General features: G+C 42.9%; 1 long non-coding RNA gene across 6 annotated transcripts; it reads left to right on the plus strand.

Moving 5' to 3' along the window:
- Positions 1–26,927: 26,927 nt before the first annotated feature.
- LOC130456079 (uncharacterized) lies at positions 26,928–103,408 on the plus strand. Of its 6 annotated transcripts, XR_008914369.1 has the most exons (12): positions 26,928–27,400; positions 33,627–33,768; positions 39,982–40,123; positions 46,331–46,472; positions 52,683–52,824; positions 61,416–61,557; positions 64,085–64,200; positions 78,847–78,988; positions 81,549–81,664; positions 89,776–89,891; positions 96,076–96,191; positions 102,912–103,408. It is a non-coding gene; the product is annotated as an uncharacterized LOC130456079 (long non-coding RNA). The 6 variants fall into 6 exon arrangements; XR_008914367.1 differs by lacking the exons at positions 26,928–27,400; positions 33,627–33,768; positions 39,982–40,123; positions 46,331–46,472; positions 52,683–52,824 and adding an exon at positions 60,811–61,280; XR_008914368.1 differs by lacking the exons at positions 26,928–27,400; positions 33,627–33,768; positions 39,982–40,123; ... (2 more) ...; positions 61,416–61,557; positions 64,085–64,200 and adding an exon at positions 78,055–78,167.
- The last annotated feature ends 40,771 nt before the right edge of the window (positions 103,409–144,179 follow it).

The raw sequence follows: 144,179 nt of genomic DNA on the forward strand, positions 1-144,179 counted from the left end.
TTCTATTGTCAACCTGGAATCAAGAAACCCCAAACTTGGGGCCTAGACGTATCTGGTGTAGCCTGGATTTCCGGAGGAGCTAATAGATTGGAGACTCCAAAGTTTGTACTTGTTCCCTGATCCCGTGAGAATCCAGAGAGATAGAGACAGACAGATAGAAAGACCGATAGGCAGGCCGACTGGCAGATGGGTAGTGAGATAGGTAGGAGGGCAGATAGATGGATATAGAGATAGCACATAGAGAGACACGTAGTCAAACACAGAAAGAGAGATAGACAGGCAGGCAGACAGACAGATCGAGAGATAAATTGATAGGAACATAGAACAAAAAGACATAGAAACAGAAACAGAATGTGAGATCGAGACATTGAAAGATTAATAGAACTACAGGATGAGGGAAGGTGAAACAAAGGGACAGACAGAGACAGATAGATGGAAGGGCATATAGAGGGAAAATGGAATCGAGAGACAGAGAGAGACACAGAAAGTCAGGCATATCGATAGACAGGTAGACAGGGATACACAAATATCTCTATCTGTCTCTCTGTCTCTCTATGTACCTTTCTATCTCTCTGTCTGTCGATCTGTCGATCTGTCTTTCTATCTATCTATCTATCTATCTATCTATCTATCTATCTATCTATCTATCTATCGATGTATCTATCGATCTATCTATGTGTTTGTGTTCCTATCGGTGTAGTTTATGTATCTATCTGCCTGCTTGTTTTTGCATGGATCACACTGTGTGTATGTCATTTGTGTGTTTTAAAGTGTTGTGACATCCTGGGGAACTACAACTCCCAATGTGACCTAGTGGTAACATCCCTTTGAGTCCTGGCTTGGGATTGGTCTTGCATTGGACCAATCCTGTGTTGGGGGATGGACTTTGTCTATGGTCCCTCCTTAGCATGGGATTGGTCCATCTCAAAACCAATCCCATGAAAGGGAACTGGGCATCATCTCTTACCCAGCAGGGGATTGGTCAAATTCAAGGCCAATCCTTCTCAGGAAATAAGAGGGAGGGAACCTTGTAGTATGCTGGGAGATATAGTCCAGTAGGCCACAACCATTGAATACCCACCTGATCTCTCAATGTAGAAGGAGACATAGACAGCTAGACTGACCCACAGATTATTTGATCTGTTATTCTGTCTATTCGCCTACTGGTTCTTGTGTCTGTCAGCCTGTCTGTGTTTCTTTTGTGGGTTTTCAAGTGTAGTGACAGCCTCGGGAACTACAAGCCCCATTGTGCCCCAGGGATCTGTACCTTTTGAGTCCTGGCTTGGGATTGGTCCGGAATTCGATCAATCCTGTCGTCGGGGAGGGACAATACCCATGGCCCCTCCTTAGCCCAGAATTGGTCCATCTCTTTAGCAATCACGCACAGTAAAGTAGGGAGCATCATTCCTCACCAAGCCTAGGATTAGTGCAATTCAAGACCAATCCCAACCAGGAAAGATGGGGGAGGGACCCCTGGAGCACACTGGGAAATGCAGTTCTTCAGGCGACAACCTAAGAAGAGCAAAACTATATCTTGCTCTATATCCATGTAGACTGAGAGATGGACAAGGGGACCGACAGACAGGACGACTGACAGACATAAGGCTTGGTTTATCTGTTTCTCTGTCTTACTGCATTCCTGTCTATGTACCTGTCAGTCTGTCTATCTGTCTGTTCATCAGTCCTCTCTGGGTATCTGTCTCTATATAAGTAAGTATGTGTGTTTCTGTCTATGTATGCATCTGTTTATCTCTCGATCTCCAGTGTCTGTCAATCTGTCTGTCCATTGGTCTGTCCCTCTATGGAATTCATCAATCAGTCGATCTTTCCCATTCTTCTTCTCAGCTGTCCACCCTAGAAAATCAGAACAAGTGGTTGCTGGCAAGCAAAGCATATGATGGTGTCCCTGTGATGTTCAGGTGGCTCAGAAGATGTATTTGGTTCAAGATTGGAGGGGGAGTGGCAGACCTCTACTTTGGCCAGTGAGGTGAGTGGCTGTGGCAGACTGCATGATGCGTCCAAACCCTTTTTCTTTGACTCTTCCATGAGGCGCTGGAAGTCTTGAATAGGAAAGCAAGGAATCAATAGCTCAGAGGCTAAGCTCTGAGCATTACTTCATAGGGATCTTAACCTGTTGTCCTGACATTTCCCAAAAAGGAGCATTTACTAAAGAAGAATGGCATTTCCTCGGCCAGGCTATGAAACAAAGTGAGGCAAAAGGACATAGAGTGTTAGCCGCCATTGAGGTCCCATGCACTCTAGTGAGGATACTGCACAAACTGTGGAGAGTTGAGCTGTTCCTCACCTGCAGCCCCCACCTTTCACTGCTTCTACTCACTCTTCTTTACCCTTTGAATCAGATGGCCAAGGAGATACACCCCTTCCTTTATGCTGCAGATGCCAAGAACCAGCCCCATGGCCTGGGGCAAGCCTCCTGCCCAAATCCCTTGTTTCTGTCCTCACTGCTGTCAAATGATAGCTAAACCCCAGCATGGAGGCATGCTGTGTTGCCTTCCTCCCAAGGAGCAGATTTTGCTCGCAAGCTCTCCCACCTTGGCTGCCTCCTGACCACAGTCAACATGACTTTCACATCAATAAAATGTCCCCTTTTCTTTTGAAGCCATGTTTCAGAGTCTTGCATTCTTTCGATGATATAACTCCGAGCTCCAGTGGAGCATCTATGAACCCCACAACAATCATTCCAGGTGCCATTCAACAAAATGATGTTGTCTCCTCAGGGAGAAAACTGACACCTGAGACCAAGGAAGAAATGCAAAATCTTGAAACAGCTGGAGACCAGAAACTAAGTCTGGAGAATTGATCCTTCTCAAACTGTTGTAGCCAGCCTTTTATTGATTTCTTTATTCAGAAATTGTCTTCTTACATTGCTTTTCAGATTTTATTTAGTCAGTTTAGCACATTATTTCTCCTCGGTGACAAGAATCATATTCTTTCAATCCTTCCCCTCCCCTACCCTTCACGTAGTCGAGGGGAATTCCACTGGGTATGACATGTGTCCTTCAGGAGAACCTCTTTTCTTGTTGTTGATGTTTGCACTAGGATGTTCATTTAGAGTCTATATCCCCAGCCTTAACCCCCTGGACCCTTGTAATCTAGCAGTTGTTTTTCTTGGGTGTTTCTACTCCCACAGTTTTCCTTGTGAATGTGGATAGTGTTCTTTCTCATCGATTCTGCTGGGTGATTTAGGATGATTGCATTGACACTAATGAAGAAGTCCATTCCATTCCATTCCATTGTACCACAGTGCATCCATCTCTATGTACAATGTTCTCCTGGTTCTACTTCTCTCACTCTGCATCCATTCCTGGAGGTCTTTCCAGTTCCTGTGGAATTCCACCAGTTTATTATTCCTTTGAGGTCTATACTATTTCAGCACCCAGAGGTACCCCAATTTGTTCAGCCATTCCCCAGTTGAAGGGTATCCCCTCCTTTTCCAATTTTTGGCCACTCCAAAGAGAGCAGCTATCAATATTTTTGGTCAAGCCTTTGTCCTTATTATGGGTATGTGGTAGAAACCCTGCAGTGCTATGGCTGGATCAAAAGGCAGACCATCTTGTAGCGCCCTCTGGGCAGAGTTCCAAATTGCCCTCCAGAATGGTTGGATCAATTCACCACTCCAGCAACAATGCCTTCACATCCAGACTTTGCCTCATCCCCTCAAGCATTCATTATATTCCCTTGCTGTCATGTTAGCCAATCTGTGTAGCCTCCATTTTCAAGAGGAGACACATTCTCATTGATACTTTGCATCAGAGTTACACCATTATTGGATAGATTCAAACTTTGAAACACCAGGCAGAGCCACCTATTAGTTGTTCGGGATTGGCAGAGGTACTGCTTACTCAAATGACAAAAAGGGGTCCCAGTACTGATGTTCGTCTAAACCCAATAGCTGGAATGCAAGTTGCAATGTTCCATTCACTGTATCGGTCTTGGCCATTAAATTTTTCAAATGTGCTAGGTAAAATGGAGAATCCTCTTCCTAGTGCTGGAATCTTTCAAACTGTGAATTTCTCTATAATTGTTCTTTCAAAAGTAACATCCTTGAACCTGTTAACTTTGAAATAATGCCGAGCTATCAATTAGTCATAAAAACCCAAGTCTTTAACCACAATTTCACCTTTAAAACAATATTGAAATTCAAATTTAAAAGTTTTACACACACACACACACACACACACACACACACACACGGTAATCTGAAAAAATTAACCCTAACTCTTTGAAAACAAATACCAGCTTGATAAAAATGTGAAATGACTGCATACAAATAAACATGTTAATACCTCGAGGAAAATGCCTCTCATTAGCAATACTCAATATTGCCTGTACTTGATATACACGATTTCACACATTACTCCTACCAAAAGGTGGGAAGAAAATATTAGACTGTAAAGTCAAGAATTTCTGGTCTTCCTTTGGTCTTCTGCTCTATAATCCCCAGTACAGATGACCAGCTCCTGCCCTTGTCTCTAGATTTTCAGAGGAATGAACTGTTGTAATACATCTTGATAGACATTATTTGCTAACGTTTCTATCACCTGCAAGTAGAAGAAATCCATTAGACATACGGTATAGCCCAAACCGCACGGAACATTGAGAAGAAACGGAGAACTCAAGTTCTTCAGCTTCCTTGAGAAACTCTTTCATACATCAAATTTGATAACTCTTTAGACCCTAAGCCCTGACGTTTAAATTCATGCAGAAACTTTCTCTATTATAGTAGCCTTAAAGCAGTTACTCAGACGCAGTCGTGAACACTCTGGCTCTCACACTCCAACTCAAGCTTCCCATTCAACGCTTTCAGCCAAACATACATGCATGTCACCTATACTCTCCTCGCTCTTCCTTCTACTAGAAATACTATTTCACTCACATACACAGATACCAACAGTCAGTCACACACAAACTTTAGTCAGTTATGGAGCATGTGTTCAGGTTGTCCCGGGCTCCATTTTGGCCGACTTACCGTGGAACCAGATTTGGTTGATATTCCACACTTTTTTACTTATTGTATTCTTTACTCAGAGTCTGGTGCCACGACTTTTACAGGGTATAAACCCAGGACTCTGGGGATGTTATCCCAGGGATGGCCCCTAGCCTAGATGACAAGTGTAAGTGTTAAGGTCCGGGATTTTACCCACCACCAAGGAAGACCCATGGACAACGCAATCAGGCAAAGAAAGGGCCGTTTATTGAACTAATGCGCACTAGTGGGAACTCAGCCAAAAGAGTTCTGAGTTCCCTCCAGAAGATTCAGTCTTAAATACTTTTCAGCATGAATAACCCCCCTCCCTTCCTCATTCCAGGCCATTATCTGTTGCATGCTCTTGTTGGAAAGTTTCCGAGTTTTTTTGCACCTGGGACCTTCGTCCTGAAGTTTATCTGTTAGTAGTTGGGACCTTGGACAGGTCCCAAAGTTTTATCTGTCTGTGGCTTAGCATTTCCCTTGACTGAATATCTCAAGGCTTGGGCAATTTCCAACTCAGATCTCCTTTACAAGGAGGAAAAGTATTTGGGGATCCTCTCTACCACATGGGGGAAATCTAGGAGCATGGAAAGATGAGTGACATTGCTATAGCTAAAAGGAATTCCCTGACCGAATACAATCAAGCATAAGAAAGGAATGCTAGCAAAAGGCTAGGGTCTAAGAGAGTGGGGTGCTTATAGTGGATACTGAAGAATAGTCCTCGCCAGGTGTGGATCTTCTTGTGAAAGGGTCTCTTGATAAAATTGGGGAGACTATCTAACTACGATTGTCATTCTCCCGAGGGTCCCTCTTCAGTCTGAAACTGCTCACCTCGGATTCCCTCAGGGAGGATTCCCATGGGAACAGGGAAGAAGTACAAACTTTGGGGTCTTCAACCTACAAGCTCCTCCGAAAATCTGGGCTTCACCAGATCCCACTAGGCCACAAATTTGGGGTTTCTAGATTCCATGTTGACACACCTTATTGCCGATGCTGTGAATACATCCACTGCATCAAATCAGGAAACAGTAGAATCTGTATTTGCCAATGGTGGTCTGTTAATGTAGATACAGTATCGTTTTTTTTTGCTGGAAGCAGAATTGCTTGCACTTTGACCGTGATGAAAATCATAGCACAGACTTGTAAAATCCCATGTGATTCATTGTCTGTTGTTTATCTGGTTATTTGTTGAACAGCTGTAAAAATTAAAGGACAGCAAGATGTAGAAAGTGTTCTATTGATGGACAGCACCGTGAATCCTATCTTGCAAAGACAGAGTTAAAATTTTAGAACACTCTTTTGCTCTCACACCAATCTCGCCATTCCCGAGTCTGAGGGAATATCAAAGGACCATGGCCTTCCCGGTTTTTCTATTGTCAACCTGGAATCAAGAAACCCCAAACTTGGGGCCTAGACGTATCTGGTGTAGCCTGGATTTCCGGAGGAGCTAATAGATTGGAGACTCCAAAGTTTGTACTTGTTCCCTGATCCCGTGAGAATCCAGAGAGATAGAGACAGACAGATAGAAAGACCGATAGGCAGGCCGACTGGCAGATGGGTAGTGAGATAGGTAGGAGGGCAGATAGATGGATATAGAGATAGCACATAGAGAGACACGTAGTCAAACACAGAAAGAGAGATAGACAGGCAGGCAGACAGACAGATCGAGAGATAAATTGATAGGAACATAGAACAAAAAGACATAGAAACAGAAACAGAATGTGAGATCGAGACATTGAAAGATTAATAGAACTACAGGATGAGGGAAGGTGAAACAAAGGGACAGACAGAGACAGATAGATGGAAGGGCATATAGAGGGAAAATGGAATCGAGAGACAGAGAGAGACACAGAAAGTCAGGCATATCGATAGACAGGTAGACAGGGATACACAAATATCTCTATCTGTCTCTCTGTCTCTCTATGTACCTTTCTATCTCTCTGTCTGTCGATCTGTCGATCTGTCTTTCTATCTATCTATCTATCTATCTATCTATCTATCTATCTATCTATCTATCTATCGATGTATCTATCGATCTATCTATGTGTTTGTGTTCCTATCGGTGTAGTTTATGTATCTATCTGCCTGCTTGTTTTTGCATGGATCACACTGTGTGTATGTCATTTGTGTGTTTTAAAGTGTTGTGACATCCTGGGGAACTACAACTCCCAATGTGACCTAGTGGTAACATCCCTTTGAGTCCTGGCTTGGGATTGGTCTTGCATTGGACCAATCCTGTGTTGGGGGATGGACTTTGTCTATGGTCCCTCCTTAGCATGGGATTGGTCCATCTCAAAACCAATCCCATGAAAGGGAACTGGGCATCATCTCTTACCCAGCAGGGGATTGGTCAAATTCAAGGCCAATCCTTCTCAGGAAATAAGAGGGAGGGAACCTTGTAGTATGCTGGGAGATATAGTCCAGTAGGCCACAACCATTGAATACCCACCTGATCTCTCAATGTAGAAGGAGACATAGACAGCTAGACTGACCCACAGATTATTTGATCTGTTATTCTGTCTATTCGCCTACTGGTTCTTGTGTCTGTCAGCCTGTCTGTGTTTCTTTTGTGGGTTTTCAAGTGTAGTGACAGCCTCGGGAACTACAAGCCCCATTGTGCCCCAGGGATCTGTACCTTTTGAGTCCTGGCTTGGGATTGGTCCGGAATTCGATCAATCCTGTCGTCGGGGAGGGACAATACCCATGGCCCCTCCTTAGCCCAGAATTGGTCCATCTCTTTAGCAATCACGCACAGTAAAGTAGGGAGCATCATTCCTCACCAAGCCTAGGATTAGTGCAATTCAAGACCAATCCCAACCAGGAAAGATGGGGGAGGGACCCCTGGAGCACACTGGGAAATGCAGTTCTTCAGGCGACAACCTAAGAAGAGCAAAACTATATCTTGCTCTATATCCATGTAGACTGAGAGATGGACAAGGGGACCGACAGACAGGACGACTGACAGACATAAGGCTTGGTTTATCTGTTTCTCTGTCTTACTGCATTCCTGTCTATGTACCTGTCAGTCTGTCTATCTGTCTGTTCATCAGTCCTCTCTGGGTATCTGTCTCTATATAAGTAAGTATGTGTGTTTCTGTCTATGTATGCATCTGTTTATCTCTCGATCTCCAGTGTCTGTCAATCTGTCTGTCCATTGGTCTGTCCCTCTATGGAATTCATCAATCAGTCGATCTTTCCCATTCTTCTTCTCAGCTGTCCACCCTAGAAAATCAGAACAAGTGGTTGCTGGCAAGCAAAGCATATGATGGTGTCCCTGTGATGTTCAGGTGGCTCAGAAGATGTATTTGGTTCAAGATTGGAGGGGGAGTGGCAGACCTCTACTTTGGCCAGTGAGGTGAGTGGCTGTGGCAGACTGCATGATGCGTCCAAACCCTTTTTCTTTGACTCTTCCATGAGGCGCTGGAAGTCTTGAATAGGAAAGCAAGGAATCAATAGCTCAGAGGCTAAGCTCTGAGCATTACTTCATAGGGATCTTAACCTGTTGTCCTGACATTTCCCAAAAAGGAGCATTTACTAAAGAAGAATGGCATTTCCTCGGCCAGGCTATGAAACAAAGTGAGGCAAAAGGACATAGAGTGTTAGCCGCCATTGAGGTCCCATGCACTCTAGTGAGGATACTGCACAAACTGTGGAGAGTTGAGCTGTTCCTCACCTGCAGCCCCCACCTTTCACTGCTTCTACTCACTCTTCTTTACCCTTTGAATCAGATGGCCAAGGAGATACACCCCTTCCTTTATGCTGCAGATGCCAAGAACCAGCCCCATGGCCTGGGGCAAGCCTCCTGCCCAAATCCCTTGTTTCTGTCCTCACTGCTGTCAAATGATAGCTAAACCCCAGCATGGAGGCATGCTGTGTTGCCTTCCTCCCAAGGAGCAGATTTTGCTCGCAAGCTCTCCCACCTTGGCTGCCTCCTGACCACAGTCAACATGACTTTCACATCAATAAAATGTCCCCTTTTCTTTTGAAGCCATGTTTCAGAGTCTTGCATTCTTTCGATGATATAACTCCGAGCTCCAGTGGAGCATCTATGAACCCCACAACAATCATTCCAGGTGCCATTCAACAAAATGATGTTGTCTCCTCAGGGAGAAAACTGACACCTGAGACCAAGGAAGAAATGCAAAATCTTGAAACAGCTGGAGACCAGAAACTAAGTCTGGAGAATTGATCCTTCTCAAACTGTTGTAGCCAGCCTTTTATTGATTTCTTTATTCAGAAATTGTCTTCTTACATTGCTTTTCAGATTTTATTTAGTCAGTTTAGCACATTATTTCTCCTCGGTGACAAGAATCATATTCTTTCAATCCTTCCCCTCCCCTACCCTTCCCGTAGTCGAGGGGAATTCCACTGGGTATGACATGTGTCCTTCAGGAGAACCTCTTTTCTTGTTGTTGATGTTTGCACTAGGATGTTCATTTAGAGTCTATATCCCCAGCCTTAACCCCCTGGACCCTTGTAATCTAGCAGTTGTTTTTCTTGGGTGTTTCTACTCCCACAGTTTTCCTTGTGAATGTGGATAGTGTTCTTTCTCATCGATTCTGCTGGGTGATTTAGGATGATTGCATTGACACTAATGAAGAAGTCCATTCCATTCCATTCCATTGTACCACAGTGCATCCATCTCTATGTACAATGTTCTCCTGGTTCTACTTCTCTCACTCTGCATCCATTCCTGGAGGTCTTTCCAGTTCCTGTGGAATTCCACCAGTTTATTATTCCTTTGAGGTCTATACTATTTCAGCACCCAGAGGTACCCCAATTTGTTCAGCCATTCCCCAGTTGAAGGGTATCCCCTCCTTTTCCAATTTTTGGCCACTCCAAAGAGAGCAGCTATCAATATTTTTGGTCAAGCCTTTGTCCTTATTATGGGTATGTGGTAGAAACCCTGCAGTGCTATGGCTGGATCAAAAGGCAGACCATCTTGTAGCGCCCTCTGGGCAGAGTTCCAAATTGCCCTCCAGAATGGTTGGATCAATTCACCACTCCAGCAACAATGCCTTCACATCCAGACTTTGCCTCATCCCCTCAAGCATTCATTATATTCCCTTGCTGTCATGTTAGCCAATCTGTGTAGCCTCCATTTTCAAGAGGAGACACATTCTCATTGATACTTTGCATCAGAGTTACACCATTATTGGATAGATTCAAACTTTGAAACACCAGGCAGAGCCACCTATTAGTTGTTCGGGATTGGCAGAGGTACTGCTTACTCAAATGACAAAAAGGGGTCCCAGTACTGATGTTCGTCTAAACCCAATAGCTGGAATGCAAGTTGCAATGTTCCATTCACTGTATCGGTCTTGGCCATTAAATTTTTCAAATGTGCTAGGTAAAATGGAGAATCCTCTTCCTAGTGCTGGAATCTTTCAAACTGTGAATTTCTCTATAATTGTTCTTTCAAAAGTAACATCCTTGAACCTGTTAACTTGGAAATAATGCCGAGCTATCAATTAGTCATAAAAACCCAAGTCTTTAACCACAATTTCACCTTTAAAACAATATTGAAATTCAAATTTAAAAGTTTTACACACACACACACACACACACACACACACACACATACACGGTAATCTGAAAAAATTAACCCTAACTCTTTGAAAACAAATACCAGCTTGATAAAAATGTGAAATGACTGCATACAAATAAACATGTTAATACCTCGAGGAAAATGCCTCTCATTAGCAATTCTCAATATTGCCTGCACTTGATATACACGATTTCACACATTACTCCTACCAAAAGGTGGGAAGAAAATATTAGACTGTAAAGTCAAAAATTTCTGGTCTTCCTTTGGTCTTCTGCTCTATAATCCCCAGTACAGATGACCAGCTCCTGCCCTTGTCTCTAGATTTTCAGAGGAATGAACTGTTGTAATACATCTTGATAGACATTATTTGCTAACGTTTCTATCACCTGCAAGTAGAAGAAATCCATTAGACATACGGTATAGCCCAAACCGCACGGAACATTGAGAAGAAACGGAGAACTCAAGTTCTTCAGCTTCCTTGAGAAGCTCTTTCATACATCAAATTTGATAACTCTTTAGACCCTAAGCCCTGACGTTTAAATTCATGCAGAAACTTTCTCTATTATAGTAGCCTTAAAGCAGTTACTCAGACACAGTAGTGAACACTCTGGCTCTCACACTCCAACTCAAGCTTCCCATTCAACGCTTTCAGCCAAACATACATGCATGTCACCTATACTCTCCTCGCTCTTCCTTCTACTAGAAATACTATTTCACTCACATACACAGATACCAACAGTCAGTCACACACAAACTTTAGTCAGTTATGGAGCATGTGTTCAGGTTGTCCCGGGCTCCATTTTGGCCGACTTACCGTGGAACCAGATTTGGTTGATATTCCACACTTTTTTACTTATTGTATTCTTTACTCAGAGTCTGGTGCCACGACTTTTACAGGGTATAAACCCAGGACTCTGGGGATGTTATCCCAGGGATGGCCCCTAGCCTAGATGACAAGTATAAGTGTTAAGGTCCGGGATTTTACCCACCACCAAGGAAGACCCATGGACAGCGCAATCAGGCAAAGAAAGGGCCGTTTATTGAACTAATGCGCACTAGTGGGAACTCAGCCAAAAGAGTTCTGAGTTCCCTCCTGAAGATTCAGTCTTAAATACTTTTCAGCATGAATAACCCCCCTCCCTTCCTCATTCCAGGCCATTATCTGTTGCATGCTCTTGTTGGAAAGTTTCCGAGTTTTTTTGCACCTGGGACCTTCGTCCTGAAGTTTATCTGTTAGTAGTTGGGACCTTGGACAGGTCCCAAAGTTTTATCTGTCTGTGGCTTAGCATTTCCCTTGACTGAATATCTCAAGGCTTGGGCAATTTCCAACTCAGATCTCCTTTACAAGGAGGAAAAGTATTTGGGGATCCTCTCTACCACATGGGGGAAATCTAGGAGCATGGAAAGATGAGTGACATTGCTATAGCTAAAAGGAATTCCCTGACCGAATACAATCAAGCATAAGAAAGGAATGCTAGCAAAAGGCTAGGGTGTAAGAGAGTGGGGTGCTTATAGTGGATACTGAAGAATAGTCCTCGCCAGGTGTGGATCTTCTTGGGAAAGGGTCTCTTGATAAAATTGGGGAGACTATCTAACTACGATTGTCATTCTCCCGAGGGTCCCTCGTCAGTCTGAAACTGCTCACCTCGGATTCCCTCAGGGAGGATTCCCATGGGAACAGGGAAGAAGTACAAACTTTGGGGTCTTCAACCTACAAGCTCCTCCGTAAATCTGGGCTTCACCAGATCCCAGTAGGCCACAAGTTTGGGATTTCTAGATTCCATGTTGACACACCTTATTGCCGATGCTGTGAATACATCCACTGCATCAAATCAGGAAACAGTAGAATCTGTATTTGCCAATGGTGGTCTGTTAATGTAGATACAGTATCGTTTTTTTTTGCTGGAAGCAGAATTGCTTGCACTTTGACCGTGATGAAAATCATAGCACAGACTTGTAAAATCCCATGTGATTCATTGTCTGTTGTTTATCTGGTTATTTGTTGAACAGCTGTAAAAATTAAAGGACAGCAAGATGTAGAAAGTGTTCTATTGATGGACAGCACCGTGAATCCTATCTTGCAAAGACAGAGTTAAAATTTTAGAACACTCTTTTGCTCTCACACCAATCTCGCCATTCCCGAGTCTGAGGGAATATCAAAGGACCATGGCCTTCCCGGTTTTTCTATTGTCAACCTGGAATCAAGGAACCCCAAACTTGGGGCCTAGACGTATCTGGTGTAGCCTGGATTTCCGGAGGAGCTAATAGATTGGAGACTCCAAAGGTTGTACTTTTCCCTGATCCCGTGAGAATCCAGAGAGATAGAGACAGACAGATAGAAAGACCGATAGGCAGGCCGACTGGCAGATGGGTAGTGAGATAGGTAGGAGGGCAGATAGATGGATATAGAGATAGCACATAGAGAGACACGTAGTCAAACACAGAAAGAGAGATAGACAGGCAGGCAGACAGACAGATCGAGAGATAAATAGATAGGAACATAGAACAAAAAGACATAGAAACAGAAACAGAATGTGAGATTGAGACATTGAAAGATTAATAGAACTACAGGATGAGGGAAGGTGAAACAAAGGGACAGACAGAGACAGATAGATGGAAGGGCATATAGAGGGAAAATGGAATCGAGAGACAGAGAGAGACACAGAAAGTCAGGCATATCGATAGACAGGTAGACAGGGATACACAAATATCTCTCTCTATCTGTCTCTCTGTCTCTCTATGTACCTTTCTATCTCTCTGTCTGTCGATCTGTCTTTCTATCTATCTATCTATCTATCTATCTATCTATCTATCTATCTATCTATCTATCTATCGATGTATCTATCGATCTATCTATGTCTTTGTGTTCCTATCGGTGTAGTTTATGTATCTATCTGCCTGCTTGTTTTTGCATGGATCACACTGTGTGTATGTCATTTGTGTGTTTTAAAGTGTTGTGACATCCTGGGGAACTACAACTCCCAATGTGACCTAGTGGTAACATCCCTTTGAGTCCTGGCTTGGGATTGGTCTTGCATTGGACCAATCCTGTGTTGGGGGATGGACTTTGTCTATGGTCCCTCCTTAGCATGGGATTGGTCCATCTCAAAACCAATCCCATGAAAGGGAACTGGGCATCATCTCTTACCCAGCAGGGGATTGGTCAAATTCAAGGCCAATCCTTCTCAGGAAATAAGAGGGAGGGAACCTTGTAGTATGCTGGGAGATATAGTCCAGTAGGCCACAACCATTGAATACCCACCTGATCTCTCCATGTAGAAGGAGACATAGACAGCTAGACTGACCCACAGATTATTTGATCTGTTATTCTGTCTATTCGCCTACTGGTTCTTGTGTCTGTCAGCCTGTCTGTGTTTCTTTTGTGGGTTTTCAAGTGTAGTGACAGCCTCGGGAACTACAAGCCCCATTGTGCCCCAGGGATCTGTACCTTTTGAGTCCTGGCTTGGGATTGGTCCGGAATTCGATCAATCCTGTCGTCGGGGAGGGACAATACCCATGGCCCCTCCTTAGCCCAGAATTGGTCCATCTCTTTAGCAATCACGCACAGTAAAGTAGGGAGCATCATTCCTCACCCAGCCTAGGATTAGTGCAATTCAAGACCAATCCCAACCAGGAAAGATGGGGGAGGGACCCCTGGAGCACACTGGGAAATGCAGTTCTTCAGGCGACAACCTAAGAAGAGCAAAACTATATCTTGCTCTATATCCATGTAGACTGAGAGATGGACAAGGGGACCGACAGACAGGACGACTGACAGACATAAGGCTTTGTTTATCTGTTTCTCTGTCTTACTGCATTCCTGTCTATGTACCTGTCAGTCTGTCTATCTGTCTGTTCATCAGTCCTCTCTGGGTATCTGTCTCTATATAAGTAAGTATGTGTGTTTCTGTCTATGTATGCATCTGTTTATCTCTCGATCTCCAGTGTCTGTCAATCTGTCTGTCCATTGGTCTGTCCCTCTATGGAATTCATCAATCAGTCGATCTTTCCCATTCTTCTTCTCAGCTGTCCACCCTAGAAAATCAGAACAAGTGGTTGCTGGCAAACAAAGCATATGATGGTGTCCCTGTGATGTTCAGGTGGCTCAGAAGATGTATTTGGTTCAAGATTGGAGGGGGAGTGGCAGACCTCTACTTTGGCCAGTGAGGTGAGTGGCTGTGGCAGACTGCATGATGTGTCCAAACCCTTTTTCTTTGACTCTTCCATGAGGCGCTGGAAGTCTTGAATAGGAAAGCAAGGAATCAATAGCTCAGAGGCTAAGCTCTGAGCATTACTTCATAGGGATCTTAACCTGTTGTCCTGATATTTCCCAAAAAGGAGCATTTACTAAAGAAGAATGGCATTTCCTCGGGCAGGCTATGAAACAAAGTGAGGCAAAAGGACATAGAGTGTTAACCGCCATTGAGGTCCCATGCACTCTAGTGAGGATACTGCACAAACTGTGGAGAGTTGAGCTGTTCCTCACCTGCAGCCCCCACCTTTCACTGCTTCTACTCACTCTTCTTTACCCTTTGAATCAGATGGCCAAGGAGATACACCCCTTCCTTTATGCTGCAGATGCCAAGAACCAGCCCCATGGCCTGGGGCAAGCCTCCTGCCCAAATCCCTTGTTTCTGTCCTCACTGCTGTCAAATGATAGCTAAACCCCAGCATGGAGGCATGCTGTGTTGCCTTCCTCCCAAGGAGCAGATTTTGCAAGCAAGCTCTCCCACCTTGGCTGCCTCCTGACCACAGTCAACATGACTTTCACATCAATAAAATGTCCCCTTTTCTTTTGAAGCCATGTTTCAGAGTCTTGCATTCTTACGATGATATAACTCCGAGCTCCAGTGGAGCATCTATGAACCCCACAACAATCATTCCAGGTGCCATTCAACAAAATGATGTCGTCTCCTCAGGGAGAAAACTGACACCTGAGACCAAGGAAGAAATGCAAAATCTTGAAACAGCTGGAGACCAGAAACTAAGTCTGGAGAATTGATCCTTCTCAAACTGTTGTAGCCAGCCTTTTATTGATTTCTTTATTCAGAAATTGTCTTCTTACATTGCTTTTCAGATTTTATTTAGTCAGTTTAGCACATTATTTCTCCTCAGTGACAAGAATCATATTCTTTCAATCCTTCCCCTGCCCTACCCTTCTCGTAGTCGAGGGGAATTCCACTGGGTATGACATGTGTCCTTCAGGAGAACCTCTTTTCTTGTTGTTGATGTTTGCACTAGGATGTTCATTTAGAGTCTATATCCCCAGCCTTAACCCCCTGGACCCTTGTAATCTAGCAGTTGTTTTTCTTGGGTGTTTCTACTCCCACAGTTTTCCTTGTGAATGTGGATAGTGTTGTTTCTCATCGATTCTGCCGGGTGATTTAGGATGATTGCATTGACACTAATGAAGAAGTCCATTCCATTCCATTCCATTGTACCACAGTGCATCCATCTCTATGTACAATGTTCTCCTGGTTCTACTTCTCTCACTCTGCATCCATTCCTGGAGGTCTTTCCAGTTCCTGTGGAATTCCACCAGTTTATTATTCCTTTGAGGTCTATACTATTTCAGCACCCAGAGGTACCCCAATTTGTTCAGCCATTCCCCAGTTGAAGGGTATCCCCTCCTTTTCCAATTTTTGGCCACTCCAAAGAGAGCAGCTATCAATATTCTTGGTGAAGCCTTTGTCCTTATTATGGGTATGTGGTAGAAACCCTGCAGTGCTATGGCTGGATCAAAAGGCAGACCATCTTGTAGAGCCCTCTGGGCAGAGTTCCAAATTGCCCTCCAGAATGGTTGGATCAATTCACCACTCCAGCAACAATGCCTTCACATCCAGACTTTGCCTCATCCCCTCAAGCATTCATTATATTCCCTTGCTGTCATGTTAGCCAATCTGTGTAGCCTCCATTTTCAAGAGGAGACACATTCTCATTGATACTTTGCATCAGAGTTACACCATTATTGGATAGATTCAAACTTTGAAACACCAGGCAGAGCCACCTATTAGTTGTTCGGGATTGGCAGAGGTACTGCTTACTCAAATGACAAAAAGGGGTCCCAGTACTGATGTTCGTCTAAACCCAATAGCAGGAATGCAAGTTGCAACGTTCCATTCACTGTATCGGTCTTGGCCATTAAATTTTTCAAATGTGCTAGGTAAAATGGAGAATCCTCTTCCTAGTGCTGGAATCTTTCAAACTGTGAATTTCTCTATAATTGTTCTTTCAAAAGTAACATCCTTGAACCTGTTAACTTGGAAATAATGCCGAGCTATCAATTAGTCATAAAAACCCAAGTCTTTAACCACAATTTCACCTTTAAAACAATATTGAAATTCAAATTTAAAAGTTTTACACACACACACACACACACACACACATACACGGTAATCTGAAAAAATTAACCCTAACTCTTTGAAAACAAATACCAGCTTGATAAAAATGTGAAATGACTGCATACAAATAAACATGTTAATACCTCGAGGAAAATGCCTCTCATTAGCGATACTCAATATTGCCTGCACTTGATATACACGATTTCACACATTACTCCTACCAAAAGGTGGGAAGAAAATATTAGACTGTAAAGTCAAGAATTTCTGGTCTTCCTTTGGTCTTCTGCTCTATAATCCCCAGTACAGATGACCAGCTCCTGCCCTTGTCTCTAGATTTTCAGAGGAATGAACTGTTGTAATACATCTTGATAGACATTATTAGCTAACGTTTCTATCACCTGCAAGTAGAAGAAATCCATTAGACATACGGTATAGCCCAAACCGCACGGAACATTGAGAAGAAACGGAGAACTCAAGTTCTTCAGCTTCCTTGAGAAGCTCTTTCATACATCAAATTTGATAACTCTTTAGCCCCTAAGCCCTGACATTTAAATTCATGCAGAAACTTTCTCTATTATAGTAGCCTTAAAGCAGTTACTCAGACGCAGTCGTGAACACTCTGGCTCTCACACTCCAACTCAAGCTTCCCATTCAACGCTTTCAGCCAAACATACATGCATGTCACCTATACTCTCCTCGCTCTTCCTTCTACTAGAAATACTATTTCACTCACATACACAGATACCAACAGTCAGTCACACACAAACTTTAGTCAGTTATGGAGCATGTGTTCAGGTTGTCCCGGGCTCCATTTTGGCCGACTTACCTTGGAACCAGATTTGGTTGATATTCCACACTTTTTTACTTATTGTATTCTTTACTCAGAGTCTGGTGCCACGACTTTTACAGGGTATAAACCCAGGACTCTGGGGATGTTATCCCAGGGATGGCCCCTAGCCTAGATGACAAGTGTAAGTGTTAAGGTCCGGGATTTTACCCACCACCAAGGAAGACCCATGGACAACGCAATCAGGCAAAGAAAGGGCCGTTTATTGAACTAATGCGCACTAGTGGGAACTCAGCCAAAAGAGTTCTGAGTTCCCTCCTGAAGATTCAGTCTTAAATACTTTTCAGCATGAATAACCCCCCTCCCTTCCTCATTCCAGGCCATTATCTGTTGCATGCTCTTGTTGGAAAGTTTCCGAGTTTTTTTGCACCTGGGACCTTCGTCCTGAAGTTTATCTGTTAGTAGTTGGGACCTTGGACAGGTCCCAAAGTTTTATCTGTCTGTGGCTTAGCATTTCCCTTGACTGAATATCTCAAGGCTTGGGCAATTTCCAACTCAGATCTCCTTTACAAGGAGGAAAAGTATTTGGGGATCCTCTCTACCACATGGGGGAAATCTAGGAGCATGGAAAGATGAGTGACATTGCTATAGCTAAAAGGAATTCCCTGACCGAATACAATCAAGCATAAGAAAGGAATGCTAGCAAAAGGCTAGGGTGTAAGAGAGTGGGGTGCTTATAGTGGATACTGAAGAATAGTCCTCGCCAGGTGTGGATCTTCTTGGGAAAGGGTCTCTTGATAAAATTGGGGAGACTATCTAACTACGATTGTCATTCTCCCGAGGGTCCCTCGTCAGTCTGAAACTGCTCACCTCGGATTCCCTCAGGGAGGATTCCCATGGGAACAGGGAAGAAGTACAAACTTTGGGGTCTTCAACCTACAAGCTCCTCCGTAAATCTGGGCTTCACCAGATCCCAGTAGGCCACAAGTTTGGGATTTCTAGATTCCATGTTGACACACCTTATTGCCGATGCTGTGAATACATCCACTGCATCAAATCAGGAAACAGTAGAATCTGTATTTGCCAATGGTGGTCTGTTAATGTAGATACAGTATCGTTTTTTTTTGCTGGAAGCAGAATTGCTTGCACTTTGACCGTGATGAAAATCAGCGCACAGACTTGTAAAATCCCATGTGATTCATTGTCTGTTGTTTATCAGGTTATTTGTTGAACAGCTGTAAAAATTAAAGGACAGCAAGATGTAGAAAGTGTTCTATTGATGGACAGCACCGTGAATCCTATCTTGCAAAGACAGAGTTAAAATTTTAGAACACTCTTTTGCTCTCACACCAATCTCGCCATTCCCGAGTCTGAGGGAATATCAAAGGACCATGGCCTTCCCGGTTTTTCTATTGTCAACCTGGAATCAAGGAACCCCAAACTTGGGGCCTAGACGTATCTGGTGTAGCCTGGATTTCCGGAGGAGCTAATAGATTGGAGACTCCAAAGGTTGTACTTTTCCCTGATCCCGTGAGAATCCAGAGAGATAGAGACAGACAGATAGAAAGACCGATAGGCAGGCCGACTGGCAGATGGGTAGTGAGATAGGTAGGAGGGCAGATAGATGGATATAGAGATAGCACATAGAGAGACACGTAGTCAAACACAGAAAGAGAGATAGACAGGCAGGCAGACAGACAGATCGAGAGATAAATAGATAGGAACATAGAACAAAAAGACATAGAAACAGAAACAGAATGTGAGATTGAGACATTGAAAGATTAATAGAACTACAGGATGAGGGAAGGTGAAACAAAGGGACAGACAGAGACAGATAGATGGAAGGGCATATAGAGGGAAAATGGAATCGAGAGACAGAGAGAGACACAGAAAGTCAGGCATATCGATAGACAGGTAGACAGGGATACACAAATATCTCTCTCTATCTGTCTCTCTGTCTCTCTATGTACCTTTCTATCTCTCTGTCTGTCGATCTGTCTTTCTATCTATCTATCTATCTATCTATCTATCTATCTATCTATCTATCTATCGATGTATCTATCGATCTATCTATGTCTTTGTGTTCCTATCGGTGTAGTTTATGTATCTATCTGCCTGCTTGTTTTTGCATGGATCACACTGTGTGTATGTCATTTGTGTGTTTTAAAGTGTTGTGACATCCTGGGGAACTACAACTCCCAATGTGACCTAGTGGTAACATCCCTTTGAGTCCTGGCTTGGGATTGGTCTTGCATTGGACCAATCCTGTGTTGGGGGATGGACTTTGTCTATGGTCCCTCCTTAGCATGGGATTGGTCCATCTCAAAACCAATCCCATGAAAGGGAACTGGGCATCATCTCTTACCCAGCAGGGGATTGGTCAAATTCAAGGCCAATCCTTCTCAGGAAATAAGAGGGAGGGAACCTTGTAGTATGCTGGGAGATATAGTCCAGTAGGCCACAACCATTGAATACCCACCTGATCTCTCCATGTAGAAGGAGACATAGACAGCTAGACTGACCCACAGATTATTTGATCTGTTATTCTGTCTATTCGCCTACTGGTTCTTGTGTCTGTCAGCCTGTCTGTGTTTCTTTTGTGGGTTTTCAAGTGTAGTGACAGCCTCGGGAACTACAAGCCCCATTGTGCCCCAGGGATCTGTACCTTTTGAGTCCTGGCTTGGGATTGGTCCGGAATTCGATCAATCCTGTCGTCGGGGAGGGACAATACCCATGGCCCCTCCTTAGCCCAGAATTGGTCCATCTCTTTAGCAATCACGCACAGTAAAGTAGGGAGCATCATTCCTCACCAAGCCTAGGATTAGTGCAATTCAAGACCAATCCCAACCAGGAAAGATGGGGGAGGGACCCCTGGAGCACACTGGGAAATGCAGTTCTTCAGGCGACAACCTAAGAAGAGCAAAACTATATCTTGCTCTATATCCATGTAGACTGAGAGATGGACAAGGGGACCGACAGACAGGACGACTGACAGACATAAGGCTTTGTTTATCTGTTTCTCTGTCTTACTGCATTCCTGTCTATGTACCTGTCAGTCTGTCTATCTGTCTGTTCATCAGTCCTCTCTGGGTATCTGTCTCTATATAAGTAAGTATGTGTGTTTCTGTCTATGTATGCATCTGTTTATCTCTCGATCTCCAGTGTCTGTCAATCTGTCTGTCCATTGGTCTGTCCCTCTATGGAATTCATCAATCAGTCGATCTTTCCCATTCTTCTTCTCAGCTGTCCACCCTAGAAAATCAGAACAAGTGGTTGCTGGCAAACAAAGCATATGATGGTGTCCCTGTGATGTTCAGGTGGCTCAGAAGATGTATTTGGTTCAAGATTGGAGGGGGAGTGGCAGACCTCTACTTTGGCCAGTGAGGTGAGTGGCTGTGGCAGACTGCATGATGTGTCCAAACCCTTTTTCTTTGACTCTTCCATGAGGCGCTGGAAGTCTTGAATAGGAAAGCAAGGAATCAATAGCTCAGAGGCTAAGCTCTGAGCATTACTTCATAGGGATCTTAACCTGTTGTCCTGATATTTCCCAAAAAGGAGCATTTACTAAAGAAGAATGGCATTTCCTCGGGCAGGCTATGAAACAAAGTGAGGCAAAAGGACATAGAGTGTTAACCGCCATTGAGGTCCCATGCACTCTAGTGAGGATACTGCACAAACTGTGGAGAGTTGAGCTGTTCCTCACCTGCAGCCCCCACCTTTCACTGCTTCTACTCACTCTTCTTTACCCTTTGAATCAGATGGCCAAGGAGATACACCCCTTCCTTTATGCTGCAGATGCCAAGAACCAGCCCCATGGCCTGGGGCAAGCCTCCTGCCCAAATCCCTTGTTTCTGTCCTCACTGCTGTCAAATGATAGCTAAACCCCAGCATGGAGGCATGCTGTGTTGCCTTCCTCCCAAGGAGCAGATTTTGCAAGCAAGCTCTCCCACCTTGGCTGCCTCCTGACCACAGTCAACATGACTTTCACATCAATAAAATGTCCCCTTTTCTTTTGAAGCCATGTTTCAGAGTCTTGCATTCTTACGATGATATAACTCCGAGCTCCAGTGGAGCATCTATGAACCCCACAACAATCATTCCAGGTGCCATTCAACAAAATGATGTCGTCTCCTCAGGGAGAAAACTGACACCTGAGACCAAGGAAGAAATGCAAAATCTTGAAACAGCTGGAGACCAGAAACTAAGTCTGGAGAATTGATCCTTCTCAAACTGTTGTAGCCAGCCTTTTATTGATTTCTTTATTCAGAAATTGTCTTCTTACATTGCTTTTCAGATTTTATTTAGTCAGTTTAGCACATTATTTCTCCTCAGTGACAAGAATCATATTCTTTCAATCCTTCCCCTGCCCTACCCTTCTCGTAGTCGAGGGGAATTCCACTGGGTATGACATGTGTCCTTCAGGAGAACCTCTTTTCTTGTTGTTGATGTTTGCACTAGGATGTTCATTTAGAGTCTATATCCCCAGCCTTAACCCCCTGGACCCTTGTAATCTAGCAGTTGTTTTTCTTGGGTGTTTCTACTCCCACAGTTTTCCTTGTGAATGTGGATAGTGTTGTTTCTCATCGATTCTGCCGGGTGATTTAGGATGATTGCATTGACACTAATGAAGAAGTCCATTCCATTCCATTCCATTGTACCACAGTGCATCCATCTCTATGTACAATGTTCTCCTGGTTCTACTTCTCTCACTCTGCATCCATTCCTGGAGGTCTTTCCAGTTCCTGTGGAATTCCACCAGTTTATTATTCCTTTGAGGTCTATACTATTTCAGCACCCAGAGGTACCCCAATTTGTTCAGCCATTCCCCAGTTGAAGGGTATCCCCTCCTTTTCCAATTTTTGGCCACTCCAAAGAGAGCAGCTATCAATATTCTTGGTGAAGCCTTTGTCCTTATTATGGGTATGTGGTAGAAACCCTGCAGTGCTATGGCTGGATCAAAAGGCAGACCATCTTGTAGAGCCCTCTGGGCAGAGTTCCAAATTGCCCTCCAGAATGGTTGGATCAATTCACCACTCCAGCAACAATGCCTTCACATCCAGACTTTGCCTCATCCCCTCAAGCATTCATTATATTCCCTTGCTGTCATGTTAGCCAATCTGTGTAGCCTCCATTTTCAAGAGGAGACACATTCTCATTGATACTTTGCATCAGAGTTACACCATTATTGGATAGATTCAAACTTTGAAACACCAGGCAGAGCCACCTATTAGTTGTTCGGGATTGGCAGAGGTACTGCTTACTCAAATGACAAAAAGGGGTCCCAGTACTGATGTTCGTCTAAACCCAATAGCAGGAATGCAAGTTGCAACGTTCCATTCACTGTATCGGTTTTGGCCATTAAATTTTTCAAATGTGCTAGGTAAAATGGAGAATCCTCTTCCTAGTGCTGGAATCTTTCAAACTGTGAATTTCTCTATAATTGTTCTTTCAAAAGTAACATCCTTGAACCTGTTAACTTGGAAATAATGCCGAGCTATCAATTAGTCATAAAAACCCAAGTCTTTAACCACAATTTCACCTTTAAAACAATATTGAAATTCAAATTTAAAAGTTTTACACACACACACACACACACACACACATACACGGTAATCTGAAAAAATTAACCCTAACTCTTTGAAAACAAATACCAGCTTGATAAAAATGTGAAATGACTGCATACAAATAAACATGTTAATACCTCGAGGAAAATGCCTCTCATTAGCGATACTCAATATTGCCTGCACTTGATATACACGATTTCACACATTACTCCTACCAAAAGGTGGGAAGAAAATATTAGACTGTAAAGTCAAGAATTTCTGGTCTTCCTTTGGTCTTCTGCTCTATAATCCCCAGTACAGATGACCAGCTCCTGCCCTTGTCTCTAGATTTTCAGAGGAATGAACTGTTGTAATACATCTTGATAGACATTATTAGCTAACGTTTCTATCACCTGCAAGTAGAAGAAATCCATTAGACATACGGTATAGCCCAAACCGCACGGAACATTGAGAAGAAACGGAGAACTCAAGTTCTTCAGCTTCCTTGAGAAGCTCTTTCATACATCAAATTTGATAACTCTTTAGCCCCTAAGCCCTGACATTTAAATTCATGCAGAAACTTTCTCTATTATAGTAGCCTTAAAGCAGTTACTCAGACGCAGTCGTGAACACTCTGGCTCTCACACTCCAACTCAAGCTTCCCATTCAACGCTTTCAGCCAAACATACATGCATGTCACCTATACTCTCCTCGCTCTTCCTTCTACTAGAAATACTATTTCACTCACATACACAGATACCAACAGTCAGTCACACACAAACTTTAGTCAGTTATGGAGCATGTGTTCAGGTTGTCCCGGGCTCCATTTTGGCCGACTTACCTTGGAACCAGATTTGGTTGATATTCCACACTTTTTTACTTATTGTATTCTTTACTCAGAGTCTGGTGCCACGACTTTTACAGGGTATAAACCCAGGACTCTGGGGATGTTATCCCAGGGATGGCCCCTAGCCTAGATGACAAGTGTAAGTGTTAAGGTCCGGGATTTTACCCACCACCAAGGAAGACCCATGGACAACGCAATCAGGCAAAGAAAGGGCCGTTTATTGAACTAATGCGCACTAGTGGGAACTCAGCCAAAAGAGTTCTGAGTTCCCTCCTGAAGATTCAGTCTTAAATACTTTTCAGCATGAATAACCCCCCTCCCTTCCTCATTCCAGGCCATTATCTGTTGCATGCTCTTGTTGGAAAGTTTCCGAGTTTTTTTGCACCTGGGACCTTCGTCCTGAAGTTTATCTGTTAGTAGTTGGGACCTTGGACAGGTCCCAAAGTTTTATCTGTCTGTGGCTTAGCATTTCCCTTGACTGAATATCTCAAGGCTTGGGCAATTTCCAACTCAGATCTCCTTTACAAGGAGGAAAAGTATTTGGGGATCCTCTCTACCACATGGGGGAAATCTAGGAGCATGGAAAGATGAGTGACATTGCTATAGCTAAAAGGAATTCCCTGACCGAATACAATCAAGCATAAGAAAGGAATGCTAGCAAAAGGCTAGGGTGTAAGAGAGTGGGGTGCTTATAGTGGATACTGAAGAATAGTCCTCGCCAGGTGTGGATCTTCTTGGGAAAGGGTCTCTTGATAAAATTGGGGAGACTATCTAACTACGATTGTCATTCTCCCGAGGGTCCCTCGTCAGTCTGAAACTGCTCACCTCGGATTCCCTCAGGGAGGATTCCCATGGGAACAGGGAAGAAGTACAAACTTTGGGGTCTTCAACCTACAAGCTCCTCCGTAAATCTGGGCTTCACCAGATCCCAGTAGGCCACAAGTTTGGGATTTCTAGATTCCATGTTGACACACCTTATTGCCGATGCTGTGAATACATCCACTGCATCAAATCAGGAAACAGTAGAATCTGTATTTGCCAATGGTGGTCTGTTAATGTAGATACAGTATCGTTTTTTTTTGCTGGAAGCAGAATTGCTTGCACTTTGACCGTGATGAAAATCAGCGCACAGACTTGTAAAATCCCATGTGATTCATTGTCTGTTGTTTATCAGGTTATTTGTTGAACAGCTGTAAAAATTAAAGGACAGCAAGATGTAGAAAGTGTTCTATTGATGGACAGCACCGTGAATCCTATCTTGCAAAGACAGAGTTAAAATTTTAGAACACTCTTTTGCTCTCACACCAATCTCGCCATTCCCGAGTCTGAGGGAATATCAAAGGACCATGGCCTTCCCGGTTTTTCTATTGTCAACCTGGAATCAAGGAACCCCAAACTTGGGGCCTAGACGTATCTGGTGTAGCCTGGATTTCCGGAGGAGCTAATAGATTGGAGACTCCAAAGGTTGTACTTTTCCCTGATCCCGTGAGAATCCAGAGAGATAGAGACAGACAGATAGAAAGACCGATAGGCAGGCCGACTGGCAGATGGGTAGTGAGATAGGTAGGAGGGCAGATAGATGGATATAGAGATAGCACATAGAGAGACACGTAGTCAAACACAGAAAGAGAGATAGACAGGCAGGCAGACAGACAGATCGAGAGATAAATAGATAGGAACATAGAACAAAAAGACATAGAAACAGAAACAGAATGTGAGATTGAGACATTGAAAGATTAATAGAACTACAGGATGAGGGAAGGTGAAACAAAGGGACAGACAGAGACAGATAGATGGAAGGGCATATAGAGGGAAAATGGAATCGAGAGACAGAGAGAGACACAGAAAGTCAGGCATATCGATAGACAGGTAGACAGGGATACACAAATATCTCTCTCTATCTGTCTCTCTGTCTCTCTATGTACCTTTCTATCTCTCTGTCTGTCGATCTGTCTTTCTATCTATCTATCTATCTATCTATCTATCTATCTATCTATCTATCTATCTATCGATGTATCTATCGATCTATCTATGTCTTTGTGTTCCTATCGGTGTAGTTTATGTATCTATCTGCCTGCTTGTTTTTGCATGGATCACACTGTGTGTATGTCATTTGTGTGTTTTAAAGTGTTGTGACATCCTGGGGAACTACAACTCCCAATGTGACCTAGTGGTAACATCCCTTTGAGTCCTGGCTTGGGATTGGTCTTGCATTGGACCAATCCTGTGTTGGGGGATGGACTTTGTCTATGGTCCCTCCTTAGCATGGGATTGGTCCATCTCAAAACCAATCCCATGAAAGGGAACTGGGCATCATCTCTTACCCAGCAGGGGATTGGTCAAATTCAAGGCCAATCCTTCTCAGGAAATAAGAGGGAGGGAACCTTGTAGTATGCTGGGAGATATAGTCCAGTAGGCCACAACCATTGAATACCCACCTGATCTCTCCATGTAGAAGGAGACATAGACAGCTAGACTGACCCACAGATTATTTGATCTGTTATTCTGTCTATTCGCCTACTGGTTCTTGTGTCTGTCAGCCTGTCTGTGTTTCTTTTGTGGGTTTTCAAGTGTAGTGACAGCCTCGGGAACTACAAGCCCCATTGTGCCCCAGGGATCTGTACCTTTTGAGTCCTGGCTTGGGATTGGTCCGGAATTCGATCAATCCTGTCGTCGGGGAGGGACAATACCCATGGCCCCTCCTTAGCCCAGAATTGGTCCATCTCTTTAGCAATCACGCACAGTAAAGTAGGGAGCATCATTCCTCACCAAGCCTAGGATTAGTGCAATTCAAGACCAATCCCAACCAGGAAAGATGGGGGAGGGACCCCTGGAGCACACTGGGAAATGCAGTTCTTCAGGCGACAACCTAAGAAGAGCAAAACTATATCTTGCTCTATATCCATGTAGACTGAGAGATGGACAAGGGGACCGACAGACAGGACGACTGACAGACATAAGGCTTGGTTTATCTGTTTCTCTGTCTTACTGCATTCCTGTCTATGTACCTGTCAGTCTGTCTATCTGTCTGTTCATCAGTCCTCTCTGGGTATCTGTCTCTATATAAGTAAGTATGTGTGTTTCTGTCTATGTATGCATCTGTTTATCTCTCGATCTCCAGTGTCTGTCAATCTGTCTGTCCATTGGTCTGTCCCTCTATGGAATTCATCAATCAGTCGATCTTTCCCATTCTTCTTCTCAGCTGTCCACCCTAGAAAATCAGAACAAGTGGTTGCTGGCAAGCAAAGCATATGATGGTGTCCCTGTGATGTTCAGGTGGCTCAGAAGATGTATTTGGTTCAAGATTGGAGGGGGAGTGGCAGACCTCTACTTTGGCCAGTGAGGTGAGTGGCTGTGGCAGACTGCATGATGCGTCCAAACCCTTTTTCTTTGACTCTTCCATGAGGCGCTGGAAGTCTTGAATAGGAAAGCAAGGAATCAATAGCTCAGAGGCTAAGCTCTGAGCATTACTTCATAGGGATCTTAACCTGTTGTCCTGACATTTCCCAAAAAGGAGCATTTACTAAAGAAGAATGGCATTTCCTCGGGCAGGCTATGAAACAAAGTGAGGCAAAAGGACACAGAGTGTTAGCCGCCATTGAGGTCCCATGCACTCTAGTGAGGATACTGCACAAACTGTGGAGAGTTGAGCTGTTCCTCACCTGCAGCCCCCACCTTTCACTGCTTCTACTCACTCTTCTTTACCCTTTGAATCAGATGGCCAAGGATATACAATCCTTCCATTATGCTGCAGATGCCAAGAACCAGCCCCATGGCCTGGGGCAAGCCTCCTGCCCAAATCCCTTGTTTCTGTCCTCACTGTTGTCAAATGATAGCTAAACCCCAGCATGGAGGCATGCTGTGTTGCCTTCCTCCCAAGGAGCAGATTTTGCACGCAAGCTCTCCCACCTTGGCTGCCTCCTGACCACAGTCAACATGACTTTCACATCAATAAAATGTCCCCTTTTCTTTTGAAGCCATGTTTCAGAGTCTTGCATTCTTACGATGATATAACTCCGAGCTCCAGTGGAGCATCTATGAACCCCACAACAATCATCCTGGGTGCCATTCAACAAAATGATGTCGTCTCCTCAGGGAGAAAACTGACACCTGAGACCAAGGAAGAAATGCAAAATCTTGAAACAGCTGGAGACCAGAAACTAAGTCTGGAGAATTGATCCTTCTCAAACTGTTCTAGCCAGCCTTTTATTGATTTCTTTATTCAGAAATTGTCTTCTTACATTGCTTTTCAGATTTTATTTAGTCAGTTTAGCACATTATTTCTCCTCGGTGACAAGAATCATATTCTTTCAATCCTTCCCCTGCCCTACCCTTCCCGTAGTCGAGGGGAATTCCACTGGGTATGACATGTGTCCTTCAGGAGAACCTCTTTTCTTGTTGTTGATGTTTGCACTAGGATGTTCATTTAGAGTCTATATCCCCAGCCTTAACCCCCTGGACCCTTGTAATCTAGGAGTTGTTTTTCTTGGGTGTTTCTACTCCCACAGTTTTCCTTGTGAATGTAGATAGTGTTGTTTCTCATCGATTGTGCCGGGTGGTTTAGGATGATTGCATTGACACTAATGAAGAAGTCCATTCCATTCCATTCCATTGTACCACAGTGCATCCATCTCTATGTACAATGTTCTCCTGGTTCTACTTCTCTCACTCTGCATCCATTCCTTGAGGTCTTTCCAGTTCCTGTGGAATTCCACCAGTTTATTATTCCTTTGAGGTCTATACTATTTCAGCACCCAGAGGTACCCCAATTTGTTCAGCCATTCCCCAGTTGAAGGGTATCCCCTCCTTTTCCAATTTTTGGCCACTCCAAAGAGAGCAGCTATCAATATTTTTGGTCAAGCCTTTGTCCTTATTATGGGTATGTGGTAGAAACCCTGCAGTGCTATGGCTGGATCAAAAGGCAGACCATCTTGTAGCGCCCTCTGGGCAGAGTTCCAAATTGCCCTCCAGAATGGTTGGATCAATTCACCACTCCAGCAACAATGCCTTCACATCCAGACTTTGCCTCATCCCCTCAAGCATTCATTATATTCCCTTGCTGTCATGTTAGCCAATCTGTGTAGCCTCCATTTTCAAGAGGAGACACATTCTCATTGATACTTTGCATCAGAGTTACACCATTATTGGATAGATTCAAACTTTGAAACACCAGGCAGAGCCACCTATTAGTTGTTCGGGATTGGCAGAGGTACTGCTTACTCAAATGACAAAAAGGGGTCCCAGTACTGATGTTCGTCTAAACCCAATAGCTGGAATGCAAGTTGCAATGTTCCATTCACTGTATCGGTCTTGGCCATTAAATTTTTCAAATGTGCTAGGTAAAATGGAGAATCCTCTTCCTAGTGCTGGAATCTTTCAAACTGTGAATTTCTCTATAATTGTTCTTTCAAAAGTAACATCCTTGAACCTGTTAACTTTGAAATAATGCCGAGCTATCAATTAGTCATAAAAACCCAAGTCTTTAACCACAATTTCACCTTTAAAACAATATTGAAATTCAAATTTAAAAGTTTTACACACACACACACACACACACACACACACACACACACGGTAATCTGAAAAAATTAACCCTAACTCTTTGAAAACAAATACCAGCTTGATAAAAATGTGAAATGACTGCATACAAATAAACATGTTAATACCTCGAGGAAAATGCCTCTCATTAGCAATACTCAATATTGCCTGTACTTGATATACACGATTTCACACATTACTCCTACCAAAAGGTGGGAAGAAAATATTAGACTGTAAAGTCAAGAATTTCTGGTCTTCCTTTGGTCTTCTGCTCTATAATCCCCAGTACAGATGACCAGCTCCTGCCCTTGTCTCTAGATTTTCAGAGGAATGAACTGTTGTAATACATCTTGATAGACATTATTTGCTAACGTTTCTATCACCTGCAAGTAGAAGAAATCCATTAGACATACGGTATAGCCCAAACCGCACGGAACATTGAGAAGAAACGGAGAACTCAAGTTCTTCAGCTTCCTTGAGAAGCTCTTTCATACATCAAATTTGATAACTCTTTAGACCCTAAGCCCTGACGTTTAAATTCATGCAGAAACTTTCTCTATTATAGTAGCCTTAAAGCAGTTACTCAGACGCAGTCGTGAACACTCTGGCTCTCACACTCCAACTCAAGCTTCCCATTCAACGCTTTCAGCCAAACATACATGCATGTCACCTATACTCTCCTCGCTCTTCCTTCTACTAGAAATACTATTTCACTCACATACACAGATACCAACAGTCAGTCACACACAAACTTTAGTCAGTTATGGAGCATGTGTTCAGGTTGTCCCGGGCTCCATTTTGGCCGACTTACCGTGGAACCAGATTTGGTTGATATTCCACACTTTTTTACTTATTGTATTCTTTACTCAGAGTCTGGTGCCACGACTTTTACAGGGTATAAACCCAGGACTCTGGGGATGTTATCCCAGGGATGGCCCCTAGCCTAGATGACAAGTGTAAGTGTTAAGGTCCGGGATTTTACCCACCACCAAGGAAGACCCATGGACAACGCAATCAGGCAAAGAAAGGGCCGTTTATTGAACTAATGCGCACTAGTGGGAACTCAGCCAAAAGAGTTCTGAGTTCCCTCCAGAAGATTCAGTCTTAAATACTTTTCAGCATGAATAACCCCCCTCCCTTCCTCATTCCAGGCAATTATCTGTTGCATGCTCTTGTTGGAAAGTTTCCGAGTTTTTTTGCACCTGGGACCTTCGTCCTGAAGTTTATCTGTTAGTAGTTGGGACCTTGGACAGGTCCCAAAGTTTTATCTGTCTGTGGCTTAGCATTTCCCTTGACTGAATATCTCAAGGCTTGGGCAATTTCCAACTCAGATCTCCTTTACAAGGAGGAAAAGTATTTGGGGATCCTCTCTACCACATGGGGGAAATCTAGGAGCATGGAAAGATGAGTGACATTGCTATAGCTAAAAGGAATTCCCTGACCGAATACAATCAAGCATAAGAAAGGAATGCTAGCAAAAGGCTAGGGTCTAAGAGAGTGGGGTGCTTATAGTGGATACTGAAGAATAGTCCTCGCCAGGTGTGGATCTTCTTGTGAAAGGGTCTCTTGATAAAATTGGGGAGACTATCTAACTACGATTGTCATTCTCCCGAGGGTCCCTCTTCAGTCTGAAACTGCTCACCTCGGATTCCCTCAGGGAGGATTCCCATGGGAACAGGGAAGAAGTACAAACTTTGGGGTCTTCAACCTACAAGCTCCTCCGAAAATCTGGGCTTCACCAGATCCCACTAGGCCACAAATTTGGGGTTTCTAGATTCCATGTTGATACACCTTATTGCCGATGCTGTGAATACATCCACTGCATCAAATCAGGAAACAGTAGAATCTGTATTTGCCAATGGTGGTCTGTTAATGTAGATACAGTATCGTTTTTTTTTGCTGGAAGCAGAATTGCTTGCACTTTGACCGTGATGAAAATCATAGCACAGACTTGTAAAATCCCATGTGATTCATTGTCTGTTGTTTATCTGGTTATTTGTTGAACAGCTGTAAAAATTAAAGGACAGCAAGATGTAGAAAGTGTTCTATTGATGGACAGCACCGTGAATCCTATCTTGCAAAGACAGAGTTAAAATTTTAGAACACTCTTTTGCTCTCACACCAATCTCGCCATTCCCGAGTCTGAGGGAATATCAAAGGACCATGGCCTTCCCGGTTTTTCTATTGTCAACCTGGAATCAAGAAACCCCAAACTTGGGGCCTAGACGTATCTGGTGTAGCCTGGATTTCCGGAGGAGCTAATAGATTGGAGACTCCAAAGTTTGTACTTATTCCCTGATCCCGTGAGAATCCAGAGAGATAGAGACAGACAGATAGAAAGACCGATAGGCAGGCCGACTGGCAGATGGGTAGTGAGATAGGTAGGAGGGCAGATAGATGGATATAGAGATAGCACATAGAGAGACACGTAGTCAAACACAGAAAGAGAGATAGACAGGCAGGCAGACAGACAGATCGAGAGATAAATTGATAGGAACATAGAACAAAAAGACATAGAAACAGAAACAGAATGTGAGATCGAGACATTGAAAGATTAATAGAACTACAGGATGAGGGAAGGTGAAACAAAGGGACAGACAGAGACAGATAGATGGAAGGGCATATAGAGGGAAAATGGAATCGAGAGACAGAGAGAGACACAGAAAGTCAGGCATATCGATAGACAGGTAGACAGGGATACACAAATATCTCTATCTGTCTCTCTGTCTCTCTATGTACCTTTCTATCTCTCTGTCTGTCGATCTGTCGATCTGTCTTTCTATCTATCTATCTATCTATCTATCTATCTATCTATCTATCTATCTATCTATCTATCTATCGATGTATCTATCGATCTATCTATGTCTTTGTGTTCCTATCGGTGTAGTTTATGTATCTATCTGCCTGCTTGTTTTTGCATGGATCACACTGTGTGTATGTCATTTGTGTGTTTTAAAGTGTTGTGACATCCTGGGGAACTACAACTCCCAATGTGACCTAGTGGTAACATCCCTTTGAGTCCTGGCTTGGGATTGGTCTTGCATTGGACCAATCCTGTGTTGGGGGATGGACTTTGTCTATGGTCCCTCCTTAGCATGGGATTGGTCCATCTCAAAACCAATCCCATGAAAGGGAACTGGGCATCATCTCTTACCCAGCAGGGGATTGGTCAAATTCAAGGCCAATCCTTCTCAGGAAATAAGAGGGAGGGAACCTTGTAGTATGCTGGGAGATATAGTCCAGTAGGCCACAACCATTGAATACCCACCTGATCTCTCAATGTAGAAGGAGACATAGACAGCTAGACTGACCCACAGATTATTTGATCTGTTATTCTGTCTATTCGCCTACTGGTTCTTGTGTCTGTCAGCCTGTCTGTGTTTCTTTTGTGGGTTTTCAAGTGTAGTGACAGCCTCGGGAACTACAAGCCCCATTGTGCCCCAGGGATCTGTACCTTTTGAGTCCTGGCTTGGGATTGGTCCGGAATTCGATCAATCCTGTCGTCGGGGAGGGACAATACCCATGGCCCCTCCTTAGCCCAGAATTGGTCCATCTCTTTAGCAATCACGCACAGTAAAGTAGGGAGCATCATTCCTCACCAAGCCTAGGATTAGTGCAATTCAAGACCAATCCCAACCAGGAAAGATGGGGGAGGGACCCCTGGAGCACACTGGGAAATGCAGTTCTTCAGGCGACAACCTAAGAAGAGCAAAACTATATCTTGCTCTATATCCATGTAGACTGAGAGATGGACAAGGGGACCGACAGACAGGACGACTGACAGACATAAGGCTTGGTTTATCTGTTTCTCTGTCTTACTGCATTCCTGTCTATGTACCTGTCAGTCTGTCTATCTGTCTGTTCATCAGTCCTCTCTGGGTATCTGTCTCTATATAAGTAAGTATGTGTGTTTCTGTCTATGTATGCATCTGTTTATCTCTCGATCTCCAGTGTCTGTCAATCTGTCTGTCCATTGGTCTGTCCCTCTATGGAATTCATCAATCAGTCGATCTTTCCCATTCTTCTTCTCAGCTGTCCACCCTAGAAAATCAGAACAAGTGGTTGCTGGCAAGCAAAGCATATGATGGTGTCCCTGTGATGTTCAGGTGGCTCAGAAGATGTATTTGGTTCAAGATTGGAGGGGGAGTGGCAGACCTCTACTTTGGCCAGTGAGGTGAGTGGCTGTGGCAGACTGCATGATGCGTCCAAACCCTTTTTCTTTGACTCTTCCATGAGGCGCTGGAAGTCTTGAATACGAAAGCAAGGAATCAATAGCTCAGAGGCTAAGCTCTGAGCATTACTTCATAGGGATCTTAACCTGTTGTCCTGACATTTCCCAAAAAGGAGCATTTACTAAAGAAGAATGGCATTTCCTCGGCCAGGCTATGAAACAAAGTGAGGCAAAAGGACATAGAGTGTTAGCCGCCATTGAGGTCCCATGCACTCTAGTGAGGATACTGCACAAACTGTGGAGAGTTGAGCTGTTCCTCACCTGCAGCCCCCACCTTTCACTGCTTCTACTCACTCTTCTTTACCCTTTGAATCAGATGGCCAAGGAGATACACCCCTTCCTTTATGCTGCAGATGCCAAGAACCAGCCCCATGGCCTGGGGCAAGCCTCCTGCCCAAATCCCTTGTTTCTGTCCTCACTGCTGTCAAATGATAGCTAAACCCCAGCATGGAGGCATGCTGTGTTGCCTTCCTCCCAAGGAGCAGATTTTGCTCGCAAGCTCTCCCACCTTGGCTGCCTCCTGACCACAGTCAACATGACTTTCACATCAATAAAATGTCCCCTTTTCTTTTGAAGCCATGTTTCAGAGTCTTGCATTCTTTCGATGATATAACTCCGAGCTCCAGTGGAGCATCTATGAACCCCACAACAATCATTCCAGGTGCCATTCAACAAAATGATGTCGTCTCCTCAGGGAGAAAACTGACACCTGAGACCAAGGAAGAAATGCAAAATCTTGAAACAGCTGGAGACCAGAAACTAAGTCTGGAGAATTGATCCTTCTCAAACTGTTGTAGCCAGCCTTTTATTGATTTCTTTATTCAGAAATTGTCTTCTTACATTGCTTTTCAGATTTTATTTAGTCAGTTTAGCACATTATTTCTCCTCGGTGACAAGAATCATATTCTTTCAATCCTTCCCCTGCCCTACCCTTCCCGTAGTCGAGGGGAATTCCACTGGGTATGACATGTGTCCTTCAGGAGAACCTCTTTTCTTGTTGTTGATGTTTGCACTAGGATGTTCATTTAGAGTCTATATCCCCAGCCTTAACCCCCTGGACCCTTGTAATCTAGCAGTTGTTTTTCTTGGGTGTTTCTACTCCCACAGTTTTCCTTGTGAATGTGGATAGTGTTCTTTCTCATCGATTCTGCTGGGTGATTTAGGATGATTGCATTGACACTAATGAAGAAGTCCATTCCATTCCATTCCATTGTACCACAGTGCATCCATCTCTATGTACAATGTTCTCCTGGTTCTACTTCTCTCACTCTGCATCCATTCCTGGAGGTCTTTCCAGTTCCTGTGGAATTCCACCAGTTTATTATTCCTTTGAGGTCTATACTATTTCAGCACCCAGAGGTACCCCAATTTGTTCAGCCATTCCCCAGTTGAAGGGTATCCCCTCCTTTTCCAATTTTTGGCCACTCCAAAGAGAGCAGCTATCAATATTTTTGGTCAAGCCTTTGTCCTTATTATGGGTATGTGGTAGAAACCCTGCAGTGCTATGGCTGGATCAAAAGGCAGACCATCTTGTAGCGCCCTCTGGGCAGAGTTCCAAATTGCCCTCCAGAATGGTTGGATCAATTCACCACTCCAGCAACAATGCCTTCACATCCAGACTTTGCCTCATCCCCTCAAGCATTCATTATATTCCCTTGCTGTCATGTTAGCCAATCTGTGTAGCCTCCATTTTCAAGAGGAGACACATTCTCATTGATACTTTGCATCAGAGTTACACCATTATTGGATAGATTCAAACTTTGAAACACCAGGCAGAGCCACCTATTAGTTGTTCGGGATTGGCAGAGGTACTGCTTACTCAAATGACAAAAAGGGGTCCCAGTACTGATGTTCGTCTAAACCCAATAGCAGGAATGCAAGTTGCAATGTTCCATTCACTGTATCGGTCTTGGCCATTAAATTTTTCAAATGTGCTAGGTAAAATGGAGAATCCTCTTCCTAGTGCTGGAATCTTTCAAACTGTGAATTTCTCTATAATTGTTCTTTCAAAAGTAACATCCTTGAACCTGTTAACTTGGAAATAATGCCGAGCTATCAATTAGTCATAAAAACCCAAGTCTTTAACCACAATTTCACCTTTAAAACAATATTGAAATTCAAATTTAAAAGTTTTACACACACACACACACACACACACACACACACACATACACGGTAATCTGAAAAAATTAACCCTAACTCTTTGAAAACAAATACCAGCTTGATAAAAATGTGAAATGACTGCATACAAATAAACATGTTAATACCTCGAGGAAAATGCCTCTCATTAGCAATTCTCAATATTGCCTGCACTTGATATACACGATTTCACACATTACTCCTACCAAAAGGTGGGAAGAAAATATTAGACTGTAAAGTCAAGAATTTCTGGTCTTCCTTTGGTCTTCTGCTCTATAATCCCCAGTACAGATGACCAGCTCCTGCCCTTGTCTCTAGATTTTCAGAGGAATGAACTGTTGTAATACATCTTGATAGACATTATTTGCTAACGTTTCTATCACCTGCAAGTAGAAGAAATCCATTAGACATACGGTATAGCCCAAACCGCACGGAACATTGAGAAGAAACGGAGAACTCAAGTTCTTCAGCTTCCTTGAGAAGCTCTTTCATACATCAAATTTGATAACTCTTTAGACCCTAAGCCCTGACGTTTAAATTCATGCAGAAACTTTCTCTATTATAGTAGCCTTAAAGCAGTTACTCAGACACAGTAGTGAACACTCTGGCTCTCACACTCCAACTCAAGCTTCCCATTCAACGCTTTCAGCCAAACATACATGCATGTCACCTATACTCTCCTCGCTCTTCCTTCTACTAGAAATACTATTTCACTCACATACACAGATACCAACAGTCAGTCACACACAAACTTTAGTCAGTTATGGAGCATGTGTTCAGGTTGTCCCGGGCTCCATTTTGGCCGACTTACCGTGGAACCAGATTTGGTTGATATTCCACACTTTTTTACTTATTGTATTCTTTACTCAGAGTCTGGTGCCACGACTTTTACAGGGTATAAACCCAGGACTCTGGGGATGTTATCCCAGGGATGGCCCCTAGCCTAGATGACAAGTATAAGTGTTAAGGTCCGGGATTTTACCCACCACCAAGGAAGACCCATGGACAGCGCAATCAGGCAAAGAAAGGGCCGTTTATTGAACTAATGCGCACTAGTGGGAACTCAGCCAAAAGAGTTCTGAGTTCCCTCCTGAAGATTCAGTCTTAAATACTTTTCAGCATGAATAACCCCCCTCCCTTCCTCATTCCAGGCCATTATCTGTTGCATGCTCTTGTTGGAAAGTTTCCGAGTTTTTTTTGCACCTGGGACCTTCGTCCTGAAGTTTATCTGTTAGTAGTTGGGACCTTGGACAGGTCCCAAAGTTTTATCTGTCTGTGGCTTAGCATTTCCCTTGACTGAATATCTCAAGGCTTGGGCAATTTCCAACTCAGATCTCCTTTACAAGGAGGAAAAGTATTTGGGGATCCTCTCTACCACATGGGGGAAATCTAGGAGCATGGAAAGATGAGTGACATTGCTATAGCTAAAAGGAATTCCCTGACCGAATACAATCAAGCATAAGAAAGGAATGCTAGCAAAAGGCTAGGGTGTAAGAGAGTGGGGTGCTTATAGTGGATACTGAAGAATAGTCCTCGCCAGGTGTGGATCTTCTTGGGAAAGGGTCTCTTGATAAAATTGGGGAGACTATCTAACTACGATTGTCATTCTCCCGAGGGTCCCTCGTCAGTCTGAAACTGCTCACCTCGGATTCCCTCAGGGAGGATTCCCATGGGAACAGGGAAGAAGTACAAACTTTGGGGTCTTCAACCTACAAGCTCCTCCGTAAATCTGGGCTTCACCAGATCCCAGTAGGCCACAAGTTTGGGATTTCTAGATTCCATGTTGACACACCTTATTGCCGATGCTGTGAATACATCCACTGCATCAAATCAGGAAACAGTAGAATCTGTATTTGCCAATGGTGGTCTGTTAATGTAGATACAGTATCGTTTTTTTTTGGCTGGAAGCAGAATTGCTTGCACTTTGACCGTGATGAAAATCAGCGCACAGACTTGTAAAATCCCATGTGATTCATTGTCTGTTGTTTATCAGGTTATTTGTTGAACAGCTGTAAAAATTAAAGGACAGCAAGATGTAGAAAGTGTTCTATTGATGGACAGCACCGTGAATCCTATCTTGCAAAGACAGAGTTAAAATTTTAGAACATTCTTTTGCTCTCACACCAATCTCGCCATTCCCGAGTCTGAGGGAATATCAAAGGACCATGGCCTTCCCGGTTTTTCTATTGTCAACCTGGAATCAAGGAACCCCAAACTTGGGGCCTAGACGTATCTGGTGTAGCCTGGATTTCCGGAGGAGCTAATAGATTGGAGACTCCAAAGGTTGTACTTTTCCCTGATCCCGTGAGAATCCAGAGAGATAGAGACAGACAGATAGAAAGACCGATAGGCAGGCCGACTGGCAGATGGGTAGTGAGATAGGTAGGAGGGCAGATAGATGGATATAGAGATAGCACATAGAGAGACACGTAGTCAAACACAGAAAGAGAGATAGACAGGCAGGCAGACAGACAGATCGAGAGATAAATAGATAGGAACATAGAACAAAAAGACATAGAAACAGAAACAGAATGTGAGATTGAGACATTGAAAGATTAATAGAACTACAGGATGAGGGAAGGTGAAACAAAGGGACAGACAGAGACAGATAGATGGAAGGGCATATAGAGGGAAAATGGAATCGAGAGACAGAGAGAGACACAGAAAGTCAGGCATATCGATAGACAGGTAGACAGGGATACACAAATATCTCTCTCTATCTGTCTCTCTGTCTCTCTATGTACCTTTCTATCTCTCTGTCTGTCGATCTGTCTTTCTATCTATCTATCTATCTATCTATCTATCTATCTATCTATCTATCTATCGATGTATCTATCGATCTATCTATGTCTTTGTGTTCCTATCGGTGTAGTTTATGTATCTATCTGCCTGCTTGTTTTTGCATGGATCACACTGTGTGTATGTCATTTGTGTGTTTTAAAGTGTTGTGACATCCTGGGGAACTACAACTCCCAATGTGACCTAGTGGTAACATCCCTTTGAGTCCTGGCTTGGGATTGGTCTTGCATTGGACCAATCCTGTGTTGGGGGATGGACTTTGTCTATGGTCCCTCCTTAGCATGGGATTGGTCCATCTCAAAACCAATCCCATGAAAGGGAACTGGGCATCATCTCTTACCCAGCAGGGGATTGGTCAAATTCAAGGCCAATCCTTCTCAGGAAATAAGAGGGAGGGAACCTTGTAGTATGCTGGGAGATATAGTCCAGTAGGCCACAACCATTGAATACCCACCTGATCTCTCAATGTAGAAGGAGACATAGACAGCTAGACTGACCCACAGATTATTTGATCTGTTATTCTGTCTATTCGCCTACTGGTTCTTGTGTCTGTCAGCCTGTCTGTGTTTCTTTTGTGGGTTTTCAAGTGTAGTGACAGCCTCGGGAACTACAAGCCCCATTGTGCCCCAGGGATCTGTACCTTTTGAGTCCTGGCTTGGGATTGGTCCGGAATTCGATCAATCCTGTCGTCGGGGAGGGACAATACCCATGGCCCCTCCTTAGCCCAGAATTGGTCCATCTCTTTAGCAATCACGCACAGTAAAGTAGGGAGCATCATTCCTCACCAAGCCTAGGATTAGTGCAATTCAAGACCAATCCCAACCAGGAAAGATGGGGGAGGGACCCCTGGAGCACACTGGGAAATGCAGTTCTTCAGGCGACAACCTAAGAAGAGCAAAACTATATCTTGCTCTATATCCATGTAGACTGAGAGATGGACAAGGGGACCGACAGACAGGACGACTGACAGACATAAGGCTTGGTTTATCTGTTTCTCTGTCTTACTGCATTCCTGTCTATGTACCTGTCAGTCTGTCTATCTGTCTGTTCATCAGTCCTCTCTGGGTATCTGTCTCTATATAAGTAAGTATGTGTGTTTCTGTCTATGTATGCATCTGTTTATCTCTCGATCTCCAGTGTCTGTCAATCTGTCTGTCCATTGGTCTGTCCCTCTATGGAATTCATCAATCAGTCGATCTTTCCCATTCTTCTTCTCAGCTGTCCACCCTAGAAAATCAGAACAAGTGGTTGCTGGCAAGCAAAGCATATGATGGTGTCCCTGTGATGTTCAGGTGGCTCAGAAGATGTATTTGGTTCAAGATTGGAGGGGGAGTGGCAGACCTCTACTTTGGCCAGTGAGGTGAGTGGCTGTGGCAGACTGCATGATGCGTCCAAACCCTTTTTCTTTGACTCTTCCATGAGGCGCTGGAAGTCTTGAATAGGAAAGCAAGGAATCAATAGCTCAGAGGCTAAGCTCTGAGCATTACTTCATAGGGATCTTAACCTGTTGTCCTGACATTTCCCAAAAAGGAGCATTTACTAAAGAAGAATGGCATTTCCTCGGGCAGGCTATGAAACAAAGTGAGGCAAAAGGACACAGAGTGTTAGCCGCCATTGAGGTCCCATGCACTCTAGTGAGGATACTGCACAAACTGTGGAGAGTTGAGCTGTTCCTCACCTGCAGCCCCCACCTTTCACTGCTTCTACTCACTCTTCTTTACCCTTTGAATCAGATGGCCAAGGATATACAATCCTTCCATTATGCTGCAGATGCCAAGAACCAGCCCCATGGCCTGGGGCAAGCCTCCTGCCCAAATCCCTTGTTTCTGTCCTCACTGTTGTCAAATGATAGCTAAACCCCAGCATGGAGGCATGCTGTGTTGCCTTCCTCCCAAGGAGCAGATTTTGCACGCAAGCTCTCCCACCTTGGCTGCCTCCTGACCACAGTCAACATGACTTTCACATCAATAAAATGTCCCCTTTTCTTTTGAAGCCATGTTTCAGAGTCTTGCATTCTTACGATGATATAACTCCGAGCTCCAGTGGAGCATCTATGAACCCCACAACAATCATCCTGGGTGCCATTCAACAAAATGATGTCGTCTCCTCAGGGAGAAAACTGACACCTGAGACCAAGGAAGAAATGCAAAATCTTGAAACAGCTGGAGACCAGAAACTAAGTCTGGAGAATTGATCCTTCTCAAACTGTTCTAGCCAGCCTTTTATTGATTTCTTTATTCAGAAATTGTCTTCTTACATTGCTTTTCAGATTTTATTTAGTCAGTTTAGCACATTATTTCTCCTCGGTGACAAGAATCATATTCTTTCAATCCTTCCCCTGCCCTACCCTTCCCGTAGTCGAGGGGAATTCCACTGGGTATGACATGTGTCCTTCAGGAGAACCTCTTTTCTTGTTGTTGATGTTTGCACTAGGATGTTCATTTAGAGTCTATATCCCCAGCCTTAACCCCCTGGACCCTTGTAATCTAGGAGTTGTTTTTCTTGGGTGTTTCTACTCCCACAGTTTTCCTTGTGAATGTGGATAGTGTTGTTTCTCATCGATTGTGCCGGGTGGTTTAGGATGATTGCATTGACACTAATGAAGAAGTCCATTCCATTCCATTCCATTGTACCACAGTGCATCCATCTCTATGTACAATGTTCTCCTGGTTCTACTTCTCTCACTCTGCATCCATTCCTTGAGGTCTTTCCAGTTCCTGTGGAATTCCACCAGTTTATTATTCCTTTGAGGTCTATACTATTTCAGCACCCAGAGGTACCCCAATTTGTTCAGCCATTCCCCAGTTGAAGGGTATCCCCTCCTTTTCCAATTTTTGGCCACTCCAAAGAGAGCAGCTATCAATATTTTTGGTCAAGCCTTTGTCCTTATTATGGGTATGTGGTAGAAACCCTGCAGTGCTATGGCTGGATCAAAAGGCAGACCATCTTGTAGCGCCCTCTGGGCAGAGTTCCAAATTGCCCTCCAGAATGGTTGGATCAATTCACCACTCCAGCAACAATGCCTTCACATCCAGACTTTGCCTCATCCCCTCAAGCATTCATTATATTCCCTTGCTGTCATGTTAGCCAATCTGTGTAGCCTCCATTTTCAAGAGGAGACACATTCTCATTGATTCTTTGCATCAGAGTTACACCATTATTGGATAGACTCAAACTTTGAAACACCAGGCAGAGCCACCTATTAGTTGTTCGGGATTGGCAGAGGTACTGCTTACTCAAATGACAAAAAGGGGTCCCAGTACTGATGTTCGTCTAAACCCAATAGCTGGAATGCAAGTTGCAATGTTCCATTCACTGTATCGGTCTTGGCCATTAAATTTTTCAAATGTGCTAGGTAAAATGGAGAATCCTCTTCCTAGTGCTGGAATCTTTCAAACTGTGAATTTCTCTATAATTGTTCTTTCAAAAGTAACATCCTTGAACCTGTTAACTTGGAAATAATGCCGAGCTATCAATTAGTCATAAAAACCCAAGTCTTTAACCACAATTTCACCTTTAAAACAATATTGAAATTCAAATTTAAAAGTTTTACACACACACACACACACACACACACACACACGGTAATCTGAAAAAATTAACCCTAACTCTTTGAAAACAAATACCAGCTTGATAAAAATGTGAAATGACTGCATACAAATAAACATGTTAATACCTTGAGGAAAATGCCTCTCATTAGCAATACTCAATATTGCCTGTACTTGATATACACGATTTCACACATTACTCCTACCAAAAGGTGGGAAGAAAATATTAGACTGTAAAGTCAAGAATTTCTGGTCTTCCTTTGGTCTTCTGCTCTATAATCCCCAGTACAGATGACCAGCTCCTGCCCTTGTCTCTAGATTTTCAGAGGAATGAACTGTTGTAATACATCTTGATAGACATTATTTGCTAACGTTTCTATCACCTGCAAGGAGAAGAAATCCATTAGACATACGGTATAGCCCAAACCGCACGGAACATTGAGAAGAAACGGAGAACTCAAGTTCTTCAGCTTCCTTGAGAAGCTCTTTCATACATCAAATTTGATAACTCTTTAGACCCTAAGCCCTGACGTTTAAATTCATGCAGAAACTTTCTCTATTATAGTAGCCTTAAAGCAGTTACTCAGACGCAGTCGTGAACACTCTGGCTCTCACACTCCAACTCAAGCTTCCCATTCAACGCTTTCAGCCAAACATACATGCATGTCACCTATACTCTCCTCGCTCTTCCTTCTACTAGAAATACTATTTCACTCACATACACAGATACCAACAGTCAGTCACACACAAACTTTAGTCAGTTATGGAGCATGTGTTCAGGTTGTCCCGGGCTCCATTTTGGCCGACTTACCGTGGAACCAGATTTGGTTGATATTCCACACTTTTTTACTTATTGTATTCTTTACTCAGAGTCTGGTGCCACGACTTTTACAGGGTATAAACCCAGGACTCTGGGGATGTTATCCCAGGGATGGCCCCTAGCCTAGATGACAAGTATAAGTGTTAAGGTCCGGGATTTTACCCACCACCAAGGAAGACCCATGGACAGCGCAATCAGGCAAAGAAAGGGCCGTTTATTGAACTAATGCGCACTAGTGGGAACTCAGCCAAAAGAGTTCTGAGTTCCCTCCTGAAGATTCAGTCTTAAATACTTTTCAGCATGAATAACCCCCCTCCCTTCCTCATTCCAGGCCATTATCTGTTGCATGCTCTTGTTGGAAAGTTTCCGAGTTTTTTTGCACCTGGGACCTTCGTCCTGAAATTTATCTGTTAGTAGTTGGGACCTTGGACAGGTCCCAAAGTTTTATCTGTCTGTGGCTTAGCATTTCCCTTGACTGAATATCTCAAGGCTTGGGCAATTTCCAACTCAGATCTCCTTTACAAGGAGGAAAAGTATTTGGGGATCCTCTCTACCACATGGGGGAAATCTAGGAGCATGGAAAGATGAGTGACATTGCTATAGCTAAAAGGAATTCCCTGACCGAATACAATCAAGCATAAGAAAGGAATGCTAGCAAAAGGCTAGGGTCTAAGAGAGTGGGGTGCTTATAGTGGATACTGAAGAATAGTCCTCGCCAGGTGTGGATCTTCTTGGGAAAGGGTCTCTTGATAAAATTGGGGAGACTATCTAACTACGATTGTCATTCTCCCGAGGGTCCCTCGTCAGTCTGAAACTGCTCACCTCGGATTCCCTCAGGGAGGATTCCCATGGGAACAGGGAAGAAGTACAAACTTTGGGGTCTTCAACCTACAAGCTCCTCCTTAAATCTGGGCTTCACCAGATCCCATTAGGCCACAAGTTTGGGATTTCTAGATTCCATGTTGACACACCGTATTGCCGATGCTGTGAATACATCCACTGCATCAAATCAGGAAACAGTAGAATCTGTATTTGCCAATGGTGGTCTGTTAATGTAAATACAGTATCGTTTTTTTTTTTTGCTGGAAGCAGAATTGCTTGCACTTAGACCGTGATGAAAATCATAGCACAGACTTGTAAAATCCCACGTGATTCATTGTCTGTTGTTTATCTGGTTATTTGTTGAACAGCTGTAAAAATTAAAGGACAGCAAGATGTAGAAAGTGTTCTATTGATGGACAGCACCGTGAATCCTATCTTGCAAAGACAGAGTTAAAATTTTAGAACACTCTTTTCCTCTCACACCAATCTCGCCATTCCCAAGTCTGTGGGAATATCAAAGGACCATGGCCTTCCCGGTTTTTCTATTGTCAACCTGGAATCAAGGAACCCCAAACTTGTGGCCTAGACGTATCTGGTGTAGCCTGGATTTCCGGAGGAGCTAATAGATTGGAGACTCCAAAGTTTGTACTTGTTCCCTAATCCCATGAGAATCCAGAGAGATAGAGACAGACAGATAGAAAGACCGATAGGCAGGCCGACTGGCAGATGGGTAGTGAGATAGGTAGGAGGGCAGATAGATGGATATAGAGATAGCACATAGAGAGACACGTAGTCAAACACAGAAAGAGAGATAGACAGGCAGGCAGACAGACAGATCGAGAGATAAATAGATAGGAACATAGAACAAAAAGACATAGAAACAGAAACAGAATGTGAGATCGAGACATTGAAAGATTAATAGAACTACAGGATGAGGGAAGGTGAAACAAAGGGACAGACAGAGACAGATAGATGGAAGGGCATATAGAGGGAAAATGGAATCGAGAGACAGAGAGAGACACAGAAAGTCAGGCATATCGATAGAGAGGTAGACAGGGATACACAAATATCTCTCTCTATCTGTCTCTCTGTCTCTCTATGTACCTTTCTATCTCTCTGTCTGTCGATCTGTCTATCTATCTATCTATCTATCTATCTATCTATCTATCTATCTATCTATCTATCGATGTATCTATCGATCTATCTATGTCTTTGTGTTCCTATCGGTGTAGTTTATGTATCTATCTGCCTGCTTGTTTTTGCATGGATCACACTGTGTGTATGTCATTTGTGTGTTTTAAAGTGTTGTGACATCCTGGGGAACTACAACTCCCAATGTGACCTAGTGGTAACATCCCTTTGAGTCCTGGCTTGGGATTGGTCTTGCATTGGACCAATCCTGTGTTGGGGGATGGACTTTGTCTATGGTCCCTCCTTAGCATGGGATTGGTCCACCTCAAAACCAATCCCATGAAAGGGAACTGGGCATCATCTCTTACCCAGCAGGGGATTGGTCAAATTCAAGGCCAATCCTTCTCAGGAAATAAGAGGGAGGGAACCTTGTAGTATGCTGGGAGATATAGTCCAGTAGGCCACAACCATTGAATACCCACCTGATCTCTCAATGTAGAAGGAGACATAGACAGCTAGACTGACCCACAGATTATTTGATCTGTTATTCTGTCTATTCGCCTACTGGTTCTTGTGTCTGTCAGCCTGTCTGTGTTTCTTTTGTGGGTTTTCAAGTGTAGTGACAGCCTCGGGAACTACAAGCCCCATTGTGCCCCAGGGATCTGTACCTTTTGAGTCCTGGCTTGGGATTGGTCCGGAATTCGATCAATCCTGTCGTCGGGGAGGGACAATACCCATGGCCCCTCCTTAGCCCAGAATTGGTCCATCTCTTTAGCAATCACGCACAGTAAAGTAGGGAGCATCATTCCTCACCAAGCCTAGGATTAGTGCAATTCAAGACCAATCCCAACCAGGAAAGATGGGGGAGGGACCCCTGGAGCACACTGGGAAATGCAGTTCTTCAGGCGACAACCTAAGAAGAGCAAAACTATATCTTGCTCTATATCCATGTAGACTGAGAGATGGACAAGGGGACCGACAGACAGGACGACTGACAGACATAAGGCTTGGTTTATCTGTTTCTCTGTCTTACTGCATTCCTGTCTATGTACCTGTCAGTCTGTCTATCTGTCTGTTCATCAGTCCTCTCTGGGTATCTGTCTCTATATAAGTAAGTATGTGTGTTTCTGTCTATGTATGCATCTGTTTATCTCTCGATCTCCAGTGTCTGTCAATCTGTCTGTCCATTGGTCTGTCCCTCTATGGAATTCATCAATCAGTCGATCTTTCCCATTCTTCTTCTCAGCTGTCCACCCTAGAAAATCAGAACAAGTGGTTGCTGGCAAGCAAAGCATATGATGGTGTCCCTGTGATGTTCAGGTGGCTCAGAAGATGTATTTGGTTCAAGATTGGAGGGGGAGTGGCAGACCTCTACTTTGGCCAGTGAGGTGAGTGGCTGTGGCAGACTGCATGATGCGTCCAAACCCTTTTTCTTTGACTCTTCCATGAGGCGCTGGAAGTCTTGAATACGAAAGCAAGGAATCAATAGCTCAGAGGCTAAGCTCTGAGCATTACTTCATAGGGATCTTAACCTGTTGTCCTGACATTTCCCAAAAAGGAGCATTTACTAAAGAAGAATGGCATTTCCTCGGGCAGGCTATGAAACAAAGTGAGGCAAAAGGACACAGAGTGTTAGCCGCCATTGAGGTCCCATGCACTCTAGTGAGGATACTGCACAAACTGTGGAGAGTTGAGCTGTTCCTCACCTGCAGCCCCCACCTTTCACTGCTTCTACTCACTCTTCTTTACCCTTTGAATCAGATGGCCAAGGAGATACACCCCTTCCTTTATGCTGCAGATGCCAAGAACCAGCCCCATGGCCTGGGGCAAGCCTCCTGCCCAAATCCCTTGTTTCTGTCCTCACTGCTGTCAAATGATAGCTAAACCCCAGCATGGAGGCATGCTGTGTTGCCTTCCTCCCAAGGAGCAGATTTTGCACGCAAGCTCTCCCACCTTGGCTGCCTCCTGACCACAGTCAACATGACTTTCACATCAATAAAATGTCCCCTTTTCTTTTGAAGCCATGTTTCAGAGTCTTGCATTCTTACGATGATATAACTCCGAGCTCCAGTGGAGCATCTATGAACCCCACAACAATCATCCTGGGTGCCATTCAACAAAATGATGTCGTCTCCTCAGGGAGAAAACTGACACCTGAGACCAAGGAAGAAATGCAAAATCTTGAAACAGCTGGAGACCAGAAACTAAGTCTGGAGAATTGATCTTTCTCAAACTGTTCTAGCCAGCCTTTTATTGATTTCTTTATTCAGAAATTGTCTTCTTACATTGCTTTTCAGATTTTATTTAGTCAGTTTAGCACATTATTTCTCCTCGGTGACAAGAATCATATTCTTTCAATCCTTCCCCTGCCCTACCCTTCCCGTAGTCGAGGGGAATTCCACTGGGTATGACATGTGTCCTTCAGGAGAACCTCTTTTCTTGTTGTTGATGTTTGCACTAGGATGTTCATTTAGAGTCTATATCCCCAGCCTTAACACCCTGGACCCTTGTAATCTAGGAGTTGTTTTTCTTGGGTGTTTCTACTCCCACAGTTTTCCTTGTGAATGTGGATAGTGTTGTTTCTCATCGATTGTGCCGGGTGGTTTAGGATGATTGCATTGACACTAATGAAGAAGTCCATTCCATTCCATTACATTGTACCACAGTGCATCCATCTCTATGTACAATGTTCTCCTGGTTCTACTTCTCTCACTCTGCATCCATTCCTGGAGGTCTTTCCAGTTCCTGTGGAATTCCACCAGTTTATTATTCCTTTGAGGTCTATAATATTTCAGCACCCAGAGGTACCCCAATTTGTTCAGCCATTCCCCAGTTGAAGGGTATCCCCTCCTTTTCCAATTTTTGGCCACTCCAAAGAGAGCAGCTATCAATATTTTTGGTCAAGCCTTTGTCCTTATTATGGGTATGTGGTAGAAACCCTGCAGTGCTATGGCTGGATCAAAAGGCAGACCATCTTGTAGCGCCCTCTGGGCAGAGTTCCAAATTGCCCTCCAGAATGGTTGGATCAATTCACCACTCCAGCAACAATGCCTTCACATCCAGACTTTGCCTCATCCCCTCAAGCATTCATTATATTCCCTTGCTGTCATGTTAGCCAATCTGTGTAGCCTCCATTTTCAAGAGGAGACACATTCTCATTGATACTTTGCATCAGAGTTACACCATTATTGGATAGATTCAAACTTTGAAACACCAGGCAGAGCCACCTATTAGTTGTTCGGGATTGGCAGAGGTACTGCTTACTCAAATGACAAAAAGGGGTCCCAGTACTGATGTTCGTCTAAACCCAATAGCAGGAATGCAAGTTGCAACGTTCCATTCACTGTATCGGTCTTGGCCATTAAATTTTTCAAATGTGCTAGGTAAAATGGAGAATCCTCTTCCTAGTGCTGGAATCCTTCAAACTGTGAATTTCTCTATAATTGTTCTTTCAAAAGTAACATCCTTGAACCTGTTAACTGGGAAATAATGCCGAGCTATCAATTAGTCATAAAACCCCAAGTCTTTAACCACAATTTCACCTTTAAAACAATATTGAAATTCAAATTTAAAAGTTTTACACACACACACACACACACACACACACACACACACACACACATACACGGTAATCTGAAAAAATTAACCCTAACTCTTTGAAAACAAATACCAGCTTGATAAAAATGTGAAATGACTGCATACAAATAAACATGTTAATACCTCGAGGAAAATGCCTCTCATTAGCAATACTCAATATTGCCTGCACTTGATATACACGATTTCACACATTACTCCTACCAAAAGGTGGGAAGAAAATATTAGACTGTAAAGTCAAGAATTTCTGGTCTTCCTTTGGTCTTCTGCTCTATAATCCCCAGTACAGATGACCAGCTCCTGCCCTTGTCTTTAGATTTTCAGAGGAATGAACTGTTGTAATACATCTTGATAGACATTATTTGCTAACGTTTCTATCACCTGCAAGTAGAAGAAATCCATTAGACATACGGTATAGCCCAAACCGCACGGAACATTGAGAAGAAACGGACAACTCAAGTTCTTCAGCTTCCTTGAGAAGCTCTTTCATACATCAAATTTGATAACTCTTTAGACCCTAAGCCCTGACGTTTAAATTCATGCAGAAACTTTCTCTATTATAGTAGCCTTAAAGCAGTTACTCAGACGCAGTAGTGAACACTCTGGCTCTCACACTCCAACTCAAGCTTCCCATTCAACGCTTTCAGCCAAACATACATGCATGTCACCTATACTCTCCTCGCTCTTCCTTCTACTAGAAATACTATTTCACTCACATACACAGATACCAACAGTCAGTCACACACAAACTTTAGTCAGTTATGGAGCATGTGTTCAGGTTGTCCCGGGCTCCATTTTGGCCGACTTACCGTGGAACCAGATTTGGTTGATATTCCACACTTTTTTACTTATTGTATTCTTTACTCAGAGTCTGGTGCCACGACTTTTACAGGGTATAAACCCAGGACTCTGGGGATGTTATCCCAGGGATGGCCCCTAGCCTAGATGACAAGTGTAAGTGTTAAGGTCCGGGATTTTACCCACCACCAAGGAAGACCCATGGACAACGCAATCAGGCAAAGAAAGGGCCGTTTATTGAACTAATGCGCACTAGTGGGAACTCAGCCAAAAGAGTTCTGAGTTCCCTCCTGAAGATTCAGTCTTAAATACTTTTCAGCATGAATAACCCCCCTCCCTTCCTCATTCCAGGCAATTATCTGTTGCATGCTCTTGTTGGAAAGTTTTCGAGTTTTTTTGCACCTGGGACCTTTGTCCTGAAGTTTATCTGTTAGTAGTTGGGACCTTGGACAGGTCCCAATGTTTTATCTGTCTGTGGCTTAGCATTTCCCTTGACTGAATATCTCAAGGCTTGGGCAATTTCCAACTCAGATCTCCTTTACAAGGAGGAAAAGTATTTGGGGATCCTCTCTACCACATGGGGGAAATCTAGGAGCATGGAAAGATGAGTGACATTGCTATAGCTAAAGGGAATTCCCTGACCAAATACAATCAAGCATAAGAAAGGAATGCTAGCAAAAGGCTAGGGTCTAAGAGAGTGGGGTGCTTATAGTGGATACTGAAGAATAGTCCTCGCCAGGTGTGGATCTCCTTGGGAAAGGGTCTCTTGATAAAATTGGGGAGACTATCTAACTACGATTGTCATTCTCCCGAGGGTCCCTCTTCAGTCTGAAACTGCTCACCTCGGATTCCCTCAGGGAGGATTCCCATGGGAACAGGGAAGAAGTACAAACTTTGGGGCCTTCAACCTACAAGCTCCTCCGTAAATCTGGGCTTCACCAAATCCCACTAGGCCACAAGTTTGGGATTTCTAGATTCCATGTTGACACACCTTATTGTCGATGCTGTGAATACATCCACTGCATCAAATCAGGAAACAGTAGAATCTGTATTTGCCAATGGTGGTCTGTTAATGTAGATACAGTATCGTTTTTTTTGCTGGAAGCAGAATTGCTTGCACTTTGACCGTGATGAAAATCATAGCACAGACTTGTAAAATCCCACGTGATTCATTGTCTGTTGTTTATCTGGTTATTTGTTGACCAGCTGTAAAAATTAAAGGACAGCAAGATGTAGAAAGTGTTCTATTGATGGACAGCACCGTGAATCCTATCTTGCAAAGACAGAGTTAAAATTTTAGAACACTCTTTTGCTCTCACACCAATCTCGCCATTCCCGAGTCTGAGGGAATATCAAAGGACCATGGCCTTCCCGGTTTTTCTATTATCAACCTGGAATCAAGAAACCCCAAACTTGTGGCCTAGACGTATCTGGTGTAGCCTGGATTTCCGGAGGAGCTAATAGATTGGAGACTCCAAAGTTTGTACTTGTTCCCTGATCCCGTGAGAATCCAGAGAGATAGAGACAGACAGATAGAAAGACCGATAGGCAGGCCGACTGGCAGATGGGTAGTGAGATAGGTAGGAGGGCAGATAGATGGATATAGAGATAGCACATAGAGAGACACGTAGTCAAACACAGAAAGAGAGATAGACAGGCAGGCAGACAGACAGATCGAGAGATAAATAGATAGGAACATAGAAAAAAAGACATAGAAACAGAAACAGAATGTGAGATCGAGACATTGAAAGATTAATAGAACTACAGGATGAGGGAAGGTGAAACAAAGGGACAGACAGAGACAGATAGATGGAAGGGCATATAGAGGGAAAATGGAATCGAGAGACAGAGAGAGACACAGAAAGTCAGGCATATCGATAGACAGGTAGACAGGGATACACAAATATCTCTCTCTATCTGTCTCTCTGTCTCTCTATGTACCTTTCTATCTCTCTGTCTGTCGATCTGTCTTTCTATCTATCTATCTATCTATCTATCTATCTATCTATCTATCTATCTATCGATGTATCTATCGATCTATCTATGTGTTTGTGTTCCTATCGGTGTAGTTTATGTATCTATCTGCCTGCTTGTTTTTGCATGGATCACACTGTGTGTATGTCATTTGTGTGTTTTAAAGTGTTGTGACATCCTGGGGAACTACAACTCCCAATGTGACCTAGTGGTAACATCCCTTTGAGTCCTGGCTTGGGATTGGTCTTGCATTGGACCAATCCTGTGTTGGGGGATGGACTTTGTCTGTGGTCCCTCCTTAGCATTGGATTGGTCCATCTCAAACCAATCCCATGAAAGGGAACTGGGCATCATCTCTTACCCAGCAGGGGATTGGTCAAATTCAAGGCCAATCCTTCTCAGGAAATAAGAGGGAGGGAACCTTGTAGTATGCTGGGAGATATAGTCCAGTAGGCCACAACCATTGAATACCCACCTGATCTCTCTATGTAGAAGGAGACATAGACAGCTAGACTGACACACAGATTATTTGATCTGTTATTCTGTCTATTCGCCTACTGGTTCTTGTGTCTGTCAGCCTGTCTGTGTTTCTTTTGTGGGTTTTCAAGTGTAGTGACAGCCTCGGGAACTACAAGCCCCATTGTGCCCCAGGGATCTGTACCTTTTGAGTCCTGGCTTGGTATTGGTCCGGAATTCGACCAATCCTGTGGTCTGGGAGGGACAATACCCATGGCCCCTCCTTAGCCCAGAATTGGTCCATTTCTTTAGCAATCACGCACAGTAAAGTAGGGAGCATCATTCCTCACCCAGCCCAGGATTAGTGCAATTCAAGACCAATCCCAACCAGGAAAGATGGGGGAGGGACCCCTGGAGCACACTGGGAAATGCAGTTCTTCAGGCGACAACCTAAGAAGAGCAAAACTATATCTTGCTCTATATCCATGTAGACTGAGAGATGGACAAGGGGACCGACAGACAGGACGACTGACAGACTTTGTTTATCTGTTTCTCTGTCTTACTGCATTCCTGTGTATGTACCTGTCAGTCTGTCTATCTGTCTGTTCATCAGTCCTCTCTGGGTATCTGTCTCTATATAAGTAAGTATGTGTGTTTCTGTCTATGTATGCATCTGTTTATCTCTCGATCTCCAGTGTCTGTCAATCTGTCTGTCCATTGGTCTGTCCCTCTATGGAATTCATCGATCAGTCGATCTTTCCCATTCTTCTTCTCAGCTGTCCACCCTAGAAAATCAGAACAAGTGGTTGCTGGCAAGCAAAGCATATGATGGTGTCCCTGTGATGTTCAGGTGGCTCAGAAGATGTATTTGGTTCAAGATTGGAGGGGGAGTGGCAGACCTCTACTTTGGCCAGTGAGGTGAGTGGCTGTGGCAGACTGCATGATGCGTCCAAACCCTTTTTCTTTGACTCTTCCATGAGGCGCTGGAAGTCTTGAATAGGAAAGCAAGGAATCAATAGCTCAGAGGTTAAGCTCTGAGCATTACTTCATAGGGATCTTAACCTGTTGTCCTGACATTTCCCAAAAAGGAGCATTTACTAAAGAAGAATGGCATTTCCTTGGGCAGGCTATGAAACAAAGTGAGGCAAAAGGACACAGAGTGTTAGCCGCCATTGAGGTCCCATGCACTCTAGTGAGGATACTGCACAAACTGTGGAGAGTTGAGATGTTCCTCACCTGCAGCCCCCACCTTTCACTGCTTCTACTCACTCTTCTTTACCCTTTGAATCAGATGGCCAAGGAGATACACCCCTTCCTTAATGCTGCAGATGCCAAGAACCAGCCCCATGGCCTGGGGCAAGCCTCCTGCCCAAATCCCTTGTTTCTGTCCTCACTGCTGTCAAATGATAGCTAAACCCCAGCATGGAGGCATGCTGTGTTGCCTTCCTCCCAAGGAGCAGATTTTGCACTCAAGCTCTCCCACCTTGGCTGCCTCCTGACCACAGTCAACATGACTTTCACATCAATAAAATGTCCCCTTTTCTTTTGAAGCCATGTTTCAGAGTCTTGCATTCTTACGATGATATAACTCCGAGCTCCAGTGGAGCATCTATGAACCCCACAACAATCATTCCAGGTGCCATTCAACAAAATATTGTCGTCTCCTCAGGGAGAAAACTGACACCTGAGACCAAGGAAGAAATGCAAAATCTTGAAACAGCTGGAGAATTGATCCTTCTCAAACTGTTCTAGCCAGCCTTTTATTGATTTCTTCATTCAGAAATTGTCTTCTTTTATTGCTTTTATGATTTTATTTAGTCACTTTAGCACATTATTTCTCCTCGGTGACAAGAATCATATTCTTTCAATCCTTCCCCTGCCCTACCCTTCCCATAGTCGAGGGGAATTCCACTGGGTATGGCATGTGTCCTTCAGGAGAACCTCTTTTCTTGTTGTTGATGTTTGCACTAGGATGTTCATTTAGAGTCTATATCCCCAGCCTTAACACCCTGGACCCTTGTAATCTAGCAGTTGTTTTTCTTGGGTGTTTCTACTCCCACAGTTTTCCTTGTGAATGTGGATAGTGTTCTTTCTCATCCATTCTGCCGGGTGATTTAGGATGATTGCATTGACACTAATGAAGAAGTCCATTCCATTCCATTCCTTTGTACCACGGTGCATCCATCTCTATGTACAATGTTCTCCTGGTTCTACTTTTCTCACTCTGCATCCATTCCTGGAGGTCTTTCCAGTTCCTGTGGAATTCCACCAGTTTATTATTCCTTTGAGGTCTATACTATTTCAGCACCCAGAGGTACCCCAATTTGTTCAGCCATTCCCCAGTTGAAGGGTATCCCCTCCTTTTCCAATTTTTGGCCACTCCAAAGAGAGCAGCTATCAATATTCTTGGTCAAGCCTTTTTCCTTATTATGGGTATGTGGTAGAAACCCTGCAGTGCTATGGCTGGATCAAAAGGCAGACCATTTTGTAGCACCCTCTGGGCAGAGTTCCAAATTGCCCTTTAGAATGGTTGGATCAATTCACCACTCCAGCAACAATGCCTTCACATCCAGACTTTGCCTCATCCCCTCAAGCATTCATTATATTCCCTTGCTGTCATGTTAGCCAATCTGTGTAGCCTCCATTTTCAAGAGGAGACACATTCTCATTGATACTTTGCATCAGAGTTACACCATTATTGGATAGATTCAAACTTTGAAACACCAGGCAGAGCCACCTATTAGTTGTTCGGGATTGGCAGAGGTACTGCTTACTCAAATGACAAAAAGGGGTCCCAGTACTGATGTTCGTCTAAACCCAATAGCAGGAATGCAAGTTGCAATGTTCCATTCACTGTATCGGTCTTGGCCATTAAATTTTTCAAATGTGCTAGGTAAAATGGAGAATCCTCTTCCTAGTGCTAGAATCTTTCAAACTGTGAATTTCTCTATAATTGTTCTTTCAAAAGTAACATCCTTGAACCTGTTAACTTTGAAATAATGCCGAGCTATCAATTAGTCATAAAAACCCAAGTCTTTAACCACAATTTCACCTTTAATACAATATTGAAATTCAAATTTAAAAGTTTTACACACACACACACACACACACACACACACACACACACATACACGGTAATCTGAAAAAATTAACCCTAACTCTTTGAAAACAAATACCAGCTTGATAAAAATGTGAAATGACTGCATACAAATAAACATGTTAATACCTCGAGGAAAATGCCTCTCATTAGCAATACTCAATATTGCCTGCACTTGATATACACGATTTCACACATTACTCCTACCAAAAGGTGGGAAGAAAATATTAGACTGTAAAGTCAAGAATTTCTGGTCTTCCTTTGGTCTTCTGCTCTATAATCCCCAGTACAGATGACCAGCTCCTGCCCTTGTCTCTAGATTTTCAGAGGAATGAACTGTTGTAATACATCTTGATAGACATTGTTTTCTAACGTTTCTATCACCTGCAAGTAGAAGAAATCCATTAGACATACGGTATAGCCCAAACCGCACGGAACATTGAGAAGAAACGGAGAACTCAAGTTCTTCAACTTCTTTGAGAAGCTCTTTCATACATCAAATTTGATAACTCTTTAGACCCTATGCCCTGAGGTTTAAATTCATGCAGAAACTTTCTCTATCATAGCAGCCTTAAAACACTTACTGAGATGCAGTAGTGAACACTCTGGCTCTCACACTCCAACTCAAGCTTCCCATTCAACGCTTTCAGCCAAACATACATGCTTGTCACCTATACTCTCCTCGCTCTTCCTTCTACTAGAAATATTACTTCACTCACATACACAGATACCAACAGTCAGTCACACACAAACTTTAGTCAGTTATGGAGCATGTGGTCAGTTTGAATTGGGCACCATTTTGGTCAACTTACCTTGGAACCAGATTTGATTAATGTTCCATACAGTTTCCAACATTCCCAGGTATGTGGTCCATCATATATCATATATGTAACTATATCCTTATATGAGTATGAACTTGGAAGTTGTCCCACTGGGGTGTAGGCTGGGGAATGCACCGAAATGCAATTGACTATTTGGTTCCTGAAATAAAAGTGTTTCCTTTGCCAAGAGTTTGGCTGACCTAACCAAACCCACCCAGCTGATTCCTGACTGAACTCAATGGGTTCTTGTATGTACCTCACATCTAATGGTCAAACTAACTGGAGGTTTAGGCAGCCATAACTCGGGCATCCTAACTGGCTCGCCATTTCTTAACTTGGAAATACCACAGATCTGTCAAATAGTCTGAAAAATCACGTCTTGAATCAGGATTGGGATAAATCCCATAGTGTATTCTTTTCTCAGAGGGTGGCGACACAATTTTTATAGGGCATAAACCCTGGACTCTGGGGATGTTATCCCTGGGCGGGCCACTAGGCTAGGTGAGAACTCCAAGGAACAAAAGAATTTGGGGAAGCTCTCTACCATTTTCGGGAAATCCAGGAACAGGGTAGGATGAGTGACAATGCTGTAGCTACAAAGGAAATCCCTGACAGGATACAATCAAGCTTAGGAAAGGAATCCTAGCCAAAGGCTAGGGTCTAAGATAGGGGGATGCTTACAGTGGATACTGAAGAATGGTCCCTGCCAGGTGTGGATATTCTTGTGAAAGATACTCTTGAAGAGATAGGGGAGACTACTTAACTAGGATTGTCATTCACATGACAGTCCCCCACTCAGTCTGAAACTACACACCTGGGATATCCTTCAGGATGGATTCCCATGGCAACAGGGATCAAGTACAATCTTTGAGGTCTCCAACCTACAAGCTCCTCCTGAAACCTGGGCTTCACCAGATCCCACTAGGTCACAAGTTTGGGGTTTCTCGATTCCATGTTGACACACTTTATTGCTAATGCTGTGAATACATTCACTGCATTCAATGAGGAAAAGCAGGAGCTGTATTTGCCAGTGGTGACCTATTAATGCAGGCAAAGTATGGTTTTTTTTTGCAGGAAACAGAATTGCTTGCAGAGACAGACAGACTGAGAGAGACCTGTAAAGTCATGCAGATGGAGAGACACACAGACAGGGATAGACAGATAGCAATACAGATAGATAGATGCAGCTAGATCAATACATTAATGTATAGACAGAATTAGGGAAAAACAGACTGACAGACACAGAGAGATGGATCGACAGACATACAGAAAGACTGACAGATGAACTAGTTTCTCGGTCATTTTGTCTTTCTGCCTGCCTGTGTGTGTGTCTATCAGCATGTCCTTCTGTCTGCAAGTCCCACCTGGCTATATCTATGTGTCCATGTGTTTATGGATGTTTATTCGAATCTATCTATCTATCTATCTATCTATCTATCTATCTATCTATCTATCTATCTGTCTGTCTGTCTGTCTGTCTGTCTCTCTATCTATCTATCTATCTATCTATCTATCTGCCTGTCTGTCTATCTGTCTATCTTTGTCTATGTGTATCTGTGGATGTAGTCTATGTGTCTATCTGCCTGCTTGTTTGTGCATGGATCAGTCTGTGTGTATGTTCTTGGTGTGTTTTAAAGTGGTGTAACATCCTGGGGAACAACAACTCCTATTGTACCCCAGGAATCTGTCCCGTTTGAGTCCTGGCTTGGGATTGGTCTTGCATTGGACTAATACTGTGTTGGGGGATAGACTATGTCTATGGTCCCTCCTTTGCATGGGATTGGTCCATATCAAGAACAATCCCATGAAAGAAAAATGGGCATCATCTCTTGCCCAGCAGAGGATTGGTCAAATTCAAGACCAAGGGACCACTGGAGCACACTGGGAGGTGTAGTCCCGTAGGCCACAACCATTGAAAACCCACCTGATCTCTCTCTATGAATCTATTTAGATGGAGAGATGGCCAGCTAGACAGACAGAAGGAGAGACAGACAGATTATTTGATCTGTCATTCTGTCTATTCGCCTACTGGTTGGTACATCTGTCAGCCTGTCTGGGTTTCTTTTGTGGGTTTTCAAGTGTTGTGACAGCCTGGGGAACTACAAGCCCCATTGTGCGCCAGGAATCCGTCCCTTTTGAGTCCTGTCTTGAGATTGGTCCAAAATTGGACCAATCCTATGGTGGGGGCGGGAAATGCCCATGGTCCCTCCTTAGCCCAGAATTGGTCCATCTCATTCGCAATCAAGCACAGTAAGGTAGGGAGCATCATTCCTCACCCAGCCTAGGATTGGTCCAATTCAAGACCAATCCAAACCAGGAAACATGGGGGAGGGACCCCTGGAGCACACTGGGGGATGCAGTCCCTCAGGCCACAACCTAAGAAGAGCAAAGCTATCTCTAACTCTATATCCATGTAGACTGAGAGATGGACAAGGGTGTCTTTGTGTGCTCTTATGTGTCTATTTATGTATCTATGCATCTGTGTATCTCTCTATGTATCTAATTACTGGTGACTTGTAAAAACACAAAACTACTAAATAGTCAGAGAACTCACTCTTTAGTCAAGGAAATGGGGGTCAATGTGACTGTAGAGCTCTGGACAGAGGTAGGAGCCTCAAGGCTCCACAGAGCCCCAGGACTGAACTCTGGTGGCTCTGGACACTGACCCCTGGGAAAGGCAATAGCACCTGATTGGACAGTTTAAAGAAGAAAAGAATTTGGGGAACTTCTCCACCATTTTGGGGAAACCCAAGGGCAGGGAAAGATGATTGACTTTGCTCTAGCTACACAGAAAATGGGAGTGTTCAAACTCTACTGACAACATCCACTGAAGCTTGGGAAAAGAATCACAGCTTGAGGAGAGGGTGTAAGGGAAAGGGCTGCTGACAGTGGAGACTAAAGATGATTCCTGATCAGGTGGGGATTTACTTTGGAAAAGATCTCTGATCCCACAGGGGAGACAACCTAAAACAAAGAGGGTCCTGAGCATCTGCTTTGTCCCAATCAAGTAGAACTGGTATTCACTTGTGGCTCCATTATTTAATCTGAAACTGCTAGGCTATGGTTTCCTTCTTCGTGGATTCTCACAGAAAGAAGGAGCAAGTACAAACTTTGAGTCTTCAATTTAGAAGCTAGTCCTAACTTTGGGCTACATCTGATCTTACTCTGCTACAAGTTTGAGGTTTCTATATTCCATGTTGACACTCTGTCTATCTATCTATGTGTCTGTATATATATGTATTTCTTTCTCTGTGATTGTCCTTAAGTCCATGTCTGTTCCTTGTTCGGTTTCTCTCTCTCTCTCACTCTCTCGCTCTCTCTCTCTCTCTCTCTCTCTCTCTCTCTCTCTCTCTCTATATATATATATATATATATATATATATATATATATATATATGTCTATCTGTGTGCTGTCTATCAATATATCTATATTTTCTGTGTATCTCTTTCTGCTATCTATGTATCTATCTGCCTGTCTGTATGTGTATCTATCCATCTGTCTGCCAGCCAGTCCCTTCTGGTTATCTCTATGTATGTTACTATGTATGTATGTATCTATTTGCTTCTCTTAGTTCTTCTCTTTCTGTGCATCTATTTGTCTGTGTGTCTGTCAGTTTTTTCTCTACAGAAATAGATAGCTATTTGTAAGAGAGGAATAGAGAGAGAGAGAGAGAAACAGAGAGACAGACAGAGAGAAAAACAGAGAGAGGAAAAGCAACAAATATGCAGATTGATAAATGGACAGGTTGATAGAGTGATAGAGATATACAGAGACACACAGATGGAATGAGATAGATTGATTGATTGATAGATGAATAGATAAATAGATAGACAGACACACAAACAGTGATATAGAGATAGAGTTAGATATAATGACATTTAGACAGAAAGGTAGACTGAGGTATCGATATATTAATAGACAGAGAGAATGATGGATAGCAACACAGAGGGTTAGACACACATAGAGAGACAGAGAGAGTAAAGCAGATCGATACATAGACATAAACAGTCAAATATCTAGAGAGATAGACTTGGGTGGACAGATTCAAAAAGAGAGAGATAGACAAAAAGATCACTAGGTTGATATGAATAGAAGGAAAGAGAAAAAGACTACCAGACAGAGACAGATTGATGGACGAAAAGACAGGACAGAGCGACAGACAGATACACAAATGAACAGAAAGACTGACAGACAGATTAGTTTCTCTGTCATTCTGTATATCTGCCTTCCTTTCTGTGTATCTACAAGTCTGTCTCACTGGATGTGCATCTGTTTGTCTATATATCCTGATTTTTGTATCTGTCTATCTCTCTGTCTCTATCTGTCTCTCTGTCTCTCTATGTATCTGTCTATCTATATGTCTGTCGATCTGTCTGTCTTTCTACTTATATATCTATCGATCTATCTATGTCTTTGTGTTCCTGTTGGTGTAGTTTATGTATCTATCTGCCTGCTTGTTTTGGCATGGTTCACACTGTGTGTATGTCATTTGTGTGTTTTAAAGTGTTGTGACATCCTGGGGAACTACAATTCCCAATGTGACCAGGTGGTCACAGCCCTTTGAGTCCCGGCTTCTGATTGGTCTTGTATTGGACCAATCCTGTGTTGGGGGATGGACTATGTCTATGGTCCCTCCTTAGCATGGGATTGGTCCATATCAAGACCAATCCTATGAAAGGAAAATGGGCATCATCTCTTGCCCAGCAGAGGATTGGTCAAATTCAAGACCAATTCTTCACGGGAAATAAGAAGGAGGGAACCCTGGAGCATGCTGGGAGATATAGTCCCGTAGGCCACAACCACTGAACACCCACCGGATCTCTCTATGTAGACGGAGACATGGACAGCTAGACAGACAGAAGAAGTGACACACAGATTATTTGATATGTTATTCTGTCTATTCTCCTACTGGTTGGTACGTCTGTCAGCCTGTCTGTGTTTCTTTTGTGGTTTTTCAAGTGTTGTGATATCCTTGGGAACTACAAGCCCCATTGTGCCCCAGGAATCTGTACCTTTTGAGTCCTGGCTTGGAATTGGTCCGGAATTCGACCAATTCCGTGGTGGGGGAGGGACAATACCCATGGCCCCTCCTTAGCCCAGAATTGGTCCATCTCTTTAGCAATCACGCACAGTAAAGTAGGGAGCATCATTCCTCACCCAGCCTAGGATTAGTCCAATTCAAGACCAATCCCAACCAGGAAAGATGGGGGAGGGACCCCTGGAGCACACTGGGAAATGCAGTTCCTCAGGCCACAATCTAAGAAGAGCAAAGCTATATCTAGCTCTATACCCATGTAGACTGAGTGATGGACAAGGGGACAGACAGACAGGAGGACTGAAAGACAGAGACTTTCGTTTTTCTGCTTTTCTGTCTTACTGCCTTCCTATCTATGGATCTGTCAGTCAATGTGTCTGTTTGCCCATCAGTCCTCTCTGGGTTTCTATCTCTACATAGGTATGTATGTATATACCTATCTATGTATGTATCTTTTTATCAATTGATCTCAAGTGTCTGTCAATCTGTCTGTTCATTGGTCTATCCCTCTATCTAATTTATAAGTCACTCGATCTTTCCCATTCTCCTTCTCAGGTGTCCACTCTAGAAAATCAGGATAAGTGGTTGCAGGCAAGCAAAGCAGGTGATGGTGTCCCAGTTGGGTTCAGATGGCTCAGAAGATGTATTTGGTTCAAGATTGGAGGGGGAGTGGCAGACCTCCACTTTGGCCAGTGAGGTGAGTGTCTGTGGCAGACGGGATGATGGGTCCAAACCCTTCTTCTCAGTCTCTTCCATGAGTTGATGAAAGTCTTGAATAGGAAAGCAAGGAATCAAGATCTCAGAGGCTAAGCACTGCACCTTACTTACAGGGATCTTAACCTGTTGTCCTGACATTTCCCAACAAGGAGCATTTACTAAACAAGAATGGCATTTCCTTGGGCAGGCTATGAAAGAAAGGGAGGCAAAAGGACACAGAATGTTAGCCGCCATTGAGATCCCATGCACTCTAGTGAGGATAGTGCACAAACTGTGGAGAGATGAGCTGTTCCTCAGCTGCAGTCCCCACCTTTCACTGGTTCTACTCACTCTTCTTTCCCCTTTTAATGAGATGCCAAAGAGAAACACCCCTTCCTTAATGTTGCAGATGGCAAGAACTAGCCCCATGGCCTGGGACAAACCTCCTCCACAAACCCTTTGTTTCTGGGTCCTGTCCTCACTGCTGTCAAATGATAGCTAAACCGCAGCATGGAGGCATGATGTCTGGCTGTCCTCCCAAGGAGCAGCTTTTGCACCCATGCTCTTCCACCTCGGCTGCCTCCTGACCACATTCAACATGACCTTCCAAATCAATAAAATGTCTCTTTTTCTTCTGAAGCCAAGTTTCAGAGTCTTGCATTCTTCCCAATGGTATCCCTCCCAATCTCCTGGGGTGCATCTCTGAACCCACAACAATCATCCTGGGTGCCATTTAAAGAAAATGATGTAGACTCCTCAGGGAGGAAACTGACACCTGAGGCCAAGGAAGAAATGCAAAATCTTGAAACAGCTGGAGACCAGAAACTAAGTCTGGAGAATTGATCCTTCTCAAACTTTTCTAGCCGGGATCAGAAATTTTCTATTTTATTGCTTTTCATATTTTTTTTAGTCAATTTAGCATATTTTTCCTCCTTGGTTACAAGAATTATATTCTTTACACCCTTCCCGTAGCCGAGGGGCAATTCCACTGGGTATGACATGTATCCTTGATGAGAAGCTCTTTCCACGTTGTTGATGTTTGCACGAGGATGTTCATTTAGAGTCTATATCCCCATCCCTAACCCCCTGGACCCTTGTAATCTAGCAGTTGTTTTTCTTGGTTTTTCTACTCCCATAGTTTTCCTCGTGAATGTGGATAGTGTTCCATTCCTGGAGATCGTTCCAGTTCCTGTGGAATTCCTCCAATTCATTATTCCATTGAGCACCATAGTATTCCAGCACCAAGAGATACCACAATTTGTCCATCCATTCCCCAGTGGAAGGGCATCCCCTCCTTTTCCAATTTTTGGCCACTCCAAAGAGCTCAGCTATGAACAATTTTGTCTAAGTCTTTTTTCTTATTATCTCTTTAGGGTACAAACCCTGTAGTGCCATGGTTGGATCAAAAGGTAGACAGTCTTTTAGCTCCCTTTGGGCAGAGTCCCAAATTGCCCTCCATAATCGTTAAATCAATTCCCCAATGCACCTGCAATGCCTTCCTGTCCTAACTTTGGCACATCCCTTCCAGCATTCATTACTTTCCCTTTCTGTCATGTTAGCCAATCTGGTAGCCTCCATTTTCAATAGGAGACACATTCTCATTGATGCATGGCATGAGAGTGACAACATTATTGGATAGATTCAAACTCTGAAACTGCAGGCAGTGTCACCTATTAATTGTTCGGGATTATCAGAGATACTGCTTACTCAAATGACAAAAAGGAGTCCCAGTACTGATGTCTGTCTAAACCCGATAGCAAGAATGCAAGTTGCAACATTCCATGTACAGCATCGGTCTTGGCCATTTAATTTTGCAAATGTGCTAGGTAAAATGGAGAATCCTCTTCCTAGGGCTGGAAACTTATAAACTGTGTATTTCTCTATAATTGTTCATGCAAAAGTAACATCCTTGAACTCGTTAACTTGGAAATAATGCCAAACTATCAAATACTCAGAAAAACTCAAATCTTTAACCACAATTTCACCTTCAAATCAATGTTGAAATTCATATTTAAAAGTTTCAAACAAGCACACAGACACACCCACACACCCACACACACCCTCCCAATCTAACTTTGGGGACGTGGGGATGTTCGGGATAAAAAACTGTTTTCATTCCCCTTTAACTCCTGAACAAATATAATCATGCCAGTCCGTAGACCAAAATGATTGTTAAAATAAGCCCCATATCTTAGCCCTTGCCTTTCTGAGGATTTCATAATAGGATGACAGAACATTTGATCAAACAGGAGAAAAGTGGGAAATAACTTAAATTAGGGAGAAAAGCTCCCTAATTTGAATACAAATGTCAGATATAAGTTGGTAATGATCAGCAGTCAGCTGTAGAACTTGATAGAAACTTAGCTAAGCCATTCCTCAGCCCTTCCATTGGCCCTTGTGATTGTATCCTAACCCATTTTCCTCCATAGCATTTATTTTCCCCATGATCTTTCCAAAGAATTCACCTATAGATCTCAATTCTCTCTCGCCATGCTAAGATTATCTTTCTTACTACCAATTCCTTCTAGGCTCCATCATTTCTTTCCTAACGTCTTCTGATTCGACTTTGAGACAACCCAGCACTGTGGAATCTTTGCTGCGACTTCTCCAATGGACAGATGTTCCGTTCCATCCTCTTAACGAGGTAAAGTGCTCCTATTTTCAACTTTCCTCCTTCAACTCAAAATGGGGACTAAGTCTGTCCTTTCTAGGTTTTCTACTTAATGGGCCTTGGCTCCAGGTAAATAGAATTCTCATGAGAAATAAATGGCCAATATTCCCTCTGCTGTAGAATTATTTCTCAAGTCAATGAAAAGGATAGGAAACAATCCTTCTCCAGATTCCATACGTTGGGGACTCCTTCGGATATCTCTTAAAGATGTCACCTTGAGTAATACTTCAGATTCTGGGCTGCAGTAAATTCTGGTCTAGGCTTTTGGCTCCTATGAATCCTCTTCAGGCAAATCTTCCCTTTCATAGGTTTTTATCTCTTCACCCCCATACCAGAACTGGGGGAGGGAGGGGTAAAATCCAGGGCATTCATAGAAATGTCTTAGGAATTTCCCAGGTCTCTTTCTCAAGCTGTCCTGTGCCAAAGATCATCAGAAATAATGCACACAAAACCATCAGTTTTCTCCACTTCAAAAGGAAAATTAGTTCTCCTTATTCCCTGGTCTTTTCAAACAAGAACTTATCTGTTGAAATGGTTGCACTCTGGAAATTGACCTTCAAAATGCCCCAAATCAGGTTATTGTAGATGATGCTTTTCCTTTCTCAAAAACTCAAACTGGTAACGTTTTCTCTCCAAAAACAGAACTTAGGGTTACTAAGGAAGAGGTTCAAAATTTCCTCTAACTAGGAACACCTCTACTATTCCCTTCCCTTTTTTCATTTTTTACTCTAATTTCCTTTGGGCTGCCAATTTGCCTTTCTCTTCTCCTTGAGGCAAAGCACTTTGGCCTATGGCTAAAGCTACTCCTAGAGTGGAAATTTGTGGCTCATATAAAAAATGTTCAGGGTTTCCTTAGCATTAAAAGCAAAGCATTCCCCCCCATATTTCATGTCCTTTGACAACAATTTAAAGACCAGTCAGGTCTGTAGTTGCCCATCCTCAAATGAACATTCTTTACTCCAGAAATCACACACACACACACAGACACACACACACAGACACACACACACACACACACACACACACACACACACACACAGTAAACTGAAAAAAAAACCACTCCAGCTCTTTAAAAACAAATACCAGCTTGACAAAAATGTGAAATGACTGCACTCAAATAACCAAGTTAATACCTCAAAGGAAATGCATCTTATTGGCAATAATCAAAATTTACTATACTTGATATACACAATTTCACACATTTTTCCTAGCAAAACTTGGGAAGAAAAGATTAGACAGTAAAGTCAAGAATTTCTGGACCTCCTTTGGCTTTCAGCTCCATAATCCCCTGCGCAGATGGGCAGCTCCTCCCCTCCTCTCTAGCTTTTCAGAGGAATGAACTGTTGTAACCCAACTTGAAAGGCATTATTTGCTAACTTTTCTATCACCTGCATTCAGAGGACATCCCTTAGACCTTCAGCATAGCCCAAACCCCAGAGAGCCTTGAGATGATACCGAGAACTTACATTCTTCAGCTTCTAGAGGAAGCTCTTTCATAAACTAAATTGGATAACTCTTTAGACCTTAAGCCCTGACATTTCAATTCATGAGGAAACTTTTTCTGTTTTAATAGCCTTAAAGGAGTTACTCAGACCCTCTAGAGAAAGCTCTGGCTCTCACACTCCAACTCAAGCTTCCCTTTTAACACTTTCAGTCAACCATTCACGCATGTCACCTATACTATCCTCCCTCTTCCTTCTACTAGAAATACTACTTCACTCACCTACACAGGTTCCAACACTCAGTCACACACAAAACTTAGTCAATAGTGGACCTTGTGGTCAGGTTGGACTGGGCTCCATTTTGGCCGACTTCCCTTGGAACACATTTGATTGATGTTCCACACTTTTTCTAACATTCCCAGCTACCTGGTCCATCATATATCATATATATAACTATGTACATATATGAATATGACCTTGGCAGCAGTCCCCCTGGGATATAGGCTCGGGCATGCATGGAAAAGCGATTGCCCACTTGCTTCCTAATTAAAGAGAGGTTCCTTTGTCCAGAGTTTAGCTTAACTAACTGAACCCTCCCAGCTTATTCCTGACTGAGTTCAATGATTTCTTCTGGGTACCTCACATCTGGTGGTCAAACTAGCTGGAGGTTTAGGCAGCCATAAGTTGGCCATCTGGGCTGCCTTGCCATTTGTTGACATGGAAATGGCACAGAACTCTCAAATACTCTGAGAAACCCAGTCTTGAATCAGGATAGGGATAAATCCCATATTATATCCTTTACTCAGAGTCTGGCGCCACAACTTTTCCAGGGCATAAACCCTTCACTCTGTGGATATTATCCCTGGGAGAGCCACCAGGTTAGGTGATAACTCCAAGTAAAAAAAATTTGGGGAACCACATGGAGGAAATCCAGGGGCTGGGAAAGATGAGCGTCATTACTGTATCTACAAAGGACATCACTGACAGTATACAATCAAGCTTAGGAAAGGAATCCTAGCCAAAGGCTAGGTTGTAAGAGAGGGGGCTGCTTACAGTGGATACTGAAGAATGGTCCCTGCCAGCTATGGATCTTCTTGGGAAAGGGTCTCTTCATACAATAGGGGAGAGTACCTAACTAGGATTGTCATTCACCTAAGGGTTCCCCACTCAGTCTGAAACTGCTCACCTGGGATTCCCTTCAGGGTGGATTCCCATGGGAACAGGGAACAAGTACAATCTTTGGGGTCTCCAACCTACAAGTTCCTCCTGGAACCTAGGCTTCACCAGATCCCACTAGGCCCCAAGTATGTGGTTTCTAGATTCCATGTTGACACACCTAATTGCTGATGCTGTGAATACATTCACTGCATTCAATGAGGAAAAGTAGGAGCTGTATTTGCCAATGGTGGCCGTTAATGCAGGCACACTATGGTTTTTTACTGGAAACACAATTGCTTACAGTTTGACACGTGATGAAGATCATAGCACAGACTTGTAAAATCCCATGGGATTCCTTTTCTGTTGTTTATCTGGTTATTTGTTAAAAAGCAGTAAAAATTACAGGAATGTAAGATGTAGAACATGTTCTGTGGATTCACACCACCATCAATCCTATCTTGCAAAGACTGAGTTAAAATTTTAGAACACACTTTTGCTCTCACAACAATCTCTCCATTCCCCTCTCTGAGGAAATGTCAAAGGTCAATGGACTTACCGGTGTTCCTGTTGTCAACCTGGAATCTAGAAGCCCCACACTTGTGGCCTAGACGGGTCTGGTGTAGCCTGGGTTTCCGGAGGAGCTTGTAAGTTGGAGACCCCAAAGTTTGTACTTGTTCCCTGATCCCATGAGAATCCAGAGAGATAGAGACAGACAAACAGAAAGACAGATAGGCAGGCCGACTGGCAGATGGGTAGTCAGATAGGTAGGAGGGCAGATAAATGGATATAAAGATAGCACATAGAGAGACACATAGACACAGACAGAGGGATAAGAAAGGCATGGAGACAGACAGAGAGACAAATAGGAAGATAGAATCAAAAGACATAGAAACAGAAACAGAATGAGAGATAGTCAGAGACATTGAATATCGGGGAGTGAAACAACACGAAAGACAGAGACAGATAGATGGAAGGACAGACCGAGGGAAGATGGAATGGAGAGACAGACAGGCTGAGAGAGACACAGAAAATCAGGCAGTTGGATAGACAGACAGAAGGGGATAGACAGATAGCAATAGAGATAGATCAGTAGACTGATATATAAAAAGAATTATAGAGAAACGGAGTGACACACGCAGAGAGACGGATTGACAGATATACAGAAAGACTGACAGATGGACTAGTTTCTCTGTCATTTTGTCTATCTGTTTTCCTTTCTGTGTATCTAAAAGTCTGTCTCACTGTATGTGCAACTGTCAATCTACCTATCTATCCATATTTTTATCTGTCTCTATCTTTTTGTCTGTCTGTCTGTCTGTCTATCTATCTATCTATCTATCTATCTCTTTGTATTTCTGTCGGTGTAGTCTATGTATTGTTAACTTGGAACTAACATGGAACTATTAAATAGTCAGAAAAACCAAGTCTTTACTCAGGATAGGAATAAGTCCAATTTGGCCCTTTACTCAGAGTCGGAGCACAAGCTTTTCAGGGTGCAAACCCTGGACTCTGGGGATGTTATCCCTGGGAGCTCCACAAAGCTAGATGACAACTCGGAGGAACACAAGCATTTGGGGAACCTATATACCATTTGGGAAAACGAGGGGCAGGGAAAGATGATTGGCATCACTATGGCTACAAGGAAAATGGGAGTGTTCAAACTACAGTGACAAGATACAATGGAGCTAGGGAAAAGAATCATAGCCAGAAGCTATGGTGCAAGGGAAGAGGGATGCTTACAATAGTTACTAAAGGATGGTTCATGCCCAGGTCTGGCCTTCCTGAGAAAGGTTCTAATACAATAGGGGAAGCTACCTAAAACAAAGAATGTGCTTAGCATATGCTTATCTCACCCAGGCTCATCATTTCCCTTCAGGGTAGTTTCTCTTGGGAACAGGGAACAAGGACAAGCTTTTGGGGTCTCCAATCTACAGGCTAAATCTAAAATTGGGGTTCATCAGATAACACTAGGCCACAAGTTTGGGATTCCTAAATCCCACGTTGACAGTATCTATCAGCCTGCCTGTTTGTGCATGTATCAGCCTGTGTGTCTGACTTTTGTGGGTTTTAAGGTGTTGAAGCGTGGCGAACTACAACCCCCAGTGTGCACCAGCAGGACCACCCATTTGAGTCCTGGCTTGTGATTGTTCTTCAATTGGACCAATCCCGAGATAGAGGAGGGACAATGGCCATGACCCCTCCTTAGCACGGAATTAATACTTTTCAAGACCAATCCCAATAAAGGAAATATTGGACATCATTCCCTCCACTAGCATAGAACTGGTCCAATTCAAGACAAATCCCTCCCCGGAAATAAGGAGTAAGGACCCCTGGAGCACGCTGGGCGATGTAGTTCCCCAAGCCACAGCACTCGAAAAGCCATACTATCTCTATGTTTCTATGAAAATGGAGAGATGGACAACTGGACAGACAGAAGGACTGACAGACAGATTAGTTGCTATGATATTCTGTCTATGTGCCTGCTGTTTAGTGCATGTATCGGTCTGTCCGTCTATCTTTTGAGGGTTTTCAAGTGTTGTGACCGCCTGGGGAACTACAACCCCCAGTGTGCTCCAGGAGTCCCACCCCTTTGAGTCCTGCCTTGGGAGTGCTCCCGAATTCGACCAATCCCGAGTTACGAAAGGGACAAAGCGAATGGCCTCTCCTGAGCCCAGGAGTGATCCGTTTATAAGCCAATCATACACAGCAGTAGCGAGGAATATCCCTATCTCTGCCTCGGTCCAATTCAAGACCAATCCCTCCCAGGAAATGAGATGGAGGGACTGCTGGAGAACCCTGCAGTGTGCAGTTCCTCAGGGCACAAGGCTACAAAACACATTCTATCTCTAGCTCTATATCCATATAGACTGAGAGATGGCCAAGGGGACCGACAGACAGGAGGACTGACAGACAGAGAGCTTCGTCAAAGGTCAATGGCATTCCCGGTTTCCCTCTTGTCAACCTGGAATCAAGAAACCCCAAACTTGTGCCCTAGACGGGTCTGGTGTTGCCTGGGTTTCCGGAGAAGCTTGTAGTTTGGAGCCTCCAAAGTTTGTACTTGTTCCCTGATCCCGTGAGAATCCAGAGAGATAGAGACAGACAAACAGAAAGACAGATAGGCAGGCCGACTGGCAGGTGGGTAGTCAGATAGGTAGCAGGGCAGATAGACGGATATAGAGATAGCACATAGAGAGACACATAGTCAAACACAGACAGAGAGATAGACAGGGAGAGACAGATAGAGAGGTAAATAGATAGGAAGATAGAACGAAAAGACATAGAAACACAAACAGACAGAATGAGAGATAGTCAGAGAGATTGAAAGATTAATAGAACATGAGAATATCAGAGAATGAAACAAAGGGACAGACAGAGACAGATAGATGGAAGGACAGACCGAGGGAAGATAGAATGTAGAGATAGACAGACTGAGAGAGACACAGAAAGTCAGGCACATGGATAGACACACAGACACGGATAGACAGATAGCAATATAGATAGATAGATACAGTTAGATCTATAGATGGATATATAGTCAGAATGAGAGAAAAAAGGACTGATAGACACAGATAGACAGATCGACAGACATACAGAAAGACTGACAGATGGACTAGTTTCTCTGTTATTTTGTATATCTGTCTGTCTGTCTGTGTGCCTATCATCGTGTCCAACAGTCTGCAAGACGCATCTAGCAATGTCTATGTGTCCATGTGTTTATGGATGTATTTACGTATCTCTCTCTCTCTCTCTCTCTCTCTCTCTCTCTCTCTCTCTCTCTCTCTCTCTCTCTCTCTCTCTCTCTCTTTCTCTCTCTCTCTTTTTCTCTCTCTTTTCTATCTGTCTATCTGTGTGCTGTCTGTCTTCCAATATTTCTATATTTTCTGGGTGACTCTTTCTGCTGTCTATGTATCTCTCTGCCTGTCTGTATGTATATCTATCTATCTGTCTGCCAGCCAGTCTCTTCTGCTTATCTCTATGTATGTATCTCTCTATCTCTCTATCTTTCTATCTTTCTATCTATCTATCTATCTATCTATCTATCTATCTATCTGTGTATCTATTTATATATTCTCTTCTCTCAGTCTCTGTCTTTCTGTCCATCTATCTGTCTGTCTGTCTGTCAGGTTGTTTTCTCTACACAGAAAGATAGCTATTTGTGAGAGAGGGAGGGAGGGAGGAAGAAATAGAGAGATAGATAGATAAAGAGAGAGAGAGAGAAATAAAGAGAGAGAGAATGAAAGATCCCTCTGGATGGTTCAGGATCACTGCATTGCCACTAATGAAGAAGTTCATTTCATTCCATTGTACCACAGTGTATCCTTCTCAGTCTACAATGTTCTCCTGCTTCTGCTCCTCTCACTCTGCATCCATTCCTGGAGGTCTTTCTAGTTCCCGTGGAATTCCTCCAGTTTATTGTTCCTTTTAGCACCATAGTATTCCAGCACCAAGAGATACCACAGTTTGTTCAGCCATTCCCCAATGGAAGGACATCCCCTCCTATTCCAATTTTTAGAGATTCCAAAGAGCGCAGGTATCAATATTCTTAGCCAATACTTTTTTCTTATTATGTCTGTGGGGTACAAACCCAGTAGTGCTATGGCTGGATCAAAAGGAAGACAGTCTTTTTGCGCTTTTTGGACTGAATTCCAAATTGCCCTCCAGAATCGTTGCATCAATTTAACACTCCACCAGCAATCCCTTCATGTACTGACTTGGCTACATCCCCTGCAGCATTCATTACTTTCCCTTGCCGTCATGTTAGTCAATCTGTCTAGCCTCTATTTTCAAGAGGAGACACATTCTCACTGATGCATGGCATCAGAGTGACCACATTATTGGATTGGTTCAAACGTTGAAACATCAGGCAGTGTCACCTATTAGTTGTTCGGGATTGGCAGAGGTACTGCATATTCAAATGACAAAAAGGGTCCCAGTACTGAGTTTATCTAAACCCAATAGCAAGAATGCAAGTTGCAACGTTCCATGTACTGTATCGGCCTTGGCAATTAAATTTTTTAAGTGTGGTAGGTAAAATGGGGAATCATCTTCCTAGTGCCGGAATCTCGCAAACTGTTTATTTCTCTATAATTGTTCTTTCAAAAGTAACATCCTTGAACCTGTTAACTTGGAAATAATGCCGAGCTATCAAATAGTCAGAAAAATCCAAGTCTTTTACCACAATTTCACCGTCATAACGATTTCGAAATTAAAATTTAAAAGTTTCGCGCGCACACACACACAAAGACACACGCACACACACACACACATCCTCTCTCTATCTTTGGGGACATTGGGATGCTCTGGATTGAAAAACTGTTTACACTCCCCTTTACCTACTGAACAAAATATAATCATGCCAGTCTGTAGACCAAAATGATCCTTATAATAATTCCCATATTCTAAGCCTTGCCTTTCTGAGGATTTTATCATAGATTGAGAGAACATTTGCTCTAACAGGAGAAAAGTGGGAAATACCTCAAAACGGGGGATAAAAGCTCCCTAATTTGGAATACGAATGTCAAGTATAAGTTGGCAATGATGATCAGTCAGCTGTAGAACTTGATAGAAATTTAGCTGAGCCAATCCTCAGCCCTTCCATTGGCCCTTGTGACTATATCCTAACCCATTTTCCTCCATAGCATTTCCTTTCCCCATGACCTTTCCAAAGAATTTACCCTTAGATCTCAATTCTCTCTCGCCATGCTAAGATTATCTTTCTTACTTTGAGACTTTGAGACAACCCAGGACTCTGGAATCTTTGCTGCAACTTCTCCAATGAACTGATGTTCCTTTCCATCCTCTTAATAAGGTAAAATGCTCCTATTTTCAACTTTCCTCTTTCAGACCAGTCTGGGGACTAACTCTGTCTTTTCTAGGTTCTGTACTAAAAGGGCCTTGGGGTCAGGTTAATAGAATTCTCAGGGGAAATCAAATCGCCAGTTTTCCCTCTGCTGTAGAAATATTTCTAAAGTCATTGAAAATTACAGGACACAATCCTTCCCTGAATACCGTATCTGGGGGACTCCTTCAGATTTCTCCTAAGATGTCTCTTTGAGCAGTTCTTTAGATTCTGGGCAGGAGAAAAATCTGGTCCAGGATTTTTGCTCCTAGGAAACATCTTGAGGTAAATCTTCACTTTCATAAGTTTTCATCTCTTCACCCCCACGCCAGAACTGGGGGGGCAGGGTAAAATCTAGGGCGTTCTAGAAATATCTTAGGAGTTTCCCAGGTGGGGAATTCCTTTCTCTATTAGCTGTCATGTGCCAATGATCATCAGAAATAATGCTTATAAAACCATCAGTTCTCTCCACTTCAAAATCAAAATTAGTTCTCATTATTCTCTGGTCTTTTCAAACAAAAACTTATCTATTGGAATGGTTGCACTCTGGAAATTGACCTTCCACATGCCCCAAATCAGGTTATAGTGGATGATGCTTTTCCTTTTTTAAAAACTAAAACCTGTAACATTTTCTCTCAAAAAACAAAACTTAGGGTTACTAAGGAAAAGGTTCAAAATTTCCTCTAAATAGTAACACCTCTACTATTCCTTCTCTTTTTCTTTTTTTACTCTAATTTGCTTTCCGTGGCCAATTTGCCTTTCTCTTCGCCTTTCCTCAAAGCACATTGGCTTATGGTTAAAGGTGCTCCTAGAGAGGACATTAGTACCTCAATTAAAAAATGTTCAGGGTTTCCTTAGCATTGAAAGCAAAACCTTTTCCCCCGTATTTCCTGTCCTTTGACGACAATTGAATGACCCGTCACGTACATAGTTGCCCATCCTCAAATGAACTTTCTTTACTCCAGAAATCATACACACACACACACACACACACACACACACACACACACACACACACACACAGAGTAATCTGAAAAAATCATCTCTTGCTCTTTGGAAGCAAATAATAGCTTGACAAATATGTGCAATGATTGCACTGAAGTAACAAAGTTATTACCCAGTAGAAAATGCATCTTATTGGCAATACTCAAAATTCACTGCACTTGATGTACACGATTTCACACATTTGTCCTACAAAACTTGGGAAGAAGATTAGACTATAAAGTCAAGAGTTTCTGGACCTCCTTTGGCCTTCTGCTCAATGATCCCCTGTGCAGTTAGCCAGCTCCTGCCCTTGTCTCTAGCTTTTCAGAGGAATGAACTGTTGTAACACAACTTGATAGACATTATTTGCTAATATTTCTATCACCTGCATTCAGAAGAAATCCATTGGGATTATAGTATAGCCCAAACCCCAAAGATCATTGAGAGGAAATGGAGAACTTAAGTTCTACAGGTTCTAGGAGAAGCATTTTCATACATCAAATTTGATAACTCGTTAGAATTTAACCCCAGACATTTCAAATCAAGAAGACACTTTCTGTATTTTAGTAGGCTGAAAGCATTTACCCTGACCCTCTATAAAACACTCTGGCTCTCACATTCCAATTCAAGCTTCCCATTCAACGCTTTCAGCCAACGATTTACCCATGTCACCTATACTATCCTTGCTCTTCCTTCTACTAGAAATACTTCTTCACTCACAAACACATGTACAAATACTCTGTGACAAAAAAAGTTAGTCCGTGGGGGAGCGTGTGTTCAGGTTGAACCGGGCTCCATTTTGGCCGACTTACCTTGGAACCAGATTTGATTGATGTTCCACACTTTTTCAAACATTCCCAGGTACCTGGTCCGGCATATACCATATATATAACTATGTACTTATGTGAACATAAACTTGGCAGCAGTTCCACTGGCGTGTTGGCTGCAGTATGCACGGAAACGCGATTGTCCACTTGGTTCCTAATTAAACAGACATTCCTTTGCCGACAGTTAGGAAAGGAATCCTTGCAAAAGGCTAGGGTCTAAGAGAGGGGCTACTTACAATGGATACTGAAGAATGGTCCCTGCCAGGTGTGGAATTCTTGGGAAAGGGTGTCTTGATACCGTAGAGGAGACTACCTAACTAGGATTGTCATTCACCTGAGGGTCCCCCACTCAGTCTGAAACTGTTCGCCTGGGATTCCCTTCAGTGTGGAGTCCCATGGCAACAGGGAACAAGTACAATCTTTGAGGTCTCCAACCTACAAGCTCCTCCTGAAACCTGGGTTTCAGCACATCCCACAAATCACATGTTTGAGGTTTCTAGATTCCATGTTGACCCTTCTTATTGCTGATGCTGTAAATACATTCACTACATTCAGTCAGGAAAAGCAGTATTTGCCAACGGTGGCCGTTAATGCAGGCACAGTAAGGTTTTTTGCAGGAAATAGAATTGCTTACAGTTTGACACGTGATGAAGATCATAGCACAGACTAGTAAAATCCCACGTCATTCATTGTCTGTTGTTTATCTGGTCATTTGTTAAATAGCTGTAAAAATTAAAGGAATGTAAGATGTAGAACCTATTCTGTTGATTGACACCACCGTGAATCCTTACTTTCAAAGACAGAGTTAAATTTTTAGAACACACTTTGGCTCTCACAACAATCTCCGCAATCCCCTCTCTGAGAGTATGTCAAAGATAAATGGCCTTCCTGGTTTTCCTATTGTCAACCTGGAATCAAGAAACCCCAAGCTTGTGTCCTAGAAGGATCTGGTGAAGCCTGGGTTTGTGGAGGACCTTGTAGGTTGGAGTCCCCAAAGTTTGTACTTGTTCCCTGATCCCGTGAGAATCCAGAGAGATAGAGGCAGACAAACAGAAAGACAGATAGGCAGGCCAACTGGCAGATGGGTACTCAGATAGGTAGGAGGGCAGATAGATGGTTATAGAGGTAGCACATGTAGTCTATATAACTGTCTACCTGCCTGCCTGTGTATCTTATGAGTCTGTCTGTATCTCTGCCAATCAGTCAGGTCTGGCTATATATCTCTCTGTGTGTTTTTATGTGCCCATATTTTTATGTATCTATTTATGTATCTCTCTATGTATCTGTATCTCTCTATGTATATATCTAACTACTGTTGATTTGTAAAAACAGAAAATATTAAATAGTCAGAAAAATGACTCATCAGGGAAAAGGGGTTTACTGTGACAGTAGAGCTCTAGACAGAGTTGGGTGCCACAAGGCTACAGAGTCCCAAGACTGAAATCTGGTTGGTCTGGTCACTGACCCCTGGGAAAGGCAACAGCACAAGATTGGCAAGTTCCAAAGAAGAAAACAATTTGGGGACCTTCTCCACCATTTTGGGTAAAATCCCAGGCAGGGAAAGATTATTGACTTTCCTTTAACAACAAAGAAAAAGGGAGTGTTCAAACTCTACTGACAGCAATAAATGAAGCTTGGGAAAAGAATCACAGCTTGAGTTGAGGGTCTAAGGGAAAGGGCTGCTGACAGTGGAGACTAAAGATGGTGCCTGATCAGGTGGGGATTTACTTGGGAAAACATCTCTGATCCCACAGAGTAGACTACCTAAAACAAAGAGGGTCCTGAGCATCTGCTTAGTCCCATTCAAGTAGAATTGGTATTCACTTGAGGCTCCATTATTTAGTCTGAACCTGCTAGCCTGAGGTTCCCTTCTGGGTGGATTCTCACAGAAAGAAAGAACAAATACAAACATTGAGTATTCAACTGAGAAGCTAGTCCTAACCTTGGGTTTCATCTGATCTTACTATGCCACAAGGTTGGGGTTTCTAAACTCCGTTTTGACACTCTGTTTATCTATCTATCTCTCTGTCTATATATGTAATTCTTTCTTTGTGATTGTCGCTCTGTCCATGTCTGTTCCTTGCTCGGTCTCTCTCTCTCTCTCTCTCTCTTTCGCTCTCGCTCTTGCTCTTTGTTTTTATATCTTCCTATCTGTGTGCTGTCTGTCTATCAATATATCTATATTTTCCATGTGTCTCTTTGTGCTTTCTATGTATCTGTCTGCCTGTATGTATGTGTATCTATCCATCTGTCTGCCAGCCAGTCCCTTCTGGTAATCTCTATGTATGTATGTATGTATGTATGCATGTATGTATGTATGTATGTATGTATTTGCTTCTCTTAGTCTTTGTCTTTCTGTCTATCTATTTGTCTGTGTGTCTGTCAGTTTTTTTCCCTACACAAATAGATAGCTATTTGTGAGAGAGGAATAGAGAGAGAGAAAAACAGAGTGACGACAGAGAGACAGAGAGAGGGAAAGCAACAAATATGCAAAATGATAAATGTACAAGTTTATAGGTTGATAGACCGAGAGACATATAGAGGTAGACATGTAGAGAGACAAACAGATAGAATTAGATAGATAGATAAATAGATAGATAGAGAGAGAGAGAGTCAGAGAAAGAGACAGATAGATATATAGAGACACAGTTAGATATAATGACATTTAGACAGAGAGGTAGACTGAGGTATCGATATATTAATAGACAGAGAGAATGATGGATATCAACACAGAGGGTTAGACACACATAGAGAGACAGAGAGAGTCAAGCAGATCGATACATAGACATAAACAGTCAAATATCTAGAGAGATAGACTTGGGTGGACAGATTCAAAAAGAGAGAGATAGACAAAAAGATCACTAGGTTGATATAAATAGAAGGAAAGAGAAAAAGACTACCAGAGACAGATTGATGGACGAAAAGACAGGACAGAGCGACAGACAGATACACAAATGAACAGAAAGACTGACAGACAGATTAGTTTCTCTGTCATTCTGTCTATCTGCCTTCCTTTCTGTGTATTTACAAGTCTGTCTCATTGGATGTGCATCTGTTTGTCTATATATCCTGATTTTTGTATCCGTCTATCTGTCTGTCCCTATCTGTCTCTCTGTCTATGTATCTGTCTATCTATATGTCTGTCGATCTGTCTGTCTTTCTACTTATATATCTATCGATCTATCTATGTCTTTGTGTTCCTGTTGGTGTAGTTTATGTATCTATCTGCCTGCTTGTTTTGGCATGGATCACACTGTGTGTATGTCATTTGTGTGTTTTAAAGTGTTGTGACATCCTGGGGAACTACAACTCCCAATGTGACGCAGTGGTCACATCCCTTTGAGTCCTGGCTTCTGATTGGTCTTGTATTGGACCAATCCTGTGTTGGGGGATAGACTATGTCTATGGTCCCTCCTTAGCATGGGATTGGTCCATATCAAGACCAATCCTATGAAAGGAAAATGGGCATCATCTCTTGCCCAGTAGAGGATTGGTCAAATTGAAGAACAATTCTTCACGGGAAATAAGAAGGAGGGAACCCTGGAGCATGCTGGGAGACATAGTCCTGTAGGCCACAACCATTGAACACCCACTGGATCTCTCTATGTAGATGGAGACATGGACAGCTAGACAGACAGAAGAACTGACACACAGATTATTTGATATGTTATTCTGTCTATTCTCCTACTGGTTGGTACATCTGTCAGCCTGTCTGTGTTTCTTTTGTGGTTTTTCAAGTGTTGTGATAGACTCGGGAACTACAAGCCCCATTGTGCCCCAGGAATCTGTACCTTTTGAGTCCTGGCTTGGGATTGGTCCGGAATTCGACCAATCCCGTGGTGGGGGAGGGACAATACCCATGGCCCCTCCTTAGCCCAGAATTGGTCCATCTCTTTAGCAATCACGCACAGTAAAGTAGAGAGCATCATTTGTCACCCAGCCTAGGATTAGTCCAATTCAAGACCAATCCCAACCAGGAAAGATGGGGGAGGGGCCCCTGGAGCACACTGGGGAATGCAGTTCCTCAGGCGACAACCTAAGAAGAGCAAAACTATATCTTGCTCTATATCCATGTAGACTGAGAGATGGACAAGGGGACAGACAGACAGGAGGACTGAAAGACAGAGACTTTCGTTTTTCTACTTTTCTGTCTTACTGCCTTCCTATCTATTGGTCTGTCAGTCAAAGTGTCTGTCTGCCCATCAGCCCTCTCTGGGTCTCTATCTCTACATAGGTATGTATGTATATACCTATCTATGTATGTATCTTTCTATCAATCGATCTCAAGTGTCTGTCAATCTGTCTGTCCATTGGTCTATCCCTGTATCTAATTTATAAGTCACACGATCTTTCCCATTCTACTTCTCAGGTGTCCACTCTAGAAAATCAGGATAACTGATTCCAGACAAGCAAAGCATGTGATGGTGCCCCAGTTGGGTTCAGATGGCTCAGAAGATGTATTTGGTTCAAGATTGGAGGGGGAGTGGCAGACCTCCACTTTGGCCAGTGAGGTGAGTGTCTGTGGCAGACGGGATGATGGGTCCAAACCCTTCTTCTCAGTCTCTTCCATGAGTTGATGAAAGTCTTGAATAGGAAAGCAAGGAATCAAGATCTCAGAGGCTAAGCACTGCACCTTACTTACAGGGATCTTAACCTGTTGTCCTGACATTTCCCAACGAGGAGCATTTACTAAACAAGAATGGCATTTCCTTGGGCAGGCTATGAAACAAAGTGAGGCAAAAGGACACAGAATGTTAGCCACCATTGAGATCCCATGCACTCTAGTGAGGATACTGCACAAACTGTGGAGAGTTGAGCTGTTCCTCAGCTGCAGTCCCCACCTTTCACTGCTTCTACTCACTCTTCTTTCCCCTTTGAATGAGATGCCAAAGAGAAACACCCCTTCCTTAATGTTGCAGATGCCAAGAACTAGCCCCATGGCCTGGGACAAACCTCCTCCCCAAGCCCCTTGTTCCTGGGTCCTGTCCTCACTGCTGTCAAATGATAGCTAAACCGCAGCATGGAGGCATGATGTCTGGCTGTCCTCCCAAGGAGCAGCTTTTGCACCCATGCTCTTCCACCTCGGCTGCCTCCTGACCACATTCAAAATGACTTTCCAAATCAATAAAATGTCCCCTTTTCTTTTGAAGCCAAGTTTCAGAGTCTTGCATTCTTGACAATGGAATCCCTCCCATCTCCAGGAGTGCATCTCTGAACCCCACAACAATCATCCTGGGTGCCATTCAAAGAAAATGATGTAGACTCCTCAGGGAGGAAACTGACACCTGAGGCCAAGGAAGAAATGCAAAATCTTGAAACAGCTGCAGACCAAAATCAAGTCTGGAGAATTGATCATTCTCAAACTTTTCTAGCTGGGATCAGCAATTTTCTATTTTATTGCTTTTCATATTTTTTTAGTCAATTTAGCATATTTTTCCTCCTTGGTGATAAGAAATATATTCTTTACACTCTTCCCGTAGCCGAGGGGCAATTCCACTGGGTATGACATGTATCCTTGTTGAGAAGCTCTTTCCACGTTGTTGATGTTTGCACGAGGATGTTCATTTACAGTCTATATCCCCATCCTTAACCCCCTGGACCCGTAATCTAGCAGTTGTTTTTCTTGGGTTTTTCTACTCCCACAGTTTTCCTTGTGAATGTGAATAGTGTTCCATTCCTGGAAATCGTTCCAGTTCCTGTGGAATTCCTCCAATTCATTATTCCATTGAGCACCATAGTATTCCAGCACCAAGAGATACCACAATTTGTTCATCCATTCCCCAGTGGAAGGTCATACCCTCCTTTTCCAATTTTTGGCCACTCCAAAGAGCTCAGCTATGAACAATTTTGTCTAAGTTTTTTTTCTTATTATCTCTTTAGGGTACAAACCCTGTAGTGCCATGGTTGGATCAAAAGGTAGACAGTCTTTTAGCTCCCTTTTCGGCAGAGTCCAAATTGCCCTCCATAATCGTTAAATCAATTCCCCAATGCACCTGCAATGCCTTCCTGTCCTAACTTTGGCACATCCCTTCCAGCATTCATTACTTTCCCTTTCTGTCATGTTAGCCAATCTGTGTAGCCTCCATTTTCAAGAGGAGACACATTCTCATTGATGCATGGCATCAGAGTTTCACCATTATTGGATAGATTCAAACTTTGAAACACCAGGCAGAGTCACCTATTAGTTGTTCGGGATTGGCAGAGATACTGCTTACTCAAATGACAAAAAGGGGTCCGAGTACTGATGTTCGTCTAAACCCAAAAGCAAGAATGCAAGTTGCAACATTCCATGTACAGCATCGGTCTTGGCCATTTAATTTTGCAAATGTGCTAGGTAAAATGGAGAATCCTCTTCCTAGAGCTGGAATCTTTCAAACTGTGAATTTCTCTATAATTGTTTTTTCAAAAGTAACATCCTTGAACTCGTTAACTTGGAAATAATGCCAAACTATCAAATAGTCAGAAAAACTCAAATCTTTAACCACAATTTCACCTTCAAATCCATGTTGAAATTCATATTTAAAAGTTTCAAACAAGCACACAGACACACAAATACACACCCACACCCACACCCTCTACCCCCGACAAACACACATACACACCCTCCCAATCTAACTTTGGGGACATGGGGATGTTCGGGATAAAAAACTGTTTTCATTCCCCTTTAACTCCTGAGCAAATATAATCATGCTAGTCCGTAGACCAAAATGATTGTTAAAATAAGCCCCATATCTTAGCCCTTGCCTTTCTGAGGATTTTATCATAGGATGACAGAACATTTGATCAAACAGGAGAAAAGTGGGAAGTAACTTAAAATGGGGAAGAAAAGCTCCAGAATTTGAATACAAATGTCAGGTATAAGTTGGTAATGATCAGCAGTCAGCTGTAGAACTTGATCGAAACTTAGCTAAGCCATTCCTCAGCCCTTCCATTGGCCCTTGTGATTGTATCCTAACCCATTTTCCTCCATAGCATTCATTTCCCCCATGATCTTTCCAAAGAATTCACCTATAGATCTCAATTCTCTCTCGCCATGCTAAGATTATCTTTCTTACTACCAATTCCTTCTAGGCTCCATCATTTCTTTCCTAACGTCTTCTGATTCGACTTTGAGACAACCCAGCACTCTGGAATCTTTGCTGCGACTTCTCCAATGGACAGATGTTCCGTTCCATCCTCTTAACGAGGTAAAGTGCTCCTATTTTCAACTTTCCTCCTTCAACTCAGAATGGAGACTAAGTCTGTCCTTTCTAGGTTCTCTACTTAATGGGCCTTGGCTCCAGGTAAATAGAATTCTCAGGAGAAATAAATGGCCAATTTTCCCATTCTATAGAAGTATTTCTCAAGTCAATGAAAAGGATAGGAAACAATCCTTCTCCAGATTCAGTACGTTGGGGACTCCTCCGAATATCTCTTAAAGATGTCACCTTCAGTAATACTTCAGATTCTGGGCTGCAGTAAATTCTGGTCTAGGCTTTTGGCTCCTATGAAACCTCTTCAGGCAAATCTTCCCTGTCATATGTTTTTATCTCTTCACCCCCATACCAGAACTGGGGGAGGGAGGGGTAAAATCCCAGGGCATTCATAGAAATGTCTTAGGAATTTCCCAGGTCTCTTTCTCAAGCTGTCCTGTGCCAAAGATCATCAGAAATAATGCACACAAAACCATCAGTTTTCTCCACTTCGAAAGGAAAATTAGTTCTCCTTATTCCCTGGTCTTTTCAAACAAAAACTTATCTGTTGAAATGGTTGCACTCTGGAAATTGACCTTCAAAATGCCCCAAATCAGGTTATTGTAGATGATGCTTTTCCTTTTTCAAAAACTCAAACTGGTTACATTTTCTCTCCAAAAACAAAACTTAGGGTTACTAAGGAAGAGGTTCAAAATTTCCTCTAACTAGTAACATCTCTACTATTCCCTTCCCTTTTTTCATTTTTTACTCTAATTTCCTTAGGGCTGCCAATTTGCCTTTCTCTTCTCCTTGCCTCAAAGCACTTTGGCCTATGGCTAAAGCTGCTCTTAGAGAGGAAATTTGTGGTTCATATAAAAAATGTTCAGGGTTTCCTCATGATTAAAAGCAAAGCATTCCCCCCCATATTTCATGTCCTTTGACAACAATTTAAAGACCAGTCAGGTCTGTAGTTGCCCATCCTCAAATGAACATTCTTTACTCCAGAAATCACACACACACACACACACACACACACACACACACACACACACACACACAAAGTAAACTGAAAAAAAAAACCACTCCAGCTCTTTAAAAACAAATACCAGCTTGACAAAAATGTGAAATGACTGCACTCAAATAACCAAGTTAATACCTCAAAGGAAATGCATCTTATTGGCAATAATCAAAATTTCCTATACTTGATATACACGATTTCATATATTAGTCCTAGCAAAACTTGGGAAGAAAATATTAGACAGTAAAGTCAAGAATTTCTGGACCTCCTTTGGCTTTCAGCTCCATAATCCCCTGAGCAGATGGCCAGCTCCTCCCCTCCTCTCTAGCTTTTCAGAGGAATGAACTGTTGTAACCCAACTTGAAAGGCATTATTTGCTAACTTTTCTATCACCTGCATTCAGAGGACATCCCTTAGACCTTCAGCATAGCCCAACCCCTGAGAGCCTTGAGATGATACCGAGAACTTACATTCTTCAGCTTCTAGAGGAAGCTCTTTCATAAACTAAATTGGATAACTCTTTAGACCTTAAGCCCTGACATTTCAATTCATGAGGAAAGTTTCTCTATTTTAATAGCCTTAAAGGAGTTACTCAGACCCTCTAGAGAAAGCTCTGGCTCTCACACTCCAACTCAAGCTTCCCATTTAACACTTTCAGTCAACCATTCACGCATGTCACCTATACTATCCTCCCTCTTCCTTCTACTAGAAATAGTACTTCACTCACATACACAGGTTCCAACACTCAGTCACACACAGAACTTAGTCAATAGTGGAGCTTGTGGTCAGGTTGGACTGGGCTCCATTTTGGCCGACTTCCCTTGGAACCAGATTTGATTGATGTTCCACACTTTTTCTAACATTCCCAGGTACCTGGTCCATCATATATCATATATATAACTATGTACATGTATGAATATGACCTTGGCAGCAGTCCCCCTGGGATATAGGCTCGGGCATGCATGGAAAAGCGATTGCCCACTTGCTTCCTAATTAAAGAGAGGTTCCTTTGTCCAGAGTTTAGCTTAACTAACTGAACCCTCCCAGCTTATTCGTGACTGAGCTCAATGATTTCTTCTGGGTACCTCACATCTGGTGGTCAAACTAGCTGGAGGTTTAGGTAGCCATAAGTTGGCCATCTGGCCTGTCTTGCCATTTGTTGACATGGAAATGGCACAGAACTCTCAAATACTCTGAGAAACCCAGTCTTGAATCAGGATAGGGATAAATCCCATAATATATCCTTTACTCAGAGTCTGGCGCCACAACTTTTCCAGGGCATAAACCCTTCACTCTGTGGATATTATCCCTGGGAGAGCCACCAGGTTAGGTGATAACTCCAAGTAAAAAAAATTTGGGGAACCACATGGAGGAAATCCAGGAGCTGGGAAAGATGAGTGTCATTACTGTATCTACAAAGGACATCACTGACAGTATACAATCAAGCTTAGGAAAGGAATCCTAGCCAAAGGCAAGGGTCTAAAAGAGGGGGCTACTTACAGTGGATACTGAAGAATGGTCCCTGCCAGCTATGGATCTTCTTGGGAAAGGGTCTCTTCATACAATAGGGGAGAGTACCTAACTAGGATTGTCATTCACCTAAGGGTTGCCCACTCAGTCTGAAACTGCTCACCTGGGATTCCCTTCAGGGTGGATTCCCATGGGAACAGGGAACAAGTACAATCTTTGGGGTCTCCAACCTACAAGCTCCTCCTGATACCTGGGCTTCACCAGATCCCACTAGGCCCCAAGTATGTGGTTTCTAGATTCCATGTTGACACACCTTATTGCTGATGCTGTGAATACATTCACTGCATTCAATGAGGAAAAGTAGGAGCTGTATTTGCCAATGGTGGCCGTTAATGCAGGCACACTATGGTTTTTTACTGGAAACACAATTGCTTACAGTTTGACACGTGATGAAGATCATAGCACAGACTTGTAAAATCCCATGTGATTCCTTTTCTGTTGTTTATCTGGTTATTTGTTAAAAAGCAGTAAAAATTACAGGAATGTAAGATGTAGAACATGTTCTGTGGATTCACACCACCATGAATCCTATCTTGCAAAGACTGAGTTAAAATTTTAGAACACACTTTTGCTCTGCCAACAATCTCTCCATTCCCCTCTCTGAGGAAATGTCAAAGGTCAATGGACTTCCCGGTGTTCCTGTTGTCAACCTGGAATCTAGAAGCCTCACACTTGTGGCCTAGACGGGTCTGGTGTAGCCTGGGTTTCCGGAGGAGCTTGTAAGTTGGAGACCCCAAAGTTTGTACTTGTTCCCTGATCCCGTGAGAATCCAGAGAGATAGAGACAGACAAACAGAAAGACAGATAGGCAGGCTGACTGGCAGATGGGTAGTCAGATAGGTAGGAGGGCAGATAGATGGATATAAAGATAGCACATAGAGAGACACATAGTCAGACAGAGACAGAGGGATAAGAAAGGCATGGAGACAGACAGATAGGGAGACAAATAGGAAGATAGAATCAAAAGACATAGAAACAGAAACAGAATGAGAGATAGTCAGAGACATTGAATATCGGGGAGTGAAACAACACAAAAGACAGAGAGAGATAGATGGAAGGATAGAGCGAGGGAAGATGGAATGGAGAGACAGACAGGCTGAGAGAGACACAGAAAATCAGGCAGATGGATAGACAGACAGAAGGGGATAGACAGATAGCAATAGAGATAGATAAATAGTCTGATATATAAAAAGAATTATAGAGAAACGGAGTGACAGACACAGAGAGACGGATCGACAGATATACAGAAAGACTGAGAGATGGACTAGTTTCTCTGTCATTTTGTCTATCTGTTTTCCTTCCTGTGTATCTAAAAGTCTGTCTCACTGTATGTGCAACTGTCAATCTACCTATCTATCCATATTTTTATCTGTCTCTATTTTTTGTCTGTCTGTCTATCTATCTATCTATCTATCTATCTATCTATCTATCTATCTATCTATCTATCTATCTATCTATCTTTCTCTTTGTATTTCTGTCGGTGTAGTCTATGTATTGTTAACTTGGAACTAACATGGAACTATTAAATAGTCAGAAAACCCAAGTCTTTACTCAGGATAGGAATAAGTCCAATTTGGCCCTTTACTCAGAGTCGGAGCACAAGCTTTTCAGGGTGCAAACCCTGGACTCTGGGGATGTTATCCCTGGGAGCTCCACAACGCTAGATGACAACTCCGAGGAACACAAGCATTTGGGGAACCTATATACCATTTGGGAAAAGGAGGGGCAGGGAAAGATGACTGACATCATTATGGCTACAAAGAAAATGGGAGTGTTCAAACTACAGTGACAAGATACAATGGAGCTAGGGAAAAGAATCATAGGCAGAAGCTAGGGTGCAAGAGAAGGGGGATGCTTACAATAGTTACTAAAGGATGGTTCATGCCCAGGTCTGGCCTTCCTGAGAAAGGTTCTAATACAATAGGGGAAGCTACCTAAAACAAAGAATGTGCTTAGCATATGCTTATCTCACCCAGGCTCATCATTTCCCTTCAGGGTAGATTTCTCATGGGAACAGGGAACAAGGACAAGCTTTTGGGGTCTCCAATCTACAGGCTAAATCTAAAATTGGGGTTCATCAGATACCAGTGGCCACAAGATTGGGATTCCTAAATCCCACGTTGACAGTATCTATCAGCCTGCCTGTTTGTGCATGTCTCAGCCTGTGTGTCGGACTTTTGTGGGTTTTAAGGTGTTGAAGCGTGGCAAACTACAACCCCCAGTGTGCACCAGCAGGACCACCCATTTGAGTCCTGGCTTGTGATTGTTCTTCAATTGGACCAATCCCGAGATAGAGGAGGGACAATGGCCATGACCCCTCCTTAGCACGGAATTAATACTTTTCAAGTCCAATCCCAATAAAGGAAATACTGGGCATCATTCCCTCGACTAGCATAGAAGTGGTCCAATTCAAGACAAATCCCTCCCCGGAAATAAGGAGTAAGGACCCCTGGAGCATGCTGGGAGATGCAGTCCTCCAAGCCACAACACTTGAAAAGCCATACTATCTCTATGTATCTATGAAAACGGAGAGATGGACAACTGGACAGACAGAAGGACTGACAGACAGATTAGTTGCTATGATATTCTGTCTATCTGCTTGTTGGTTGGTGCATTTATCGGTCTGTCCATCTATCTTTTGAGGGTTTTCAAATGTTGTGACCGCCTGGGGAACTACAACCCCCAGTGTGCTCCAGGAGTCCCACCCCTTTGAGTCCTGCCTTGGGAGGGCTTCCAAATTCGACCAATCCTGAGTTAGGAGAGGGACAAAGCGAATGGCCTCTCCTGAGCCCAGGATTGATCCATTTATAAGCCAATCACACACAACAGTAGCGAGGAATATCCCTATCCCTGCCTTGGTCCAATTCAAGACCAATCCCTCCCAGGAAATGAGATGGAGGGACTGCTGGAGAACACTGCAGTGTGCAGTTCCTCAGGGCACAAGGCTACAAAACACATTCAATCTCTAGCTCTATATCCATATAGACTGAGAGATGGCCAAGGGGACCGACAGACAGGAGGACTGACAGACAGAGAGCTTCGTCAAAGGTCAATGGCATTCCCGGTTTCCCTATTGTCAACCTGGAATCAAGAAACCCTAAACTTGTGGCCTAGAAGTATCTGGTGTTGCCTGGGTTTCCGGAGGAGCTTGTAGTTTGGAGACCCCAAAGTTTGTACTTGTTCCCTGATCCCGTGAGAATCCAGAGGGATAGAGACAGACAAACAGAAAGACAGATAGGCAGGCCGACTGGCAGGTGGGTAGTCAGATAGGTAGCAGGGCAGATAGACGGATATAGAGATAGCACATAGAGAGACACATAGTCAGACATAGACAGAGAGATAGACAGGGGGAGAGACAGATAGATAGAGAGATAAATAGATAGGAAGATAGAAGAAAAAGACATAGAAACACAAACAGACAGAATGAGAGATAGAGACATTGAAAGATTAGTAGAACAACAGAATATCAGAGAGTGAAACAAAGGGACAGACAGAGACAGATAGATGGAAGGACAGACTGAGGGAAGGTGGAACTGAGTGATAGACAGAGAGACACAGAAATTCAGACAGATGGATAGTCAGACAGACAGGGATAGACAGATAGCAATACAGATAGATAGATACAGCTAGATTAATAGATTAATATATAGACAGAATTAGAGAAAAACAGATTGAGAGACACAGAATGATGGATCGATAGACATACAGAAGAACTGACAGATGGACTAGTTTCTCTGTCGTTTTGTCTATCTTCCTGTCTTTTTTTTATTTCTTTATTCAGCACTTGTCTTTTTTATTGCTTTTCATTTTTTATTCAGTCATTTTAGCCCATTATTCCTCCTCGGTGACAAGAATCATATTCTTTCCACCCTTCCCCAAGCTGAGGGGCGATTCCACTGGGTATGACATGTGTCCTTGATGAGAACCTCTTTCCATGTTGCTGATGTTTTCACTAGGATGTTCATTTAGAGTCTATATCCCCAGCTTTAACCCCCTGGACCCTTGTAATCTAGCAGTTGTTTTTCTTGGATGTTTCTACTCTCACAGTTTTCCTTGTGAATGTGGATAATGTTCTTTCTCATAGATATGGGTATAGAATGACATTAATGTAGTATTCTATTCCATTCCATTGCAGCACATTGTATCCATCTCTGTGTATAATGTTCTCCTTGTTCTGCTCCTCTCACTGCATCCATCCTGGAGGTCCTTTCAGTTCCCGTGGAATTCCTCCGGTTAATTATTCCTTTGAGCACCTTAGTATTCCAGCACCAGGAGATACCAGTTTGTTCACCCATTCCCCAATGGAAGGGCATCCCCTCCTTTTCCAATTTTTGGCTACCCCAAAGAGCCCAGCTATGAACATTCTTGTCCAAGTCTTTTTTCTTATTATCTCTTTGGGTTACAAACCCTGCAGTGCCATTGTTGGATCAAAAGGTAGACAGTCTTTTAGCGCCCTTTGGGCAGAGTCCCAAATTGCTCTCCATATGGTTGGATCAATTCCCCACTACACCAGCAATGCTTTCATGTCCTGACTTTGCCACATCCCCTCCAATATTCATTACATTCCCTTACTGTAATATTAGCCAATCTGTGTAGCCTCCATTTTCAAGAGGAGACACATTCTCATTTATACATGGCATCAGAGTGACCACATTATTGGATAGATTCAAACTTTGAAACACCAGGCAGTGTCACCTATTAGTTGTTCGGAAATGCAGAGGTACTGCTTACTCATATGACAAAAAGAGTTCCCAGTACTGATGTTAGTCTAAACCCTATACCAGGAATGCAAGTTGAAATGTTCCATTTAGACTATCAGTCTTGGCCATTAAATTTTGTAAGTGTGCTAGGCAAAATGGAGAATCCTCTTCCTAGTGCCGGAATCTCCTAAACTGTGAATTTCTCTATAACTGTTCTTTCAAAAGTAACTTGGAAATAATGCTGAACTTTCAAATCGTCAGAAGAACCCAAGTCCTTACCCATAATTTCACCTTCAAAACAAGTTTGAACTTCAAATACGTAAGTTTCAAAATTGAAATTAGCTCAAAAATTCTCCAGATTAGAAATGTGATACTCATACACACTCACGCGCGCGCACACACACACCCCCTCCCAACCTAACTTTGGGGAGGTTCAGAAGCGAGGGATTGGAAAACTGCTTTCATTCCCCTTTAACTCCTGAAAAAAATTAATCATGCAAGTCTGTAGATCAAAATGATTGCTAAATTAATCCCCTTATTCTAAGTCTTGCCTCTCTGAGGATTTCATCATAGGATGACAGAATATTTGTTTTAACAAGAGAAAAGTGAGAAATAACTTAAAATGGGGGAGAAAAGCTCCCTAATTTGGAAAAAGAATGTCAGGTATAAGTTGGTAATGATCAGCAGTCAGCTGTAGAGCTTGACAGACACTTATCTGAGCCAATCCTCAGTCCTTCCATTGGCCCTTGTGACTGTATCCTAACCCATTTTCCCCCATAGCATTTCTTTTCCCCACGATCCTCCCATAGAATTCACCTATAGATTGCAAATCTCTCTCGCCATGCTAAGATTATCTTTCTTACTACCAATTCTTTCTAGGCTTCATGATTTCTTTCCTAACGTCTTCTGATTCGACTTTGAGACAACCCAGCACTCTGGAATCTTTGCTGCAACTTCTCCAATGGACAGATGTTCCTTTCCATCCTCTTAACAAGGTAAAATGCTCCTATTTTCAACTTTCCTTCTTCAACTCAGTCTGGGGACTAACTCAGTCCTTTCTAGGTTCTCTAGTTAAAGAGCCTTGGCTCCAGGTAAATAGAATTCTCAGGGGAAACCAAATGAGCAGTTCTTCCCTCTGCTGCAGAAGTATTTCTCACATCAATTAAAATGACAGGACACAATCCTTCTCTGGATTCCGTATCGTGGGATCTCCTTTGGATTTCTCCTAAAGATGTCTCCTTGAGCAGTTCTTCAGATTCTGGCCTGCAGGAAAACCTGGTCCAGGATTTTGCATCCTAAGAAACATCCTGAGGGAAATCTTCACTTTCATAGGTTTTCATATCTTCACCCCTCTTCCAGAACTGTGTGTGTGGGGGGGAAATCCAGGGTGTTACTAGAAATGTCTTAGGAGTTTCCCAGGTGGGGAATTCCTTTCTCTATTTGAGGTCATGTGCCAATGATCATCAGAAATAATGCGCACAAAACCATTAGTTCTCTCTACTTCAAAAGGAAAATTAGTTCTCCTTATTCCCTGGTCTTTTCAAGCAAAAATTTATCTATTGGAATGGTTGCACTCGGGAAATTGACCTTCAAAATGCCCCAAATCAGGTAATAGTTGATGATGCTTTTCTTTTTTCAAAAACTCAAACTCCTAACATTTCCTCTCCAAAAACAACATTTAGGGTTCTGAAGGAAAAGGTTCAAAATTACCTCTAACTAGGAACACCTCTACTATTCATTCTCTTTTTCTTTTTTTACTCCAATTTCCTTTGGGCTGCCAATTTGCCTTTCTCTTCACCTTGCGTCAAAGGACGTTCGCCTATGACTAAAGCTGATCCTAGAGAGGAAGTTTGTGGCTCAATTAAAAAATATTCAGTTTCATTGGCTTTTAAAACAACGTTTTCCCCCCCATATTTCGTGTTCTTTAACAGCAGTTGAAGGACCAGTAAGGTCCGTAGTTACCCTTCCGCAAATGAAATTTTTTTTACTCCACAAATCACTCACCCTCACCCTGACACACACACACACACACACACACACACACACACACACACACACACACACACACACACATACACACATACACACACACGCACGGTAATCTGAAAAAATTAACCCTAACTCTTTGAAAACAAATACCAGCTTGATAAAAATGTGAAATGACTGCATACAAATAACCAACTTAATACCTCGAGGACAATGCATCTTATTAGCAATACTCAATATTTACTGCACTTGATTCCACGATTTCACACATTAGTCCTAGCTAAACTTGGGAAGAAAAGATTAGACTGTAAGTCAAGAACTTCAGGACCTCCTTTGGCCTTCTGTTTCATAATCCCCTGCGCAGATGGCCAGCTCCTGCCCTTGTCTCTAGCTTTTCAGAGGAAAGAACTGTTGTAACACAACTTGATAGAAATTATTTGCTAACGTTTCTATCACCTGCATGTAAAAGAGATCCATTAGACATACGGTATAGCCCAAACCGCACGGAACATTGAGAAGAAACGGAGAACTCAAGTTCTTCAGCTTCCTTGAGAAGCTCTTTCATACATCAAATTTGATAACTCTTTAGACCCTAAGCCCTGACGTTTAAATTCATGCAGAAACTTTCTCTATTATAGTAGCCTTAAAGCAGTTACTCAGAGGCAGTAGTGAACACTCTGGCTCTCACACTCCAACTCTAGCTTCCCATTCAAAGCTTTCAGCCAAACATACATGCATGTCACCTATACTATCGTCGCTCTTCCTTCTACAGGAAATACTGCTTCACTCACCTACACAGGTACCAACACTCAGTCACACACAAAACTTAGTCAATGGTGGAGCTTCTGGTAAGATTGAACTAGGCTCCATTTTGGCCAATGTACCTTGGAAACAGTTTCGATTGATGTTGAACACTCCTTCTAAAATTCCCAGGTACCTGGTCCTTCATATATCACATATATAATTATGTCCAGATGTGAACATTTACTTGGCAGCAAGCCCACTAGGGTATAAGCTGGGGCATGCACTTAATGCGATTGCCTAGTTGTTGCCTGATTAAAGAGAGGTTCCTTTGCCGAGAGTTTGGCTTACCTATCCGAAACCACACAGCTGATTCCTGACTGTACTCAATGGATTCTTGCGTGTACCTCATATCTGATGGTCAAACTGGCTAGAGGTTTACGCAGCCAAAACTTGGGCATTTGGGCTGGCTCTCCCTTTGTTGACTTGGAAATAACACAGAACTCTCAAATAGTCTGAAAACCAAGTCTTGAATCAGCATAAGGATAAATCCCACATTGTATAAAAGGCATAAACCCTGGATTCTGGGGATGTTATCCCTGAGAGGGCCACCAGGCTAGGTGAGAACTCCTAGGAACAAAAGAATTTGGGGGAACCTCTCTACCATATGGATGAAATCCAGGAGCAGGGAAAGATGAGTGACAATGCTGTATCTACAAAGGAAATCACTGACAAGATACAGTGAAACTTAGGAAAGGTATCTTAGCCAAAGTTTAGGGACAAGAGAGGGGGCTGCTTACAAAGGATACTGAAAAATGGTATCTGCCTGGTGTGGATCTTCTTGGGAAAAGGTCTCTTGATACAGTAGGGGAGAATACCTAACGAGGATTGTCATTCACCTGTGGGTCCCCCACTCAGTCTGTACCTGTTCACCTGGGATTCCCTTCAGGGTGGGTTCCCATGGGAACAGGGAACAAGTACAATCTTTGGAGTCTCCAACCTACAAGCTCTTCCTGAAACCTGGGAGTCACCAGATCCCACTAGGCCCCAAGTTTGTGGTTTCAAGATTCCATGTTGACACACCTTATTGCTGATGCTGTGAATACATTCACTGCATTAAATCAAGAGACGCACTAGCTGTATTTGGCAATGGTGGCCGTTAATGGAGGCAAAGTATGGTTTTTTGTAGGAAAAAGAATTGCTTGCAGTTTGACACATAATGAAGATCATAGCACAGACTAATAAAATGCCATATGATTCATTGTCTGTTATTTATCTGGTTATTTGTTACACAGCTGTAAAAATTACAGGAATGTAAGATGCATAACGTGTTCTCTTGATTGCCACCACCGTGAATCCTATCCTATCTTGCAAAGACAGAGTTAAAATTTTAGAACAAACTTTTGCTCTCACACCAATCTCTCCAATCCCCTCTCTGAGGATATATCAAAGGTCAATGGACTTCCAGGTGTTCCTATTGTCAACCTGGAATCAAGAAGCCTCAGACTTGTGGCCTAGAGGGATCTGGAGTAGCCTGGGTTTCCGGAGGAGCTTGTGGGTTGGAGACACCAAAGTTTGTACCTGTTTCCTGATCCCGTGAGAATCCAGAGAGATAGAGACAGACAGATAGAAAGACCGATAGGCAGGCCGACTGGCAGATGGGTAGTCAGATAGGTAGGATTGCAGATAGATGGATATAGAGATAGCACATAGAGAGACACATAGTCATACAGAGACAGAGAGATAGACAGGCAGGCAGGCAGACAGATCGAGATAAATAGATAGGACGATAGAACGAAAAGACATAGAAACACAGACAGAATGACAGAGACATTGAAAGATTAAAAAACATCAGAATATCTGAGAGTGATACAAAGGGACAGATAGAGACAGCTAGATGGAAGGATAGATCAAGGGAAGATGGAATGGTGAGACAGACAAACTGAGAGAGACACAGAAATTCAGGCAGATGGATAGACAGGTAGACAGGGATAGACAGATAGCAATAAAGATAGATAGATACAGCTAGATCAATAGATTGATATAGAGAGAGAATGAGAGAAAAACAGAGTGAGAGACACAGATAGGTGGATCGACAGACATACAGAAGGACTAAGAGATGGACTAGTTTCTCTGCCTTTTTGTCTATCTGCCTGCCTGTCTGTGTGTCTATCAGCCTGTCCTTCTGTCTATAAGTACCATCTGGCTATATCTATGTTTCCATGTCTTTATGGATGTATATACGAATCTATCTATCTATCTGACTGTCTGTGTAGCTTATGAATCTGTCTGTATTTCTGCCAGTCAGTCAGGTCTGGCTATATATCATTTTGTGTGTTTTTATGTATCTGTTTATGTATCTCTCTATGTATCTGTGTATCTCTCTATGTATCTAACTATTGTTGACTTGTAAAAACACAAAAGTATTAAATAGTCAATAAACTAACTCTTTAGTCAAGGAAAAGCGGGTCAGTGTGACAGTAGGGCTCTAGACAGAGCTGGGCGCCACAAGGCTACGGAGAGTGCCAGGACTGAACTCTGGTGGCTCTGGACACTGACCCCTGGGAAAGGCAATAGCACCAGATTGGACAGTTTAAAGAAGAAAAGAATTTGGGGAACTTCTCCACCATTTGGGGGAAATCCAGGGGCAGGGAAAGATGATTGACTTTGCTCAAGCTACAAAGAAAATGGGAGTGTTCAAACTCTACTGACAGCATCCAATGAAGCTTGGGAAAAGAATCATAGCTTGAGGAGAGGGTGTAAGGGAAAGGGCTGCTGACAGTGGAGACTAAAGGATGGTCCCTGATCAGGTGGGGATTTACTTGGGGAAACATCTCTGACCCCACAGGGGAGACTACCTAAAATAAATGGGGTCCTTACCATCTGCTTAGTCCCATGCAAGTAGTATTAGCAATCACTTGAGACTCCATTACTCAGTCTGAACCTGCTACCCTGAGGTTCCCTTCTGGGTGGATTCTCACAGAAACAGGGAACAAGTACAAACTTTGAGTCTTCAATTTAGAAGCTAGTCCTAACCTTGGGGTACTTCTGATCTTACTATGCTACACGTTTGAATTTTCCAGATTCCATGTTTACACTCTGTTTGTATATCTATCTCTCTGTCTATATATGTAATTCTTTCTTTATGATTGTCCTTCTGTCCATGTCTGTTCTTTGCTTGGTCTCTCTCTCTCTCTCTCTCTCTCTCTCTCTCTCTCTCTCTCTCTCTCTCTCTCTCTCTCTCTCTCTTCTCTCTCTTTTATATCTGTCTATCTGTGTGCTCTCTGTCTACCAATATTTCTATATTTTCTGGGTGACTCTTTCTGCCCTCTATGTATCTCTCTGCCTGTCTGTATGTATATCTATCTATCTGTCTGCCAGCCAGTCTCTTCTGCTTATCTCTATGTATCTATGTATCTATGTATCTATCTATGTATCTATGTATCTATCTATCTATCTATCTTTCTATCTATCTATCTATCTATCAATCAATGTATCTATCGATGTATCTATCGATCTATCTATGCCTTTGTGTTCCTATCGGTGTAGTTTATGTATCTATCTGCCTGCCTGTTTGTGCATCTCTCAATCTCTGTGTATGTCATTTGTGTTTTAAAATATTGATGTCTGTCTAAACCCAATAGCAAGAATGCAAGTTGCAACATTCCATGTACAGCATCAGTCTTGGCCATTTAATTTTGCAAATGTGCTAGGTAAAATGGAGAATCCTCTTCCTAGGGCTGGAATCTTATAAACTGTGAATTTCTCTATAATTGTTCATTCAAAAGTAACATCCTTCAACTCGTTAACTTGGAAATAATGCCAAACTATCAAATAGTCAGAAAAACTCAAAACTTTAACCACAATTTCACCTTCAAATCAATGTTGAAATTCATATTTAAAAGTTTCAAACAAGCACACAGACACACAAATACACACCCATACCCACACCCACTACCCCCCCCACACACACACATACACACCCTCCCAATCTAATTTTGGGGACGTGGGGATGTTCGGGATAAAAAACTGTTTTCATTCCCCTTTAACTCCTGAACAAATATAATCATGCTAGTCCGTAGACCAAAATGATTGTTAAAATAAGCCCCATATCTTAGCCCTTGCCTTTCTGAGGATTTCATCATAGGATGACAGAACATTTGATCAAACAGGAGAAAAGTGGGAAGTAACTTACAATAGGGGAGAAAAGCTCCCTAATTTGAATACAAATGTCAGGTATAAGTTGGTAAAGATCAGCAGTCAGCTGTAGAACTTGATAGAAACTTAGCTAAGCCATTCCTCAGCCCTTCCATTGGCCCTTGTGACTGTATCCTAACCCATTTTCCTCCATAGCATTTATTTTCCCCATGATCTTTCCAAAGAATTCACCTATAGATCTCAATTCTCTCTCGCCATGCTAAGATTATCTTTCTTACTACCAATTCCTTCTAGGCTCCATCATTTCTTTCCTAACATCTTCTGATTCGACTTTGAGACAACCCAGCACTCTGGAATCTTTGCTGTGACTTCTCCAATGGACAGATGTTCTGTTCCATCCTCCTAATGAGGTAAAGTGCTCCTATTTTCAACTTTCCTCCTTCAACTCAAAATGGGGACTAAGTCTGTCCTTTCTAGGTTCTCTACTTAATGGGCCTTGGCTCCAGGTAAATAGAATTCTCAGGGGAGATCAAATAACTAGTTTTCCCTCTGCTGTAGAATTATTTCTCAAGTCAATGAAAAGGATAGGAAACAATCCTTCTCCAGATTCCGTACGTTGGGGACTCCTTCGTATATCTCTTAAAGATGTCACCTTGAGTAATACTTCAGTTTCTGGGCTGCAGTAAATTCTGGTCTAGGCTTTTGGCTCCTATGAAACCTCTTCAGGCAAATCTTCCCTTTCATAGGTTTTTATCTCTTCACCCCCATACCAGAACTGGGGGAGGGAGGGGTAAAATCCCAGGGCATTCATAGAAATGTCTTAGGAATTTCCCAGGTCTCTTTCTTTAGTAGTCATGTGCCAAAGATCATCAGAAATAATGCACACAAAACCATCAGTTTTCTCCACTTCAAAAGGAAAATTAGTTCTCCTTATTCCCTGGTCTTTTCAAACAAAAACTTATCTATTGAAATGGTTGCACTCTGGAAATTGACCTTCAAAATGCCCCAAATCAGGTTATTGTAGATAAAGCTTTTCCTTTCTCAAAAACTCAAACTGGTAACATTTTCTCTCCAAAAACAAAACTTAGGGTTACTAAGGAAGAGGTTCAAAATTTCCTCCAACTAGGAACACCTCTACTATTCCCTTCCCTTTTTTCATTTTTTACTCTAATTTCCTTTGGGCTGCCAATTTGTCTTTCTCTTCTCCTTGCCTCAAAGCACTTTGGTCTATGGCTAAAGCTGCTCCTAGAGAGGAAATTTGAGGCTCAATTAAAAACTGTTCAGGGTTTCCTAAGCATTTAAATCAAAGACTTTCCCCCCATATTTTGTGTCCTTTGACAACGATTGAAAGATAGTAAGGACCGTATTTGCCCATCCTCAAATGAACTTTCTTTACTCCAGAGATCTCACACACACACACACACACACACACACAGACACGGTAATGTGAAAAAACCACTCCTGCCATTTGAAAACAAATACCAACTTGACAAAAAATGTGTAATGTCTGCATTCAAATAACGAAGTTAATACCTCGATTAAAATGCTTCTCATTGGCAATACTCAATATTCACTGAGGTTGATATATACGATTTCACACATTAGTCCTAGCTAAACTTGGGAAGAAAAGATTAGACTAAAAAGTCAAGAATTTCTGGTCCTCTTTTGGCCTTCTGTTCCATAATCCCCTGTGCAGATGGCCAGCTCCTGCCCTTTTCTCTAGCTTTTCGGAGGAATGAACTGTTGTAAGACTGCTTAATAGACATTATTTGCTAACGTTTCTATCACCTACATTTAAAGGAAATCCACTAGACATACAGTGTAGCCCAAACCCCACAGAACATTGAGAAGAAATGGAGGGCTTAAGTTCTTCAGCTTCTAGGAGAAGCTCTTTCATAAACCAAATCTGATAACTCGTTTGAATTTAACCCCTGACATTTCAATTCAAGAAGACACTTTCTCTGTTTTAATAGCCTTAAAGCCATTACACAGACCCTCTAGCGAACACTCTGACTCTCACACTCCAACTCAAGCTTCCCATTCAATGCTTTCAGCCAACCATTCACACATGTCACCTATACTATCCTCGCTCTTCCTTCTCCTAGAAATACTGCTTCACTCACATACACAGGTACCAACACTCAATCACACACAAAACTTAATAAATGGTGGAGCTTGTGGTCAGGTTGTCCCGGGCTCCATTTTGGCCGACTTACCTTGGAACCAGATTTGATTGATGCTCCACACACTTTCTAACATTCCAGGTAAGTGGTCCATCATATATCATGTATATATGACTATGTCCATATGTGAACAAGAACTTGGCAGCATTCCCATTGGGATGTAGGCTGTAGAATGTTTGGAAATGAGACTGTCTCCTTGGTTCCTGATTAATAGAGTTTCCTTTCCCGTGAGTTTGAATTACCTAAACGAACCCACCCAGCAGATTCCTGACTGAGCTCAATGGCTTCTTGTGTATACGTCACTTCTGGTTGTCAATCTGGCTATAGGTTTAGGCAGCCATAACTAGGGCATCCGGGCTGGCTTGCCATTTGTTATCTTGAAAATAACACAGAACTCTCAAATAGTCTGAAAAACCAAGTATTGAATGAAGATAGGGGTAAGTCCCGTATTGAATTCTTTACTGAGAGCCTGGTGCCACAACTTTTACAGGGCATAAACCCTGGACTCTGAGGATGTTATCCCTGGGCGGGCCACCAGGCTAGGTGACAACTCCAAGGAACAAAAGAATTTGGGGAACCTCTCTACCACATGGGGGAAATCCAGGAGCAGGGAAAGATCAGTGACAATGGTGTAGCTACAAAGGAAATCACTGACACGATACAATCAAGCCTAGGAAAGGAATCCTAGCCAAAGGCTAGGGTCTAAGAGAGGGGGCTGCTTACAATGGATACTGAAGAATGGTCCCTGCCAGGTGTGGATCTTCTTGGAAAAGGGTCTCTTGATACAGTAGGGGAGACTACTTAAGTAGGACTGGTATTCAGCTGAGGATCCCCCACTAAGTCTGAAACTGTATGCCTGGGATTCCCTTCAGTGTAGATTCCCATGAGAACAGGGAACAAGTACAATCTTTGGGGTCTCCAACCTACAAGCTCCTCTTAAACCTAGGGTTCACCAGAGTCCACTAGGCCCCAGGTTTGGGGTTTCTAGATTCCATGTTGACATACCTTATTGCTTCTGCTGTGAATACATTCACTTCATTCCTTTAGGAAAAGCTGGAGCTATACTTGCCAATGGTGGCCATTAATGCAGGCACAGTATGGTTTTTTTAAGAAACAGAATTCCTTGCAGTTTGACACATGATGAATATCATAGCACAAACTATTAAAATCCCGTGTGATTCACTGTATGTTGTTTATCTGGTTATTTATTGAACAGCTCTAAAAATTAAAGGAAAGCAAGATGCAGAATGTGTTTTCTTCATTGACACCACTGTGATTCCTATCTTGAAAAGTCAAAGTTAAAATGTTTGAACACACTTTTGCTGTCACAGCAATCTCCCTATTCCCCTGTCTGAGGGAATGTCAAAAGTCAATGGCCTTCCCGGCTTTCCTATCATCAAACTGGAATCCAGAAAGCCCAAACTTGTGGCCTATATGGTTCTGGTTTGTGGAGGAGCTTGTAGGTTGGAGACCCCAAAGTTTGTACTTGTTACCTGATCCCATGGGAATCCAGAGAGATAGAGACAGACAAACAGAAAGACAGATAGGCAGGCCGACTGGCAGATGGGTACTCAGATAGATAGGTGGTCAGATGGATGGATATAGAGATAGCACATAGAGAGACACATAGTCAAACACAGAAAGAGAGATAGACAGGCAGGCAGACAGACAGATCGAGAGATAAATAGATAGGAAGATAAAACAAAAAGACATAGAAACACAAACAGACAGAATGAGAGATAGTCAGAGACATTGAAAGATTAATAGAACATGAGAATATCAGAGAGTAAAACAAAGACAGACAGAGACAGATAGATGGAAGGACAGACCGAGGGAAGATAGAATGGAGAGACAGACAGACAGGGATACACAGAAAGTCAGGCAGATGGATAGAGAAACAGATACGGATAGACTGCAATATAGATAGATAGATAGATAGATTGATACAGTTAGATCTATAGATTGATATATAGACAGACTGACAGACAGAGACAGACGGATTGACAGACATACAGAAAGACTGACATATTGACTAGTCTCTCTGTCATTTTGTCTATCTGCCTGCCTGTCTGTGTGTCTATCAGCCTGTCCTTCTGTCTGCATGTCACACCTGGCTATATCTATGTTTCCATGTCTTTATGGATGCATGTACAAATCTATCTATCTATCTATCTATCTATCTATCTATCTATCTATCTATCTATCTATCTATCTATCTATCTAACTAACTATGTATCTATGTCTTAGTGTTTCTGTCTGTATAGTCTATATAACTATCTTTCTGCCTGTCTTTGTATTTAATGAGTCTGTCTCTATCTCTGCCCATCAGTCCGGTTTGGCTGTATATCTCTGTGTGTTTTTATGTATCCATTTATGTATCTCTCTATGAATCTAACTACTGTTGACTTATAAAAACACAAAACTATTAAATAGTCAGAGAACTCACTCTTTAGTCAAGGAAAGGAGGGTCAGTGTGAGAGTAAGGCTCTACACAGAACTGGGTGACACAATGCTACACAGAGTCCCAGGACTGAACTCTGGTTGCTCTGGACACTGACCCCTGGATAAGGCAATAGCACCAGATTGGACAGTTTAAAGAAGAAAAGAATTTTGGGAACTTCATCCATCTGTCTGACAGCCAGTCCCTTCTGTGTATGTATGTATGCATACATTTATCTATCTATCTATCTATCTATCTATCTATCTATCTATCTATCTATCTATCTATCTATCTATCTATCTCTATGTGTAGCTATCGGTGTAGTCTATCTATCTATCTGCCTGCTTATTTCTGCATGGATCGATCTATGTGTATGTCCTTTGTGTGTTTTAAAGTGTTGTGACATCCTGGGGAACTACAATACCCAGTGTGCTCAAGGCGTCCCACCCCTTTGAGTCCTCGATTGGTATTGGTCTAGCAATGGACCAATCCTGCATTGGGGAAGGGTCATTGTCCATGGTCCCTCCTTAGCATGGGATTGGTCTATTTCAAGACCAATCCTATGAAAGGAAATAATAAGCATCATCCCTTGCCCAGCGTAGGATTGGTCCAATTCAGAACCAATCTCTCACTGGAAATAAGGGGGAGAGACACCTGGAGCACGCTGGAAGATGTAGTCCCCTAGGCCACAACCCTCTCTCTATATCTATCTATCTATCTATCTATCTATCTATCTATCTATCTATCTATCTATCTATCTATCTCTATGTGTAGCTATCGGTGTAGTCTATCTATCTATCTGCCTGCTTATTTCTGCATGGATCGATCTATGTGTATGTCCTTTGTGTGTTTTAAAGTGTTGTGACATCCTGGGGAACTACAATACCCAGTGTGCTCAAGGCGTCCCACCCCTTTGAGTCCTCGATTGGTATTGGTCTAGCAATGGACCAATCCTGCATTGGGGAAGGGTCATTGTCCATGGTCCCTCCTTAGCATGGGATTGGTCTATTTCAAGACCAATCCTATGAAAGGAAATAATAAGCATCATCCCTTCCCCAGCGTAGGATTGGTCCAATTCAGAACCAATCTCTCACTGGAAATAAGGGGGAGAGACACCTGGAGCACGCTGGAAGATGTAGTCCCCTAGGCCATAACCCTCTCTCTATATCTATCTATCTATCTATCTATCTATCTATCTATCTATCTATCTATCTATCTATCTATCTATCTATTTATCTATCTAACTGTCTGTCTGTCTGTCTGTCTGTCTATCTATCTATCTATCTGTCTGTCTGTCTGTCTATCTGTCTATCTTTGTCTTTGTGTATCTTTGGGTGTAGTCTATGTATCTATCTGCCTGCTTGTTTGTGCATGGATCAGTCTGTGTGTATGTTCTTTGTGTGTTTTAAAGTGTTGTGACATCCTGGGGAACTACAAGTCCCATTGTGCCCCAGGAATCAGTCCCTTTTGAATCCTGGCTTGGGATTTGTCTTGGATTGGACCAATCCTGTGTTTGGGGATGGACTATGTCTATGGTCCCTCCTTTGCATGGGATTGGTTCAAATAAAGACCAATCCCATGAAAGGAAAATGGGCATCATCTCTTGCCCAGCAGAGGATTGGTCAAATTCAAGACCAATCTTTCACGGGAAATAAGAGGTAGGGACCACTGGAGCACAATGGGAGATGTAGCCCTGTAGGCCACAACCATTGAAAACCCACATGATCTCTCTCTATAAATCTATTTAGATGGAGAGATAGACAGCTAGACAGACAGAAGGACCGACAGACAGATTATTTGATGTGTTATTCTGCTTATTCGCCTACTGGTTGGTACATCTGTCAGCCTGTCTGTGTTTCTTTTGTGGGTTTGCAAGTGTTGTGACAGCCTGGGGAACTACAAGCCCCATTGTGCCCCAGGAATCCTTCCCTTTTGAGTCCTGTCTTGAGATTGGTCCGAAATTGGACCAATCTCGTGGGGGGGGAGGGACAATGCCCATGGTCCCTCCTGAGCACAGAATTGGTCCATCTCATTAGCAATCACGCACAGTAAAGTAGGGAGCATCATTCCTCACCCAGCCTAGAATTGGTCCAATTCAAGACCAGTCCCAACCAGGAATGATGGGGGAGGGACCCCTCGCTCACACTGGGGGATGAAGTTCCTCAGGCCACAACCTAAGAAGAGCAAAGCTATCTCTAGCTCTATATCCATGTAGACTGAGAGATGGACAAGGGGACCGACAGACAGGACGACTGACAGAGAGAGAGCTTTGTTTATCTGTTCTTCTGTCTTATTGCCTTCCTCTCTATGTATCTGTCAGTCTGTCTATCTGTCTGCCCATTAGACGGCTCTGGGTATCTATCTCTATATAGGTATGTATGTATGTACCTATCTATGTGTGTATCTGTTTATTAATCGATCTTCAATGTTTGTCAATCCGTCTGTCCATTGGTCTATCCCTCTATCTAACTTATCAGTCACTCGATCTTTCCCATTCTCCTTCTCAGGTTTCCATGCAAAAATATCGGAATAAGTGGTTGTTGGCAAGCAAACCATGTGATGGTGTCCCTGTGATGTTCAGGTGGCTCAGAAGATGTATTTGGTTCAAGATTGGAGGGGGAGTGGCAGACCTCTACTTTGGCCAGTGAGGTGAGTGGCTGTTGCAGTTGAGCTGTTCCTCAGCTGCAGCCCCACCTTTCACTGCTTCTACTCACTCTTCTTTACCCTTTGAATCAGATGGCCAAAGAGAAACACCCCTTCCATTATGCTGCAGATGCCAAGAACCAGCCCCATGGCCTGGGCGCAAACCTCCTGCCCAAACCCCTTGTTTCTGGGTCCTTTCCTCAGTGCTGTCAAATGATAGCTAATCCGCAGCATGAAGGCATGCTGTCTTGCTGTCCTTCCAAGGAGCAGCCTTTGCACCCATGTTGTTCCACCTCGGCTGCCTCCTGACCACATTCAACATGACTTTCCAAATCAATAAAATGTCTCTTTTTCTTTTGAAGCCAAGTTTCATTCTTGCATTCTTGCCAATGGTATCCCTCCCGAGCTCCAGGGGTGCATCTCTGAACCCCGCAACAATCATCCTGGGTGCCATTCAAAGAAATGATGTAGTCTCATCAGGGAGGAAAATCACAGCTGAGGCCAAGGAAGAAATCCAAAATCTTGAAACAGCGGAATACCGAAACCAAGTCTAGACAATTGATCATTCTCAAACTTTCCTATCCAGCCTTTTATTTTTTTCTTTATTCAGCAATTCTTATCTTATTGCTTTTCATATATTTTTTAGTGAATTTAGCACCTTATTCCTCCTCGGTGACAAGAATCATATTCGTCCATCCTTCCCATGCTCCCACCCTTCCTGTATTCGAGGAGAATTCCACTGGGTATGACATGTGTCCTTGATGAGAACCTCTTTCCATGTTCTTGATGTTTGCACTAGGATGTTCATTTAGAGTCTATATCCCCAACCCTAACCCCCTGGACCCTTGTAATCTAGCAGTTGTTTTTCTTGGGTATTTCTACTCCCACAGTTTTCCTCGTGAATGTGGATAGTGTTCTTCTCATAGATTCCGCCGGGTGGTTTAGGATCACTGCATTGACACTAATGAAGAAGTTCATTCCATTCCATTCCATTCCATTGTACCACAGTGTATCCATCTCTGTGTACAATGTTCTCCTGGTTCTGCTCCTCTCACTGCATCCATTACTGGAGGTCTTTCCAGTTCCCGTCGAATTCCTCTAGTTAATTATTCCTTTGAGCACTATACTATTTCAACACCAAGAGATACTACAGTTTGTTTAGCCATTCCCCAATTGAAGGGCATCCCCTCCTTTTCCAATTTTTGGCTACTCCAAAGAGAGCAGCTATCAATATTCTTGGTCAAGCCTTTTTCCTTATTATGGGTATGTGGTAGAAACCCTGCAGTGCTATGGCTGGATCAAAAGGCAGACTGTCTTGTAGCGCCCTCTGGCCAGAGTTCCAAATTGCCCTTCAGAATGGTTGGATCAATTCACCACTCCAGCAACAATGCCTTCATGTCCCGACTTTGCCTCATCCCCTCAAGCATTCATTATATTCCCTTGCTGTCATGTTAGCTAATACGTCTTGCCTCCATTTTCAAGATGAGGCACATTCTCAGTGATGCATGGCATCAGAGTGAACACATTATTCAGTAGATTCAAACTGTGAAACAGCAGGAAGTGTCACCTATTAGTTGTTCGCAATTGGCAGAAGTACTGCTTACTCAAATGACAAAAAGGAGTTCCAAGACTGATGTTCATATAAACCCAATATCAAGAATGCTAGTTGCAAAGTTCTATTCACTGTATCAGTCTTGGCCATTAATTTTTGCAAATGTGCTAGGTAAAATGGAGAATCCTCTTCCTAGTGCCGGAATCTTTCAAACTGTGAATTTCTCTATAATTGTTCTTTCAAAAGTAACATCCTTGAACCCGTTAACTTGGAAATAATGTCGAGCTATCAATGAGTCAGAAAAACCCAAGTCTTTAACAGAATTTCACCTTCATAACAATTTTGAAATTAATATTTAAAAGTTTCACACATACACACACACACACACAGACACACACACACACACACACACACACACACAAACACACACACATACACCATCCCTCCCTCCCTCCCTATCTTTGGGGAGGTTGGGATGCTCTGAATTCAAAAGCTGTTTTCATTCCCCTTGAACTACTGAACAAATATAATCATGCCTGTCTGTAGACCAAAATGATTGTTAAAATAATCCTCATATTCTAAGCTTTGCCTTTCTGAGGATTTCATCATAGGATGACAGAACATTTGCTCTAACAAGAGAAAAGTGGGAAATTACTTCAAATGGGGGAGAAAAGCTCCCTAATTTGGAATTCTAAGTTCAGATATAAGTTGGTAATGATCAGCAGTCAGCTGTAGAGCTTGATGGAAACTTAGCTGAGCCATTCCTCAGCCCTTCCATTGGCCCTTGTGACTGTATCCTAACCCATTTTCCTCCATAGCATTTCTTTTCCCCACGATCTTTCCATAGAATTCCCTCTTAAATGGCAATTCTCTCTCAAACTCAAACTGGTAACATTTTCTCTCCAAAAACAAAACTTAGGATTACTAAGGAAAAGGTTCAAAATTTCATCTAACTAGAAGTACCTCTACGATTCCCTTCTCTTTTTCTTTTTTTACCTCAATTTCGTTTGAGCTGCCATTTTGTCTTTCTCTTCTCCTTGCCTCATAGCACTTTGGCCTATGGCTAAACCTGTTCCTAAACAGGAAATTTGTGGCTCAATTAAAAAATGTTCAGGGTTTCTTTAGCATTGAAAGCAAAACCTTTTCTCCCATATTTCGTGTCCTTTGAGAACAATTGAAAGACCAGTCAGGTACACAGTTGGCCATGATCAAATGAGCTTTCTTTACTCAACAAATCACATACACACACACTCACATACAAACACGCGTGCGCGTGCGGTAAACTGAAAAAAAAACCCTGTTGGTCTTTGAAAACAAGTACTGGTTTGACAAGAAATGTGAAATGACTGCACTCAAATAACCAAGTTAATACCTCGAGGACAATGCATCTTATTGGCAATACTCAAAATTCACTGCACTTGATATACACGATTTCACACATTAGTCCTAGCAAATCTTGGCAAGAAAAGATTAGACAGTAAAGTCAAGAACTTCTGGATCTCCTTTGGCCTTCTGCTTCATAATCCCCAGTGCAGATGGCCAGCTCCTGCCCTTGTCTCTAGCTTTGCAGAGGAATGAACTGTTGTAAGACAGCTTGACAGATATTATTTGCTAACGTTTCTATCACCTACATTTAAAGGAAATCCATTAGACATACAGTGTAGCCCAAAACTCACAGAACATTGAGAAGAAACAGAGAACTTAAGTTCTTCAGCTTCTAGGAGAAGCTCTTTCATAAACCAAATCTGATAACTCGTTTGAATTTAACCCCTGACATTTCAATTCAAGAAGACACTTTCTCTGTTTTAATAGCCTTAAAGCCATTACACAGACCCTCTAGCGAACACTCTGACTCTCACGCTCCAACTCAAGCTTCCCATTCAACGCTTTTAGCCAACCATTCACACATGTCACCTATACTATCCTCGCTCTTCCTTCTCCTAGAAATACTGCTTCACTCACATACACAGGTACCAACACTCAATCACACACAAAACTTATTAAATGGTGGAGCTTGTAGTCAGGTTGAACCTGTCTTCATTTTGGCCGACTTACCTTGGAACCAGATTTGATTGATGTTCCACACTTTTTCTAACATTCCCAGTTAAGTGGTCCATCATATCTCATATATAAAACTATGTCCATATGTGAACAAGAACTTGGCAGCATTCCCACTGTGATGTAGGCTATAGAATGCTGGGAAACGAGCCTGTCCACTTGGTTCCTGATTAATAGAAGTTCCTTGCCCGAGAGTTTGGCTTACCTAACCAAACCCACCCAGCTGATTCCTGACTGAGCTCAATGTCTTCTTGTGTATACGTCATTTCTGGTTGTCAATCTGGCTGTAGGTTTAGGCAGCCATAACTTGGGCATCTGGTGATGTTATCCCTGGGAGGGCCACTAGGCTAGGTGACAACTCCAAGGAACAAAACAATTTGGGGAACCTCTCTACTACTTGGGGGAAATCTAGGAGCAGGGAAAGATGAGTGATAATGCTGTAGCTACAAAGGAAATCACTGACAGCATACAATGAAGCTTAGGAAAGGAATCTTAGCCAAAGGCTAGGGTCTAAGAGAGGGGGATGCTTACAAGGGATAGTGAAGAATGGTCCCTCTCAGATGTGGATCTTCATTGGAAAGGGTCTCTTGATAAAGTAGGGGAGACTACCTAAGTAGGACCTGAGGGTCCCCCACTAAGTCTGAAACTGCTCGCCTGGGATTCCCTTCAGTGTAGATTCACATGGCAACAGGGAACAAGTACAATCTTTGGGTTCTTCAACCTACAAGCTCCTCCTGATATTTGGACTTCACCAGATCCCACTAGGCCCCAAGTTTGGGGTTTCTAGATTCCATGTTGACACACCTTATTGCTTATGCTGTGTATATATTCACTTCATTCAATTAGGTAAAGCTAGAGCTATACTTGCCAATGGTGGCCTTTTAATGCAGGCACAGTATAGTTTTTTTAGGAAACAGAATTCCTGGCAGTTTGACACGTGATAAAGATCATAGCACAGACTAGTACAATCCAATGTGATTCATTGTCTGTTGTTTATCTGGTTATTTGTTAAATAAACAGCTGGAAAAATTAAAGGAAAGCAAAATGTAGAACATGTTCTGTGGATTCACCCCACTATGAATCCTATCTTGCAAAGACAGAGTTAAAATGTTAGAACACACTTTTGCTCTCACAGCAATCTCCCCAATCCCCTGTCTGGGGGAATGTCAAAGGTCATTGGCCTTCCTTGTTTTCCTATTGTCAACCTAGAATCAAGAAACCCCAACCTTGCAAACTAGTGAGATCCCATGCAGTCTAGTGAGGATACTGCACAAACTGTGGAGAGTTGAGCTGTTCCTCAGCTGCAGCCCCCACCTTTCTCTGCTTCTACTCACTCTTCTTGCCCCTTTTAATGAGATGCCAAAGAGAAACACCCCTTCCTTAATGCTGCAAATACCAAGAACCAGCCCCATGGCCTGTGGTAAACCTCCTGACCAAACCCCTTGTTTCTGGGTCCTTTCTTCACTGCTGTCAAATAATAGCTAAACCCCAGCATGGAGGCATGCTGTATTGCTGTCCTCCCAAGGAGCAGATTTTGCACCCATGCTCTTCCACCTCGGCTGCCTCCTGACCCCAGTCAACCTGACGTTCCAAATCAATAAAATGTCTATTTTATTTTAAAGCTAAGTTTCAGAGTGTTGCATTCTTGCCAATGGTACCCCTCCAGAGCCCCAGGGGTGCATCTCTGAACCCCACAACAATCCTCCTGGGTGCCATTCAACAAAATGATGTCGTCTCCTCATGGAGAAAAGTGACACCTGAGGCAAAGGAAGAAATGCAAAATCTTGAAACAGCTGGAGACCAGAAACTAAGTCTGGAGAATTGATCCTTCTCAACCTGTTCTAGCCAGCCTTTTATTGATTTCTTTATTCACCAATTTTTTTATTATTGCTTTTTAGATAATATTTAGTCAATTTAGCACATTATTCCTCCTCGGTGACAAGAATCATATTCTTTCCACCCTTCCTGTATTGGAGGGTAATTCCACTGGGTATGACATGTTTCCTTGATGAGAACCTCTTTCCATGTTGTTGATGTTTGCACTAGGGTGTTCATTTAGAGTCTATATCCCCAACCCTAACCCCCTGGACCCTTGTAATCGAGTAGTTTCTTTTCTGGGGTGTTTCTACTCCCACAGTTTTTACTCTTAAGGTTGATAATGTTCTTTCCTTTAGATCCCACTAGGTGGTTAACGATCACTACATTTCCACTGATGGAAAAGTCCATTCCATTCAATTGTACCACAGTGTATCAGTCTCTGTGTACAATGTTCTCCTGGTTCTGCTCCTGTTACTCTTCATCCATTCCTGGAGGTCTTTCCAGTTCCCCTGGAATTCCTCCACTTCACTATGCCTTTGAGCACCATAGTATACTAGCACCAAGAGATACCACAGTTTGTTCAGCCACTACCCAATGGAAGAGAGCGTCACCTATTATTTGTTCGGGATTGGCAGAAGTACTGCTAACTCAAAAGACAAAAAGGGGTCCCAGTACTGATGTTAGTCTAAACTGTATAGCAAGAATGCAAGTTGAAACGTTCCATATAGATTATTGGTTTTGGCAATTAAATTTTGTAAATGTGCTAGGTAAAATGGAGAATCTTCTTCTTAGTGTCGGAATCTCGTAAACTGTGAATTTCTCTATAATTGTTCTTTCAAAAGTAACTTGGAAATAATGCTGAACTTTCAAATAGTCAGAAGAACCCAAGTTTTTACACATAATTTCACTTTCAAAACAAATTTGAAATTCAAATATAAAAGTTTCAAAATTGAAATTAGCTGAAAAACCCTCCAGATTAAAAATGGGACACAGTCACACACACACACACACACACACACACACACACACACACACACACATCCTCCCAACCATATTTGGGGAGGTTCAGAAGCGAGGGATTGGAAAACTGTTTTCATTCCCCTTTAACTACTGAACAAAATATAACCATGCCTGTCTGTAGATCAAAATGATTGTTAAAATAATCCCCATATTCTAAGCCTTGCCTTTTTGAGGATTTCATCATAGGATGAGAGAAGATTTGCACTCACAAGAGAAAAGTGGGAAGTAATTTAAAATGGGGGAGAAAAGCTCCCTACTTTGGAATAAGAATGTCAGGTATAAGTTGGTAATGATCAGCAGTCAGTTGTAGAGCTTGATAGACACTTAGCTCAGCCAATCCTCAGCCCTTCCATTGGCCCTTGTGACTGTATCCTAATGAATTTTTCTCCATAGCATTTCTTTTCCCCATGATCTTTCCATAGAATTTACCCTTAGATGGCAATTCTCTCTCGCCATGCTAAGATTATCTTTCTTACTACCAATTCTTTCTAGGCTCCATCATTTCTTTCCTAATGTCTTCTGATTCAACTTTGAGACAACCCAGCACTCTGGAATCTTTGCTGCAATTTCTCCAATGAACAGATGTTCCTTTCCATCCTCTTAACAATGTAAAATGCTCCTATTTTCAGCTTTCCTCCTTCAACTCATTCTAGGGACTAACTCTGTCTTTTCCAGGTTCTCTACTTAAAGGGTCTTGCCTCCAGGAAAATAGAATTCTCAGGGGAAATCAAAAGGCTAGTTCTCCCCCCTGCTGTAGTATTTCTCACATCAATTGAAATGACAGGAAACAATCTTTCTCCAGATTCCATATCTTGGGGGCTCCTTTGGATTTCTCCATAATATGTCTCCTTGAGCATTTCTTAAGATTTTGGCAGCAGGAGAATCTGGTCCAGGCTTTTGGCTCCTAGGAAACATCTTGAGGTAAATCTTCACTTTCATAGCTTTTCATCTCTTCACCCCCACGCCAGAACTGGGGGGGCGGGGTAAAATCCAAGGCGTTCCTAGAAATGTCTTAGGAGTTTCCCAGGTGGGGAATTCCTTTCTCTATTAGTGATCATGTGCCAATAATGATCAGAAATAATGTGCACAAAACCATTAGTTCTCTCTAATTCAAAAGGAAAATTAGTTCTCATCATTCCCTGGACTTTTCAAACAAAAACTTATCTATTAGAATGGTTGCACTCTGGAAATTGACCTTCACAATGTCTGAAATCAGGTTATAGTTGATGATGCTTTTCTTTTTTCAAAAACTCAAACCCCTAATATTTCCTCTCCAAAAACAAAACTTAGGGTTACTAAGGAAAAGGTTCAAAATTACCTCTAACTAGGAACACCTCTACTATTCCTTCTCTTTTTCTTTTTTTACTCTAATTTGCTTTCGGCGGCCAATTTGCCTTTCTCTTCGCCTTTCCTCAAAGCACTTTGGTCTATGGCTAAAGCTGCTCCTAGAGAGGAAATTTGTGACTTAATTAAAAAATGTTCAGGGTTTCCTTAGCATTTAAAGCAAAGATTTTCCCCTAATTTTTCTTGTCCTTTGACAACAATTGAAGGACCAGTATGGTCCATAGTTGCCCATCCTCAAATGAACTTTCTTTACTCCTGAAATCTCTCTCTCTCTGTCTCTCTCTCTCTGTCTCTCTCTCTCTGTCTCTCTCTCTCTCTCTCTCTCTCTCTCTCTCTCTCACACACACACACACACACACACACACACAGTAATCTGAAAAAAATCAACCCTTGCTCTTTAGAAACAAATAACAGCTAGAAAAAATGTAAAATTACTGCACTGAAATAACAAAGTTATTACCCAGTAGAAAATGCATCTCATTGGTAATACTCAATATTCACTGCACTTGAAATACACGATTTCACACATTAGTCCTAGCAAATCTTGGCAAGAAAAGATTAGACTGTAAAGTCAAGAATTTCTGGTCCTCCTTTGGCCTTCTGCTCCATAATCCCCAGTACAGATAGCCAGCTTTTGCCCTTGTCTCTAGCTTTTCAGAGGAATAAACTGTTGTAAAACAACTTGATAGACATTATTTGCTGACATTTCTATCACCTACATTTAAAGGAAATCCATTAGACATACAGTGTAGCCCCAACCCCACAGAACATTGAGAAGAAACAGAAAACTTGAGTTCCACAGTTTCTAGGAGGAGCACATTCATAAACCGAATTTCCCAGCTCTTTAGACCTTAAGCCCTGACATTTCAATTCATGAAGAATTTTTCTCTGTTTTAATAGCCTTACAGCAGTTACCCAGACCCTCTTTAGAACACTCTGGCTCTCAAATTCCAACTCAAGCTTCCCATTCAATGCTTTCAGCCAAACATACATGCATGTCACCTATACTCTCCTCGCTCTTCCTTCTCCTAGAAATACTGCTTCGCTCACATACACAGGTACCAACACTCATTCACACACAAACTGTAGTCAGTTTTGGAGCCTGTGTTCAGGTTGACCCAGGCTCCGTTTTGACCGGAGTTAGGGGAGACTACCTAAAATAAAGGGGGTCCTTAGCATCTGCTTAGTCCCATTCAAGTAGAATTGGCATTTAATTGAGGCTTCATTATTCAGTCTGAACCTGCTAACCTGAGGTTCCCTTCTGGGTGGACAAGGAACAAGTACAAACTTGGAGTCTTCAATTTAGAAACTAGTCCTAACCTTGGGGGTACTTCCGATCTTACTATGCCACAAGGTTGGGCTTTCTAGATTCTTTGTTGACAGTCTGTATATCTAACTATCTATCTTTCTGTCTATATATGTAAATTTTCTTTGTGATTGTCCTTCCGTCCACGTCTGTTCCTTGATCTGTCTCTCTCTCTCTGTTTTATTTCTGTCGATCTGTGTGCTGTCTATCAATATATCTATATTTTCTGTGTATCTCTTTCTGCTATCTATGTATCTATCTGCCTGTCTGTATGTTTATCTATCCGCCTGTCTGCCAGCCAGTCTCTTCTGGTTCTCTCTATGTATGTATGTATTATGTGTGTGTGTATGTACATATGTATGTATCTATTTGCTTCTGTCAGTCTCTGTATTTCTGTCCATCTATCTGTCTGTCCGTGTCTGACAGTTTTTTTCTACACAGATAGATAGATAGCTATTTCTCTCTGTGTGTGTGTGTGTGTTAGAGAGAGAGAGAGAGAGAGAGAGAGACAGAGAGAGAGAGAGAGAGAGAGAGAGAGCACCACACATATGCAGAATGATAAATGGACAAGTTGATCGATTGATAGACTGATAGGCATATACAGGCAGACACATAGAGAGACACACAGATAAAATTAGATAGATAGACAGATAGATAGATAGATAGACAGACAGACAGACAGACACAGACAGGTATATATAGACACATGTAGAAATAATGATAGATAGACAGAAAGGTAGACTGAGGTATCGATAGATTAATAGAAATAGAGAATGAGAGATAGCGACACAGAAGGTCAGACACAGAAAGAGAGACAGAGAAAGTCAAACAGATCAATACAGAGACAGAAACATACAAATATCTTTAGAGATAGATTTGGGTAGACAAATTCAAAGAGAGAGAAAGAGACAGAAAGATCAGTAGGTTTATATGAAGAAAAGGAAAGAGACCCAGACTTCCAGACACAGACAGACTGATGGACAAAAAGATAGGACAGAGGAACAGACAGTCAGACACATGAACAGACAGACTGACAGACAGATTAGTATCTCTGTCATTCTGTCTATCTGCCTTCGTTTCTGTGTATCCACAAGTCTGTCTAACTGCATGTGCAACTGTCTATCTATCCAGATTTTTCATCTGTCTCTCTCTCTCTCTCTCTCTTTCTTTATCTGTCTATCGTGTCTGCCTGTCTGTCTGTCTCTCTCTTTCTCTCTCTCTCTCTATCACTACCTCTCTATCTATCTATCTGTCGATATACTGGAGTTCTTGTTGGTGTAGTCTATGTATCTATCTCCCTACCTGTTTTCTGCATGGATCAATCTCTGTGTATGGAGTTTGTGTGTTTTAAAGTATTGTGACATCCTGAGGAACTACAACTCCCTGTGTGCCCCAGAGGTCCCAACCCTTTGAGTCCTGGATTGGGATTGGTCTTGCATTTGACCCATCCAGTGTTGGGGGAGGGACCATAGCCATGGTCCCTCCTTAGCATGGGATGGGTCCATTTAAAGACCAATCCTTTGAAAATAAATTATGGGCATCATCCCTTGCCCAGCAGATGATTGGTCCAATTCAAGACCATTCCCTCACCTGAAATAAGGGGAGGGACCCTGGAGCACACTGGGGGATGTAGTCCCCTAAGCCATAACACTTGAAAACCCACAGGATCTTTCTCTATGAAGCTATGTAGACAGAGAGATGGATAGCTGGACAGATAGAAGGACTGACACAGATTACTTGATCTATTATTCTGTCTGTTCGCCAGCTGGTTGGTGCATCTATCAGTCTGTCTGTCCCTCTTTTATCGGTTTTCAAGTGTTGTGAGAGCCAGGGGAACTACAACCCCCCCCCTTTTAGCACCAGGAGTCCCACCCTTTGAGTCCTGGATTGTGATTGGTCCAGAAATAGACCAATCCCATGTTGGGGGAGAGACAATGCTCATGGCCACGCCTTAGCCCAGGATTGGTCCATATCAAGATCAATCAGACATAGGAAACTGGGCATCATCTCTTACCCAGCAGGGGATTGGTCAAATTCAAGGCCAATCCTTCTCAGGAAATAAGAGGGAGGGAACCTTGTAGTATGCTGGGAGATATAGTCCAGTAGGCCACAACCATTGAATACCCACCTGATCTCTCAATGTAGAAGGAGACATAGACAGCTAGACTGACCCACAGATTATTTGATCTGTTATTCTGTCTATTCGCCTACTGGTTCTTGTGTCTGTCAGCCTGTCTGTGTTTCTTTTGTGGGTTTTCAAGTGTAGTGACAGCCTCGGGAACTACAAGCCCCATTGTGCCCCAGGGATCTGTACCTTTTGAGTCCTGGCTTGGGTTTGGTCCGGAATTCGATCAATCCTGTTGTCGGGGAGGGACAATACCCATGGCCCCTCCTTAGCCCAGAATTGGTCCATCTCTTTAGCAATCACGCACAGTAAAGTAGGGAGCATCATTCCTCACCAAGCCTAAGATTAGTGCAATTCAAGACCAATCCCAACCAGGAAAGATGGGGGAGGGACCCCTGGAGCACACTGGGAAATGCAGTTCCTCAGGCGACAACCTAAGAAGAGCAAAACTATATCTTGCTCTATATCCATGTAGACTGAGAGATGGACAAGGGGACCGACAGACAGGACGACTGACAGACATAAGGCTTTGTTTATCTGTTTCTCTGTCTTACTGCATTCCTGTCTATGTACCTGTCAGTCTGTCTATCTGTCTGTTCATCAGTCCTCTCTGGGTATCTGTCTCTATATAAGTAAGTATGTGTGTTTCTGTCTATGTATGCATCTGTTTATCTCTCGATCTCCAGTGTCTGTCAATCTGTCTGTCCATTGGTCTGTCCCTCTATGGAATTCATCAATCAGTCGATCTTTCCCATTCTTCTTCTCAGCTGTCCACCCTAGAAAATCAGAACAAGTGGTTGCTGGCAAGCAAAGCATATGATGGTGTCCCTGTGATGTTCAGGTGGCTCAGAAGATGTATTTGGTTCAAGATTGGAGGGGGAGTGGCAGACCTCTACTTTGGCCAGTGAGGTGAGTGGCTGTGGCAGACTGCATGATGCGTCCAAACCCTTTTTCTTTGACTCTTCCATGAGGAGCTGGAAGTCTTGAATAGGAAAGCAAGGAATCAATAGCTCAGAGGCTAAGCTCTGAGCATTACTTCATAGGGATCTTAACCTGTTGTCCTGACATTTCCCAAAAAGGAGCATTTACTAAAGAAGAATGGCATTTCCTCGGGCAGGCTATGAAACAAAGTGAGGCAAAAGGACACAGAGTGTTAGCCGCCATTGAGGTCCCATGCACTCTAGTGAGGATACTGCACAAACTGTGGAGAGTTGAGCTGTTCCTCACCTGCAGCCCCCACCTTTCACTGCTTCTACTCACTCTTCTTTACCCTTTGAATCAGATGGCCAAGGAGATACACCCCTTCCTTTATGCTGCAGATGCCAAGAACCAGCCCCATGGCCTGGGGCAAGCCTCCTGCCCAAATCCCTTGTTTCTGTCCTCACTGCTGTCAAATGATAGCTAAACCCCAGCATGGAGGCATGCTGTGTTGCCTTCCTCCCAAGGAGCAGATTTTGCAAGCAAGCTCTCCCACCTTGGCTGCCTCCTGACCACAGTCAACATGACTTTCACATCAATAAAATGTCCCCTTTTCTTTTGAAGCCATGTTTCAGAGTCTTGCATTCTTTCGATGATATAACTCCGAGCTCCAGTGGAGCATCTATGAACCCCACAACAATCATTCCGGGTGCCATTCAACAAAATGATGTCGTCTCCTCAGGGAGAAAACTGACACCTGAGACCAAGGAAGAAATGCAAAATCTTGAAACAGCTGGAGACCAGAAACTAAGTCTGGAGAATTGATCCTTCTCAAACTGTTGTAGCCAGCCTTTTATTGATTTCTTTATTCAGAAATTGTCTTCTTACATTGCTTTTCAGATTTTATTTAGTCAGTTTAGCACATTATTTCTCCTCGGTGACAAGAATCATATTCTTTCAATCCTTCCCCTGCCCTACCCTTCCCGTAGTCGAGGGGAATTCCACTGGGTATGACATGTGTCCTTCAGGAGAACCTCTTTTCTTGTTGTTGATGTTTGCACTAGGATGTTCATTTGAGTCTATATCCCCAGCCTTAACCCCCTGGACCCTTGTAATCTAGCAGTTGTTTTTCTTGGGTGTTTCTACTCCCACAGTTTTCCTTGTGAATGTGGATAGTGTTCTTTCTCATCGATACTGCTGGGTGATTTAGGATGATTGCATTGACACTAATGAAGAAGTCCATTCCATTCCATTCCATTGTACCACAGTGCATCCATCTCTATGTACAATGTTCTCCTGGTTCTACTTCTCTCACTCTGCATCCATTCCTGGAGATCTTTCCAGTTCCTGTGGAATTCCACCAGTTTATTATTCCTTTGAGGTCTATACTATTTCAGCACCCAGAGGTACCCCAATTTGTTCAGCCATTCCCCAGTTGAAGGGTATCCCCTCCTTTTCCAATTTTTGGCCACTCCAAAGAGAGCAGCTATCAATATTCTTGGTGAAGCCTTTGTCCTTATTATGGGTATGTGGTAGAAACCCTGCAGTGCTATGGCTGGATCAAAAGGCAGACCATCTTGTAGAGCCCTCTGGGCAGAGTTCCAAATTGCCCTCCAGAATGGTTGGATCAATTCACCACTCCAGCAACAATGCCTTCACATCCAGACTTTGCCTCATCCCCTCAAGCATTCATTATATTCCCTTGCTGTCATGTTAGCCAATCTGTGTAGCCTCCATTTTCAAGAGGAGACACATTCTCATTGATACTTTGCATCAGAGTTACACCATTATTGGATAGATTCAAACTTTGAAACACCAGGCAGAGCCACCTATTAGTTGTTCGGGATTGGCAGAGGTACTGCTTACTCAAATGACAAAAAGGGGTCCCAGTACTGATGTTCGTCTAAACCCAATAGCAGGAATGCAAGTTGCAATGTTCCATTCACTGTATCGGTCTTGGCCATTAAATTTTTCAAATGTGCTAGGTAAAATGGAGAATCCTCTTCCTAGTGCTGGAATCTTTCAAACTGTGAATTTTTCTATAATTGTTCTTTCAAAAGTAACATCCTTGAACCTGTTAACTTGGAAATAATGCCGAGCTATCAATTAGTCATAAAAACCCAAGTCTTTAACCACAATTTCACCTTTAAAACAATATTGAAATTCAAATTTAAAAGTTTTACACACACACACACACACACACACACACACACACACACATACACACACGCACACGGTAATCTGAAAAAATTAACCCTAACTCTTTGAAAACAAATACCAGCTTGATAAAAATGTGAAATGACTGCATACAAATAAACATGATAATACCTCGAGGAAAATGCCTCTCATTAGCAATACTCAATATTGCCTGCACTTGATATACACGATTTCACACATTACTCCTACCAAAAGGTGGGAAGAAAATATTAGACTGTAAAGTCAAGAATTTCTGGTCTTCCTTTGGTCTTCTGCTCTATAATCCCCAGTACAGATGACCAGCTCCTGCCCTTGTCTCTAGATTTTCAGAGGAATGAACTGTTGTAATACATCTTGATAGACATTATTTGCTAACGTTTCTATCACCTGCAAGTAGAAGAAATCCATTAGACATACGGTATAGCCCAAACCGCACGGAACATTGAGAAGAAACGGAGAACTCAAGTTCTTCAGCTTCCTTGAGAAGCTCTTTCATACATCAAATTTGATAACTCTTTAGACCCTAAGCCCTGACGTTTAAATTCATGCAGAAACTTTCTCTATTATAGTAGCCTTAGAGCAGTTACTCAGACGCAGTTGTGAACACTCTGGCTCTCACACTCCAACTCAAGCTTCCCATTCAACGCTTTCAACCAAACATACATGCATGTCACCTATACTCTCCTCGCTCTTCCTTCTACTAGAAATGCTATTTCACTCACATACACAGATACCAACAGTCAGTCACACACAAACTTTAGTCAGTTATGGAGCATGTGTTCAGGTTGTCCCGGGCTCCATTTTGGCCGACTTACCTTGGAACCAGATTTGGTTGATATTCCACACTTTTTTACTTATTGTATTCTTTACTCAGAGTCTGGTGCCACGACTTTTACAGGGTATAAACCCAGGACTCTGGGGATGTTATCCCAGGGATGGCCCCTAGCCTAGATGACAAGTGTAAGTGTTAAGGTCCGGGATTTTACCCACCACCAAGGAAGACCCATGGACAACGCAATCAGGCAAAGAAAGGGCCGTTTATTGAACTAATGCGCACTAGTGGGAACTCAGCCAAAAGAGTTCTGAGTTCCCTCCTGAAGATTCAGTCTTAAATACTTTTCAGCATGAATAACCCCCCTCCCTTCCTCATTCCAGGCCATTATCTGTTGCATGCTCTTGTTGGAAAGTTTCCGAGTTTTTTTGCACCTGGGACCTTCGTCCTGAAGTTTATCTGTTAGTAGTTGGGACCTTGGACAGGACCCAAAGTTTTATCTGTCTGTGGCTTAGCATTTCCCTTGACTGAATATCTCAAGGCTTGGGCAATTTCCAACTCAGATCTCCTTTACAAGGAGGAAAAGTATTTGGGGATCCTCTCTACCACATGGGGAAAATCTAGGAGCATGGAAAGATGAGTGACATTGCTATAGCTAAAAGGAATTCCCTGACCGAATACAATCAAGCATAAGAAAGGAATGCTAGCAAAAGGCTAGGGTCTAAGAGAGTGGGGTGCTTATAGTGGATACTGAAGAATAGTCCTCGCCAGGTGTGGATCTTCTTGGGAAAGGGTCTCTTGATAAAATGGGGGAGACTATCTAACTACGATTGTCATTCTCCCGAGGGTCCCTCGTCAGTCTGAAACTGCTCACCTCGGATTCCCTCAGGGAGGATTCCCATGGGAACAGGGAAGAAGTACAAACTTTGGGGTCTTCAACCTACAAGCTCCTCCGTAAATCTGGGCTTCACCAGATCCCACTAGGCCACAAGTTTGGGATTTCTAGATTCCATGTTGACAAACCTTATTGCCGATGCTGTGAATACATCCACTGCATCAAATCAGGAAACAGTAGAATCTGTATTTGCCAATGGTGGTCTGTTAATGTAGATAGAGTATCGTTTTTTTTTTTTTGCTGGAAGCAGAATTGCTTGCACTTTGACCGTGATGAAAATCATACCCCAGACTTGTAAAATCCCACGTGATTCATTGTCTGTTGTTTATCTGGTTATTTGTTGAACAGCTGTAAAAATTAAAGGACAGCAAGATGTAGAAAGTGTTCTATTGATGGACAGCACCGTGAATCCTATCTTGCAAAGACAAAGTTAAAATTTTAGAACACTCTTTTGCTCTCACACCAATCTCGCCATTCCCGAGTCTGTGGGAATATCAAAGGACCATGGCCTTCCCGGTTTTTCTATTGTCAACCTGGAATCAAGGAACCCCAAACTTGGGGCCTAGACGTATCTGGTGTAGCCTGGATTTCCGGAGGAGCTAATAGATTGGAGACTCCAAAGTTTGTACTTGTTCCCTGATCCCGTGAGAATCCAGAGAGATAGAGACAGACAGATAGAAAGACCGATAGGCAGGCCGACTGGCAGATGGGTAGTGAGATAGGTAGGAGGGCAGATAGATGGATATAGAGATAGCACATAGAGAGACACGTAGTCAAACACAGAAAGAGAGATAGACAGGCAGGCAGACAGACAGATCGAGAGATAAATAGATAGGAACATAGAAAAAAAGACATAGAAACAGAAACAGAATGTGAGATCGAGACATTGAAAGATTAATAGAACTACAGGATGAGGGAAGGTGAAACAAAGGGACAGACAGAGACAGATAGATGGAAGGGCATATAGAGGGAAAATGGAATCGAGAGACAGAGAGAGACACAGAAAGTCAGGCATATCGATAGACAGGTAGACAGGGATACACAAATATCTCTCTCTATCTGTCTCTCTGTCTCTCTATGTACCTTTCTATCTCTCTGTCTGTCGATCTGTCTATCTATCTATCTATCTATCTATCTATCTATCGATGTATCGATCGATCTATCTATGTCTTTGTGTTCCTATCGGTGTAGTTTATGTATCTATCTGCCTGCTTGTTTTTGCATGGATCACACTGTGTGTATGTCATTTGTGTGTTTTAAAGTGTTGTGACATCCTGGGGAACTACAACTCCCAATGAGACCTAGTGGTAACATCCCTTTGAGTCCTGGCTTGGGATTGGTCTTGCATTGGACCAATCCTGTGTTGGGGGATGGACTTTGTCTATGGTCCCTCCTTAGCATGGGATTGGTCCATCTCAAAACCAATCCCATGAAAGGGAACTGGGCATCATCTCTTACCCAGCAGGGGATTGGTCAAATTCAAGGCCAATCCTTCTCAGGAAATAAGAGGGAGGGAACCTTGTAGTATGCTGGGAGATATAGTCCAGTAGGCCACAACCATTGAATACCCACCTGATCTCTCAATGTAGAAGGAGACATAGACAGCTAGACTGACCCACAGATTATTTGATCTGTTATTCTGTCTATTCGCCTACTGGTTCTTGTGTCTGTCAGCCTGTCTGTGTTTCTTTTGTGGGTTTTCAAGTGTAGTGACAGCCTCGGGAACTACAAGCCCCATTGTGCCCCAGGGATCTGTACCTTTTGAGTCCTGGCTTGGGTTTGGTCCGGAATTCGATCAATCCTGTCGTCGGGGAGGGACAATACCCATGGCCCCTCCTTAGCCCAGAATTGGTCCATCTCTTTAGCAATCACGCACAGTAAAGTAGGGAGCATCATTCCTCACCAAGCCTAGGATTAGTGCAATTCAAGACCAATCCCAACCAGGAAAGATGGGGGAGGGACCCCTGGAGCACACTGGGAAATGCAGTTCTTCAGGCGACAACCTAAGAAGAGCAAAACTATATCTTGCTCTATATCCATGTAGACTGAGAGATGGACAAGGGGACCGACAGACAGGACGACTGACAGACATAAGGCTTTGTTTATCTGTTTCTCTGTCTTAGTGCATTCCTGTCTATGTACCTGTCAGTCTGTCTATCTGTCTGTTCATCAGTCCTCTCTGGGTATCTGTCTCTATATAAGTAAGTATGTGTGTTTCTGTCTATGTATGCATCTGTTTATCTCTCGATCTCCAGTGTCTGTCAATCTGTCTGTCCATTGGTCTGTCCCTCTATGGAATTCATCAATCAGTCGATCTTTCCCATTCTTCTTCTCAGCTGTCCACCCTAGAAAATCAGAACAAGTGGTTGCTGGCAAGCAAAGCATATGATGGTGTCCCTGTGATGTTCAGGTGGCTCAGAAGATGTATTTGGTTCAAGATTGGAGGGGGAGTGGCAGACCTCTACTTTGGCCAGTGAGGTGAGTGGCTGTGGCAGACTGCATGATGCGTCCAAACCCTTTTTCTTTGACTCTTCCATGAGGCTCTGGAAGTCTTGAATAGGAAAGCAAGGAATCAATAGCTCAGAGGCTAAGCTCTGAGCATTACTTCATAGGGATCTTAACCTGTTGTCCTGACATTTCCCAAAAAGGAGCATTTACTAAAGAAGAATGGCATTTCCTCGGGCAGGCTATGAAACAAAGTGAGGCAAAAGGACATAGAGTGTTAGCCACCATTGAGGTCCCATGCACTCTAGTGAGGATACTGCACAAACTGTGGAGAGTTGAGATGTTCCTCACCTGCAGCCCCCACCTTTCACTGCTTCTACTCACTCTTCTTTACCCTTTGAATCAGATGGCCAAGGAGATACACCCCTTCCTTTATGCTGCAGATGCCAAGAACCAGCCCCATGGCCTGGGGCAAGCCTCCTGCCCAAATCCCTTGTTTCTGTCCTCACTGTTGTCAAATGATAGCTAAACCCCAGCATGGAGGCATGCTGTGTTGCCTTCCTCCCAAGGAGCAGATTTTGCAAGCAAGCTCTCCCACCTTGGCTGCCTCCTGACCACAGTCAACATGACTTTCACATCAATAAAATGTCCCCTTTTCTTTTGAAGCCATGTTTCAGAGTCTTGCATTCTTACGATGACATAACTCCGAGCTCCAGTGGAGCATCTATGAACCCCACAACAATCATTCCGGGTGCCATTCAACAAAATGATGTCGTCTCCTCAGGGAGAAAACTGACACCTGAGACCAAGGAAGAAATGCAAAATCTTGAAACAGCTGGAGACCAGAAACTAAGTCTGGAGAATTGATCCTTCTCAAACTGTTGTAGCCAGCCTTTTATTGATTTCTTTATTCAGAAATTGTCTTCTTACATTGCTTTTCAGATTTTATTTAGTCAGTTTAGCACATTATTTCTCCTCGGTGACAAGAATCATATTCTTTCAATCCTTCCCCTGCCCTACCCTTCCCGTAGTCGAGGGGAATTCCACTGGGTATGACATGTGTCCTTCAGGAGAACCTCTTTCCTTGTTGTTGATGTTTGCACTAGGATGTTCATTTAGAGTCTATATCCCCAGCCTTAACCCCCTGGACCCTTGTAATCTAGCAGTTGGTTTTCTTGGGTGTTTCTAGTCCCACAGTTTTCCTTATGAATGTGGATAGTGTTCTTTCTCATCGATTCTGCTGGGTGATTTAGGATGATTGCATTGACACTAATGAAGAAGTCCATTCCATTCCATTCCATTGTACCACAGTGCATCCATCTCTATGTACAATGTTCTCCTGGTTCTACTTCTCTCACTCTGCATCCATTCCTGGAGGTCTTTCCAGTTCCTGTGGAATTCCACCAGTTTATTATTCCTTTGAGGTCTATACTATTTCAGCACCCAGAGGTACCCCAATTTGTTCAGCCATTCCCCAGTTGAAGGGTATCCCCTCCTTTTCCAATTTTTGGCCACTCCAAAGAGAGCAGCTATCAATATTCTTGGTGAAGCCGTTGTCCTTATTATGGGTATGTGGTAGAAACCCTGCAGTGCTATGGCTGGATCAAAAGGCAGACCATCTTGTAGAGCCCTCTGGGCAGAGTTCCAAATTGCCCTCCAGAATGGTTGGATCAATTCACCACTCCAGCAACAATGCCTTCACATCCAGACTTTGCCTCATCCCCTCAAGCATTCATTATATTCCCTTGCTGTCATGTTAGCCAATCTGTGTAGCCTCCATTTTCAAGAGGAGATACATTCTCATTGATACTTTGCATCAGAGTTACACCATTATTGGATAGATTCAAACTTTGAAACACCAGGCAGAGCCACCTATTAGTTGTTCGGGGTTGGCAGAGGTACTGCTTACTCAAATGACAAAAAGGGGTCCCAGTACTGATGTTCATCTAAACCCAATAGCAGGAATGCAAGTTGCAATGTTCCATTCACTGTATTGGTCTTGGCCATTAAATTTTTCAAATGTGCTAGGTAAAATGGAGAATCCTCTTCCTAGTGCTGGAATCTTTCAAACTGTGAATTTCTCTATAATTGTTCTTTCAAAAGTAACATCCTTGAACCTGTCAACTTGGAAATAATGCCGAGCTATCAATTAGTCATAAAAACCCAAGTCTTTAAGCACAATTTCACCTTTCAAACAATATTGAAATTCAAATTTAAAAGTTTTACACACACACACACACACACACATACGCGGTAATCTGAAAAAATTAACCCTAACTCTTTGAAAACAAATACCAGCTTGATAAAAATGTGAAATGACTGCATACAAATAAACACGTTAATACCTCGAGGAAAATGCCTCTCATTAGCAATACTCAATATTGCCTGCAGTTGATATACACGATTTCACACATTACTCCTACCAAAAGGTGGGAAGAAAATATTAGACTGTAAAGTCAAGAATTTCTGGTCTTCCTTTGGTCTTCTGCTCTATAATCCCCAGTACAGATGACCAGCTCCTGCCCTTGTCTCTAGATTTTCAGAGGAATGAACTGTTGTAATACATCTTGATAGACATTATTTGCTAACGTTTCTATCACCTGCAAGTAGAAGAAATCCATTAGACATACGGTATAGCCCAAACCGCACGGAACATTGAGAAGAAACGGAGAACTCAAGTTCTTCAGCTTCCTTGAGAAGCTCTTTCATACATCAAATTTGATAACTCTTTAGACCCTAAGCCCTGACGTTTAAATTCATGCAGAAACTTTCTCTATTATAGTATCCTTAAAGCAGTTACTCAGACGCAGTCGTGAACACTCTGGCTCTCACACTCCAACTCAAGCTTCCCATTCAACGCTTTCAGCCAAACATACATGCATGTCACCTATACTCTCCTCGCTCTTCCTTCTACTAGAAATACTATTTCACTCACATACACAGATACCAACAGTCAGTCACACACAAACTTTAGTCAGTTATGGAGCATGTGTTCAGGTTGTCCCGGGCTCCATTTTGGCCGACTTACCTTGGAACCAGATTTGGTTGATATTCCACACTTTTTTACTTATTGTATTCTTTACTCAGAGTCTGGTGCCACGACTTTTACAGGGTATAAACCCAGGACTCTGGGGATGTTATCCCAGGGATGGCCCCTAGCCTAGATGACAAGTGTAAGTGTTAAGGTCCGGGATTTTACCCACCACCAAGGAAGACCCATGGACAACGCAATCAGGCAAAGAAAGGGCCGTTTATTGAACTAATGCGCACTAGTGGGAACTCAGCCAAAAGAGTTCTGAGTTCCCTCCTGAAGATTCAGTCTTAAATACTTTTCAGCATGAATAACCCCCCTCCCTTCCTCATTCCAGGCCATTATCTGTTGCATGCTCTTGTTGGAAAGTTTCCGAGTTTTTTTGCACCTGGGACCTTCGTCCTGAAGTTTATCTGTTAGTAGTTGGGACCTTGGACAGGACCCAAAGTTTTATCTGTCTGTGGCTTAGCATTTCCCTTGACTGAATATCTCAAGGCTTGGGCAATTTCCAACTCAGATCTCCTTTACAAGGAGGAAAAGTATTTGGGGATCCTCTCTACCACATGGGGAAAATCTAGGAGCATGGAAAGATGAGTGACATTGCTATAGCTAAAAGGAATTCCCTGACCGAATACAATCAAGCATAAGAAAGGAATGCTAGCAAAAGGCTAGGGTCTAAGAGAGTGGGGTGCTTATAGTGGATACTGAAGAATAGTCCTCGCCAGGTGTGGATCTTCTTGGGAAAGGGTCTCTTGATAAAATGGGGGAGACTATCTAACTACGATTGTCATTCTCCCGAGGGTCCCTCGTCAGTCTGAAACTGCTCACCTCGGATTCCCTCAGGGAGGATTCCCATGGGAACAGGGAAGAAGTACAAACTTTGGGGTCTTCAACCTACAAGCTCCTCCGTAAATCTGGGCTTCACCAGATCCCACTAGGCCACAAGTTTGGGATTTCTAGATTCCATGTTGACAAACCTTATTGCCGATGCTGTGAATACATCCACTGCATCAAATCAGGAAACAGTAGAATCTGTATTTGCCAATGGTGGTCTGTTAATGTAGATAGAGTATCGTTTTTTTTTTTTTGCTGGAAGCAGAATTGCTTGCACTTTGACCGTGATGAAAATCATACCCCAGACTTGTAAAATCCCACGTGATTCATTGTCTGTTGTTTATCTGGTTATTTGTTGAACAGCTGTAAAAATTAAAGGACAGCAAGATGTAGAAAGTGTTCTATTGATGGACAGCACCGTGAATCCTATCTTGCAAAGACAAAGTTAAAATTTTAGAACACTCTTTTGCTCTCACACCAATCTCGCCATTCCCGAGTCTGTGGGAATATCAAAGGACCATGGCCTTCCCGGTTTTTCTATTGTCAACCTGGAATCAAGGAACCCCAAACTTGGGGCCTAGACGTATCTGGTGTAGCCTGGATTTCCGGAGGAGCTAATAGATTGGAGACTCCAAAGTTTGTACTTGTTCCCTGATCCCGTGAGAATCCAGAGAGATAGAGACAGACAGATAGAAAGACCGATAGGCAGGCCGACTGGCAGATGGGTAGTGAGATAGGTAGGAGGGCAGATAGATGGATATAGAGATAGCACATAGAGAGACACGTAGTCAAACACAGAAAGAGAGATAGACAGGCAGGCAGACAGACAGATCGAGAGATAAATAGATAGGAACATAGAAAAAAAGACATAGAAACAGAAACAGAATGTGAGATCGAGACATTGAAAGATTAATAGAACTACAGGATGAGGGAAGGTGAAACAAAGGGACAGACAGAGACAGATAGATGGAAGGGCATATAGAGGGAAAATGGAATCGAGAGACAGAGAGAGACACAGAAAGTCAGGCATATCGATAGACAGGTAGACAGGGATACACAAATATCTCTCTCTATCTGTCTCTCTGTCTCTCTATGTACCTTTCTATCTCTCTGTCTGTCGATCTGTCTATCTATCTATCTATCTATCTATCTATCTATCTATCTATCTATCGATGTATCGATCGATCTATCTATGTCTTTGTGTTCCTATCGGTGTAGTTTATGTATCTATCTGCCTGCTTGTTTTTGCATGGATCACACTGTGTGTATGTCATTTGTGTGTTTTAAAGTGTTGTGACATCCTGGGGAACTACAACTCCCAATGAGACCTAGTGGTAACATCCCTTTGAGTCCTGGCTTGGGATTGGTCTTGCATTGGACCAATCCTGTGTTGGGGGATGGACTTTGTCTATGGTCCCTCCTTAGCATGGGATTGGTCCATCTCAAAACCAATCCCATGAAAGGGAACTGGGCATCATCTCTTACCCAGCAGGGGATTGGTCAAATTCAAGGCCAATCCTTCTCAGGAAATAAGAGGGAGGGAACCTTGTAGTATGCTGGGAGATATAGTCCAGTAGGCCACAACCATTGAATACCCACCTGATCTCTCAATGTAGAAGGAGACATAGACAGCTAGACTGACCCACAGATTATTTGATCTGTTATTCTGTCTATTCGCCTACTGGTTCTTGTGTCTGTCAGCCTGTCTGTGTTTCTTTTGTGGGTTTTCAAGTGTAGTGACAGCCTCGGGAACTACAAGCCCCATTGTGCCCCAGGGATCTGTACCTTTTGAGTCCTGGCTTGGGTTTGGTCCGGAATTCGATCAATCCTGTCGTCGGGGAGGGACAATACCCATGGCCCCTCCTTAGCCCAGAATTGGTCCATCTCTTTAGCAATCACGCACAGTAAAGTAGGGAGCATCATTCCTCACCAAGCCTAGGATTAGTGCAATTCAAGACCAATCCCAACCAGGAAAGATGGGGGAGGGACCCCTGGAGCACACTGGGAAATGCAGTTCTTCAGGCGACAACCTAAGAAGAGCAAAACTATATCTTGCTCTATATCCATGTAGACTGAGAGATGGACAAGGGGACCGACAGACAGGACGACTGACAGACATAAGGCTTTGTTTATCTGTTTCTCTGTCTTAGTGCATTCCTGTCTATGTACCTGTCAGTCTGTCTATCTGTCTGTTCATCAGTCCTCTCTGGGTATCTGTCTCTATATAAGTAAGTATGTGTGTTTCTGTCTATGTATGCATCTGTTTATCTCTCGAGCTCCAGTGTCTGTCAATCTGTCTGTCCATTGGTCTGTCCCTCTATGGAATTCATCAATCAGTCGATCTTTCCCATTCTTCTTCTCAGCTGTCCACCCTAGAAAATCAGAACAAGTGGTTGCTGGCAAGCAAAGCATATGATGGTGTCCCTGTGATGTTCAGGTGGCTCAGAAGATGTATTTGGTTCAAGATTGGAGGGGGAGTGGCAGACCTCTACTTTGGCCAGTGAGGTGAGTGGCTGTGGCAGACTGCATGATGCGTCCAAACCCTTTTTCTTTGACTCTTCCATGAGGCTCTGGAAGTCTTGAATAGGAAAGCAAGGAATCAATAGCTCAGAGGCTAAGCTCTGAGCATTACTTCATAGGGATCTTAACCTGTTGTCCTGACATTTCCCAAAAAGGAGCATTTACTAAAGAAGAATGGCATTTCCTCGGGCAGGCTATGAAACAAAGTGAGGCAAAAGGACATAGAGTGTTAGCCACCATTGAGGTCCCATGCACTCTAGTGAGGATACTGCACAAACTGTGGAGAGTTGAGATGTTCCTCGCCTGCAGCCCCCACCTTTCACTGCTTCTACTCACTCTTCTTTACCCTTTGAATCAGATGGCCAAGGAGATACACCCCTTCCTTTATGCTGCAGATGCCAAGAACCAGCCCCATGGCCTGGGGCAAGCCTCCTGCCCAAATCCCTTGTTTCTGTCCTCACTGCTGTCAAATGATAGCTAAACCCCAGCATGGAGGCATGCTGTGTTGCCTTCCTCCCAAGGAGCAGATTTTGCAAGCAAGCTCTCCCACCTTGGCTGCCTCCTGACCACAGTCAACATGACTTTCACATCAATAAAATGTCCCCTTTTCTTTTGAAGCCATGTTTCAGAGTCTTGCATTCTTACGATGACATAACTCCGAGCTCCAGTGGAGCATCTATGAACCCCACAACAATCATTCCGGGTGCCATTCAACAAAATGATGTCGTCTCCTCAGGGAGAAAACTGACACCTGAGACCAAGGAAGAAATGCAAAATCTTGAAACAGCTGGAGACCAGAAACTAAGTCTGGAGAATTGATCCTTCTCAAACTGTTGTAGCCAGCCTTTTATTGATTTCTTTATTCAGAAATTGTCTTCTTACATTGCTTTTCAGATTTTATTTAGTCAGTTTAGCACATTATTTCTCCTCGGTGACAAGAATCATATTCTTTCAATCCTTCCCCTGCCCTACCCTTCCCGTAGTCGAGGGGAATTCCACTGGGTATGACATGTGTCCTTCAGGAGAACCTCTTTCCTTGTTGTTGATGTTTGCACTAGGATGTTCATTTAGAGTCTATATCCCCAGCCTTAACCCCCTGGACCCTTGTAATCTAGCAGTTGGTTTTCTTGGGTGTTTCTAGTCCCACAGTTTTCCTTCTGAATGTGGATAGTGTTCTTTCTCATCGATTCTGCTGGGTGATTTAGGATGATTGCATTGACACTAATGAAGAAGTCCATTCCATTCCATTCCATTGTACCACAGTGCATCCATCTCTATGTACAATGTTCTCCTGGTTCTACTTCTCTCACTCTGCATCCATTCCTGGAGGTCTTTCCAGTTCCTGTGGAATTCCACCAGTTTATTATTCCTTTGAGGTCTATACTATTTCAGCACCCAGAGGTACCCCAATTTGTTCAGCCATTCCCCAGTTGAAGAGTATCCCCTCCTTTTCCAATTTTTGGCCACTCCAAAGAGAGCAGCTATCAATATTCTTGGTGAAGCCTTTGTCCTTATTATGGGTATGTGGTAGAAACCCTGCAGTGCTATGGCTGGATCAAAAGGCAGACCATCTTGTAGAGCCCTCTGGGCAGAGTTCCAAATTGCCCTCCAGAATGGTTGGATCAATTCACCACTCCAGCAACAATGCCTTCACATCCAGACTTTGCCTCATCCCCTCAAGCATTCATTATATTCCCTTGCTGTCATGTTAGCCAATCTGTGTAGCCTCCATTTTCAAGAGGAGATACATTCTCATTGATACTTTGCATCAGAGTTACACCATTATTGGATAGATTCAAACTTTGAAACACCAGGCAGAGCCACCTATTAGTTGTTCGGGGTTGGCAGAGGTACTGCTTACTCAAATGACAAAAAGGGGTCCCAGTACTGATGTTCATCTAAACCCAATAGCAGGAATGCAAGTTGCAATGTTCCATTCACTGTATTGGTCTTGGCCATTAAATTTTTCAAATGTGCTAGGTAAAATGGAGAATCCTCTTCCTAGTGCTGGAATCTTTCAAACTGTGAATTTCTCTATAATTGTTCTTTCAAAAGTAACATCCTTGAACCTGTCAACTTGGAAATAATGCCGAGCTATCAATTAGTCATAAAAACCCAAGTCTTTAAGCACAATTTCACCTTTCAAACAATATTGAAATTCAAATTTAAAAGTTTTACACACACACACACACACACACATACGCGGTAATCTGAAAAAATTAACCCTAACTCTTTGAAAACAAATACCAGCTTGATAAAAATGTGAAATGACTGCATACAAATAAACACGTTAATACCTCGAGGAAAATGCCTCTCATTAGCAATACTCAATATTGCCTGCAGTTGATATACACGATTTCACACATTACTCCTACCAAAAGGTGGGAAGAAAATATTAGACTGTAAAGTCAAGAATTTCTGGTCTTCCTTTGGTCTTCTGCTCTATAATCCCCAGTACAGATGACCAGCTCCTGCCCTTGTCTCTAGATTTTCAGAGGAATGAACTGTTGTAATACATCTTGATAGACATTATTTGCTAACGTTTCTATCACCTGCAAGTAGAAGAAATCCATTAGACATACGGTATAGCCCAAACCGCACGGAACATTGAGAAGAAACGGAGAACTCAAGTTCTTCAGCTTCCTTGAGAAGCTCTTTCATACATCAAATTTGATAACTCTTTAGACCCTAAGCCCTGACGTTTAAATTCATGCAGAAACTTTCTCTATTATAGTATCCTTAAAGCAGTTACTCAGACGCAGTCGTGAACACTCTGGCTCTCACACTCCAACTCAAGCTTCCCATTCAACGCTTTCAGCCAAACATACATGCATGTCACCTATACTCTCCTCGCTCTTCCTTCTACTAGAAATACTATTTCACTCACATACACAGATACCAACAGTCAGTCACACACAAACTTTAGTCAGTTATGGAGCATGTGTTCAGGTTGTCCCGGGCTCCATTTTGGCCGACTTACCTTGGAACCAGATTTGGTTGATATTCCACACTTTTTTACTTATTGTATTCTTTACTCAGAGTCTGGTGCCACGACTTTTACAGGGTATAAACCCAGGACTCTGGGGATGTTATCCCAGGGATGGCCCCTAGCCTAGATGACGAGTAAAAGTGTTAAGGTCCGGGATTTTACCCACCACCATTGAAGACCCATGGACAACGCAATCAGGCAAAGAAAGGGCCGTTTATTGAACTAATGCGCACTAGTGGGAAATCAGCCAAAAGAGTTCTGAGTTCCCTCCTGAAGATTCAGTCTTAAAAACTTTTCAGCATGAATAACCCCCCTCCCTTCCTCATTCCAGGCCATTATCTGTTGCATGCTCTTGTTGGAAAGTTTCCGAGTTTTTTTGCACCTGGGACCTTCGTCCTGAAGTTTATCTGTTAGTAGTTGGGACCTTGGACAGGTCCCAAAGTTTTATCTGTCTGTGGCTTAGCATTTCCCTTGACTGAATATCTCAAGGCTTGGGCAATTTCCAACTCAGATCTCCTTTACAAGGAGGAAAAGTATTTGGGGATCCTCTCTACCACATGGGGAAAATCTAGGAGCATGGAAAGATGAGTGACATTGCTATAGCTAAAAGGAATTCCCTGACCGAATACAATCAAGCATAAGAAAGGAATGCTAGCAAAAGGCTAGGGTGTAAGAGAGTGGGGTGCTTATAGTGGATACTGAAGAATAGTCCTCGCCAGGTGTGGATCTTCTTGGGAAAGGGTCTCTTGATAAAATTGGGGAGACTATCTAACTACGATTGTCATTCTCCCGAGGGTCCCTCGTCAGTCTGAAACTGCTCACCTCTGAATCCCTCAGGGAGGATTCCCATGGGAACAGGGAAGAAGTACAAACTTTGGGGTCTTCAACCTACAAGCTCCTCCGTAAATATGGGCTTCACCAGATCCCACTAGGCCACAAGTTTGGGATTTCTAGATTTCATGTTGACACACCTTATTGCCGATGCTGTGAATACATCCACTGCATCAAATCAGGAAACAGAAGAATCTGTATTTGCCAATGGTGGTCTGTTAATGTAGATACAGTATCGTTTTTTTTTGCTGGAAGCAGAATTGCTTGCACTTTGACCGTGATGAAAATCATAGCACAGACTTGTAAAATCCCATGTGATTCATTGTCTGTTGTTTATCTGGTTATTTGTTGAACAGTTGTAAAAATTAAAGGACAGCAAGATGTAGAAAGTGTTCTATTGATGGACAGCACCGTGAATCCTATCTTGCAAAGACAGAGTTAAAATTTTAGAACACTCTTTTGCTCTCACACCAATCTCGCCATTCCCAAGTCTGAGGGAATATCAAAGGACCATGGCCTTCCCGGTTTTTCTATTGTCAACCTGGAATCAAGAAACCCCAAACTTGGGGCCTAGACGTATCTGGTGTAGCCTGGATTTCCGGAGGAGCTAATAGATTGGAAACTCCAAAGTTTGTACTTGTTCCCTGATCCCGTGAGAATCCAGAGAGATCGAGACAGACAGATAGAAAGACCGATAGGCAGGCCGACTGGCAGATGGGTAGTGAGATAGGTAGGAGGGCAGATAGATGGATATAGAGATAGCACATAGAGAGACACGTAGTCAAACACAGAAGGAGAGATAGACAGGCAGGCAGACAGACAGATCGAGAGATAAATAGATAGGAACATAGAACAAAAAGACATAGAAACAGAAACAGAATGTGAGATCGAGACATTGAAAGATTAATAGAACTACAGGATGAGGGAAGGTGAAACAAAGGGACAGACAGAGACAGATAGATGGAAGGGCATATAGAGGGAAAATGGAATCGAGAGACAGAGAGAGACACAGAAAGTCAGGCATATCGATAGACAGGGAGACAGGGATACACAAATATCTCTCTCTATCTGTCTCTCTGTCTCTCTATGTACCTTTCTATCTCTCTGTCTGTCGATCTGTCTTTCTATCTATCTATCTATCTATCTATCTATCTATCTATCTATCTATCTATCTATCGATGTATCTATCGATGTATCTATCGATGTATCTATCGATCTATCTATGTCTTTGTGTTCCTATCGGTGTAGTTTATGTATCTATCTGCCTGCTTGTTTTTGCATGGATCACACTGTGTGTATGTCATTTGTGTGTTTTAAAGTGTTGTGACATCCTGGGGAACTACAACTCCCAATGTGACCTAGTGGTAACATCCCTTTGAGTCCTGGCTTGGGATTGGTATTGCATTGGACCAATCCTGTGTTGGGGGATGGACTTTGTCTATGGTCCCTCCTTAGCATGGGATTGGTCCATCTCAAAACCAATCCCATGAAAGGGAACTGGGCATCATCTCTTACCCAGCAGGGGATTGGTCAAATTCAAGGCCAATCCTTCTCAGGAAATAAGAGGGAGGGAACCTTGTAGTATGCTGGGAGATATAGTCCAGTAGGCCACAACCATTGAATACCCACCTGATCTCTCCATGTAGAAGGAGACATAGACAGCTAGACTGACCCACAGATTATTTGATCTGTTATTCTGTCTATTCGCCTACTGGTTCTTGTGTCTGTCAGCCTGTCTGTGTTTCTTTTGTGGGTTTTCAAGTGTAGTGACAGCCTCGGGAACTACAAGCCCCATTGTGCCCCAGGGATCTGTACCTTTTGAGTCCTGGCTTGGGATTGGTCCGGAATTCGATCAATCCTGTCGTCGGGGAGGGACAATACCCATGGCCCCTCCTTAGCCCAGAATTGGTCCATCTCTTTAGCAATCACGCACAGTAAAGTAGGGAGCATCATTCCTCACCAAGCCTAGGATTAGTGCAATTCAAGACCAATCCCAACCAGGAAAGATGGGGGAGGGACCCCTGGAGCACACTGGGAAATGCAGTTCTTCAGGCGACAACCTAAGAAGAGCAAAACTATATCTTGCTCTATATCCATGTAGACTGAGAGATGGACAAGGGGACCGACAGACAGGACGACTGACAGACATAAGGCTTGGTTTATCTGTTTCTCTGTCTTAGTGCATTCCTGTCTATGTACCTGTCAGTCTGTCTATCTGTCTGTTCATCTGTCCTCTCTGGGTATCTGTCTCTATATAAGTAAGTATGTGTGTTTCTGTCTATGTATGCATCTGTTTATCTCTCGAGCTCCAGTGTCTGTCAATCTGTCTGTCCATTGGTCTGTCCCTCTATGGAATTCATCAATCAGTCGATCTTTCCCATTCTTCTTCTCAGCTGTCCACCCTAGAAAATCAGAACAAGTGGTTGCTGGCAAGCAAAGCATATGATGGTGTCCCTGTGATGTTCAGGTGGCTCAGAAGATGTATTTGGTTCAAGATTGGAGGGGGAGTGGCAGACCTCTACTTTGGCCAGTGAGGTGAGTGGCTGTGGCAGACTGCATGATGCGTCCAAACCCTTTTTCTTTGACTCTTCCATGAGGCGCTGGAAGTCTTGAATAGGAAAGCAAGGAATCAATAGCTCAGAGGCTAAGCTCTGAGCATTACTTCATAGGGATCTTAACCTGTTGTCCTGACATTTCCCAAAAAGGAGCATTTACTAAAGAAGAATGGCATTTCCTTGGGCAGGCTATGAAACAAAGTGAGGCAAAAGGACACAGAGTGTTAGCCGCCATTGAGGTCCCATGCACTCTAGTGAGGATACTGCACAAACTGTGGAGAGTTGAGCTGTTCCTCACCTGCAGCCCCCACCTTTCACTGCTTCTACTCACTCTTCTTTACCCTTTGAATCAGATGGCCAAGGAGATACACCCCTTCCTTTATGCTGCAGATGCCAAGAACCAGCCCCATGGCCTGGGGCAAGCCTCCTGCCCAAATCCCTTGTTTCTGTCCTCACTGCTGTCAAATGATAGCTAAACCCCAGCATGGAGGCATGCTGTGTTGCCTTCCTCCCAAGGAGCAGATTTTGCAAGCAAGCTCTCCCACCTTGGCTGCCTCCTGACCACAGTCAACATGACTTTCACATCAATAAAATGTCCCCTTTTCTTTTGAAGCCATGTTTCAGAGTCTTGCATTCTTACGATGATATAACTCCGAGCTCCAGTGGAGCATCTATGAACCCCACAACAATCATCCTGGGTGCCATTCAACAAAATGATGTCGTCTCCTCAGGGAGAAAACTGACACCTGAGACCAAGGAAGAAATGCAAAATCTTGAAACAGCTGGAGACCAGAAACTAAGTCTGGAGAATTGATCCTTCTCAAACTGTTGTAGCCAGCCTTTTATTGATTTCTTTATTCAGAAATTGTCTTCTTACATTGCTTTTCAGATTTTATTTAGTCAGTTTAGCACATTATTTCTCCTCGGTGACAAGAATCATATTCTTTCAATCCTTCCCCTGCCCTACCCTTCCCGTAGTCGAGGGGAATTCCACTGGGTATGACATGTGTCCTTCAGGAGAACCTCTTTTCTTGTTGTTGATGTTTGCACTAGGATGTTCATTTGAGTCTATATCCCCAGCCTTAACCCCCTGGACCCTTGTAATCTAGCAGTTGTTTTTCTTGGGTGTTTCTACTCCCACAGTTTTCCTTGTGAATGTGGATAGTGTTCTTTCTCATCGATACTGCTGGGTGATTTAGGATGATTGCATTGACACTAATGAAGAAGTCCATTCCATTCCATTCCATTGTACCACAGTGCATCCATCTCTATGTACAATGTTCTCCTGGTTCTACTTCTCTCACTCTGCATCCATTCCTGGAGATCTTTCCAGTTCCTGTGGAATTCCACCAGTTTATTATTCCTTTGAGGTCTATACTATTTCAGCACCCAGAGGTACCCCAATTTGTTCAGCCATTCCCCAGTTGAAGGGTATCCCCTCCTTTTCCAATTTTTGGCCACTCCAAAGAGAGCAGCTATCAATATTCTTGGTGAAGCCTTTGTCCTTATTATGGGTATGTGGTAGAAACCCTGCAGTGCTATGGCTGGATCAAAAGGCAGACCATCTTGTAGAGCCCTCTGGGCAGAGTTCCAAATTGCCCTCCAGAATGGTTGGATCAATTCACCACTCCAGCAACAATGCCTTCACATCCAGACTTTGCCTCATCCCCTCAAGCATTCATTATATTCCCTTGCTGTCATGTTAGCCAATCTGTGTAGCCTCCATTTTCAAGAGGAGACACATTCTCATTGATACTTTGCATCAGAGTTACACCATTATTGGATAGATTCAAACTTTGAAACACCAGGCAGAGCCACCTATTAGTTGTTCGGGATTGGCAGAGGTACTGCTTACTCAAATGACAAAAAGGGGTCCCAGTACTGATGTTCGTCTAAACCCAATAGCAGGAATGCAAGTTGCAATGTTCCATTCACTGTATCAGTCTTGGCCATTAAATTTTTCAAATGTGCTAGGTAAAATGGAGAATCCTCTTCCTAGTGCTGGAATCTTTCAAACTGTGAATTTCTCTATAATTGTTCTTTCAAAAGTAACATCCTTGAACCTGTCAACTTGGAAATAATGCCGAGCTATCAATTAGTCATAAAAACCCAAGTCTTTAACCACAATTTCACCTTTAAAACAATATTGAAATTCAAATTTAAAAGTTTTACACACACACACACACACACACACACACACACACACACATACACACACACACGGTAATCTGAAAAAATTAACCCTAACTCTTTGAAAACAAATACCAGCTTGATAAAAATGTGAAATGACTGCATACAAATAAACATGATAATACCTCGAGGAAAATGCCTCTCATTAGCAATACTCAATATTGCCTGCACTTGATATACACGATTTCACACATTACTCCTACCAAAAGGTGGGAAGAAAATATTAGACTGTAAAGTCAAGAATTTCTGGTCTTCCTTTGGTCTTCTGCTCTATAATCCCCAGTACAGATGACCAGCTCCTGCCCTTGTCTCTAGATTTTCAGAGGAATGAACTGTTGTAATACATCTTGATAGACATTATTTGCTAACGTTTCTATCACCTGCAAGTAGAAGAAATCCATTAGACATACGGTATAGCCCAAACCGCACGGAACATTGAGAAGAAACGGAGAACTCAAGTTCTTCAGCTTCCTTGAGAAGCTCTTTCATACATCAAATTTGATAACTCTTTAGACCCTAAGCCCTGACGTTTAAATTCATGCAGAAACTTTCTCTATTATAGTAGCCTTAGAGCAGTTACTCAGACGCAGTTGTGAACACTCTGGCTCTCACACTCCAACTCAAGCTTCCCATTCAACGCTTTCAACCAAACATACATGCATGTCACCTATACTCTCCTCGCTCTTCCTTCTACTAGAAATGCTATTTCACTCACATACACAGATACCAACAGTCAGTCACACACAAACTTTAGTCAGTTATGGAGCATGTGTTCAGGTTGTCCCGGGCTCCATTTTGGCCGACTTACCTTGGAACCAGATTTGGTTGATATTCCACACTTTTTTACTTATTGTATTCTTTACTCAGAGTCTGGTGCCACGACTTTTACAGGGTATAAACCCAGGACTCTGGGGATGTTATCCCAGGGATGGCCCCTAGCCTAGATGACAAGTGTAAGTGTTAAGGTCCGGGATTTTACCCACCACCAAGGAAGACCCATGGACAACGCAATCAGGCAAAGAAAGGGCCGTTTATTGAACTAATGCGCACTAGTGGGAACTCAGCCAAAAGAGTTCTGAGTTCCCTCCTGAAGATTCAGTCTTAAATACTTTTCAGCATGAATAACCCCCCTCCCTTCCTCATTCCAGGCCATTATCTGTTGCATGCTCTTGTTGGAAAGTTTCCGAGTTTTTTTGCACCTGGGACCTTCGTCCTGAAGTTTATCTGTTAGTAGTTGGGACCTTGGACAGGTCCCAAAGTTTTATCTGTCTGTGGCTTAGCATTTCCCTTGACTGAATATCTCAAGGCTTGGGCAATTTCCAACTCAGATCTCCTTTACAAGGAGGAAAAGTATTTGGGGATCCTCTCTACCACATGGGGAAAATCTAGGAGCATGGAAAGATGAGTGACATTGCTATAGCTAAAAGGAATTCCCTGACCGAATACAATCAAGCATAAGAAAGGAATGCTAGCAAAAGGCTAGGGTCTAAGAGAGTGGGGTGCTTATAGTGGATACTGAAGAATAGTCCTCGCCAGGTGTGGATCTTCTTGGGAAAGGGTCTCTTGATAAAATGGGGGAGACTATCTAACTACGATTGTCATTCTCCCGAGGGTCCCTCGTCAGTCTGAAACTGCTCACCTCGGATTCCCTCAGGGAGGATTCCCATGGGAACAGGGAAGAAGTACAAACTTTGGGGTCTTCAACCTACAAGCTCCTCCGTAAATCTGGGCTTCACCAGATCCCACTAGGCCACAAGTTTGGGATTTCTTGATTCCATGTTGACAAACCTTATTGCCGATGCTGTGAATACATCCACTGCATCAAATCAGGAAACAGTAGAATCTGTATTTGCCAATGGTGGTCTGTTAATGTAGATAGAGTATCGTTTTTTTTTTTTTGCTGGAAGCAGAATTGCTTGCACTTTGACCGTGATGAAAATCATACCCCAGACTTGTAAAATCCCACGTGATTCATTGTCTGTTGTTTATCTGGTTATTTGTTGAACAGCTGTAAAAATTAAAGGACAGCAAGATGTAGAAAGTGTTCTATTGATGGACAGCACCGTGAATCCTATCTTGCAAAGACAAAGTTAAAATTTTAGAACACTCTTTTGCTCTCACACCAATCTCGCCATTCCCGAGTCTGTGGGAATATCAAAGGACCATGGCCTTCCCGGTTTTTCTATTGTCAACCTGGAATCAAGGAACCCCAAACTTGGGGCCTAGACGTATCTGGTGTAGCCTGGATTTCCGGAGGAGCTAATAGATTGGAGACTCCAAAGTTTGTACTTGTTCCCTGATCCCGTGAGAATCCAGAGAGATAGAGACAGACAGATAGAAAGACCGATAGGCAGGCCGACTGGCAGATGGGTAGTGAGATAGGTAGGAGGGCAGATAGATGGATATAGAGATAGCACATAGAGAGACACGTAGTCAAACACAGAAAGAGAGATAGACAGGCAGGCAGACAGACAGATCGAGAGATAAATAGATAGGAACATAGAAAAAAAGACATAGAAACAGAAACAGAATGTGAGATCGAGACATTGAAAGATTAATAGAACTACAGGATGAGGGAAGGTGAAACAAAGGGACAGACAGAGACAGATAGATGGAAGGGCATATAGAGGGAAAATGGAATCGAGAGACAGAGAGAGACACAGAAAGTCAGGCATATCGATAGACAGGTAGACAGGGATACACAAATATCTCTCTCTATCTGTCTCTCTGTCTCTCTATGTACCTTTCTATCTCTCTGTCTGTCGATCTGTCTATCTATCTATCTATCTATCTATCTATCTATCGATGTATCGATCGATCTATCTATGTCTTTGTGTTCCTATCGGTGTAGTTTATGTATCTATCTGCCTGCTTGTTTTTGCATGGATCACACTGTGTGTATGTCATTTGTGTGTTTTAAAGTGTTGTGACATCCTGGGGAACTACAACTCCCAATGAGACCTAGTGGTAACATCCCTTTGAGTCCTGGCTTGGGATTGGTCTTGCATTGGACCAATCCTGTGTTGGGGGATGGACTTTGTCTATGGTCCCTCCTTAGCATGGGATTGGTCCATCTCAAAACCAATCCCATGAAAGGGAACTGGGCATCATCTCTTACCCAGCAGGGGATTGGTCAAATTCAAGGCCAATCCTTCTCAGGAAATAAGAGGGAGGGAACCTTGTAGTATGCTGGGAGATATAGTCCAGTAGGCCACAACCATTGAATACCCACCTGATCTCTCAATGTAGAAGGAGACATAGACAGCTAGACTGACCCACAGATTATTTGATCTGTTATTCTGTCTATTCGCCTACTGGTTCTTGTGTCTGTCAGCCTGTCTGTGTTTCTTTTGTGGGTTTTCAAGTGTAGTGACAGCCTCGGGAACTACAAGCCCCATTGTGCCCCAGGGATCTGTACCTTTTGAGTCCTGGCTTGGGTTTGGTCCGGAATTCGATCAATCCTGTCGTCGGGGAGGGACAATACCCATGGCCCCTCCTTAGCCCAGAATTGGTCCATCTCTTTAGCAATCACGCACAGTAAAGTAGGGAGCATCATTCCTCACCAAGCCTAGGATTAGTGCAATTCAAGACCAATCCCAACCAGGAAAGATGGGGGAGGGACCCCTGGAGCACACTGGGAAATGCAGTTCTTCAGGCGACAACCTAAGAAGAGCAAAACTATATCTTGCTCTATATCCATGTAGACTGAGAGATGGACAAGGGGACCGACAGACAGGACGACTGACAGACATAAGGCTTGGTTTATCTGTTTCTCTGTCTTACTGCATTCCTGTCTATGTACCTGTCAGTCTGTCTATCTGTCTGTTCATCAGTCCTCTCTGGGTATCTGTCTCTATATAAGTAAGTATGTGTGTTTCTGTCTATGTATGCATCTGTTTATCTCTCGAGCTCCAGTGTCTGTCAATCTGTCTGTCCATTGGTCTGTCCCTCTATGGAATTCATCAATCAGTCGATCTTTCCCATTCTTCTTCTCAGCTGTCCACCCTAGAAAATCAGAACAAGTGGTTGCTGGCAAGCAAAGCATATGATGGTGTCCCTGTGATGTTCAGGTGGCTCAGAAGATGTATTTGGTTCAAGATTGGAGGGGGAGTGGCAGACCTCTACTTTGGCCAGTGAGGTGAGTGGCTGTGGCAGACTGCATGATGCATCCAAACCCTTTTTCTTTGACTCTTCCATGAGGCTCTGGAAGTCTTGAATAGGAAAGCAAGGAATCAATAGCTCAGAGGCTAAGCTCTGAGCATTACTTCATAGGGATCTTAACCTGTTGTCCTGACATTTCCCAAAAAGGAGCATTTACTAAAGAAGAATGGCATTTCCTCGGGCAGGCTATGAAACAAAGTGAGGCAAAAGGACATAGAGTGTTAGCCACCATTGAGGTCCCATGCACTCTAGTGAGGATACTGCACAAACTGTGGAGAGTTGAGATGTTCCTCGCCTGCAGCCCCCACCTTTCACTGCTTCTACTCACTCTTCTTTACCCTTTGAATCAGATGGCCAAGGAGATACACCCCTTCCTTTATGCTGCAGATGCCAAGAACCAGCCCCATGGCCTGGGGCAAGCCTCCTGCCCAAATCCCTTGTTTCTGTCCTCACTGCTGTCAAATGATAGCTAAACCCCAGCATGGAGGCATGCTGTGTTGCCTTCCTCCCAAGGAGCAGATTTTGCAAGCAAGCTCTCCCACCTTGGCTGCCTCCTGACCACAGTCAACATGACTTTCACATCAATAAAATGTCCCCTTTTCTTTTGAAGCCATGTTTCAGAGTCTTGCATTCTTACGATGACATAACTCCGAGCTCCAGTGGAGCATCTATGAACCCCACAACAATCATTCCGGGTGCCATTCAACAAAATGATGTCGTCTCCTCAGGGAGAAAACTGACACCTGAGACCAAGGAAGAAATGCAAAATCTTGAAACAGCTGGAGACCAGAAACTAAGTCTGGAGAATTGATCCTTCTCAAACTGTTGTAGCCAGCCTTTTATTGATTTCTTTATTCAGAAATTGTCTTCTTACATTGCTTTTCAGATTTTATTTAGTCAGTTTAGCACATTATTTCTCCTCGGTGACAAGAATCATATTCTTTCAATCCTTCCCCTGCCCTACCCTTCCCGTAGTCGAGGGGAATTCCACTGGGTATGACATGTGTCCTTCAGGAGAACCTCTTTTCTTGTTGTTGATGTTTGCACTAGGATGTTCATTTGAGTCTATATCCCCAGCCTTAACCCCCTGGACCCTTGTAATCTAGCAGTTGTTTTTCTTGGGTGTTTCTACTCCCACAGTTTTCCTTGTGAATGTGGATAGTGTTCTTTCTCATCGATACTGCTGGGTGATTTAGGATGATTGCATTGACACTAATGAAGAAGTCCATTCCATTCCATTCCATTGTACCACAGTGCATCCATCTCTATGTACAATGTTCTCCTGGTTCTACTTCTCTCACTCTGCATCCATTCCTGGAGATCTTTCCAGTTCCTGTGGAATTCCACCAGTTTATTATTCCTTTGAGGTCTATACTATTTCAGCACCCAGAGGTACCCCAATTTGTTCAGCCATTCCCCAGTTGAAGGGTATCCCCTCCTTTTCCAATTTTTGGCCACTCCAAAGAGAGCAGCTATCAATATTCTTGGTGAAGCCTTTGTCCTTATTATGGGTATGTGGTAGAAACCCTGCAGTGCTATGGCTGGATCAAAAGGCAGACCATCTTGTAGAGCCCTCTGGGCAGAGTTCCAAATTGCCCTCCAGAATGGTTGGATCAATTCACCACTCCAGCAACAATGCCTTCACATCCAGACTTTGCCTCATCCCCTCAAGCATTCATTATATTCCCTTGCTGTCATGTTAGCCAATCTGTGTAGCCTCCATTTTCAAGAGGAGACACATTCTCATTGATACTTTGCATCAGAGTTACACCATTATTGGATAGATTCAAACTTTGAAACACCAGGCAGAGCCACCTATTAGTTGTTCGGGATTGGCAGAGGTACTGCTTACTCAAATGACAAAAAGGGGTCCCAGTACTGATGTTCGTCTAAACCCAATAGCAGGAATGCAAGTTGCAATGTTCCATTCACTGTATCAGTCTTGGCCATTAAATTTTTCAAATGTGCTAGGTAAAATGGAGAATCCTCTTCCTAGTGCTGGAATCTTTCAAACTGTGAATTTCTCTATAATTGTTCTTTCAAAAGTAACATCCTTGAACCTGTCAACTTGGAAATAATGCCGAGCTATCAATTAGTCATAAAAACCCAAGTCTTTAACCACAATTTCACCTTTAAAACAATATTGAAATTCAAATTTAAAAGTTTTACACACACACACACACACACACACACACACACACACACATACACACACACACGGTAATCTGAAAAAATTAACCCTAACTCTTTGAAAACAAATACCAGCTTGATAAAAATGTGAAATGACTGCATACAAATAAACATGATAATACCTCGAGGAAAATGCCTCTCATTAGCAATACTCAATATTGCCTGCACTTGATATACACGATTTCACACATTACTCCTACCAAAAGGTGGGAAGAAAATATTAGACTGTAAAGTCAAGAATTTCTGGTCTTCCTTTGGTCTTCTGCTCTATAATCCCCAGTACAGATGACCAGCTCCTGCCCTTGTCTCTAGATTTTCAGAGGAATGAACTGTTGTAATACATCTTGATAGACATTATTTGCTAACGTTTCTATCACCTGCAAGTAGAAGAAATCCATTAGACATACGGTATAGCCCAAACCGCACGGAACATTGAGAAGAAACGGAGAACTCAAGTTCTTCAGCTTCCTTGAGAAGCTCTTTCATACATCAAATTTGATAACTCTTTAGACCCTAAGCCCTGACGTTTAAATTCATGCAGAAACTTTCTCTATTATAGTAGCCTTAGAGCAGTTACTCAGACGCAGTTGTGAACACTCTGGCTCTCACACTCCAACTCAAGCTTCCCATTCAACGCTTTCAACCAAACATACATGCATGTCACCTATACTCTCCTCGCTCTTCCTTCTACTAGAAATGCTATTTCACTCACATACACAGATACCAACAGTCAGTCACACACAAACTTTAGTCAGTTATGGAGCATGTGTTCAGGTTGTCCCGGGCTCCATTTTGGCCGACTTACCTTGGAACCAGATTTGGTTGATATTCCACACTTTTTTACTTATTGTATTCTTTACTCAGAGTCTGGTGCCACGACTTTTACAGGGTATAAACCCAGGACTCTGGGGATGTTATCCCAGGGATGGCCCCTAGCCTAGATGACAAGTGTAAGTGTTAAGGTCCGGGATTTTACCCACCACCAAGGAAGACCCATGGACAACGCAATCAGGCAAAGAAAGGGCCGTTTATTGAACTAATGCGCACTAGTGGGAACTCAGCCAAAAGAGTTCTGAGTTCCCTCCTGAAGATTCAGTCTTAAATACTTTTCAGCATGAATAACCCCCCTCCCTTCCTCATTCCAGGCCATTATCTGTTGCATGCTCTTGTTGGAAAGTTTCCGAGTTTTTTTGCACCTGGGACCTTCGTCCTGAAGTTTATCTGTTAGTAGTTGGGACCTTGGACAGGACCCAAAGTTTTATCTGTCTGTGGCTTAGCATTTCCCTTGACTGAATATCTCAAGGCTTGGGCAATTTCCAACTCAGATCTCCTTTACAAGGAGGAAAAGTATTTGGGGATCCTCTCTACCACATGGGGAAAAT

This window comes from Monodelphis domestica, chromosome X (assembly GCF_027887165.1).
Source record: "Monodelphis domestica isolate mMonDom1 chromosome X, mMonDom1.pri, whole genome shotgun sequence".
Classification (NCBI taxonomy): Eukaryota; Metazoa; Chordata; class Mammalia; order Didelphimorphia; family Didelphidae; genus Monodelphis; species Monodelphis domestica.